General features: G+C 43.4%; 4 protein-coding genes, 1 long non-coding RNA gene and 2 pseudogenes across 9 annotated transcripts; 4 read left to right on the plus strand and 3 right to left on the minus strand.

Annotated features, from left to right (window-relative positions):
- Positions 1–3,956: 3,956 nt before the first annotated feature.
- On the plus strand, positions 3,957–27,738 carry LOC115171461 (somatostatin receptor type 5-like). Its single transcript, XM_029728287.1, has 2 exons — positions 3,957–4,222; positions 24,987–27,738. The coding sequence occupies exon 2, from the start codon at positions 25,078–25,080 to the stop codon at positions 26,521–26,523; it is 1,446 nt and encodes a 481-aa protein (XP_029584147.1). The 5' UTR covers positions 3,957–4,222; positions 24,987–25,077; the 3' UTR covers positions 26,524–27,738.
- Positions 27,739–64,266: 36,528 nt separating this feature from the next.
- On the plus strand, positions 64,267–75,484 carry LOC115171462 (eukaryotic translation initiation factor 3 subunit D). 2 transcript variants are annotated; one of them, XM_029728288.1, is made up of 16 exons: positions 64,267–64,364; positions 65,075–65,200; positions 65,309–65,354; positions 65,516–65,652; positions 65,747–65,832; positions 65,943–66,015; positions 66,224–66,345; positions 67,026–67,158; positions 67,279–67,426; positions 67,630–67,760; positions 67,928–68,013; positions 68,247–68,376; positions 68,460–68,602; positions 68,759–68,951; positions 69,193–69,292; positions 75,019–75,484. In XM_029728288.1, the coding sequence occupies exons 2-16, from the start codon at positions 65,078–65,080 to the stop codon at positions 75,033–75,035; spliced, it is 1,668 nt and encodes a 555-aa protein (XP_029584148.1). In that variant the 5' UTR covers positions 64,267–64,364; positions 65,075–65,077; the 3' UTR covers positions 75,036–75,484. The 2 variants fall into 2 exon arrangements, with proteins under 2 accessions (XP_029584148.1, XP_029584149.1); XM_029728289.1 differs by having other exon boundaries at positions 66,230–66,345.
- Positions 75,485–80,123: 4,639 nt separating this feature from the next.
- On the minus strand, positions 80,124–85,171 carry LOC115171463 (uncharacterized; annotated as a pseudogene).
- A 9,446-nt stretch (positions 85,172–94,617) lies between these two features.
- On the plus strand, positions 94,618–96,993 carry LOC115171464 (GTPase IMAP family member 4-like). 2 transcript variants are annotated; one of them, XM_029728291.1, is made up of 3 exons: positions 94,618–94,993; positions 95,143–95,943; positions 96,144–96,993. In XM_029728291.1, the coding sequence occupies exons 1-3, from the start codon at positions 94,930–94,932 to the stop codon at positions 96,239–96,241; spliced, it is 963 nt and encodes a 320-aa protein (XP_029584151.1). In that variant the 5' UTR covers positions 94,618–94,929; the 3' UTR covers positions 96,242–96,993. The 2 variants fall into 2 exon arrangements, with proteins under 2 accessions (XP_029584151.1, XP_029584150.1); XM_029728290.1 differs by having other exon boundaries at positions 94,653–94,993; positions 96,141–96,993.
- Positions 96,994–101,748: 4,755 nt separating this feature from the next.
- On the plus strand, positions 101,749–105,014 carry LOC115170697 (uncharacterized; annotated as a pseudogene).
- Positions 105,015–112,905: 7,891 nt separating this feature from the next.
- On the minus strand, positions 112,906–113,801 carry LOC115171466 (uncharacterized). Its single transcript, XR_003871203.1, has 3 exons — positions 113,720–113,801; positions 113,471–113,546; positions 112,906–113,246 (listed from the first exon to the last, which is right to left on the minus strand). It is a non-coding gene; the product is annotated as an uncharacterized LOC115171466 (long non-coding RNA).
- Positions 113,802–118,172: 4,371 nt separating this feature from the next.
- On the minus strand, positions 118,173–121,433 carry LOC115171465 (uncharacterized). 3 transcript variants are annotated; one of them, XM_029728294.1, is made up of 6 exons: positions 121,302–121,433; positions 121,034–121,127; positions 120,212–120,808; positions 120,079–120,114; positions 119,761–119,883; positions 118,173–119,643 (listed from the first exon to the last, which is right to left on the minus strand). In XM_029728294.1, exons 2-6 carry the CDS (start codon positions 121,063–121,065, stop codon positions 118,653–118,655), a joined length of 1,779 nt encoding a protein of 592 aa, XP_029584154.1. In that variant the 5' UTR covers positions 121,066–121,127; positions 121,302–121,433; the 3' UTR covers positions 118,173–118,652. The 3 variants fall into 3 exon arrangements, with proteins under 3 accessions (XP_029584154.1, XP_029584155.1, XP_029584153.1); XM_029728293.1 differs by having other exon boundaries at positions 118,174–119,643; positions 119,761–119,886; XM_029728295.1 differs by lacking the exon at positions 121,302–121,433 and having other exon boundaries at positions 119,761–119,886; positions 120,212–120,803; positions 121,034–121,120.
- Between the last annotated feature and the right edge of the window lie 463 nt (positions 121,434–121,896).

Genomic DNA, 121,896 nt, shown 5'->3' on the forward strand with positions numbered 1-121,896 from the left:
ACCCAAATCCAGATAGCAGATGTTCTGAAAGAGCTGCAAAACCTGGACCCGAACAAATCAGCTGGGCTAGACAATCTGGACCCTCTCTTTCTAAAATGATCTGCTGCCATTGTTGCAAACCCCTATTACCAGTCTGTTCAACCTCTCTTTCATATAGTCCGAGATCCCTAAAGATTGGAAAGCTGCCGCGGTCATCCCCCTCTTCAAAGAGGATGACACTCTAGACCCAAACTGTTATAGACCTATATCCATCCTGCCCTGCCTTTCTAAAGTCTTCGAAAGCCAAGTTAATAAACAGATCACTGACCATTTCGAATCCCAACGTACCATCTCCGCTGTGCAATCCTGTTTCCGAGCTGGTCACGGTTGCACCTCAGCCACGCTCAAGGTATTAAACGATATCATAACCTCCATCGATAAAAGACAGTACTGCGCACCTGTCTTCATCGACCTGGCCAAGGCTGTCGACTCTGTCAATCACCGTATTCTTATCGGCAGACTCAACAGCCTTGGTTTCTCAAATGACTGTCTCGCCTGGTTAACCGACTACTTCTCAGATAGAGCTCAGTGTGTCAAATCGGAGGGCCTGTTGTCCGGACCTCTGGCAGTCTCTATGGAGGTACCACAGGGTTCAATTCTCGGGCCGACTCTTTTCTCTGTATATATCAACGATGTCGCTCTTGCTGCGGGTGACACTCTGATCCACCTCTACGCAGATGACACCATTCTGTATACATCTGGCCATTCTTTGGACACTGTGTTAACTAACCTCCAAACGAGCTTCAATGCCATACAACACTCCTTCCGTGGCCTCCAACTGCTCTTAAACGCTAGTTAAACTAAATGCATGCTTTTCAACCGATCGCTGCCCGCACCCACCCGCCCAATTAGCATTACTACTCTGGACGCTTCTGACTTAGAATATGTGGACAACTACAAATACCTAGGTGTCTGGCTAGACTGTAAACTCTCCTTCCAGACTCATATTAAACATCTCCAATCCAAAATTAAATCTAGAATCGGCTTCCTATTTCGCAACAAAGCCTCCTTCACTCACGCCACCAAACTTACCCTCGTAAAACTGACTATCCTACCAATCCTTGACTTCGGTGATGTAATTTTCAAAATAGCCTCCAACACTCTACTCAGCAAATTGGATGCAGTCTATCACAGTGCCATCCGTTTTGTCACCAAAGCCCCATATACCATCCACCACTGCAACCTGTATGCTCTCGTCAGCTGGCCCTCGCTACATATTCGTCGCCAGACCCACTGGCTCCAGGTCATCTATAAGTCTTTGCTAGCTGAAGCTTCGCCTTATCTCAGCTCACTGGTCACGATAACAACAACCACCTGTAGCACACGCTCCAGCAGGTATATCTTTCTGGTCATCCCCAAAGCCAACACCTCCTTTGGCCGCCTTTCCTTCCAGTTCTCTGCTGCCAATGACTGGAACGAATTGCAAAAATCGCTGAAGTTGGAGACTTATATCTCCCTCTCTAACTTTAAACATCAGCTATCTGAGCAGCTAACCGATCGCTGCAGCTGTACACAGCCCATCTGTAAATAGCCCATCCAATCTACTTACCTCATCCCCATATTGTTTTTATTTACTTTTTTACTCTTTTGCACACCAGTATTTCTACTTGCACATCATCATCTGCACATCTATCACTCCAGTGTTAATTTGCTAAATTGTAATTACTTCGCCATTATGGCCTATTTATTGCCTTACCTCATGCCATTTGCACACACTGTATATAGACTTTTTTTTCTATTGTGTTATTGACTGTGTAACTCTGTGTAACTCTGTGTTGTTGTTTGTGTCGCACTGCTTTGCTTTATCTTGGCCAGGTCACAGTTGTAAATGACAACTTGTTCTCAACTAGCTTACCTGGTTAAATAAAGGTGAAATAAAAATAAATAAATAAATAAAATAAACGTGGGCTTCCAACTAAAGGGGGAGAACATTGACATTGCTCTGAGACAAATTGAAAATGTTTTGCTGCATTACGCAGGAAGCTTTTTGCACAAAGTTATGATTGCCTTGAGAAAATGAGGTAGAGCGTGATAGTGTGTGCGTACGTGTGTGCATACGTTTGTGTCCGAGTGCGTCTGTGTGTGTCATTCAAGGCTGCCTAATGTTTAGAGGTGAGCCAGCGATTGCGTCTCTTCAGCTGAAAGGAAGAGGAAAAGATAGAAAACGGGTCTAGAATTCTGTTCTATAAAGTTCTATAAAGTACACACTCCTACACACAGCTCACTACTCCATTTCATACCTTAACCACAACTTCCATGGTCCTGAGAACACTGAACAGCTTGCTTTGGATCATCTCCTCATGCACAGAATGTCAATCTGTCACAGTTTCTAGGAGTGGTGGTTGGAGTCAGGCGCAGAGAGCAGAGGTAAAGTATATCGTCAGCCAGCACAAAATACAAAAAATACAAAAGCATCCAAAATACAACCAGCGAAGTAAATATATTCACACGGCCCACCGTCCTGAGTGGACAATAAACAATCCCGCACAAAATCCCAACTGAAAACACACATTAAATAAGTCCCCACTAATGACATACACAAAACAGGTGCGGAACAGACAGACAAAACTAAACGACACAGAAACAATGATCGGTGGCAGCTAATAGGCCGGCGACGACGACCGCCGAGCGCCGCCCGACCGAGGAGGGGCGCCACTTTCGTTGGATCCTGTGACACAATCACCCTTTTGAGTGAAGAAATCTAATTAGGACACATGATGTGTAACTGAGGATGCAGTGTCCTCAGCAGACATTTGGGCTCTGGGAGAAAAGATGGGGAACACAGGAAGTGGTGACGTGTGCAGTAACTTTGGTTTGGTTGCTTCGGTTTTTAATTCACCTGCTTAGCTACTCCAATGGGCTAAAGGGGACTGCTGGTTTATCATTTACAACCAGAATTTTTTCTAATGATGGAGGCAGGAGAGAGATGGGTGACCTTTCAGGCATTGTGGGGGAGGTCTTTCCCTGTCGCAATATCTCTGTAATGTACAGAGATTTGCTGCCACTGGGGATATGCATCAGGGAGGGAATCCCCGAATTAGCTGACTGACCACTCTTAATGGCCGATGGACAGGGACGGACTGAGAACAGAAATCATCCCAGACATTTATAACACATTGGCTTGTTTTGTTCTTTGAGGCCCCCACACCAGCCCATTTTTTCCCTTGAGGCCCCCATTATAAGCCAGGTAATGCCCATTTTGTGCAGAAAACACAATTTAGACAGGCCCACTGGGCTCTCTGCCGATGGAGCTATTCTTAAGCCTGCAGTCTCGGCCAAATGTTCCTGGTTTCTGACTTCTATTATAGTGGCTCTTCACAGAAATGTACAGCAGCTGAGTGGATTCCTGGTGAGGATAGAGTGATTTGCCTGAGAGAGAGAGCACTGGAATTGTCCGTACGACAGCAAACTAACAGGAGAAAAGCAAGATATAGATTTGTTTCTAACTGCCAGCATTAGCGCCTCTGTTTTAACTGGTGGTCTTGTCAAACATATTCTCTGTATAGGAGGAAGATATTTGTGGTCCAATAGGTTCTATTGTGCCATTATAAACCAGTACTTATTAGATGTTCTCATGCTATAAACGTATGTGACTGATTAATGTGCTGGAACATTTATCCTCCCTTTGGAAAAAGATCACCACACCTTCTATGTTAACAACAGCATACTTCGGTTATTATCAAGAGGGCATACACCAGGCTACAGATTAAGTGGGCAGAGACTGGTGGAGTGCAATGTCCAAGTGACTCTAGATGTAATTCAAAGAGTAGAATCCCCAAAGCCCCCCATCTCTCTCTCTCTCTCTCTCACACACACAAACACACAGTAATTTATTTCAACACCTCCTACTTTTCTCTCTGGGGCGCCTGCGAGCAGAAGACCCGTTACCTAGTTACAAGCGAGTGATGGTGCAACGAGTAGCCTAATGTAATGTTGGTGGCTTTCAGTGCAGGCTACCTCTCGGACTGTGAACAGTCAGGTGGAAGTGCGCGTAAAAGAAAGTTCATTCTGTTTTCATTTATTTATTTTCTATCGGACACACTAAAGAAAGAACAATTGTGTACCCTATCATTTGCAAGTAACATTTTTGGGGGTATTTTCTCAAGAGAAAGCACAACTTCACCATTATTTAATCACCCAGCTGTGGATACTTGCCGAAAAAACGTGTTTGCAAAAGTGAAAGGTAAGATTTTTTTTGAATGGTTTTTGTTTAGTCTATTACTAGAGCAATATACACTGAGTGTACATTAAAACATTAAGAACACCCGCTCTTTCCATGACATAGAATGACCAGGTGAATCCAGGTGAAAGCTATGATCCCTTATTAATGTCACTTGTTAAATCCACTTCAATCAGTGTAGATGAAGGGTAGGAGACAGGTTAAAGAAGGATTTTTAATCCTTGCGACAATGGAGACATGGATTGTGTATGTGTGCCATTCCAAGGGTGAATGGGCAAGGATTAACGCAACCTGGTCTCAGAGCATTTCGTATTATTCTGTTTGTAAACCCAAGACACATCATTTAGTATGATATGTTACGTTTTGTATGGTATGTATTAATTTGTGGATTTCCATCACCCATTTCGTATGATATGTTATGAAATCTGATTCATATTATATGTTACAAATTTGCAAACTTACCATATGTTACGAATTTGCATAACATATGATCTGTTACAAATTCTAGCTAGGTGGCTAACAATAGCTAGCTAGCTAACATTAACTAGTTTAGGGGTTATGGTTAAGGTTAGGGTTAAGTTTAGGAGTTAGGTTATAGGGTAAGGTAAGATTTAAGGGAAGGTTTAGTTAAAATGGTTAAGCTTAGGGTTAGGGGAAGGGTTAGCTAAAAGGGTTATAAGGTTAGGGTTAGGGTTAGCTAACATGCTAAGTAGTTGCAAAGTAGATAAAAAGTAGTAAGTAGTTGAAAAGTTGCAAATTAACTAAAATGCTGAAGTTGTCCGTGATGAGATTCGAACTCGCACCCTTTGGGTTGCTAGACGCGTGCTGTTTATCACAGTCTCGCCAACATTCCCTAGGTGTAAAATACAGAGAGGCAAGGTGTTATTGCAGACCATGCCCACTCCAAACACCCCTCACCCCTCTGCTCACCTCCTCCCACCAGCTGAAAAAGACAAAAAAGAATATTTATTTTTTACTTCTTTAGTTTTGATAAGAAAGATGCTGGGAGCTAATGTCTGCTGGAGATTGATGGACGATTAGATGGACAGAGCACAGAGTTGAGGCAATCTGAGGATGTTTTTAGCACTCAGTCTGGGCGATTGGTGGAAAATCTGGGACAGAGGGCCCGGGGGCGATCAAAAGAAAAAAAAACTAGAGCTCAGTTAAAGTTAAAGATCATAGGAGAGCAGATTCACCAATGAGCATGATGAGTTCCATCTGTCTGTCCGTAGCTCTGGAGGGACAGTATATGAGTCAGCAAGCCCTGAAGAGCTATACCCCGTAGAACAACACCCACAGGATTAGGTTAAAAATAATAACATTAATAAATCATCCAAAATTAATTTATAGACATGCTGGATCATCACTCTTTCATTTATTCAAGGCCTCTTGGCAGATTTCAATATGTGGGTAGGACCTCGCTCAGATGGATTATCTGGGATCCCAGCAGCTTTCCCACACACACACACACACACACACACACACACACACACACACACACACACACACACACACACACACACACACACACACACACACACACACAAACACACAAACACTTCCCCACCCATTGAATCTGGCACCTCCCACACACATGCACACTCAGTATGTGTGGTCATGTGGCATTTACAGTCCATACAGTACAAACACACAATGTTAGGAAGTTCTGTAGATGGTCCAATGATGTTTGTTGTAATTAGAAAACAATGAATGGCTTTTATTAAGACATCATCTTGAGACTACACTGTTAGAAAAAAAAGGGTTCCAAAGGGGTTCCTTGGCTGTCCCCATAGGAGAACCATTTTCAGTTCCAGGTAGAACTGTTTTTTGGTCAAGGTAGAACTATTTTGGTTTCCATGGAAAGTGTTCTACATGTAACCCAAAAGGGTTGTACCTGGAACCAAAAAGGGTTCGTCAAAGGATTCACCTATGGGGACAGCCGAAGAACCCTTTTAGGTTCTAGATAGCATCGTTTTTTCCTAAGAGTGTATATTATGAGTTGTCAGTAGAGCAGTGCCTTAGTTCTGTAACTGTTGGGATGGGATTTTTAGATGAAGGCAGAAATATGGAAGCAGATAACGTATGTAAACATCTTTGCATGGCAATGACATTGACCTTGGTTCTCACGTGGTCCTGTTTGCGTTCAACACTGAAGGAGACTGATTCAAATGGTGTGTCCAAGCCATACATGGTGGTTATGTACAGATGTAGGATCTTCATTTGAGCCAGTTTGCTACAGCAGGAAAGTAATCCTGCAGCAAAAAGAAATGTGGATTATCATGTGGATTATAGTTAATGGACATTTTTATATGGGTTGATTGATACATTTGTCATAGGGAAAATCAAGTTTGAAGTTTCAAAGTGGAAATTACAAAATGTAAAAGTATTTTTAAACCTCAAATACACTACAAGTAAAACATTTCCTGCATTGCAGTTCTCCTGCAACAGGGTGATCAAATTAAGATCCTACAACTGTATGATGATACTTGACTTTGACCCATACCTTTGGCTGCATATTATTCAGTTACTAACATGGCACTGAATCTGTATGACACATGCCAACTGATTTTAGGGCTCCATGAGTGTTTAGTTTAGATTTTTGTTAGGTTGCTTTAGTTTTGCATGTTGTTTAGCATATCTGATCATTATTTCATAAGAATGTGTGAGATAGCCTGGTCCCATGCTCTTTGTGCTGTAGCCACCTAAAGTTTGGCATGACAACAAGAGAGGAGTTGGCTCAAGCACAAACAGACTGGAAAACCAGGCTATGTGAGGGGTGTTGTGGGCGGAGTTGGCCCTGTCTGAAGGAATGGATTTATTGGCAATCTAAGTAGTGTTTCCCATACCGACTAATTAACTGATTGGCGCATACAGGTAAAACAAGGCTTTTATCAAGAGGCCTGTCTGCTAGGGCTTTGTTTATTTTACAGGTTATCTTTGCCAACAACTATCTAGACAACTTGTCACAGCAGCTATGCTTTACCTCACAAGTGTGATTATTTATTTATTCATCTTTTATGTAATATATTTTACAGTAAAAACAGATTAAGTGCCAAAACGTTAACCTAGTACTATATGTTAGGAGTGATGCAAGCGCTAGTTGGATTAGTTAGTGTGCTGTGATCACCTATCTATCAGGAGAATCTTTTGGCCAATTTGTGCTTGAATGCTTTCTGATTGGTAAAAATGGTTAGCTGTATGCTACATTTCAGGGACACTGAAGTCTTTCTGTACTGATAGATACATTATTGTGTTCAGTTCCCTTATTTCTTCAAACAATGTGGCCTCTAAATCATCAGCTTTTATTGACTCTGACAGTGGCACGACATGGAAAAACAAGATTGACATTTATGAGACAAGAATCTTTGAGATTGCTTTCCGTTTGAAGGGCAAGATTAGATTGGGTAAAAAAAATGGGACTGATACTTAATTAAAAACTGAATGGCCCCTCTCTTTTTTTCAGAGATTTTTTGTGTTCCCTAGAGGGTCAAAGCGTGCAAAAAGTGTTATCTGCAAATGTCAGCAGGCAAAAATAACAGAAAATAACAGTTCAAGGAAGCGGTGATTATACCTTCCAGGTAGCAAAGGAGGGTGTTCTACATCTAGTCATTTAGTTAGTGGGACCAAATAACAGCTGAGAGTCTTCATTACCATGGAACGCTATTTTCACCAATTTATCTGAGATTCTTAGAAAGAGACCGGCTAGTCTAGTGTTCAGCAGCCATATAACACTGTGCGTATGCTTCTGGTTCAACTGCAAGTTACCCAAGTTGATGATCACTTGTGATTGATCAGGCCTTTGTTAATGACTGCAGTTATGAAGCTTATGAAATATGTAACTGAAATTATTCAAGCAAGTTCATGCATTAAAATGTATTCTGGAGATACTCTGTTTTTAATTTAAAAAATTGTGTACTTCTTCTTTTACCGTTGCTTGTTTTAGGTTATTTTAAGCCATTGGTGGAGCGCCAGGTACTATCTACAAATGTGGTCAGCTTTTGGGGAGTGACAAGTCATTTATGAAACATTTATAAAAGTAGCTATATATAGTGCACACTTTAGATTAGGAGCTGCAAAATGGTTGATTAATAATTAATAAATGGTTTCTAAGCAACTACATTAATCATCATCTGAGGTATTTATAAGTGCATGTAGACCTACTCACATTTATAAATGCAGTCATTAAGAATTCCTAAATATCCCATTCATGATATACAGTGCCTTCAGAAAGTATTCATACCCCTTGACTTAATCCACATTTATATGTGTTACAGCCTGAATTCAAAATTGACTAAATTGATATTTTTTCTCACCCATCTACACACAATACGCCATAAATACAAAGTGAAAACATGTTTTTTTTAAATATTAGCAAATTTATTGAAAATGAAATACAGAAATAGCTCATTTACTTGAGTATTCCCACCCCTGAGCCAATACTTTATAGAAGCACCTTTGGCAGCGATTACAGCTGTGAGTCTTTCTGGGTAAATCTCTAAGAGCTTTCCACACCTTGATTGTGAAACATTTGCCTATTATTCTTTTCAAAATTCTTCAAGCTCTGTCAAATTGGTTGTTGATTGTTGCCAGACAACCATTTTCAGGTCTTGCCGTAGATTTTCAAGTAGATTTAGGTAAAATCTGTAACTCAGGAACATTCACTGTCTTCTTTGTAAGTAACTACAGTGTAGATTTGGCCTTTTGTTAAAGGTTATTGTCATGCTGAAAGGTGAATTAATCTCCCAGTGCTTGGTGGAAAGCAGACTGAACCAGGTTTTCCTCTAGTCCTTAACAATTACAAGCATACCCATAACATGGTGCAGCCATCACTATACTATGGAGAGTGATGTAATGTGTAATGTGTTGTATTGGATTTGCCCCAAACATAACACTTTTTAATCAGGACAAAAAGTGAATTGCTTTGCCACATGTTTAGCAGTATTACTTTAGTGCCTTGTTGCAAACAGGATGTATGTTATGTCATTTTTTTTATTCCATACCGGCTTTCTTCTTTTCACTCTGTCAGTTAGGTTAGTATTGTGGATTAACTACAATGTTGTTCATCCATCCTCAGTTTTCTTCTATCACAGCCATTAAACTCTGTACCTGTTTTAAAGTCACCATTGGCCTCATAGTGAAATCCCTGAGCGGTTTCCTTACTCTTCAGCAACTGAGTTAGGAAGTGACTGGGTGTATTGATACACTATCCAAAGTGTAACTAATAACTTCACCATGCTCAAAGGGATATTCAATATCTGCTCCCCCCCCATCTATCAATAAGTGTCCTTCTTTGTGAGGCATTGGAAAACCTTCCTGGTCTTTGTGGTAGAATCTGTGTTTGAAATTCACTGCTCGACTGAAGGACCTTACCATTGGCTTCCCTAAAAAATGTACCTAGAAAAAAAACATAAAATAACTTATCTTTCGTCTCTCTGTGTTTTATAATTTTCCTTCAGTTCGCAAGAGGCTGAATATCTTTCACCGGAGAAAGCATCTTAGCAAGTGAAACAGCACCCCTCTGTCTCTGTATGTGTAGGTGTCACGGTTGTCATATGAACGAGACCAAGGCACAGCGTGCATATCGTTCCACATCTTTATTTCTATGTGAAACTATGCAAGACAGACAAACTATAAACAAAAACAACAAACCGTGACAAAGAGGTGCTACATGCATAAACTCAAAATAATCTCCCACAAACACTAGTGGAAAACACCACATCTTAAATATGATCTCCAATTAGAGACAACGATGACCAGCTGCCTCTAATTGGGAATCATACAAAAACCCCAACCTAGAAAAAAATAACCTAGAACACAACATAGAAAATTTAAACTAGACAAAAACCCAACATAGAAAAAAGAAACTAGAACCAAACATAGAAATAAATAAACTAGACAAAACCCCCCAGTCACGCCCTGACCTACTCTACCATAGAAAAATACAAGCTCTCTATGGTCAGGACGTGACAGTACCCCCCCAAAGGTGCGGACTCCGGCCGCAAAACCTGAAACCAAAAGGGAGGGTTAGGGGGGGTGTCTAGTGTTGGTGGTGGCTTTGGTGAAGGATGAAGAACCTTCTCATCCTGCAAACCCGCCAGCATCGGTGGAGGCTCCGGACCGCGGGCTGTCGCTGGAGGCTCCGGACCGCGGGCTGTCGCTGGAGGCTCCGGACCGCGGGCTGTAGCTGGAGGTTCCGGACCGCGGGCCCGTCTCAGGAGGCTCCGGGCCGTGGACCATCGTTGGAGGTTCCGGGCCGTGGACCGTCGTCGGAGGTTCCGGACTGTGGACCGTCGTCGGAGGTTCCGAACAGTGGACCGTTGTCGGAGGTTCCGGACTGTGGACCGTCGTCGGATGTTCCGGACTGTGGACCGTCGTCAGAGGTTCCGAACTGTGGACCGTCACCGGAAGCTCTGGACTGGGAACTGTCGCCGGAAGCTCTGGACTGGGAACTGTCGCCGGAAGCTCTGGACTGGGAACTGTCGCCGGAAGCTCTGGACTGGAGACTGTCGCCGGAAGCTCTGGACTGGAGACTGTCGCCGGAAGCTCTGGACTGGAGACTGTCGCCGGAAGCTCTGGACTGGAGACTGTCGCCGGACTGGGCAGGCGCACTGGAAGCCTAGTGCGTGGAGCAGGGACAGGTGGCACCAGACTGGTGACACGCACTTCAGGGCGAGTGCGAGGAGCAGGCACAGGAAGTACTAGACTGGGGAGGTGCACTGGAGGCCTGATGCGTGGGACCGGAACAGGTGGCACCGGACTAGTGACACGCACCTCAGGGAGAGTGCGAAGAGGAGGCATAGGACATACCTGACGAGGACACGCACTTCAGGGAGAGTGCGGGGAGCAGGCACAGGACGTATCTGACTGAGGACATGCACTTCAGAGAGAGTGCGTGGAGGGGGCACAGGATGTACTGGGCTGTGGAGGCGCACTGGAGACCTGGTGCGTAGAACCGGTGCAGGATATGCTGGACCGTGAAGGCGCACTGGAGGTCTGGACTATAGAGCTGGCACAACCCGTCCTGGCTGAATGCTCACTTTAGCCCGGCAAGTGCGTGGCGCTGGCACAGGACGCACTGGGCTGTGAAGGCGCACTGGCGACACAGTGCGTAGAGCTGGTGCAGGATATCCTGGACCGAGGAGACGCACCGGAGACCAGGAGAGCTGAGCTGGCACAACCCGTCCTGGCTGAATGCTCACTTTAGCCCGGCAAATGCAGGGCACAGGCAGAGTGCGCACCGGGCTATGAATGCGCACTGAGATACAGTGCTCATCACCGCATAACACGGTGCCTGACTGGTCACATGCTCCCCACGGTAAGCACGGGGAGTTGGCTCAGGTCTCAACCCTGACTCCGCCAATCTCCCCGTGTGCCCCCCCAAAACTGCCTTTCAGGCTTCCGTCGTTGCCGTGCTAGTTCCTCGTATTGTCGCCGTTCCTCTCTCGCTGTCTCCGCCTGCTTTCATAGCAGGGTCTTGTCCCCTGCCATTACCTCCTCCCAGGTCCAGGATGTCCTCCACTCTCTTCTCTCCCGGGCCCAGGATCCCTGCTCCTCCTGGGCACGCTGCTTGGTCCTTTGGTGGTGGGAGATTCTGTCACGGTTGTCGTATGAACGAGACCAAGGCGCAGCGCGCGTATCGTTCCACATCTTTATTTCTATGTGAAACTATGCAAGACAGACAATAAACTATAAACAAAAACAACAAACCGTGATGAAGAGGTGCTACATGCATAAACTCAAAATAATCTCCCACAAACACTAGTGGGAAAAACAACAATTTAAATATGATACCCAATTAGAGACAACGATGACCAGCTGCCTCTAATTGGGAATCATTTGAAAACCCCAACCTAGAAAAAATAACCTAGAACACAACATAGATAATTTAAACTAGACAAAAAACCCAACATAGAAAAAAGAAACTAGAACCAAACATAGAAATAAATAAACTAGACAAAACCCCCCAGTCACGCTCTGACCTACTCTATCATAGAAAAATACAAGCTCTCTATGGTCAGGACATGACAGTAGGCCATCTATCCGATTCTGTCTGGTCAAAAAGTGTATGACATTGTTGCCTCCTGTAGCGTTGAATGCAAAGGAAGACAGAATTTGACCTCTCTTGATAAAAAAGTATAAAATAATAGCCAATCAGTGTTGAGCTAAACTGAGTGAGCGCAACTGTGAATGGTCCTGGCGCACCAAAACAAAGTGTCAAGAGAAGCCAATTTAGATTTGGCTTCACTCAAATCACATCGAGAGCAATACGTAATTAACAGAAACAACTTGAATTGTTGCATCACATTGTGTTGTTGTCCTCCGGTGGCTAACTAGCTAGCTAAAATTGTCCCATTCCTAAATTAGCCATGGATGGAGATAAGGATTTGGACTTGTGGCTTAACCTAAATCTCCATACTGGCCAATGATTATAACGGAGATCCTGATCCAATCATAAATTCATACATTGTGCCCCCTGCCTGTGAGGATGGAAGCTCAATATGTAGCTAGATGTAGAAGGTTAATGTTAACTAGCTAACATGGTCCATGAAAGGAAATTAGGCTAGCGAGCAAGCATTTTAGCCAGTTTGCCTAGGACATAGACGTTTCGTCAACATGAAAGAGAGGAGGATAGCATTGGCATTTCTCTACAAGTAGGGTGAATCAACACACACACATAAATCAGAACCATGGACAGCCACATCATATTTAGGTTACATTGATTGGATTAAATCATTTTTGGTATCTTTTAGTTGTCACTACACGCAATATGCTTTGTGGACTTCACCGGACAGAGGTTGCTCTCCGGTTTTGTGATGAAACAAAAGTTGGGTTGAATTTATTCTGCCACTGTGTCCTCTTATTGTCTAGGTCTTAGGCGTATATATCACGGCCTCAAGGCATACTGTATGAACTAACAGGTTATAGAGCAAACAATGCAATTATCACAACACATAGGTTGTAATATGCCTTTTTTTCTGGCTTGGCTTCCCCAGGGATTTTACCCACCCACTGCTACTGGACCTTAAAGATGATTATATGTGTGGGGTAGACAGATGCAGTAGTCATTCAAATATCATGGTAAACACTATTATTGTACACAGAGTGAGTCCATGCAACTTATGTGACTTGTTAAGCACATGTTTACTCCTGAACTTATTTAGGCTTACCATAACAAAGGGGTTGAATACATTTTGACTGAAGACATTGCAGCTTTTCATTTGTAATTAATTTGTAAAAATGTCTAAAAACATAATTCCACTTTGACATTATGGGGTATTGTGTGTAGGCCAGTGAAAAGAAATCTGAATTTAATCCATTTTTAATTCAGTCTGTAACACAACAAAATGTGGAAAAAGTCAAGGGGTGTGAATACTTTCTGAAGGCACTATATATAAATACATTTATAAATATCAAACCATTAGTCAGCCATTAACAAATGCCTTATAAATCATCTTATGAGTTAATAATAATTTCTTTATAACTGTTTTATAAGTACAATAGTAGAACATTATTAATAATTTACAAATTGTGAACATACTATGATCAAACACCTTATTTATTATCAAATAAATAATTTTAAATAGTGTTTATAAATGCATAAAATACTACTTAGAGATTGCTTATTGACATTTACAAATGTAGGAACAATGATTAATAAATGGTAAGTAAACTCTTTTTAAACTGTTTATAAATGATTAATTAAGGGATCTTTATCTCTACGAACTTCATGTTGTATCCATTATCTCCAATGGGCAAAGAGGAGAAATGACAGAAAGTGCTCAGCATTGAGTCAAGGCCCTCGACCAATCGAAGAGCATCAAAATAGACTGGCATCAAAGGCTGTGACACCTGTATCAAAGAGCATGACGAAGCCAAGAGCAGGACTGGGTGGCAGTTGTCAAAAACATTGGATTACTGTTGTTTTTTGTTTTTGTTGTCGTCCCATTTATATCATGCCCAAGAAAACGAGAGCACTCCCTGTCCCTCAATAACCTTGCCATAGCAACATATTCTCATGACAGTGAAATGAAAGCGCCTATGGAAACAAACCAAAAAAATACACTCAGTTGCCAGTTTATTAGGTACACCACCCCATTCACTAAAATGGTCACGTGGCCATGGCTTGCTATATAAACCATGCAGACAGGCATCGAGGCATTCAGTTACTGTTCGACTGAAAGTTAGAATGGGAAAAACTAGTGATCTAAGCAACTTTGAGCATGGTATCATTTCAAGATGGCGTAGCAGTCAGGCGTCTTTGTCTTCGTCCTGTCGTGTCATCTTTTTCCTTCGCATTTTCTTCGCATATATTTTGTATATATTTTTTAAAGATTTTTTAACCTCAACTCCAACATACTCTCCTGCAACCCGCCTCACCCAATGTGGTATGGATCTGCTATTTTCTTTACTGTAGAACCAGAACCCCCAACAGAAGCTAGCCAGCTAACTAGCTACTAGCTAGTAGTCAACTAGCCACTGCTAGCGGTCATCAGCTAACCTTTAGCCTGGACAACTCCTGCCAGTCTGCACAGCACGATTCAACCCAGACCATACCGAACCCTTTTTCCCCACATCTCCGGATTCCTACCACAAGCTCTGAAGCTTTTCACCTGGTTCATTGCAGCTAGCTAGCTGCTATCCAAATGGCTACTCCTGGCTAACGTCTCTGTCTCAAAGCAAGCACCAATTAGTCTGGAGCTAGCCTATGCTAGGCCCATCTCCCAGCTAGCTAAAGAGGTCCATCAGCCACTCCTTGGGCTACAATACCTATTTTGCCAATTGGCCTGGACCCCTTTTACTGCCGATACGGAGCCCCGCTGATCCTTCGCGACTGGTCTACCGACGTAATCCGCCTGAGGGGGTTTTCAACAGGCTCCTCCGTTGCGACGTCCCCTGAATGCCCATCTGCTAGCCTGCTAGCCACGGCCCGCTAGCTGTCTAGAGCATATCGGACTGTTAGCTGAAGAGGCCCATCAGCCAATTTTCTTGGGCTACAATACCTATTTTGCCAATTGGCCTAGACCTTTTTACTACACTGAGCCCTGCCAATCCATCATGACTGGTCTGCCGACGTAACCGCCCGAGGGGGCTACAACTGACTCTTCCGTCGCGACGTCCCCTTAAGGCCCTTCTGCTAGCCTGCTAGCCCCGGCCCGCTTTCTGTCTGAATCGCCGTGTCTCCAGCCCGCCTAGCTACTCACTAGACCCCATGATCACTCGGCTACGCATGCCTCTCCCTAATGTCAATATGCCTTGTCACTTGCTGTTTTGGTTAGTGATTATTCTCTTATTTCACTGTAGAGCCTCCAGCCCTGCTCAATATGCCCACACACTCGGTGACCTCACCTGGTTTAAATGGTGTCTCAAGAGACAATACCTCTCTCATCGTCACTCAATGCCTAGGTTTACCTCCACTGCATTCACATCCTACCATACCCTTGTCTGTACATTATCCCTTGAATCTATTCTTCCGTGCCCAGAAACCTGCTCCTTTTACTCTCTGTTCCGAATGCACTAGACTTCCAGTTTTTATAGCCTTTAGCCGTAGCCTTATCCTACTACTCCTCTGTTCCTCTGGTGATGTAGAGGTTAATCCAGGCCCTGCAGTGCCTAGCTCCACTCCCATTCCCCATGCGCTCTCATTTGTTGACTTCTGTAACCGTAAAAGCCTTGGTTTCATGCATGTTAACATTAGAAGCCTCCTCCCTAAGTTTGTTTTATTCACTGCTTTAGCACATTCTGCCAACCCGGATGTCCTAGCCGTGTCTGAATCCTGGCTTAGGAAGGCCACCAAAAAACACTGAAATTTCCATTCCTAACTACAACATGTTCTGACAAGATAGAACTGCCAAAGGGGGCGGAGTTGCAATCTACTACAGAGATAGCCTGCAGAGTTCTGTCACGCTATCCAGGTCTGTGCCCAAACAATTTGAGCTTCTACTTTTAAAAATCCACCTTTCCAGAAACAAGTCTCTCACCATTGCCGCTTAATATAGACCACCTTCTGTCCCCAGCTGTGCCCTGGGCACCATATGGGAATTGATTGCCCCCCAACTATCGTCAAAGATCCTACTGTTAGGTGACCTAAACTGGGACATGCTTAACACCCTGGCCGTCCTACAATCTAAGCTTGATGCCCTCAATCTCACAAAAATGATCAATGGACCTACCAGGTACAATCCCAAATCCGTAAACACGGGCACCCTCATAGATATCATCCTAACCAACCTGCCCTCCAAATACACCTCTGCTGTCTTCAACCAGGATCTCTGCGATCACTGCCTCATTGCCTGCATTGCCACTCCTCATCACTGTCAAACGCTCCCTAAAACACCTCAGCGAGCAGGCCTTTCTAATCGACCTGGCCCGGGTATCCTGGAAGGATATTGACCTCATTCCATAAGTAGAGGATGCCTGGTTATTCTTTAAAAGTTATTTCCTCACCATCTTAAATAAACATGCCCCATTCAAAAAATGTTGAACCAGGAACAGATATAGCCCTTGGTTCACTCCAGACCTGACTGCCCTTGACCAGCACAAAAAACATCCTGTGGCGTACTGCATTAGCATCGAATAGCCCCCGCATTATGCAACTTTTCAGGGAAGTTAGGAACCAGTATACACAGGCAGTTAGGAAAGCAAAGGCTAGCTTTTTCAAACAGAAATTTGCATCCTGTAGCACAAACTCCAATAAGTTCTGGGACACTGTAAAGCCCATGGAGAATAAGAGCACCTCCTCCCAGCTGCCCACTGCACTGAGGCTAGAAAACACTGTCACCACCGATAAATCCACGAAAATTGAGAATTTCAATAAGCATTTTTCTACGGCTGGCCATGCTTTCCTCCTGGCTACCCCTACCCCGGTCAACAGCCCTGCACCCCCCACAGCAACTTGCCCAAGCCTCCCCCATTTTTCCTTCACCCAAATCCAGATAGCTGATGTTCTGAAAGAGCTGCAAAATCTGGACCCCTACAAATCAGCTGGGCTAGACAATCTGGACCCTCTCTTTCTAAACGTATCCGCCGCAATTGTTGCAGCCCCTATTACTAGCCTGTTCAACCTTACTTTGTATCATCTGAGATCCACAAAGATTGGAAAGCTGCCGCGGTCATCCCCCTCTTCAAAGAGCGAGACACTCTAGACCCAATCTGTGATAGACCTATATCTATCCTACCATGCCTTAACAAACAGATCACCGACCATTTCGAATCCCACCGTACCTTCTCCGCTATGAAATCTGGTTTCCGAGCTGGTCATGGGTGCACCTCAGCCACGCTAAAGGTCTTAAACAATATTATAACTGCCATCGATAAGAGACATTACTGTGCAGCTGTATTCATCGACCTAGCCAAGGCTGTTGACTCTGTCAATCACCACATACTTATCGGCAGACTAAACAGCCTTGGTTTCTCAAATGACTGCCTCGCCTGGTTCACCAACTACTTCTCAGACAGAGTTCAGTGTGTCAAATCGGAGGGCCTGTTGTCCGGACCTCTGGCAGTCTCTAGGGGGGTGCCACAGGGTTCAAATCTCGGGCCGACTCTTTTCTCTATATACATCAATGATGTTGCTGCTGGGGATTCTCTGATCCACCTCTATGCAGATGACACCATTCTGTATACTTCTGGCCTTCTTTGGACACTGTTAACAAACCTCCAGATGAGCTTCAATGCCATAGAGCAGTTGGCCTCCAACTGCTCTTAAATGCAAGTAAAACTAAATGCATGCACTTCAACCGATCGCTGCCCGCACCCGCCTGCCCGTCCAGCATCACTACTCTGGACGGTTCTGACTTAGAATATGTGGACAACTACAAATACCTAGGTGTCTGGTTAGATTGTAAACTCTCCTTCCAGACTCACATTAAGCATCTCCAATCCAAAACTAAATCTAGAATCGGCTTCCTATTTCGCAACAAAGCATCCTTCACTCGTCCTTCCAAACATACCCTCGTAAAACTGACTATCCTACCGATCCTTGACTTTGGCGATGTCATTTACAAAGTAGCCTCCAACACTTTACTCAGCAAATTGGATGCAGTCTATCACAGTGCCATCCGTTTTGTCACCAAAGCCCTATATACTACCCACCACTGCGACCTGTATGTTCTCGTTGGCTGGCCCTCGCTTCATACTCGTCGCCAAACCCACTGGCTCCAGGTCATCTATAAGTATTTGCTGGCTAAAGCCCCGCCTTATCTCAGCTCACTGGTCACCATAGCAGCACCCACCCATAGCACGTGCTCCAACAGGTATATTTCACTGGTCACCCCCAAAGCCAATTCCTCATTTGGCCGCCTTTCCTTCCAGTTCTCTGCAAAAATCACTTAAGCTGGAGACTCATATCTCCCTCTCTAACTTTAAGCACCAGCTGTCAGAGCAGCTCACAGATCACTGCACCTGTACATAGCCCATCTGTAAATAGCCCATCCAACTACCTCATCCCCATACTGTTATTTCTTTTTTTGCTCTTTTCCCCAGTATCTCTACTTGCCCATTCATCTTCTGAACATCTATCACTCCAGTGTTTAATTGCTAAATTGTAATTATTTCGCCACTATGGCCTATTTATTGCCTTACCTCCCTCATCTTACCTCATTTGCACACACTGTATATATACTTTTCTATTGTGTTATTGACTGTATGTTTGTTTATTCCATGTGTAACTCTGTGTTATTGTTTGTGTCGCACTACTTTGCTTTATCTTGGCCAGGTCGCAGTTGTAAATGAGAACTTGTTCTCAACTGGCCTACCAGGTTAAGTAAAGGTGAAATACATTTTTTTATTAAAGTATGATCGTCGGTGCCAGGCGCGCCAGATCCAGTATCTCAGAAACAGCCGCCCTCCAGGGCTTTAGGGTTTACTGAGAATGGGTTTACTTAGGGTTTACTGTCTAGGGTTTACTGAGAATGGTGCGACACACAAAAAACATCCAGTCAGCGGCAGTCCTGTGGGCAAAAACAGCACATTGATGAGAGGTCAAAGGAGAATGGCAAGCTAACAGAAGGGCCACAAACAGGCAAGTAAAGGTGCAGTACAACAGTGATGTGTATCTCGAAATGCACATTTTGTTAATCCTTGCAGACAACCACACCGGGTTCCACACCTCAGCTAAAATCGAAGCGACTCCAGTGGGCACGCTATCACAAACACTGGACCATTGAGGAGTGGAAAAACATTGCCTGTTCCGACAAATCCCAGGGTTTGGTGTAAGCAGCATGAGTCCATGTCCTCACCCTGCCTGTTGTCAACGGTACATGCTGGTGGCGGTGGTGTGGTATGGGGAATGTTTTCCTGGCACACGTTAGGTCCCTCGATATCAATTGAGCAATGTTTCCATGCCCCAAATAATTCAGGCTGTTCTGGAGGCAAAGAGGGGTTAGACCCAGTATTAGATGGGTGCACCCAATAAACCATGTATGATCATGTGCATTAGTGATCATCTTTAAGAGGCATGTGTATTCTGTTCTTCCCAGCTATGGAACAAAATTTATCTGGCTAAGAGGGCTGATTGCGTGGATGCAGCTCTGAAGTAGTCACTTAGCTTTTATGTTTCTTTTCCCATGGCAGCTCCGCACTGCCGCACTGACTGGCCAGACTCATTCAGAAATATTTGTTCGCTGGACAAATGGCTCCCGAGTGGCAGTAAAAGATTATGACATTGATTAAAAGACGTGTGTGTTCTGCATTCATACTATATTCCTGCCTTCCCAATGGTACCCTGACCAGCTCAGAACCCCAATTTGTAAATGTAATAGTCTTTAAAAAAATAATTTAAGGCTTGCCCACAGGTCCTGAGCTGCTCTTCTCTGTGCAGAGAAGAGAAATGCTGGAGATAAGAGAGAGCCTTCAGAGAAAAACTGTTCCATCGTGCAAAGACCATTCCACTAACAATATGTTAATAACTGAAGGAAATCCAGGCATTAGTGACAATGTTATGTTCATAACCCAAGTATAAAGATAAATGCAATGGCTTCCCTCTCTTCTCCATGTGGAGCGGAAGACTTCAGAGCCTGATCTTGTTAGCCTGTCATGTGTGCCCTTTATTTGGTTCTGTTTGATTTATGGCAGCAATCCCAACGCATTCCTTCTCCCTGGTGTCTCCGCAGCTCGGGGAAACCAGCACCAATGTTGGAGGATGGTAAATGTATGCACCTCGCATGAAAATAATCAAACAATTTAGAATATAGAAATTGTGCAATGGAGGAAAATGCTCTTAGTCAAAATGAAACATTTAAGAAATATACACTGAGTGTACAAAACATTAAGAACACCTTCAGAATATTGAGTTGCATCCCCCCTTTTGCCCTCCGAACAGCCTCAATTCGTCGGGGCATGGACTCTACAAGGTGTCGAAAGTGGATGGATGTCCTTTATGTGGTGGACCATTCTTGATACACACGGGAAACTGTTGAGCATGAAAAACCCAGCAGCGTTGAAGTGGATTTAACAAGTGACATCAATAAGGATCACAGCTTTCACCTGTATTCACCTGATCAGTCTGTCCTAATGTTGTGTATATACTGTATAATATTTTTCTTCAACCCCTAAAACATCTGTTTATCTCTCACATTCCTTTGCCAGTACATTTTCACAGTTGGTCTTTCTTCATGTAGTTCCCTCAGATCAGAACCTGAGCATCAGTGAGGTGGAAAGCCTGCTTTGAATCTGCTTCACCTCAGCTTCCAGATTTTGAAGTGATGATAACCTTTTAGTGAACTGAGGAAACAGTCGGAGTGTTTTATGAACCCTATCAATGAGCTCAGTGTTACGCCCTGACCTGAAAGAGCCGTTTTTCTCTGTTTGGTTAGGTCAGGGTGTGACATGGGGTGGGCATTCTATGTGTTATATTTCTATGTTCCATTCTATATTTTCTATTTCTTTGTGTTGAGCCGAGTATGGTTCCTAATCAGAGGCAGCTGTCTATCGTTGTCTCTGATTAGGAATCATACTTAGGCAGCCCTTTTTTCCACCTTCAGTTGTGGGATCTTGTTTTTGTACAGCTCAGTAAGCCTGCAGAACGTGACGTTCATTTTTTCTTTGTTTGTTGGTTTGATTTCATGTTCTGAGTTTAATAAAAAATAGAAATATGAACACGTACCACGCTGTACCTTGGTCTTCTCATTTTGATGATCGTCACAGAAGATCCCACCACCAACGGACCAAGCAGCGTGGTCGGGAGAAATGGACCTGGGAAGACATCCTGGACGGAAAGGGATCCTGGTCGTGGGAGGAGTTCCAAGCTGGATGGGATCGCCTCCCATGGGAACAGGTGGAGGCAGTGAGAGCAGAGCGGCGACGAGAAGAGGAACTAGCACGGCAACGAGGCAAGCACAAGAGGCAGCCCCAAAAACAAAATGGGGGGGCACACGGGGAGATTGGTAGAGTCAGGGTGGAGACCTGAGCCAACTCCCCTTGCTTACTGTGCGGAGAGTAGGACTGATCAGGCACCGTGTTATGCGGTGATGCGCATGGTGTCTCCAGTGCGCAGCCACTGCCCGGTGTGCTCTGTTCAAGCTCCCCGCAGTTGCCGTGCTAGAGCTGGCATTAAGCCAAGAAGGATTGTGCCGGCTCAGCGTTCCTGGTCTCCAGTGCGTCTTTTCGGCCCAGGTTATCCTGCGCCAGCTCTACGCACGGCACCCTCAGTTCACCAGCACAAACCAGTGCGGCCTGTTCCAACTCCCCGCGCTTGCCGGGCTACGGGGGGAATCCAGCCAGGACGGGTTGTGCCAGCCATATGCTCCAGACCTCCAGTGCGCCTCCACGGCCCAGTATATCCTGCGCCAGTTCTATGCACTGTGTCGCCAGTGCACCTGCACAGCCCAGTTCGTCCTGTGCCAGCGCTCCACCCTTGCCGGGCTAAAGTAAGCATCCTGCCAGGACGGGTTGTGTCAGCCCTAAGCTCCAGACCTCCAGTGCGCCTCCACGGCCCAGTATACCCTGTGCCAGCTCTGCGCACCCGGTCTCCAGTGCGTCTCCCCAGTCCGGTGAGACCGGTTCCAGCTCCATGAAAGAAGCCTCCAGTGATAATCCATGGCAAGAAGCCTCCAGTGATGATCCATGGCACAAAGCCTCCAGTGATGATCCATGGCCCGGAGACTGTAGTGATGATCCATGGCACGAAGCCTCCAGTGATAATCCATGGCAAGAAGCCTGTAGGGATGATCCATGGCCCGGAGCCTGTAGGGATGATCCATGGCACGAAGCCTCCAGTGATATTCCATGGCCCGGAGCCTCCAGTGATGATCCATGGCACAAAGCCTCCAGTGATGATCCATGGCGCGGAGCCTGCAGTGATGATCCATGGCACGGAGTCTGCAGCGACGGTCCCCTGTCCGGAACCTCCTGAGACAGCCCACAGTCCGGAGCCTCCGGCGACGTTCCCCAGTCCGGAGTCTCCGGCGGCGGTCCGCAGTCCGGAGTCTTCGGCGATGATCTACGGTCCGGTTCATCCAGAGACGATCCACGGTTCGGAGCTTCCGGCGATGATCCACGGTCTGGTTCCTCCGGCGACACAAAAGCGAAGGGATTAGCGGGCAGAGTGGGGGCTACACCCCGAACCGGAGCCGCCACCATGAGTAGATGCCCACCCGGACCCTCCCCTATAGGTTCAGGTTTGCGGCCGGGAGTCCGCACCTTTGGTGGGGGTACTGTCACGCCCTGACCTGAGAGAGCCATTTTTCTTTGTTTGGTTAGGTCAGGGTGTGACATGGGGTGGGCATTCTATGTGTTATATTTCTATGTTCAATTCTATGTTTTCTATTTCTTTGTGATGAGCCGAGTATGGTTCCTAATCAGAGGCAGCCGTCTATCGTTGTCTCTGATTAGGAATTATACTTAGGCAGCCCTTTTTTCCACCTTCAGTTGTGGGATCTTGATTTTGTACAGCTCAGTAAGCCTGCAGAACGTGTCGTTCGTTTTTTCTTTGTTTGTTGGTTTGATTTCGTGTTCTGAGTTTAATAAAAAATAGAAATATGAACACGTACCACGCTGCACCTTGGTCTACTCATTTTGACGATCGTCACTCAGCTCACGTCTGTGCAATTATAAGTAGGGTTTTGATTTTCCTGAAAGAAATTCATTAAATGACATTTCCGAAAACAGAAAAAATTATTATGCATATTTCATGGGACAGAAACGAATAGATTTGAAAAACATGATAATATGCAAAATGGAATTACATTAAACTGTGGTGATAGATATGACATGTTCTAACCCTCTTGGTACAGATGTCTGTTCAACTACTATTTTTTATGTATATTTGGTTGAATTGTCAACTAATGTGAAGTCAACGTGAAATCAACAAAAAATTGCACCATGACATTGGATTTACGTTAAAAGTTTGGTGGAAAAAAATACAAAATTCCCTTACGTTGATGACGTTTTGCAAATCCAATCCGTTTTCCACGTTGATTTAACATCATCACATGCATTTATTTTTTATGACATGGAAACAACCTTGATTCAATCAGTTTTTGCCCAGTGGGAAGTTCCTAGAATTCATGTGTGTGTCCACTTTGTAGTTCAGTACATCCGTTGCTGACCAAATACCTCTCTTGTGATGATGGTACCTATGACACAGGACCAGGTCCAAGGGACAAAGGATGACCTGCTTGACCCAGGTCATTATGTTAAATCAATACATCATCTTCTTTTTAATAAAAAAAAAACAAGTCACATTTTTGCAAGTGATTTAAAACTATATACATTGCTGTTACAGCTTCTTAGCATAAAGAGATGAATCCAGGGCCATTCCTGTCTGTGTTTTCATGGGATCTACACAGTATGATGGAAGGAGGTAGAGAGAGAGAAAGCCAGGTGTTAATTTGTTCCAGAACCCCTACACGTCATCAGTAGTGGATGTTTACCCAGCGTGGCATTGCGACTCCACAGCTAGATACGAAATGGGCCCTCCGAAGCCTTTGAGCTTACCTGAGCTTTCTCCCGTCTCACATTAACTGTGCACACATACACACACTCCATATTTACATTCACACAAGTACATACACACCGATGACAGCATGTGTGTTGTCAGAAGAGCTACACACAGTGGTCTGTGGTGCACCAGAGTACCTAGTTACCAATAAAATGTAAATTATTAGCCCCAACAGTGACTGTTTGTGGGAACACACTCTGTTTAATTTGTCTGAGGGGTCAATAGCCACAAAGAGAAGCCAAACACAGGTGTTGCGATCTGGTCAATTTCTCTCCATGCCCTCACTCCTTGTCTGGCCTTAATTATTTCCTGTCTGACTCATGCTGGGCTGCGTACCTAGTGACATCCCGTTTGGGTGTCTTTTTCATAATTTCCTTCTTATCATTTAATTTAACCTCCACCACCTGCTCTTTTTTGTTTTGTTTCATTTTCCACTCTCATTGTTTTCCCCAGCTCTTCATTTGTCTTGAGACTTGTTTTAACAGCAGCTTTTCACACAGCCAGACACTGACGTCTTCTTCTCTCATGTACCTCATGCTTCTGGGAATTTACCAAACAAGTTTTTCACCTGAATGAAGTGCAAGAACACAATTAAAGCCGTTTGGAAAACCCTCAATCACGTATTGTCTGGCTACTATTGTGCCTTGGCCCTGAAAGAGCCCATAAGAGGCATAACAGACATAAAGCCGCTGTCAAGTCTGTCACATCCCTTTTAAGGTCCCTTTTAATTTGTGTCTCTCCTTCTCTCCATTGAGCTACAGATGCTTCTCAATAAAAGATAAGATATGAAAGATCTCCTCAGTTTAATAAGTCTTTCTGGTCTCTCCACAGGACAGATGGGTGGGAGTTGAGAGAGACAGACAGACATCCCCCTACTCCTCCATCTCTCCTGCCTGGACTTCTGCTCACCGCCCCCTCAGAGATGGCAGAGGACATGTGGGAGAACAGCACAGTCCCCAGCCCTTACCCCGACCTCCCCCTGTCTTTCCTACTATGCAACGACACCCTCCTCAATGACACCCTCCTCAATGACACCCTCCTCAACTGTATCAACTCCAGCAACATTCCAGAGATGCCATTAGGACCCAGTGTAGCAGGGGTCCTCATCCCACTCATCTACATCATCGTCTGTGTCATCGGCCTGGGCGGCAACAGCCTGGTTATACACATTGTGCTGCACTACTCCAAGACGGAGTCTGTGACTAACATTTACATCCTGAACCTGGCCATCGCTGATGAGCTCTTCATGCTGGGCCTGCCCTTCCTGGCTGTCCAGAACACCCTCCAGTTTTGGCCATTTGGCTCCTTTATGTGCCGCCTGGTCATGACCGTGGACTCCATCAACCAGTTCACCTCCATCTTCTGCCTGACCGTCATGAGCATTGACCGCTACCTGGCAGTGGTCCATCCCATACGCTCCTCCAGGTGGCGGCGGCCCCAGGTGGCCAAGGTGGTCAATGGCACAGTGTGGGCCATCTCCTTCCTGGTGGTCCTGCCTGTGGTAATCTTCGCCAACGTCCACAAGACGGGCGGCACCTGCAATATCTCCTGGCCTCGGCCAGCCGACATTTGGCGGGCGGCTTTTATAATCTACACGTCCACAGTGGGTTTCTTCTGCCCACTCCTCATCATCTGCCTCTGCTACCTGCTCATTGTCTTCAAGATCCGCAGCTCTGGCAAGAAGGTCCACGCCACGTCCACCAAGCGCAGGAAGTCGGAGCGCAAGGTGACGCGCATGGTGGTGATCGTGGTGGCCGTGTTCGTCTTCTGCTGGTTGCCCTTCTACGCCCTCAACATCCTCAACCTGCTGGTGTCTCTGCCATCAGAGTACCCGGGCCTCTACTACTTTGTTGTGGTAATGGGCTACGCCAACAGCTGCGCCAACCCCATCGTCTACGGCTTCCTGTCAGAAAACTTTAAGCGGGGCTTCCGCAAGGCCCTGTGTCGCTCCTCACGCAAGGTGGAGAGCCACGACCTGACAGAGCGCCAGCAGCAGCAGGAGGTGAGAGGGAGGGTGCTGAAGCCCCGAGAGAGCTTGAGGAGGGTCGTACGAGATGAGGAGGAGGAAGAGGATGATGAAGACAGGGAGGACGTCACAGAGATGACGGAGATCTGTAGGATCGCCCAGAATGGGAACGGACATCCTGAGAGTTCCCAGGCCCTGTTAACACCCAAGGCGCCAGCTCCAGGGGCATCTGAGCATGTGGCATCCCCAGAAAGGAAAGACAAAGCTGGTGACATTGGTGGGAAAGGCCCAAGCTTGGGGCCTCCAGCATCCCTGCATAATGGACATACAAATGGGTGTGTCAAACCACTGCCAGAGGAGCCAGTGGAGAAGAACACCTCACTGGAGATAAGCTACCTATAATGTAAAATAACTGTCTCTGAAGTGTTACCTGAGGGAACTTGCGTTAATATTATATATACACTAAAGTGTGGCTCTATTTAAATGTACAGCGCTATACACATATAGAGAAGAGAAGCACTCTGCAAGGCCATAGCACCTTTCATAATTTATTGCTACATTTCTGATCAATGGGCTGAGAGCGTTTGAACTCTGCATCAAGCCAATGGAATTTGTGTTACAATGGCTTGATACTGCCTGTAAAACGGTGTATATACTAGGTTGTTTCTGAAGACATTTGTATAATTTCAATCTGTGTTTATATGTTTTACCACATGATCACTGTATGTACATAACGTCTGTGCCTTTTTCCAAACTTATCTGACATATCTGATTGTAATTGTATTACAGTTTTACTGCACAATGTGACAATCATTTATATACAGATGAATGTAGCGTCACTTTTATATCCTAGTCATTCACCTCTGTACACCTTAGCTGGAGGAACAGAGGACAGAAGAAAAAGAAGGCACCTTGTGTAGCTTCTATTCCATGACAACAGAATGGCCCTCCACTCTTAGAACAAGGGTTACAAAAAGGTTCCAAAGGGGTTCTTTGGCTGTAGATAGTACCTCTTTTTCTAAGACTGTACCACTTATTTGTTTAGATTGTTGAGGACTGGGGGGTGCACAATCAGAGGAAGAAAACAGGTGCCCTGATTGGCATAAAATCAAACGGTGGTTGTAGATTTTTGAGGGTTTATTTTGCGTGTGTGTTGTGAGCCGTGGTTGTGTTTGTACTGCTGCTATATGGGGGATGAAAAGGGCTCTGGAAAGAGTTGGCAACTTGGCATCCGGTGACAGTGTCTCATGTTACTGAATATCAAGGTGGAATATATGGTGACAGTGTCTCATGTTACTGAATATCAAGGTGGAATATATGGTGACAGTGTCTTGTATTACTGAATATCAAGGTGGAATATATGGTGACAGTGTCTTGTATTACTGAATATCAAGGTGGAATATCTTGTGACAGTGTCTTGTATTACTGAATATCAAGGTGGAATATCTTGTGACAGTGTCTCGTATTACTGAATATCAAGGTGGAATATCTGGTGACAGTGTCTCGTATTACTGAATATCAAGGTGGAATATCTGGTGAAAGTGTTCAATTTGCTTGAGGGCATACCAAGGTTGCACATATCAAATCAAATTTCAAATCAAATCAAATGTATTTATAAAGCCCTTCTTACATCAGCTGATTTCTCAAAGTGCTGTACAGAAACCCAGCCTAAAACTCCAAACAGCAAGCAATGCAGGTGTAGAAGCACGGTGGCTAGGAAAAACTCCCTAGAAAGGCCAAAACCTAGGAAGAAACCTAGAGAGGAACCAGGCTACGAGGGGTGGCCAGTCCTCTTCTGGCTGTGCCGGGTGGAGATTATAACAGCACATGGCCTAGATGTTCAAATGTTCATAAATGACCAGCATGGTCAAATAATAATAATCATAGTAGTTGTCGAGGGTGCAACAAGTCAGTAACACAAGAGTAAGTGTCAGTTGGCTTTTTCATAGCCGATCTTTGAGAGTATCTCTACCGCTCCTGCTGTCTCTAGAGAGTTGAAAACAGCAGGTCTGGGACAGGTAGCACGTCCAGTGAACAGGTATATCTGATTGCTGTTGTGTTGTTGTTCAACACTTGACCCTCTGGTTTCTGTAACTCAGCCTATATAGTATGCCATTTGAAAGGTCAAGGAACATCAGAGTTCCTATACACTGATTGTTTCTTTAAAGAATGACTTTTTCCTTTTCTTTTGAATGCTATCTGGCAGCTATGACAGGGGAGCCACATTGGAGGCATTGAGGTTGAACAGACAGAGGATATGAGAATATAGACAGATAAGATATGAGCATGAATGGCTGAAATCAAGACATTGTAGGGATGGTATGTACAATATCTGACATCTAGGTGATTCATATGACTAAATGTGTAATAAATGTATTTGTTTTATCATAGATATTTACTTGGACAACAAAAGGAGCGCAGAATGTAAAAATAGTGGATGTTCTCTTTAGAGGTTTAGTTCATCAGGGGAAAAGACTACTGTAAATCATGCACACACACCAAGCCATGAAAAAGAAACTGGTACTGTAGGTGCACACAAAATATGCATTATTAGACCGTTACACCAGAGTTATCACAAAGCCACAAACCCTCATGAACCAATTTGCCCAGTGGAGTGGAAGGCATTAGGTGAAACCACACTGACCAACACATAAAGTGCCTCAGTATATTGTTACACTCCACCAACATTGTTGACTCTTGTGCCCCTTTCACTGCATTCAATGATACAAATAGCACTGTACTGTAGAAAGCAGTTAACTCACTTGAACAATGCTATCTGATCCATGATAAATCAATTTCCTCTGCCACCCCCACCGCTGCCACACTCCCACACACACACTCTCTCTCACACAGCTGCATTAAGAGGTGTGAAAACATCATTAAAGGCTTATGAAAAGTGAATTGTTTCACTAATGCCATGCTTGCAGTTCCGCTGTGCAGACTAGTGACAAGCAGCATACTGTGAAGTGTTGTGTAATTGCCACTTTCCTGTAAAATATACACTTGTTTACTCGTGCTTGAGTTGTGTACGGGATTATTCTATCATATGTGATTTTTGTGATCTTTCCTCAGTGATAATCAGCGCAGTGCTTATTGTAGACGGAGGGGAGGCAAGCAGCTGACCACCTGATTGGTCGACGGGTGGTATCTTTATGAATCTGTGTGATTCATTGTCCGCTCTCTCCACCCACAGACGCCCACCTAAGTATGATATGGGCCCAGAAAGAAGCAAACAGAACCTCAGGTGACTCTGATAACACTGATATTATTCACTCTTTTTGGCAGTGGCTACTATGGAAACACTATGTAAACAGTGCCTGTAGCGCAAGGGTAAGAACACAACAGAGCCCTGAAAGTCAGAGAATAGGCAGATGTGCTATTTGGTTTGGGATTAAATCTCTCAATCCAACGGCAACACAAATGCATTGACATGTTCTCAGCTAACTATCTGTAGAGGATCATTCTGTGGCGTGGCCATTGCGTTCCAATGGGCCATGCCAAAACACCATCAGTGTTATTGTGCCTCTTCTTTTGATGATGTCTCAAGCATCTCATTGTGCCAATGCAATCTGACAGTTTAAGCATTGCTCAAAGAGACAGCTGGGGGATAACAAGTAGATGGTTTGTTGATGGTTTGTGGGAGAAGGGACTGTTCTGGCGATGAGGTGTGGGAGAAGGGACTGTTCTGGCAGATGAGGTGTGGGAGAAGGGACTGTTCTGGCAGATGAGGTGTGGGAGAAGGGACTGTTCTGGCAGATGAGGTGTGGGAGAAGGGACTGTTCTGGCAGATGAGGTGTGGGAGAAGGGACTGTTCTGGCAGATGAGGTGTGGGAGAAGGGACTGTTCTGGCAGATGAGGTGTGGGAGAAGGGACTGTTCTGGCAGATGAGGTGTGGGAGAAGGGACTGTTCTGGCAGATGAGGTGTGGGAGAAGGGACTGTTCTGGCAGATGAGGTGTGGGAGAAGGGACTGTTCCGGCAGATGAGGTGTGGGAGAAGGGACTGTTCCGGCAGATGAGGTGTGGGAGAAGGGACTGTTCTGGCGATGAGGTGTGGGAGAAGGGACTGTTCTGGCAGATGATGTGTGGGAGAAGGGACTGTTCTGGCAGATGAGGTGTGGGAGAAGGGACTGTTCTGGCAGATGAGGTGTGGGAGAAGGGACTGTTCTGGCGGATGAGGTGTGGAGAAGGGACTGTTCTGGCAGATGATGTGTGGGAGAAGGGACTGTTCTGGCAGATGAGGTGTGGGAGAAGGGACTGTTCTGGCAGATGAGGTGTGGGAGAAGGGACTGTTCTGGCAGATGAGGTGTGGGAGAAGGGACTGTTCTGGCAGATGAGGTGTGGGAAAAGGGACTGTTCTGGCAGATGAGGTGTGGGAGAAGGGACTGTTCTGACAGATGAGGTGTGGGAGAAGGGACTGTTCTGGCAGATAAGGTGTGGGAGAAGGGACTGTTCTGGCAGATGAGGTGTGGGAGAAGGGACTGTTCTGACAGATGAGGTGTGGGAGAAGGGACTGTTCTGGCGATGAGGTGTGGGAGAAGGGACTGTTCTGGCAGATGAGGTGTGGGAGAAGGGACTGTTCTGGCAGATGAGGTGTGGGAGAAGGGACTGTTCTGGCGATGAGGTGTGGGAGAAGGGACTGTTCTGGCAGATGATGTGTGGGAGAAGGGACTGTTCTGGCAGATGAGGTGTGGGAGAAGGGACTGTTCTGGCAGATGAGGTGTGGGAGAAGGGACTGTTCTGGCAGATGAGGTGTGGGAGAAGGGACTGTTCTGGCAGATGATGTGTGGGAGAAGGGACTGTTCTGGCAGATGAGGTGTGGGAGAAGGGACTGTTCTGGCAGATGAGGTGTGGGAGAAGGGACTGTTCTGGCAGATGAGGTGTGGGAGAAGGGACTGTTCTGGCAGATGAGGTGTGGGAGAAGGGACTGTTCTGGCAGATGAGGTGTGGGAGAAGGGACTGTTCTGGCAGATGAGGTGTGGGAGAAGGGACTGTTCTGACAGATGAGGTGTGGGAGAAGGGACTGTTCTGGCAGATGAGGTGTGGGAGAAGGGACTGTTCTGGCAGATGAGGTGTGGGAGAAGGGACTGTTCTGGCAGATGAGGTGTGGGAGAAGGGACTGTTCTGGCGATGAGGTGTGGGAGAAGGGACTGTTCTGGCAGATGAGGTGTGGGAGAAGGGACTGTTCTGGCAGATGAGGTGTGGGAGACGGGACTGTTCTGGCAGATGAGGTGTGGGAGAAGGGACTGTTCTGGCGATGAGGTGTGGGAGAAGGGACTGTTCTGGCTGATGAGGTGTGGGAGAAGGGACTGTTCTGGCGATGAGGTGTGGGAGAAGGGACTGATCCGGCAGATAATGTGTGGGAGAAGGGACTGTTCTGGCAGATGATGTGTGGGAGAAGGGACTGTTCTGGCAGATGATGTGTGGGAGAAGGGACTGTTCTGGCAGATGAGGTGTGGGAGAAGGGACTGTTCTGGCAGATGAGGTGTGGGAGAAGGGACAGTTCTGGCAGATGAGGTGTGGAGAAGGGACTGTTCTGGCAGATGATGTGTGGGAGAAGGGACTGTTCTGGCAGATGAGGTGTGGGAGAAGGGACTGTTCTGGCAGATGAGGTGTGGGAGAAGGGACAGTTCTGGCAGATGAGGTGTGGGAGAAGGGACTGTTCTGGCAGATGAGGTGTGGAGAAGGGACTGTTCTGGCAGATGAGGTGTGGAGAAGGGACTGTTCTGGCAGATGAGGTGTGGGAGAAGGGACTGTTCTGGCAGATGAGGTGTGGGAGAAGGGACTGTTCTGGCAGATGAGGTGTGGGAGAAGGGACTGTTCTGGCAGATGAGGTGTGGGAGAAGGGACTGTTCTGGCGATGAGGTGTGGGAGAAGGGACTGTTCTGGCAGATGAGGTGTGGGAGAAGGGACTGTTCTGGCAGATGAGGTGTGGGAGACGGGACTGTTCTGGCAGATGAGGTGTGGGAGAAGGGACTGTTCTGGCGATGAGGTGTGGGAGAAGGGACTGTTCTGGCTGATGAGGTGTGGGAGAAGGGACTGTTCTGGCGATGAGGTGTGGGAGAAGGGACTGATCCGGCAGATGATGTGTGGGAGAAGGGACTGTTCTGGCAGATGATGTGTGGGAGAAGGGACTGTTCTGGCAGATGATGTGTGGGAGAAGGGACTGTTCTGGCAGATGAGGTGTGGGAGAAGGGACTGTTCTGGCAGATGAGGTGTGGGAGAAGGGACAGTTCTGGCAGATGAGGTGTGGGAGAAGGGACTGTTCTGGCAGATGAGGTGTGGAGAAGGGACTGTTCTGGCAGATGAGGTGTGGAGAAGGGACTGTTCTGGCAGATGAGGTGTGGGAGAAGGGACTGTTCTGGCAGATGAGGTGTGGATTTTGTACTCTGCTTGGTGGCTCTTTTCTTGATTGTTATTCTTGAAGTTGCTGTGTTTTGTGCATCAGCAGGAGCCAATCCCTAAATGTAATTGGATTAATAAAATAAAAAGTTGCTCTGGATAAGACCATCTGCTAAGTGACGTAAATGTAAAATGTAAAAATAAAGATTTTGTGGCTGTGAAACGGCTGTCTGTTTGATTTACTGTGTTCACTATCCAAAACAAGTGGAAACAATGCATAACAACCAAAGTTATAATATTTACCTTGGGCAAAATGTCTTAACTTAGCCTAATAGCAATCATCATATTTCTTAACAAAGATGGAGTTTCTGTGCTTTACTATATACTCCTGGGAGTATAGGCCAGCTCTTAACTCAATCCACTGCTCAATCCATATTTTCAATCCCATTTATTTCCAAACTCGCTTTTCCAAAAGGCCATTTCTGCAAAGATTACAAGCAGCAATGACAAAATCTGTCCCGCCGGTCTCACAATGAAACAGCATGTAGAGCTATAGGTATAACACTCACTACACATTGTATTTCTCCTCAAATAAAAACGTAGGTTGACACACGGAAATCACATTTGGCAGAGACATGCCGCTGATTCGTCAACAGACCTTCAGTTGTTTTATATGAGGAAACGATTGGAAGGCATGGACCCCAGGGTTAGCCTCAATTACCATGTGAGAGCAGTAAGCAATGCAGCATGGGACCATAGTGCTATTGATCTACTCTCAGTGGGTGAAGGATAACAATCAAAACACACTGATACAGGCAATTCCCCTGTAACAGAATGACACTGAGACTCAGATTTTTCACTTTAAAGTATGCCAAACAAAAACTATTGATTGCAAAGTTAAATCTCTGTGCACAAGGACTACTGTTAACAACTTCCACAGAAAATTTTACAAAAACACATTTACCCGAAGAACAGTGCAGATGTAAAATTTGGTTGCAGAATGACGATAAAATCTGTGACTCCAAATTAAAATTCAAAGATGTCTGCAGAAAGAGTGGAGTGTCAGCTATGACATGACACCTTGAGTTTGAAAAAATCTATTTTGGTTCAACACTATGCAAGTGACGGGGCAAGTAGCTTCACAGTTTTAGAATTTTGTAGGCTTTTTGAATGGCTTTCAATGGGCAAGAAAGAAGCACAACGGTATTTAGTGAAATGTCATCCATAAACACAAATATAATTTTTTCTATATTTTATATGACCACGTTTTCATGAATTTGATGATATAATCGTCAAGCCCATTCAAAAGACCAGGGACATGAACACAGAAGTATGATATAGGAACGTGCCACTTGTACAGGGTATTGAACTACAGTAAGTGAAGTGGTTTAACACCCGATAACAGAATGATGGTAACAGATTGACATCATGGGTCATTGATCTGTATTATATTGTAATTATGGATTTCATTCTCTCCATGGTGATGTATCCTGAATTTGTACACAAAGGTAGAAAAATGTAATGTCCTCCTTTGCATGTTTGGGTATTATTCTATATACTGGCTATTATTCGAATGTGCTCCGCCCCCAAATAAGATTGTCCCGCCCAGTTTAGTACAGTACAGCACAATACTGTGTACAGCAGTAGAGTAGGGTATAGTTCTGTACAGTTTAGTACAGCACAATACTGTGTACAGCAGTAGAGTAGAGTAGGGTATAGTTCAGTACAGTTTAGTACAGCACAGTACTGTGTACAGCAGTAGAGTAAAGTAGAGTAGGGTATAGTTCTGTACAGTTTAGTACAGTACAGTACTGTGTACAGCAGTAGAGTAGAGTAGGGTATAGTTCTGTACAGTTTAGTACAGTACAGTACTGTGTACAGCAGCAGAGTAAAGTAGAGTAGGGTATAGTTCTGTACAGTTTAGTACAGCACAGTACTGTGTACAGCAGTAGAGTAGAGTAGGGTATAGTTCTGTACAGTTTAGTACAGTACAGTACTGTGTACAGCAGTAGAGTAAAGTAGAGTAGGGTATAGTTCTGTACAGTTTAGTACAGTACAGTACTGTGTACAGCAGTAGAGTAGAGTAGGGTATAGTTCTGTACAGTTTAGTACAGCACAGTACTGTGTACAGCAGTAGAGTAAAGTAGAGTAGGGTATAGTTCAGTACAGTTTAGTACAGCACAGTACTGTGTACAGCAGTAGAGTAAAGTAGAGTAGGGTATAGTTCTGTACAGTTTAGTACAGCACAGTACTGTGTACAGCAGTAGAGTAGAGTAGGGTATAGTTCTGTACAGTTTAGTACAGTACAGTACTGTGTACAGCAGTAGAGTAGAGTAGGGTATAGTTCTGTACAGTTTAGTACAGTACAGTACTGTGTACAGCAGTAGAGTAAAGTAGAGTAGGGTATAGTTCAGTACAGTTTAGTACAGTACAGTACTGTGTACAGCAGTAGAGTAAAGTAGAGTAGGGTATAGTTCAGTACAGTTTAGTACAGTACAGTACTGTGTACAGCAGTAGAGTAGAGTAGGGTATAGTTCTGTACAGTTTAGTACAGTACAGTACTGTGTACAGCAGTAGAGTAAAGTAGAGTAGGGTATAGTTCAGTACAGTTTAGTACAGTACAGTACTGTGTACAGCAGTAGAGTAAAGTAGAGTAGGGTATAGTTCTGTACAGTTTAGTACAGCACAGTACTGTGTACAGCAGTAGAGTAAAGTAGAGTAGGGTATAGTTCAGTACAGTTTAGTACAGCACAGTACTGTGTACAGCAGTAGAGTAGAGTAGGGTATAGTTCTGTACAGTTTAGTACAGTACAGTACTGTGTACAGCAGTAGAGTAAAGTAGAGTAGGGTATAGTTCTGTACAGTTTAGTACAGCACAGTACTGTGTACAGCAGTAGAGTAGAGTAGGGTATAGTTCTGTACAGTTTAGTACAGTACAGTACTGTGTACAGCAGTAGAGTAGAGTAGAGTAGGGTATAGTTCAGTACAGTTTAGTACAGTACAGTACTGTGTACAGCAGTAGAGTAGAGTAGGGTATAGTTCTGTACAGTTTAGTACAGTACAGTACTGTGTACAGCAGTAGAGTAAAGTAGAGTAGGGTATAGTTCTGTACAGTTTACTACAGTACTGTGTACAGCAGTAGAGTAGAGTAGGGTATAGTTCTGTACAGTTTAGTACAGCACAGTACTGTGTACAGCAGTAGAGTAGAGTAGGGTATAGTTCAGTACAGTTTAGTACAGTACAGTACTGTGTACAGCAGTAGAGTAAAGTAGAGTAGGGTATAGTTCTGTACAGTTTAGTACAGCACAGTACTGTGTACAGCAGTAGAGTAGAGTAGGGTATAGTTCTGTACAGTTTAGTACAGTACAGTACTGTGTACAGCAGTAGAGTAAAGTAGAGTAGGGTATAGTTCAGTACAGTTTAGTACAGTACAGGACTGTGTACAGCAGTAGAGTAGAGTAGGGTATAGTTCAGTACAGTTTAGTACAGTACAGTACTGTGTACAGCAGTAGAGTAGAGTAGAATAGGGTATAGTTCTGTACAGTTTAGTACAGTACAGTACTGTGTACAGCAGTAGAGTAGAGTAGAGTAGGGTATAGTTCAGTACAGTTTAGTACAGTACAGTACTGTGTACAGCAGTAGAGTAAAGTAGAGTAGGGTATAGTTCTGTACAGTTTAGTACAGCACAGTACTGTGTACAGCAGTAGAGTAGAGTAGGGTATAGTTCAGTACAGTTTAGTACAGCACAGTACTGTGTACAGCAGTAGAGTAAAGTAGAGTAGGGTATAGTTCTGTACAGTTTAGTACAGCACAGTACTGTGTACAGCAGTAGAGTAGAGTAGGGTATAGTTCTGTACAGTTTAGTACAGTACAGTACTGTGTACAGCAGTAGAGTAGAGTAGGGTATAGTTCAGTACAGTTTAGTACAGTACAGTACTGTGTACAGCAGTAGAGTAGGGTATAGTTCAGTACAGTTTAGTACAGTACATTTTAGTACAGTGCATTATAGTACAGTGCATTATAGTATGGTATAATACAGTAGATTATACTCTACTCTACTCTAGTGTGCTCTACTGTACTGTACTGACCTATACTCGACTCTACTTTTCTTTTCTTTACTGTACTGTATACTCTTAGAAAAAAAGGTTCCAAAGGGTTCTTCAACTGTCCCCATTGGAGAACCTTTTTTGGTTATAGGTATAACCCTTTAGGCTTCCATGGAGAATCCTCTTTGGAAAGGGTTCTACATGGAACCCAAAATGCTTCTACCTGGAACCAAAAAGGTTTCTTCGAAGGGGACAGTTGAAGAACCCTTTGGAACCTTTTTTTCTAAGAGTATACAGTACAGTAAAGAAAAGAAAAGTAGAGTCGAGTATAGGTCAGTACAGTACAGTAGAGCACACTAGAGTAGAGTAGAGTATAATCTACTGTATGGGGATAGCCAAAGAACCCTTTTAGGTTCTATATAGCAACTTTTTTCCAAGAGTGTACTGTGCTCTACTATGCTCTACTGTACTGTAGTGTTCTGTGCTGTCAAAACTTGTGAAACAGTGATTGGTTCAGATCTGGACTGACCAAATTTAAACTACTTTTCAATGTCCATGGACGTCCGGTGTTGGTCACTGCTCAGTGGTGAGAGGGATGGTTACAGTAAATGGAAAGAGAGGGGGCTCATGGGTAGGTGTCAGTAAGAGCTGGTGGAGGTGACATTAACTGGAGAGAGAGAGAGATATATATATAGAAAGAGTTAGAGAGAGAGAGAGAGAGAGAGAGAGAGAGAGAGAGAGAGAGAGAGAGAGGGAGAGAGAGAGAGAGAGAGAGAGAGAGAGAGAGAGGGAGAGAGAGAGAGAGAGAGAGAGAGAATTTCAATCTCTGTTTGAAATTCACTGCTTGACTGAGGGACCTTAAAAATAATTGTATGTATGGGGTACAGAGATGAGTTAGTCATTCAAAAATAATGTTAAACACTATTATTGAACACAGAGTGAGTCCATGCAACTTATTATGTGACTTGTGAAGCAAATTCTTACTCCTGAATGTATTTAGGCTACTTACTTATTATTTAGGCTAATTATTGACTTAAGACATTTCAGCTTTTCTTTTTTAATTAATTTGTAAACATTTCTAAAAACATAATTCCACTCTGACATTATGGGGTATTGTGTGTAGGGCAGTGACACAACATCTCCATTCAATCCATTTTAAATTCAGGCTGTAACACAACAACATGTGGAAAACGTCAAGGGATGTGAATACTTTCTCCAGGCACTGTAAGCCTTCATTTCTCAAAAATATAGACTTGTAGCTTTCATATGACACTTCATTTGATGTGCTCCTATGAACTTCACATTAGTGCTCATAGGGCTTTTTAAATGGAAATGCCCATCTCTGGTTTACACAAGCAAAGTGTCAGTGCTTGTTCACTGTCTACCATACAGTGTATATTATCTTATGGACAAACTGTCAAAGGAAGAGTAATATGAGCATCTTGACTGGCCACAGTTTGATTTCTCTGAGGAGTGCTCTCTGTTGCATCCTCATTTCAGACAATCACTCCTATTGGAGGGTAAAAATAGTGGGAGATGTGAATGTGATGTACGGATGATTGCAGAGATAAAAAAAAATGTGGGAGCTCTCAGTCTGTACAGTTGATGATCCCTTCATTCTACAGAATCAGAACTGGACTCCTCCGGATCCAGAACTTACTCTGGTTAGCCGAGTTAACTACTTGCGGGGTACATTATTTGTCATAGTATGAATAGGTGGCCTTATATTTTATTGTCTTAAGATCGGAACTGTATCCTTCCAACAGCGAATCATTACACAGAGACACAGGGAACAGAATCCAGGATGAAAGGAAAGAGCTAAAAAAAAGACTGAAGAGCAAAGAAAATATGTTAACAGGATCTGAGTTCTTCAAGCTGTTTGGAGACCGAGAGATAATGTACATCTGAATCACACACAAAAAAAGTTTTTAAAGTAAGTGGAAGAAGGAGCACTCCGCAATACAACATCCAAAGGTGTAGGCAGAGACACAGAGCACACATTGGAGGCCTTAATACATAGCAGCTGTCAATAATTTCCTTCCAACATATTGGAGCACATCCAATACCTCGATTACCATTAGCATTCAAGTGCAAACTGCAAGTTCAGCACAGAAGAAGCAGGTGGGTAAAGTGCAGCTTTCTGAATGTGTCGCAGTCTGGTGTTGACTGCAATGTTGCTAACCATTAACCTTTGCCTTCCTTCTCACACACAGTACTGCACATAGCATCTGACTTGGGGTATTATTCAAGGGGTAATAATAGAGATCCATTAAAATCTCCACTATTGTTGTTATTTGAATACTGGCCAAGAATCCCCAGAAAAATTGTAGAAGTGGTTTCAGCAGCTCAGCGAGTTTAACAAATATTTTAACAATGAATATTGTTAAATTAATATGTATTCTTGAATTTGCAACACTTTTCCTGAGGAATTTAATAAATCCAAAGTTTTCGTGTTTGGTCCTAGTGTTTAGTGCAGGAAAAGTTTACTTTAGCTTCCATTAACAAAAACAATGGATCCCTAACTCATAATAAACAACCGCAAACTTCCTTCACACTGTATCATAAATTCTGCAACATGCAACAGCAAAACCCCCAGTGGATCTGGACAGCCTTTGAACAGAGAGCATAGGCCTTCAGGTTTCTCCTGTTCTGTATCCTGGCTTTTCTCACAGAAGGCTTAAAAGGAAGTCAGAGGCAAAGGCTCTTTATGCCTTTTGGAGGGCCCTCAGACATTTGGGGGACTGTATCGGCCCACATCCTACGCATGATGCCTAATGGCCTGCTATTTCCATTTCAACTCTCCTAACACTGGAAGGATCAAGCAACCACCGCATTAACATCGACCTGTGAAAATAGCATATTCACAGTGCCTTAATATAGCACAATACATTCTGAGGACATTTCTCCTATATCTTTTAACATTATAAATTAGAGACATCTAAAGTTGGTCTATAAAAGCTTCTTGGCTCTCATACAAGCCATAATGTCAGGGTATGTCCACAACCTGGACTCAGGGGTAGACGTAACATAGTAAATGTAAATCCGGGAAACTCCAATTAATATGATATGTTACGTTTTGTTTGGTATGTATTCATTTGTGGATGTCCATCGTCCAGTTCGTATGATATGTTGCAAATTTCAATTAATATCTTACGGAGGAGAGCTGAGCACACCCCTATTCACATCGACGGGGCTGTAGTGGAGCGGGTCGAGAGCTTCAAGGTCCTTGGCGCCCACATCACTAAGGACCTATCATGGTTCAAACACACCAAGACAGTCGTGAAGAGGGCACGACAATGTCTATAACCCCTTAGGAGGCTGAAAAGATTTGGCATGGGACCTCAGATCCTCAAAAAGTTCTACAGCTGCACTATCAAGAGCATCCTGACTGGTTGCATCACTGCCTAGTATGGCAACTGCTCGGCATCCGACCGCAAGGCGCTACAGAGGGTAATGCATATGGCCCAGTACATCACTGGGGCCAAGCTTCCTGCCATCCAGGACCACTATACTAGGCGGTGTCAGAGGAAAGCCCTAAAAATTGTCAAAGACTCCAGCCACCCAAGTCATAGCTTGTTCTCTCTGCTACCGCACGGCAAGCGGTACCAGAGCACCAAGTCTGGGACCAAAAGGCTCCTTAACAGCTTCTACCCCCAAGCCATAAGACTGCTGAACAGTTCATCAAATGGCCACCGGACTATTTACATTGACCCCCTTATTTTCTTCTTATCTATTCTTATTTTTTGCACTGACTCTCCTGCACAGGCTCAAACCACACACACGCACATATACAGGGACACACACAAAACACACACACATGCATACTGACGCCACACACATACATTCACCTCCCTTCGCACTCTTCACTTTCGGTGCTGCTACTCTGTTTATTATCTATGCCAACCACTGTACCTTCATTTTTGCCTTCAGTAACCTTCTGTCTTACAAAAGTGTAACCTGTGTGAAATGGCTAGCTAGTTAGAGGTCCGCACTAGTAGCCTTTCAATCAGTGATGTCACTCGCTCTGAGACATTGAAGCCATGGCTTTTGTGGCTCTATGTGGTGCTATAGGTAACGATGCTTCGTGGGTGACTGTTGTTGATCTGGTTCATGCCCTGGTTGAAGCAATGAGAGGGACGGAAGCAACACTGTTACATTGGTGTCGTGATCCGGATCACGCAGTTGCTGCAGAGAAGGAGGAGGAGGTGGTGAGTGTAACCGGTGTGAAATGGCTAGCTAGCCGTGAGCTAGTTAGCGGTGCGCACTAGTAGTGTTTCAATCGGTGACGTCACTTGCTCTGAGACCTTGAAGTAGTTGTTTCTGGATTTTGTGAAATGATAGGTAACAATGCTTCGTAGGTGACTGTCGAAGTGTTCAGAGGGTCCATGGTTCAAGCCCAGGTTGGGGCAAGGCGAGGGACGGAAGCAACACTGTTATATAACCATAGCAAACGTAACATATACTAATTTGAGTGTCTTGGATTTACATTTACTAAGTCTATGAGATTAGGCTGATGTCCTTACAAACCCCATAAGCCTTATGAGACAGTATAACATGCAGATACATAATAATATATTCCATTTAGCAGATGCTTTTATCGAAAGAAACTTACAGTCATGCGTGCATTTTACAGGTGGCCCCGGGAATCAAACACACAATCGTGGCATTGCAAGTGCTATGTTCTACCAACTGAGCCATACAGGACCACATAAATATGTGTGGCCACTGCAGCCAGACATGTCCCACACATACAAACTAAAGACTCCATGCAATGCTAGTCTCTAAGGGAATGAGTCACGTTGCTAAGATACCAATAGTCTGGCTGAAGAAGAGATTAAAAGGAAAGTTTTGTGAGTGTGCTGATTATTAGATGGAGAGAAAGACAGGTAAGTGGGTGGATGGAGCTGCATCAAGGGAGATAGTGAGAGAAGGCAGACTGGTCTCATAGATCAGACGTAACATAGTAAACGTAAATTAGTACAATATGTTATGTTTGGTATGGTTACATTAGACAGAAGGTTACTTATTAAGGCAAAAATGTAAATGGGATTGTCAGTTGGTTGGTTGGCTGGATGTATAATGCAAACATCTAATAACCCAAAGATTACCTGTTCAAATCTCATTTTAGCTAATTAGCAACTTTGCAACTGCTTACTAGATTTTAGCTACTTTGTAACTATATTTATTTATTTTATTTATTTCACCTTTATTTAACCAGGTAGGCCAATTGAGATCAAGTTCTCATTTACAACTGCGACCTGGCCAAGATAAAGCAAAGCAGTTCGACACATACAACAACAGAGAGTTACACATGGAATAAACAAACATACAGTCAATAATACAGTAGAAAAATAGTCTATATAGAGTGTGTGCAAATGAGGTAAGAAAGGGAGGTAAGGCAATAAATAGGCCATAGTGGTTGAGGTAATTACGATATAGCAATTAAACATTGGAGTGATAGCTGTGCAGAAGATGAATGTGCAAGTAGAGATACTGGGGTGCAAAGCAGAAAAATAAATAAATACAGTTTGGGGATGGGCTATTTACAGATGGGCTATGTACAGGTGCAATGATTTGTGAGCTGCTCTGACATATGGTGCTTGAAGTTAGTGAGGGAGATATGAGTCTCCAGCTTCAGTGATTTTTGCAGTTCGTTCCAGTCAATGGCAGCAGAGAACTGGAAGGAAAGGCGGCCAAATGAGGAATTGGCTTTGGGGGTGACCAGTGAAATATACCTGCTGGAGCGCGTGCTGCGGGTGAGTGCTGCTATGGTGACCAGGGAACTGAGATAAGGCGGGGCTTTACCTAGAAAAGACTTGTAGATGACCTGGAGCCAGTGGGTTTGGTGACGAGTATGAAGCGAGGGCCCGCCAACGAGAGCGTACAGGTCACAGTGGTGGGTAGTATATGGGGCTTTGGTGATAAAACGGGTGGCACTGTGATAGACTGCATCAAATTTGTTGAGTAGAGTGTTGGAGGCTACTTTGTAAATTACATTGCTGAAGTCAAGGATCGGTAGGATAGTCAGTTTTACGAGGGTATGTTTGGCAGCATGAGTGAAGGATGCTTTGTTGCGAAATAGGAAGCCGATTCTAGATTTAATTTTGGATTGGAGATGCTTAATGTGGATCTGGAAGGAGAGTTTACAATCTAACCAGACACCTAGGTATTTGTAGTTGTCCACATATTCTAAGTCAGAACCGTCCAGAGTAGTGATGCTGGACGGGCAGGCAGGTGTAGCAGCGATCGGTTGAAGAGCATGCATTTAGTTTTGCTTGCATTGCTGGCATTGAAGCTCGTCTGGAAGTTAGTTAGCACAGTCTCCAAAGACGGGCCAGAAGTATACAGAATAGTGTCGTCTGCATAGAGGTGGATCAGAGAATCACCAGCAGCAAGAGCGACATCATTGATGTATACAGAGAAAAGAGTCGGCCCGAGAATTGAACCCTGTGGCACCCCCCTAGAGACTGCCAGAGGTCCGGACAACAGGTCATCCGATTTGACACACTGAACTCTATCAGAGAAGTAGTTGGTGAACCAGGCGAGGGAGTCATTTGAGAAACCAAGGCTGTTGAGTCTTCCGATAAGAATGTGGTGAATGACAGAGTCAAAAGCCTTGGCCAGGTCGATGAATACGGCTGCGCACTATTGTCTCTTATCGATGGCAGTTATGATATCGTTTAGGACCTTGAGCGTGGCTGAGGTGCACCCATGACCAGCTCGGAAACCAGATTGCATAACGAAGAACGGTACGGTGGGATTCGAAATGGTCTGTGATCTGTTTGTTAACTTGGCTTTCGAAGACCTTAGAAAGGCAGGGTAGGATAGATATAGGTCTGTAGCAGTTATATAATATATAATACGTTTTGGAAATTCGTAACATATTGTACATTTTGCAAATTCGTAATATATTGTACGAATTGCAACTTGTAACATATTGTACGGATAGCAATTCATAGCATATCATACGACTAAATGACTACAATGTAAATGTAAATGAAATGGATGAGGGCGATCCACTAATTAATACATGCCATACGAAACATAACATATCATACTAAATGGAGTGTCAGGAATTTACATACAGAATAATATGAAAAGCTCTGAGACCACGTTGAAGAAGGAGAAGGTAGAGGAAGAGAAAGATAATGAAAGGGCAAAATAGATTAGACCCACTCTGAAGGGCAAGCTGCTCCTTTGTCTTCCTCCTGAAAACCACTGCTCACTTTGGCTTGAGTACATGGTGCTTCTACCACTGGTCTTCACATTAACAATACTAGCTGTAGTAGAGAAAGATATAGCCTACAAGTACTTTTTGTCATCATCATAGATGAGCTGCCTGCTATTAGCGAACCAGGTAATTACCTGTAGGAACAAGAAGACATCAAGAGAACTTGAGCTCTTCTCAGAGTTGATGCACACATTCATCAATGTTCTAGCTTAACATTCTCACACTGCTTCTATCCATCAACCACTGCTCTTTTATTCCCCCCATTCATCATCATTTCCTTTGATTAGCTCCTCGATGGCAGGAACGGGTCTTGTGCCCTTTTCTCTAAACCTGTGAGAGTTGAAGCTTGCTGATCAATTGATCCTCCTCTGCCTGACAAATAAAAATGTATTTGATTTGTTAGGGGGAGCTTTGTAATTGCTCCTGTCACTGGTTATCAGGTGACCTTTTCTCAACTGCTCCACTGCAGGCTCCTCAGTGACTCCTCAATGACTCCTAATCAGTGGGGTGCACCACCTGCCGATAGGCTTTTAATACCACCTCTACCCCACCACCACCACATGCGCACCGTGATGACCTCATGAATCACCCCCTAGAACTCATACTTCACAGCCCACCCTGTCGACACTGCTTAGACTGGGGGCTCACACCGTGAAGAGCTTCTGTAATTCACAGGTGATCCCACAGAAAGTAGAATGGCAAAAAGTGAACTGAGCCTGTTAGCATCAACAACACCATTGTGACCATTTTATTAATTGTTCAGCAGTCTTATGGCTTAGGGGTAGAAGCTGTTAAGGAGCCTTTTGGACCTAGACTTGGCGCTCCGGTACCGCTTGCCGTGCGGTAGAAGAGAGAACAGTCAATGACGGGTGACTGGGGTCTATGACAATATTTTGGGCCTTCCTCTGACACCGCCTAGAATATAGGTCCTGGATGGCAGGAAGCTTGGCCCCAGTGATGTACTGGGCCATATGCACTACCCTCTGTAGCGCCTTATGGTCGGATGCCGAGCAGTTGCCATACCAGGCGGTGACACAACCAGTCACGATGCTCTCGATGGTGCCACTGTAGAACTTTTTGAGGATCTGGGGAACTCTTTTTTCTAAGAGTGTACAACTTATTCATTTTTTTGGGGGAGGTTGTGATTAAATAGGACTTTGGAAAGGCTGTCTGACTAATGTCTTACCACATTTATACTCTGCTTAGCACTAAAATCATCAAAACAAATTAGATGTAATATGCTACGAATGTGTTCTAGTCTATTAGTGCATCCTAATCAGAATAATGATTAATCTTGTCACTTTCAATACAGACACAGCGTCTTAGTGTGCATATCCCAACATGATGTGACAGAACGTTTGATTTCAGAGGCAGAGGTCTCCACAGTAAACTTATTCTCAGCACATGGGTAATGCTTGCCTGCCCACGTTTGTTGAAGGGCATTGCTTGCATACTGCAATGCACAGGTAACCTTGGATTTTTGCCTAAACAGCAGCATCCTCTGATGAGAGGTCTGTGAGGTTGGATGCCTTTGAGAGTCCCTGTCCAATCATATTCATCAGCCACAGCAAAACATGAATATTTTAGCACATCTCACTAACCAAGACCAATTAAAAACATGCATACAAAGCACAAACTTAAACATGACAGATTATCAAGGTTTCAAAGCAGACCTTTGTGTTACAGACATTATGCTGCTTGCTTAGCAAGTACCGCTTGCAGCTCACACTGAAGCTCAAACCCAGGACCTTTGCTTTGCTAACACATGTGACCATCCTCCTTGACAACAAACCAACCATTTAAGCTATGGAATAATATCAAATGCTCCATCTGCAACATTTCAGTCTAGCTGTGGAGTAAGCTTAAGGTACATTCTTAATTCTGTTTTCATTTGCATTTAGCACTTTGTCTCCGTTGTGATGTCATAACTTGAGGGTATCAGAGTCTGTTTACCATTACAGTCAGACTGGACTGGGGGTGAACTCATGGATGCCATCATTATCATCATAACTCCAGGTTTATTTATTTATTATTATTTTCAGAAACGTGTAGAATATTTGCAGGACTGCAGGTAGGTAGAATACAGAACATTTTAGGTTAATTTTTTTTATTCAATTTAACCTTTATTTAACTAGGCAAGTCAGTTAAGAACAAATTCTTATTTTCAATGACGGCCTAACCCGGCCGATGCTGGGCCAATTGTGCGCCGCCCAATCACGGCTAGATGTGATGCAGCCTGGATTCGAACCAGGTACTATAGTGACGCCTCTTGCACTGAGATGCAGTGCCTTAGACCACTGCGCCACTTGGGAGCAAATCTGTAGAATAAGATAATAATCTGTGGAAGCTAGCCTACTTCAGACTAATCTCTCGTGGACAGATCTGGTACCATAGAATCTGTCAGGACTAAACTGGGTGCGTGGGATAACGAGCAGCAGTAGTTCCGGTATGGGTTATTTGGACAAATGGTGATTTCTCAGGTGTTAGCATCTTACGATTTTCGGAAGGGGAGGGGACATTTGGCCCCCATCTTGCAACCTTGTTACGGTTCTGCTCCTTGTTCTAGCATTTCTTGCTCTCTTAATTAACATGCATGGACCCCAAACTTAATCGAGCAGCTGACCAATTATGCTAGACTTTACTTCTGGGTTAACTGAGATTAACTTCAGACGAACATGGCTGCTGCTTGCTTGGCTAGAGGTGGATGAAATCACATTCAAAGAGCTATCACAAAATGTACCCACAGGGACACAATGTTGCATTCTAATCTAATATTTTAAATATATTTAGTAATATAATCACTTTAATTATGAAATAGCTTATCCGGACTTTCCAATTGCATAGTGTGCACCATCAAAATGTTACAAATATGTCTGTGATGTACCGGTAATTAAATAGACTTTCCACATAATTAAATGTACATGATAGAAGAAGACAGAGTTTAGTAACTTGTTCAATATTACCATCAACAAAGAAGAAATATGATAACAGTCTGGTCTCAATTTAAACAATTGTTGTCAAGGGACATATATTACAAGGCAAAGGAAACTGGCATTGACACCAAAATGTGTAATGAAAAAGTTGCATATATTTTTGGGGGATCTGCATTTACAGTGGTCAGAGAAAGTTAGTGAACTCTAGGATTTTCTGCTTTTCAGAATACATTTGACCTAAAATGTGATCAGATCTTCATCTGAGTTCTAATAATAGATCAAATTAACCTGACTAAACAAATATCAAATCAAATCAATGTTTTATTTTTCCAAATAACACAAAAACAATTGTGCTTTTTCATTACTTTATTGAGCAAATAGATCTGACATTCAATTTCTTTGTTGGAAACAGTACGTGAACTTCTAGATGAATCTAAAGTCGTCCAAACGTTTAATATTGATATTCCTTGTACGCAATGACTACTGATCACATTTTTTTAATCAAATTTATGCAGAAGTACAGAAAATCTTAAAGGGTTCACAAACTTAATCTCACCACTTTATCTCACCACTGTAATTTTGAAGATTTGGGGAAGTTGGAGCCATTCTGTTCATGTAGGCTAATGCATAACTTTTCTCAGTGCCATGGGCCACTAGATCCAGATGGCAATCTGTATAGAAGTCACTGTAAGCCAAATTAATAAATATTTTAGTCTTGTAAATGCCATAGAAAGGAATAGACATTGCGATCTGAGTAATCTGAGTCTGATCGTGTTAAGATTTGAGAAAGCTTGACTTTGCATCCATCTGGGTCTAATTGCATTATGGCCAATGATGTACAGTTGGGTCTGAAATGATTGACACCCTTGAACAAAAATGTATGTTTAAAAAAAAAATACTGAGCTTGTCACGTCCTGACCAGTTTAGGGATTATTTGCTATTGTAGTTTGGTCAGGACGTGGCAGAGGGTATTTTGTTTATGTGTTTCGGGGTGATGGTTTATGTAGTAGGGTGTGAGATTTATTATCTCCGGGTTTTGGTCTATGTTCTATGTTTTGTATTTCTATGTTCTTTCTGGTTTGTTGTATTTCTATGTTTAGGTTGATGGGGGGTTGGACTCTCAATTGGAGGCAGGTGCTTTCTCGTTATCTCTGATTGAGAGTCCTATATATGGGTAATTGTTTGGTTTAGTGTTGTGGGAGCTTGTTTCTTGTTTTGCCTGTGTGAGTGTGACAAGACTGTTTTGTTGTTCGTGCGTTCTTTGTTTTGTTGTTCATGCGTTCTTTGTTTTGTTGTTCATGCGTTCTTTGTTTTGTTGTTCATGCGTTCTTTGTTTTGTTGTTCATGCGTTCTTTGTTTTGTTGTTTTGGTGTTCTCTTTATTTAAAATAAATATCAAGATGAGCATCCACATTCCTGCTGCGTTTTGGTCCTCTATTCCCGACGACAACCATTACAGAATCTCCCACCACAATAGGACCAAGCAGCGGAGAAGGGAGCGATGGGAATATGATATGGACTGTCGGGAAAAGGAGACATGGGCAGAGTTGAGGATAGGCATTTCCAGGGCTGTGGAGGATTTAAGGGAACCCGAGAGGCAGCCCCAAGATTTTTTTTGGGGGGGGCACACGGGTAGTTTGGCTGGGCGAGGAGTGAGCCCCAGGCCAAATCCCTGTACCTTTTTTGGGCAACCAGTGACTGGACAGGTCCCATGCTTCAGGGTAATGGGTACTGTGGCGAGGCCAAGTATTTTTAGGCCAGTACGTGCAGTACCAGCGCCCCGCATTTGCCAGGGGGAAGTGGGCATCCAGCCAGAAAGAACGATGCCAGTTCTGCGCTCGAGACCGCCAGTACGCCTCTACGGTCCAGTGCGTCAGCCCTGTCCGACTCGGCCTGTTCCTGCTCCCCGCACTAGCCCTGAGGTGCGTGTTCCCAGGCTGATACCTCCAGTACCAGCACCACGCATCAGGCTTCCAGTGCGTCAACCCAGTCTGACTCGGCCTGTTCCCGCTCCCCGCACTAGCCCTGAGGTGCGTGTTCCCAGGCTGATACCTCCAGTACCAGCACCACGCATCAGGCTTCCAGTGCGTCAACCCAGTCTGACTCGCCTGTTCCCGCTCCCCGCACTAGCCCTGAGGTGCGTGTTCCCAGGCTGATACCTCCAGTACCAGCACCACGCATCAGGCTTCCAGTGCGTCAACCCAGTCCGACTCGGCCTGTTCCCGCTCCCCTCACTAGCCCTGAGGTGCGTGTCCCCAGACTGGCACATCCAGTACCAGTACCACGCATCAGGCTTCCAGTGCGTCAGCCCAGCCTCGAGAGTTCGGCAATAGTGTGCAGTCCAGAGTATCCGGCAACAGTGTGCAGTCCAAAGTATCCGGCACCAGTGTGCAGTCCAGAGTATCCGGCACCAGTGTGCAGTCCAGAGTATCCGGCAACAGTGTCTAGTCCAGAACCGAGGGAGACTGCCTGTGACCCGGAACCGAGGGAGTCTGCCTGTGACCCGGAACCGAGGGAGTCTGCCTGCGACCCGGAACCGAGGGAGTCTGCCTGCGACCCGGAACCGAGGGAGTCTGCCTGCGACCCGGAACCGAGGGAGTCTGCCTGCGACCCGGAACCGAGGGAGTCTGCCTGCGACCCGGGACCAAGGGAGTCTGCCTGCGACCCGGGACCGAGGGAATCTGCCTGCGTTTTGGTCCTCTATTCCCGACAACCGTTACAGAGCTATATTGTATGCTCAAAATGAGGGTAAATTATATTATTTTAAATTAACACAATTGCTCAAAGAAATATATTTTGTTTAACAAGTAATAAAAACAATTCTCAAAATGATATGGGTCAAAATTATTGACACCCCTGTTTTCAATTCCTTTCAATACCCCACCTTGCAAGGATAAAGACACTGGTCATTCCAGATCCAAAAATATCCTTCATCTGCACTTATTGGACTGCCCTCTTCAATTCAAACCACAGGTTTTCAATGGGTTTCAAGTCCGGAGACTGAGATGACCATTGCGAAATTTTGATTTTGTGGAAAATTCACAATTTTTTGATGTGTGCTTGTCTTGCTGGAAGATCCACTTGCAGCCAAGTTTCAGCCTTCTGGCAGAGGCAACCAGGTTTTGGGCTAAAATGTCTTGGTACTGGGTAAAGTTCATGACAAGTGGAAGCAAAATAGTTGCATAACATCAAAGATCCACCACTATAATTTACAGTAGGTATGGGGTTATTTTCTGCTCATGCATTTTCATTTCAACGCCAAAACCACCACTTGCATGCATGGCCAAAGAGCTCAATTTTCATGTCATCTGACCAAAACACTGGGTTTCAATCCATGTGCCTATGCCATTTAGAAAACTCCGGGTGTTTACATTTGTAGGAAGACATGAAAATAGAGCTCTTTGGCCAAAATGAGAAAAGCATGAGCAGAAAAGAACTGCTGGTGGATCTGTATGAAGGTTTGCGCCTGTCGAACATTTCACTCCATTGCATTTAGTCCTCATTTAGCGCCAAACACACTTTGTAAATCTTTGCTAATGTGTGTTCATATTGCTAGCAATTAACTACATTCCTTTTGCTAAACATGTTCCACATTTCTGTATAAGATAAAATGCGAGAAGAAAGTGTGTTAAAAGTTACATTATATCACCGACCTGTAATCACCACCGCAGATTGTTGAGGACTGATTATTTGCAGAGTACGCGCGGGTGGCGTCCACATTTTATCCACCAGGGCCCAGATGCACAAAACACTTCTTACGATAAAACCTAAAAGGCTTCTAAAAAAGAAATAAAAAAAAGTTCATAGTGCAATTCCTAAAAATGTCTTAAAAGCCCAGTGCAGTCAAAAATGTGATTTTCCCTTTGTTTTATATATATTTCCACAGTATGAGGTTGGAATAATACTGTGACATTTTTTAAATTGTGATAATGCCCTTTTAGTGTAAGAGCAGTTTGAAAAGACCTGAAATTTCAGCCTGTTTTGGTGGGATTGAGATTTGGCCTTCCAAGGTGGCATCACCAGGTGGTAAATGAGTTAATAGACCAATAAGAAAGAGACTTCCAAACCTCTCTGCCAATAACAGCTAATTTTCAGTTTTCCCGTCCCCATTCATGCCACTCCTACACAGTCCTAGCAAAATTATTCCGTGAGTAATTGCCCTTTGCTAAGAAGCTATTTTAGTTTCTATTTGACCATTTTAATTGAAACCAATTCATTGTTACCCAGAAATGATTTGATATTGTGATCAAAACGGCTGCATTGGATCTTTAAGAATTCATGATTTTCTTACCAACTTCTCAAATATCTTCTTACGAATCATCTTCTTAAGATGATTGTCACTAGGCAACCGAGCTCGCTAGCTATTTGGCCAGCAATAGCAATCATGTAGCATTTATCTAACTGAGATTACTTTTCTAAAACATGTTCTTGGGTTTAAAACAATCAATACTGAACTTTGTGAGTCAATTAAACATGTCCAACTGCTTTCATTAACCTATACGGGATCGGTGTGTCCCCAGCAGGACGGTTGAGCTAACATAGGCTAATGTGATTAGCATGAGGTTGTAAGTAACAAAAACAAATTCCCATGACATAGACATATCTGATATGGGCAGAAAGCTTAAATTCTTGTTAATCTAACTGCACTGTCCAATTTACAGTAGCTATTACAGTGAAAGAATACCATGCTGTTGTTTGAGGAGCGTGCACAATTATGAACTTGAAAATGTATTAATAAACCAATTAGGCACATTTGGGCAGTCGATAAAACGTTTTGAACAGATATGGAATGGTTCATTGGATCAGTCTAAAACTTTACACATACACTGCTGCGATCTAGTGGCCAAAATCTAAATTGTGCCTGGGCTGGAATAATTATTGATAATACTTCAAGATAATACTTCAAAGATGATGGTAAAAATAAAACGCATGTTTTTTCTTTGTATTACCTTTTACCAGATCTAATGTGTTATATTCTCCTACATTAATTTCACATTTCCACAAACTTCAAAGTATTTCCTTTCAAATGGTATCAAGAATAGTCATATCCTTGCCTTAGGTCCTAAGCTACAGGCAGTTAGATTTGGGTATGTCATTTTAGGTGAAAATTGAAAGAAAGGTTTGGAATAATCCACCCCAAAATAAAATTGTCACTTGTGTCATTAGCATGATGATGCGGAAAGTGACAATTTGCTTTATAAAAGTCCTATATCTTGAAAACTTGATTGCTGACATGCAAAACATTTTGAGACCAAGACAAATATTGTAATTTTTATTTTTCATTTTAAGATTTGGGAAAATTGCATTTGATTGAACTAATTCAGAACCAGAGTTTCCAAGAATGTGCAGCACACTTCATTGAGAATCATGAAGCCAAATACCCAAAGCTAACCAAGTAGTTCAGGGAACTGGCAGGGCATTGGAGAGACGAGGGACAACTTTGGGCGAACGTTCAACCATGCAGTGTCAGAGACCAACAATCTGATTGAGAGGTAATGTACCTCTTTCACCAAAACATTTTACAACAGAGAACATATAAGAACACATCAAATGTATGTTAAACTGTTAAGAGGTTATGAAATCCTACCATAAAGTATTGTTATACACCTTTAGGTAGAGGTACCCTCACCACTTGTGCAAGCCTCAGCATCTCACCTGTCAAGGTTCACCAGTGTAGAAAACCCTTACAGTTTCATATGACTACTTTTCAGGGCCCTCTCTCTCAGAGACACGACTTAACCCGTGTTGTCTAAGCGGTAAAATATGACCCGCCACTATGCTTAACGGCAGAGAAAACCCGCTAAATTATATTTTTTCAACTTGAAATTTGATTACTTTTCCTAGAGTGACCCCAACATTAGAAAAAGTGAAACATCGCCTTTGTTCATATTTCCATGAAAGCTGTACACCACCAGGGTACAAAGATTGTCTACGGGTCATTTTTGACACGGCAGTTATAAAATCATTTACACACCACAAAAACCACAAACACACACACACACATACACACAATGAGAAATGGATATTATGCGTGTTACTGATTGAACTCAGACAAAACTAAAACTTTTTTGTGCATGTGTAGCATCTCCCCTCCACAACCCTACACATGACTCAAATTCACAGACAAAATAAAAACAATTTCAGACAAAATAAACACATTTCTGACAAAATAAACATTTCTTGAAAGCATTGTATACTAATGGGAAATGCAGTCAGAGGCTATAAAGGTGCTGGAGATGACAGTCCCCCCAGTTCTCTCAGTGCCCAACAGGTCGTAGATCTGATCTTTTTTCAGATGTCCAGGAGGAACAAGAGAACAATGATTTAGAAGAGGAGGAGGTATCTGAAGAAGAAGATGGGGAAGAATACAACCCAGAGCATGATGCATCATCTTCAGATGAAGAAGAAATCCCCCAAGCTGAAAGAGAGACATTTTTGTCAAAGAACAGCAAAATAACATGGTCCTTGTCACCATATGACAACCAGGGCCGAATGGCAGCACAAAATGTCATAAGGATGACCCCAGGGCCCACAAGACATGCAGTTGCCCAGGACATCGCCTCAACATTCTACATGTTCATCACACCAGCCAGCCTCCTGGCGATGACAAATTTGGAGGGTTTCCCATAAATATGGAGACAACTGGAGAAGGATGGATGAGATTGACCTGCATGCCTACATAGGGCTGCTAGTCTTAGTGTGTATAGGTCCCGAGGCGAGGCTACATATAGTCTCTGGGATGCAGAGAGTGGAAGGCCGATTTTCCGTGTCATGATGCCACTGAAAGTCTTTCACACTTTCTCAAGAATACTACGATTTGATAATCGTGAGTCAAGACCTGCAAGACGTGTGAGAGACAAACTGGCAGCCATAAGAGTGGTCTGGGAGAAGTGGGTGGAGTGTCTGCCATACCTCTACAACCCTGGGCCTGAAGTAACAGTGGATGAGCAACTGGTTCCATTCAGAGGTAAATGTTTATTTTCATATCTGTAATGTATGTGATTTTCACTGTTAATTTGATTATGTATTGCTGTAATATCATTGATTTATGTGATTGTTTTCTGTGACACTGATACCAATTACTGATAGTAATCTCTTTTGTCAAAAGGTCGCTGTCCTTTCCGGCAGCATGTACAAAGCAAGCCAGCAAAGTATGGCATCAATATATGGGTGGCCTGTGACGCACAATCCAGCTACGCTTGGAAGATGCAAGTCTACACAGGGAAGACGACCAGTGGAGGCCCAGAGAAGAACCAGGGGATGTGGGTTGTGCTTGATGTGAAAGTTGGACTGAGGGGGCACAATGTCACGTGTGACAATTACTTCACCTCTTATGAACTCAGCCAGCAGCTCCTGAAGAGGAAGATCACCATGGTTAGCACAGTTAGAAAGAACAAGCCTGAGCTCCCCCCTGCACTCCTCGCAACAAGGGGGAGACAGGCCTTCTCATCAAAGTTTGCCTTCACCACCACTCTAGTTTCTTACCTCCCTAAGAGGAACAAGAATGTGGTCCTCCTGAGCACACTGCACAAAATGGCTGAGATCAGTGATCGTGAGGACAGGAAGCCAGCCATAATTGACGTGTCCTCATACAATGCCTTCGTGATATGGAACAAGATCAACCCTACCTGGATGCCTGATAAGCAGAACAAGAGGAGGGTGTTCCTGGAGCAGCTGGGAAAGGCACTTGTAACCCCACACATTCAAAGAAGGGAAGGCCTCCCACACACAGCAGCCTCTAGCGCCGATGAAAGCTGTTCAGGGGGCTGAATCTTGTCCTGATCCACCTGAGGCTGCAGCTGGGGCAGGCAAGATGAGGAGATGTCAATTCTGCCCCCCAAAGAAGGACTTTAAAACAAATACAATGTGCTGCACATGTGAGAAATACATCTGAAAAGTCCACACTTGCATACTGTCCTACATGTGCTAATTAGAGTTGATTGATTTATGTTCTTCACATTTTTGTTTTGTATCTATTATCTTATTTTATTCTTAGTTGTTGTTGCTGTTTATACACCTTGTGGGTGGGAGCAATGGTTAAAACATAGGAGACGACTAGTATTTTGTAGTTGAATTCCTCATTGTACAGTATATAAGAATACACAGTTGAAGTCAGAAGTTTACATATACTTAGGTTGGAGTCAGTAAAACTCTTTTTTCAACCTCTCCACAAATTTCTTGTTAACATTTACATTTTTAGTAGATGCTCTTATCCAGAGCAACTTACAGTAGTGAATACATACATTTTGTGCATTTTCGTACTGGCCCCCCGTGGGAATCAAACCCACAACCCTAGCGTTGCACACACCATGCTCTACCAACTGGGCCACAGGGAAGGCTAACAAACTATAGTTTTGGCAAGTCGGTTAAGCCATCTACTTTGTGCATGACACAAGTATTTTTTCAAACAATTGTTTACAAACAGATTATTTCACTTATAATTCACTGTATCACAATCCCAGTGGGTCAGAAGTTTAGATACACCAAGTTGACTGTGCTTTAAAACAGCTTGGAAAATTCCAGAAAATGATGTCATGACTGTAGAAGCTTCTGATAGGCTAATTTACATCATTTGAGTCAATTGGAGGTGTACCTGTGGATGTATTTCAAGGCCTACCTTCAAACTCAGTGCCTCTTTGCTTGACATCATGGGAAAATCAAAAGAAATCAGCCAAGACCTCAGAAAATTGTAGACCTCCACAAGTCTGGTTCATCCTTGGGAGCAATTTCCAAACACCTGAAGGTACCACGTTCATCTGTACAAACAATAGTACGCAAGTATAAACACCATGGGACCACGCAGCCGTCATACCGCTCAGGAAGGAGACGTGTTCTGTCTCCTAGAGGTGAACATACTTTGGTGCAAATCAATCCCAGGACAACAGCAAAGGACCTTGTGAAGATGCTGGATTGAACAGGTACAAAAGTATCTATATCCACAGTAAAACATCCTATATTGACATAACCTGAAAGGCCGCTCAGCAAGGAAGAAGCCACTGCTCCAAAACCGCCATAAAAAAGGCAGACTACGGTTTGCAACTGCACATGGGGACAAAGATCGTACTTTTTGGAGAAATGTCCTCTGGTCTGACGAAACAAAAATAGAACTGTTTCGCCATAATGACCATCATTATGTTTGGAGGAAAAGGGGGGATGCTTGCAAGCCGAAGAACACCATCCCAAATGTGAATCACGGGGGTGGCAGCATCATATTGTGGGGGTGCTTTGCTGCAGGAGGGACTGGTGCACTTCACACGATAGATGGCATCATGAGGATGGAAAATGATGTGGATATATTGAAGCAACATCTCAAGACATCAGTCAGGAAGTTAAAGCTTGGTCGCAAATGGGTCTTCCAAATGGACAATGACCCCAAGCATACTTCCAAAGTTCTGGCAAAATGGCTTAATGACAACAAAGTCAAGGTATTGGAGTGGCCATCACAAAGCCCTGACCTCAATCCCATAGAATATTTGTGGGTAGAACTGAAAAAGCATTTTAGACAATGAAATTAAATGTTTGTGACTGATTGAATTGTAAATTAAACCTAAAATGATGTATTGCCACTTGGGGTGATGTTACATTCATAAGAACTCTGATTCAGCTGCCACCCTTAACACACAGAGAGAGGCACACACATATTACTTGGTTCTGATATAGACAGTTAAACCCGACTGCCACTTTCTCCTCTGGGGCCATGTCACCAATGATTGTGTCCACTGAAGCAGACTTGCCCATCAACCTAATAAACTCCTTAGCCAGATCCCTACACTCCCTCTTCACACATTGTGCTAAACATTGTAGCGTTGGTCTTCTGCCTCTTCGCCTCTTTCTCCTGCCCCTCACCTTTTTTATATCACAAAGATCATTTGAAAGGCCAGTTGAAAAGAATTGGCATAACAAAATTAACATTAAATAATATCAATCAAAGTGTAGGCAAAACTGTGTTAGTGAAAATGGCAATTGATATGAGCACTGTGTGGTAACAAAACGACTACTAATAACATACCCTCAGGTAGTTGCTGAGGGCTGAGGCTCACGTGTTTTCTGGCCCATCAGTATGCATCTTTATCTCCTCCGAACTGATGCTGTACATCATTTTTCCCCCGCGTAATTCCCAAACCCTGATCACTTGAATGCCTTCAAAAGAGAGGTAAAAGTGTTTCAATCCACAGTAACTGTGCTGCTTTCTGACATATAGCCTACATTATTAGCCCATACAATTTGTATGAAGGAATATACGCTGACGCTCTGTACATTATCTAGAATAATGGCGATGTGGTAGGGACGACGCGCCATATGTTTAAAGTATTCAAGGCCCTACAACAGACTGGTGTCCTGTCCAGGGGGTGTACATGTACATCAAGCTGCCTCATGCAGGTAGTGCAATATACATGGGCCTACTGCACTCCTCTCTGCATCTTCTGCCAGCTGGATCATCTCCTGCTCTTCAAGGCTTATGTTCTCTGCAATTAAACACATTCCTTGGTCACCAGTAAACCAGGGTTTCATATTAATCCAGGTTTCGGAGATGTGTGAACATTTGTTCCAGCCAAGCAGTTACACATGACTAAGTTTGTCAGGTGTGTTAGTGGCAGTGATCAGCTAGAATTAAAATGCACCACCACCCACACACACACACACACACACCTCCCCAACCCTCTCTCCACACACTCACCCTTTCTTTTCCCCGCTTTCACTTTGGTAATGAAAATTTGGGCAAGATTTATGACTACACTGGTGAGAAATTCCATATTTGACATTTTTATATTTTATATTAGCACCATAGGATATCATTATATCATTTCTTGAAAGCTCGATACCTGGTAGCGCAAGTCTTGTAGTACAGCCCAGTATGGTTGGGTGAAGGTGCAGGAGAAGAATATATGGTAAGAATATATGTAGGCTTTATCTCTGCTTATTTTTGTTCCATATAGTCCTTTTTATTATTGTCGTAAATAGCGGGCGCTCCGCACCACGTGTCTCGGGACAAAAGCTGTGTCTTGCTTTGCTCTCCGGAGCAGAGCACAGCTGAAAGGAGTGATAACTGGGGTGTGTTAGAGGTGGAGTTGAGGATCCCCAGTGTCAGTGATGCACACAGTTTAGTGCGACGCAGTCCCAGTGGCAAGCTAGAGACTGAGGAGACGCTGTCTATCCTTTTTAGTTTTGATGGTGAGTTTTTATCTGATAAAGTCATGCTAGGATATGTCAGGTATCCCATAAGAGCTTTTGTTTCAAACCCACTATGGTGTTTCAGGTACTAAGCTTATGGTAATATTGCAGCAGTATGTAGGAGGGAGATTCCGAAGTGTGAGAAGTGTACAGGAGGGCATGGGACAAAGGAGTGTGTAGTTTTGGTGGAAAAAAGTGGTGTGTTTCTATTGTGGGGTTGCCCATGTTTCTTGGGATCAGAAATGTCCCGTGTGAGACAGGTTGAGGTTACCAGGGTTAGAGCGATGCAGAAAGTGTCATATGCTGAGGCAGATCTTACCACAGAGGTCCAGGACCTGAAAAACAATGTGCATTTCTCCCAGGGAGCACTTGATGTGATGAAAACAGGACTGCAGCAAAATGGCAACTAACTGTAAGTCCACGAGAAATTACATCTATGTTAACAATGACAGGGAAACAGGGTTATCTAGAAGGCTAATCAAGGCAAAATAACATTGTTGTGGATGAAATCCCAGTCTCCACATGAGACCTGGACAGAGTCTGATATTTTCTTGCTTTGTTCTTTATTTTCTTCTCAATATTATGTTCTCTCTGATAAGCTACCCAGTAAAGGGATAAAGATAGCCCATATGAATATATAGCCTTAGAAATAAGGTTAATGAAATCAATAACTGGCTTACATCAGATAATATTCATATATTGACTATCTCTGAGATTCACTTAGATAATTCCTTTGATAATAGAGTAGTAGCAATACAGGGATATAACATCTATAGAAGAGACAGGAATACTTGTGGGGGAGGTGTTGGTATATATATTCAGAGCCATATTCCTGTCAAGAGACGATCTCATGTCAAATGTTGTTGAAGTGCTGCGGTCGAAGGTTCACCTGCCTCATCTCAAGCCTATTCTTGTGGGGTGTTGCTATAGACCACCAAGTGCTAGCAGTCAGTATCTGGATAATATGTGTGAAATGCTTGATAGTGTATGTGATGTTAACGGAGAGGTCTATTTTCTTGGTGACCTGAATATAGACTGGTCTTGAGCGGGCAGCTTGATGAAAACAAGGCTTCTTACTGTAACCAGTGCCTGTAATCTGGTTCAGGTTATTAATCAACCTACCAGGGTGTTTACAAACACTACAGGAAATATATCATCCACGTGTATTGATCACATTTTTACTAATGCTGCAGAACTTTGTTCTAAAACTGTATCCACACCTATTGGACATAGTGACCATACTATACTGTAGTGGGCTATATCCAGAAACGCCAAAGTTCCAAAGGCTGGGCCTAAAATAATGTATAGGAGATTTCTAAGATGTAAAAAAGATTTGTTGGTCTGATGTGTGTAATGAGGAGCATCCAGATGCTGCACTTGATGCATTTATGACATTGTTTCTTCCAGCTATTGATAAGTATGCACCTATAAAGAAACTGACTGTTAGAACTGTTAATGCTCCGTGGACTGATGAGGAATTGAAAAACTGTGTGGTTGAGAGGGATGAAGCAAAATGAGTAGGCTAATAAGTCTGGCTGCACATCTGATTGGCAAACTTACTGTAAATTGAGAAATGATGTGACTAAGCTGAAACAAACAGAAGAAGAAACTGAATAGTAAAACTAAGATAAATATTATAAAGTATGAAGGACAAAAAGCTTTAAAGTACTTTAAATGAAATAATGGACAGAAAGACTCATTCAACTCCATCTATCATTGAATCAGAAGGCTCATTCATCACAAAACCTTTTGATATTTCCAATTATTTTAATGACTATTTCATAGGGAAAGTGGGCAAACTCAGGCATGAAATGCATAAAAGACTTAATAATGAAAGGAAAGAGTTGTAATTTTTTATTCTGTCAAGTTAGTGTGAAAATGTATTGTTGTCCATCAATAATGAGAAACCACCTGGTATTGACAACTTAGATGGAAAGCTACTGAGGATGGTAGCGAACTATATTGCCTGTTTGTCATACAGTGCATTCGGAAAGTATTCAGTAACACAGTGGCCTCCATCATTCTTAAATGGATGAAGTTTGGAACCACCAAGACTCTTCTTAGAGCTGGTCGCCCAGCCTGACTGAGCAATCGGGGTAGAAGAGCCTTGGTCAGGGTTGTGACCAAGAACCCGATGGTCACTCTGAAAGTCCTCCAGAGTTCCTCTGTGGAGATGGGAGAACCTTCCAGAAGGACAACCATCTCTGTAGCACTCCAGCAAACAAGCCTTTATGGTAGAGTGGCCAGACGGAAGTCACTCCTCAGTAAAAGGCACATGATAGCCCTCTTGGAGTTTGCCAAAAGGCACCTAAAGACTCTCAGACCATGAGAAACAAGATTCTCTGGTCTGTAGAAACCAAGATTGAACTCTTTGTCCTGAATGCCAAGCGTCACATCTGGAAGAAATCTGGCACCATCCCTACGGTGAAGCATGGTGGGGGCAGCATCATGCTGTGGGGATGTTTTTTAGCGGCAGGGACTGGGAGACTAGTCAGGATCGAGGAAAAGATGAATGGAGCAAAGTACAGAGAGATCCTTAGTGAAAACCTGCTCCAGAGTGCTCAGGACCTCAGACTGGGGCGAAGATTCACATTCCAACAGGACAACAACCCTAAGAACACAGCCAAGACAACTTAAGAGTGGCTTCGGGACAAGTGTCTGAATGTCCTTGAGTGGCCCAGCCAAAGACCGGACTTGAACCCGATCGAACATCTCTGGAGAGACATGAAAATTGCTTTGCAGCGACGCTCCCCATCCAACCTGTCAGAGCTTGAGAGGATCTGCAGAGAAGAATGGGAGAAACTCCCCAAATACATTTACATTTACATCATTTAGCAGACGCTCTTATCCAGAGCGACTTACAAATTGGTGCATTCACCTTATGATATCCAGTGGAACAACCACTTTACAATAGCACATCTATATCTTTTTTGGGGGGGCGGGGGTTAGAAGGATTACTATATCCTATCCCAGGTATTCCTTAAAGAGGTGGGGTTTCAGGTGTCTACGGAAGGTGGTGATTGACTCCGCTGTCCTGGTGTCGTGAGGGAGCTTGCCAGAACTGTGCTTCCGCAGCGGTAGGGGGGCCAGCAGGCCAGAGGTGGATGAACGCAGTGCCCTTGTTTGGGTGTAGGGCCTGATCAGAGCCTGAAGGTACGAAGGTGCCGTTCCCCTCACAGCTCCGTAGGCAAACACCATGGTCTTGTAGCAGATGCAAGCTTCAACTGGAAGCCAGTGGAGTGTGCGGAGGAGCGGGGTGACGTGAGAGAACTTGGGAAGGTTGAACACCAGACGGGCTGCGGCGTTCTGGATGAGTTGTAGGGGTTTAATGGCACAGGCAGGGAGCCCCGCCAACAGGGAGTTGCAGTAATCCAGATGGGAGATGACAAGTGCCTGGATTAGGACCTGCGCAGCTTCCTGTGTAAGGCAGGGTCGTACTCTGCGAATGTTGTATAGCATGAACCTACAGGATCGGGTCACCGCCATGATGTTAGCGGAGAACGACAGGGTGTTGTCCAGGGTCACGCCGAGGCTCTTAGCACTCTGGGAGGAGGACACAATGGAGTTGTCCACCGTGATGGCGAGATCATGGAAAGGGCAGTCCTTCCCCGGGAGGAAGAGCAGCTCCGTCTTGCAGAGGTTCAGCTTGAGGTGGTGATCCGTCATCCACACTGATATGTCTGCCAGACATGCAGAGATGCAATTCGCCATCTGGTTATCAGAAGGGGGAAAGGAGAAGATGAATTGTGTCGTCTGCGTAGCAATTATAGGAGAGACCATGTGAGGATATGACAGAGCCAAGTGACTTGGTGTATAGCGAGAATAGGAGAGGGCCTAGAACTGAGCCCTGGGGGACACCAGTGGTGAGAGCACGTGGTGCGGAGACGGAGTCTCGCCACACCACCTGGTAGGAGCGACCTGTCAGGTAGGACGCAATCCAACAGTGAGCCGCGCCGGAGATACCCAACTCGGAGAGGGTGGAGAGGAGGATCTGATGGTTCACAGTATCAAAGGCAGCAGATAGGTCTAGAAGGATGAGAGCAGAGGAGAGAGAGTTAGCTTTAGCAGTGCGGAGAGCCTCCGTGACACAGAGAAGAGCAGTCTCAGTTGAATGACCAGCTTTGAAACCTGACTGATTTGGATCGAGAAGTTCATTCTGAGAGAGATAGCAGGAGAGCTGGCCAAGGACGGCACGTTCAAGAGTTTTGGAGAGAAAAGAAAGAAGGGATACTGGTCTGTAGTTGTTGACATCGGAGGGATCGAGTGTAGGTTTTTTGAGAAGGGGTGCAACTCTCGCTCTCTTGAAGACGGAAGGGACGTAGCCAGCGGTCAAGGATGAGTTGATGAGCGAGATGAGGTAAGGGAGAAGGTCTCCGGAAATGGTCTGGAGAAGAGAGGAGGGGATAGGGTCAAGCGGGCAGGTTGTCACAAGACGCAAGATTTCATCTGGAGAGAGAGGGGAGAAAGAGGTCAAAGCATAGGGTAGGGCAATGTGAGCAGGACCAGCGGTGTCGTTTGACTTAACAAATGACGATCGGATGTCGTCGACCTTCTTTTCAAAATGGTTGACGAAGTCATCCGCAGAGAGGGAGGAGGGGGGAGGGGGAGGAGGATTCAGGAGGAAGGAGAAGGTGGCAAAGAGCTTCCTAGGGTTAGAGGCAGATGCTTGGAAGTTAGAGTGGTAGAAAGTGGCTTTAGCAGCAGAAACAGAGGAGGAAAATGTAGAGAGGAGGGAGTGAAAAGATGCCAGGTCCGCAGGGAGGCTAGTTTTTCTCCATTTCCGCTCGGCTGCCCGGAGCCCTGTTCTGTGAGCTCGCAATGAGTCGTCAAGCCACGGAGCAGGAGGGGAGGACCAAGCCGGTCGGGAGGATAGGGGACATAGAGAGTCAAAGGATGCAGAAAGGGAGGAGAGGAGGGTTGAGGAGGCAGAATCAGGAGATTGGTTGGAGAAGGATTGAGCAGAGCGAAGAGATGATAGGATGGAAGAGGAGAGAGTAGAAGGTGAGAGAGAGCGAAGGTTGCGACAGCGCAATACCATCTGAGTAGGGGCAGAGTGAGTAGTGTTGGAGGAGAGCGAGAGGGAAAAGGATACAAGGTAGTGATCGGAGACTTGGAGGGGAGTTGCAGTGAGATTAGTAGAAGAACAGCATCTAGTGAAGATGAGGTCAAGCGTATTGCCTGCCTTGTGAGTAGGGGGGGACGATGAGAGGGTGAGGTCAAAAGAGGAGAGGAGTGGAAAGAAGGAGGCAGAGAGAAATGAGTCAAAGGTAGACGTAGGGAGGTTAAAGTCACCCAGAACTGTGAGGGGTGAGCCATCCTCAGGAAAGGAACTTATCAGGGCGTCAAGCTCATTGATGAACTCTCCAAGGGAACCTGGAGGGCGATAAATGGTAAGGATGTTAAGCTTGAATGGGCTAGTGATTGTGACAGCATGGAATTCAAAGGAGGAGATAGACAGATGGGTCAGGGGAGAAAGAGAGAATACAGGTGTGCCAAGCTTGTAGCGTCATACCCAAGAAGACTCAAGGATGTAATCGCTGCTTATGTAAATGTCATGTTTCCATTTTTTTTAAGCAATGCAAAAATGTCTAGAAACCTGTTTTTGCTTTGTCATTATGGGGTATTATGTTTAGATTGATGAGGGGGGGAAACTATTTAATCAATTTTAGAATAAGGCTGTAACGTAACAAAATGTGGAAAGGGTCAAGGGGACTGAATAATTTCTGTATATGTACTGATGTGTGAGTAACTGTCAGTAATGTGTGTAACTGTCAGTAGGACCTTTTTTTGTCCTATTGTTCTTATTTTAAATGTGTGTGGTTCAGTCCTTGAGCTGTTCTTGTCTATTGATGTTCTGTATTATGTAATGTTTTGTGTGGACCCCAGGAAGAGTAGCTGCCTCTTCAGCAACAGCTAATGGGGATCCTAATAAAATACCACAACAAAAAACAGTGAGGAAAGTAGAGGATGGCGAGCAACGGGTAAGGGAGCCTGAGAGGATCCCTGTGAGTATCGGGCCAGTACAGAGTAACCCAAACAGTTCGTGCTTTAGTAAGGTTGACTTCTTGGCATTTATTGCTATGGTCAGATGTACAGATGGAAAGGAAATCCCAGAAGACTGATTTGGTGGTAGAAGCAGCAGAGACGTTTTGGGTGTTGAGATTTTAGTGCAGAAGAACTACAGGGGGATTTGAGAGAAGGGGTTCCAGCCTCCCAGGGTGACGGACTGGTGTGGGATGTTAGGGCCAAAGTAGTGTGAAGGGGTGGTGGATTTGTTGGGGATAGTGGTGTATATCTAGGGGTGCAATTTATTTTTTCCCCAATTTTACTTTTTGTGAACAAATGTGCAATTCACACTCCGACCTGTGAAAGGCAGCAATATGCAACAAAGCGTATAGTCTGCCGGAAAACAACTCTTAACTGTACTTTTCCACTTCCTTTTTCTACGGCGCTTTTAGAAGAAAGTTGTGACTCGGCTTATTGGCCGAATAAAAGCTGCCGTTTGGTTGTCACAATCTCAAAGGTGAGATTTGAATAAGACATATAAAGATGTATGAACATGTCATGTTTACAATGATGTTTAGGGTAAACATAATGTGAGATGTACTCGAGTGGATGTTACTGCCACCGCAGTTAGCTTAGCAGATTGCTATCTGCCACCTGGCTAACGAGCTAGCAAGCATGCTGGTTAGCTTGCCATAGTGTCCATATGGAAACAGAACGTAGTTGTGCTCACTTGTTGATGTCCCCGATTAATATCCCCTTACTATATTTTGGTGTTGTGACATTGTTGGTTAGCTAAGTTAGGTAACTAGGTCGCCTGCTAATATAATGCTAGCTGGCTAACGTTAGCAAGCTTAGGCTAGGGTATTGTAGATAACGACGTTAGCTATAACTTGTACATTGCATTCTCTGCATGATCATTACTTATGCAATATGCAAATAGTCTATCAATAGCAGTTTCTTAGCATTCCAATGGTTATGTGTCCTGGGTCCGTGATGACTAGGCCACTGCGCAAACTGAAATGCCTAACTAATGTTAGTGCATTGCTGAGTGAAAACAGTGCTATTCATTGACATTGTCTGAGACCCTGCGGCCTAGGTTACTAATCTGATCATCCACTTGCGTATGTACACCCAATTTGTATCTAATATACATAGTATAAGGTAACTAGATATTGTTCATATCTGCGTTTTCATTTGAAATGTTTCCAACATCTGCCCTGACCTCAGACCATGGCGAAGTTCCATGCTCCTGAGATCCAGGACAATCCCTCTGGATGGGGTCCCTGTGCTGTCCCTGAGAAGTTTAAGGACATGCCCTACCAGCCCTTTAGCAAAGGAGACCGCCTGGGAAAGGTTGGTCTTCCTCTGCTGCCTCTCACCTTTAATTAGAAACAGCAGTTTTCCCTGCCTCAAGAGGAGGAAATTAGGCTGACTGATTTACTTTTCTATCCATCTGTGCAGGTGGCTGATTGGACAGGAGCAACCTACCAGGACAAGAGATACACAAGTGGGTTAAATTGTATTTTAGGATTCACGATAATAACATCATATGGTGTAAACATAATCCAGAATATATTGCCTATTCTAAATGTCTATATTCAATATTGATTTTGAGGTATTTCAGACCATGGATGCCATCATTTGACATTTGGTTGTATGTTTTGACAGACAAGTATTCATCTCAGTTTGGGGGTGGTAGTCAGTATGCCTACTTCCATGAGGAGGACGAGACGAGCTTCCAGCTGGTGGACACTGCCAAGACGCAGAAGACTGCCTACCAGAGGAACCGCATGAGGTTTGCTCAGGTACAAGACTAACCTGCTCGACCACACACACACAGTACCCCAAAAAGGCTTTTCTGTGTCACAGTTTCTATAACAGGATGTTCTGTTTTTACAGAGGAATCTGCGCAGGGACAAGGACCGCAGGAACCTGACCCAGTTCAATATGCAGACCCTCCCAAAGAGTGCCAAGCAGAAGGAGAGGTGAGCTGCCTGCAGTTGTTTAGCCAATCCACTGCTAATGTGGCTTTCTAAAACACATGTTGTTCTGGTTTTCTCTATAACTCTGTCTAATCTCACGTGGTTCTGTCCAGGGATCGCATGCGCCTACAGAAAAAGTTCCAGAAGCAGTTTGGCGTTCGTCAGAAGTGGGACCAGAAATCCCAGGTATGGGAAGATCAACAATGCATGTGGATTGTTTTATCAGTGCCTCCACGGACATCTGAACTGTATTGTCATACCCCTCAGATAACATCTGATGTAGTCGTATGAAGTTTCTGGCAACAGTCTTCACAAACACCTGCTAACGCTACCATACGTGCCTGTCTCTCCTCCCTCCCCTTTCCCTTTCCCCCCTCATACCTTTCATTTCAAGGCCCAGTTGAAACCCCGGGACTCGTCGGTGGAGGTCCGGAGTGACTGGGAGGTGAAGGAGGAGATGGACTTCCCCAGGCTGATGAAGATGAGATACATGGAGGTGGAGGACCCCACTGACATGTGAGTGACTTATCAACACTGCATCTGTGCTCAAACCAAGGGAGAACGACTGCCCCCTCGCGTTGAGTTCAAGTTGATGGACGACCGCGGTACTGCGGGCATTGTTTCCACAAAACAGGATCCCCCATTATAGTGAAAGGGGAAATGGTGCTCTTTGTGGTCAGTATTTGTGGATGTATATAAACAAAATATTCAATTCAATTATAGCTTCTATTTCAGCAGATGTATGTCCTTGAACAAATTACTTTAAAATCACAAAGTTATAAGAATAATCTAGTTGCTAATGGCAGCCTGCAGTACCTCTTTCGGCCTTCAACTTGAGTTACTCTATGAGAGGGAGCAGCACTGAGCTTGCTTTCAACGTCACTTCATAGAATAGGTTTCCAACAACTCCTCTGTGTGAAAGGATGGTGACGTGCTGAAATGACACTTCCTTATCATGAAATGCGCCACTGAGTATTCTCATAGGAAACAATGGGGTGATGTCATCGATGGCTTTGTCCATATTTTTTACAGTGTCTCAATCACACAGTTCAGAACAAAACCCACAGTCTGAATAACATGATGTTCAAGCTGCTTTTCACCTGCATTGAGTCTAGTCTGTTTTTTTTCCCTTTTTGTTTCTACTGGAAGACAATATTATATCCACATGAAGTCAATTGATTTTCTTTCTCCCTCAGTGAGTGCTGTGGTGCGTTGGAGTACTACGACAAGGCCTTTGACCGCGTCACCACTCGCAACGAGAAGCCTCTCAAGAGCATCAAGAGGATCTTTCACACAGTCACCACCACTGACGACCCGGTCATCCGCAAGGTACACACTCTCAATTCCACACTTGTACAGCACTGTGCCAGGTACAATAAGCCAGAGCAACATATTATTGATTCAGTCCTGCTCTGATGTAAATCCTTCCCTATACCCTCCTCTCTGCAGTTGGCTAAGACCCAGGGCAATGTGTTTGCCACTGATGCCATCCTGGCCACCCTGATGTGCTGCACACGCTCAGTCAACTCCTGGGACATCATTGTGCAGAGAGTGGGCAACAAGCTCTTCTTTGACAAGAGAGACAACTCTGACTTTGGTGAGGCTATCTCAAGTTAATCTATTCAGCTGTTGGTCCATCTATGACTGGTCAAGGAAGTCTTGTTTACTAGTGAATCAGTAGTTATACTTTATATCAAACTCTCTAATATTTAAGTCTTCTTGTCATAATGCCAATGTTTAGGGGTGCGTTCGGTTTTTGTGCATTCGGCTCATCTATCCATCTGTAACTGTACGTGTCAGATCTGTTGACGGTGAGTGAGACTGCCAACGAGCCACCACAGGATGAGGGCAACTCATTCAACTCACCCCGTAACCTGGCCATGGAGGCTACCTACATCAACCATAACTTCAGCCAGCAGTGTCTGCGCATGGTAAGACCACTACAATTATACACCAATGGACATGTCTAGTGACATTCCTTCAATGTGAGTGTGATGTGTGAAAAGTCCAACCATTTCTGCCATTGTAAAGAATACATTTGAATTGGATGTTAATTCTTTCAGTTCTAATACGATGCCGTGTCTTTGTTTCCCCTCAGGGTGGGGAGAGGCACAAGTTCCCTAACCCCAACCCATTTGTAGAGGAGGACATAGACAAGAGTGAGGTGGCCTCTGTTGCCTACAGGTGGGTACTGACCCCTGCTGCTCTCTCATGCTGCTCTCACTACTGCAGACCATCTAATCAGTCAGACCATCTAATCACAGTTAGTTAATTCACATCTGTAAGTCGTCTTTTTTTACATTTTTTTTGGTACTCCTGTTTTTAAATGGATCCATGTGATGTGTCCTGCTGGACTCTGGGTTAGTGTTGAGGGCTGTAGCTGTGTAGACCTGTAAACTCACCTGTTTCTGTCTCAGGTACCGCCGCTGGAAGCTGGGGGAGGATATTGACCTGATTGTACGCTGTGAGCACGATGGAGTGATGACCGGGGCCAATGGAGAGGTGTCCTTCATCAACGTCAAGACCCTCAACGAGTGGGACTCCCGGGTGAGAGGAGGAACGAGTGATGACAGAAAAGACAGTAATAGATATTTGATACTTAATGTTGAATGTTTTGTTCTTGTCTTAAGCATTGTAATGGAGTGGACTGGCGTCAGAAGCTGGACTCTCAGAGAGGAGCTGTTCTGGCCACCGAGCTGAAGAACAACAGCTACAAACTGGCTCGCTGGACCTGCTGTGCCATGCTGGCTGGCTCAGAGTACCTCAAGCTAGGGTCAGTGCGACTATATACTGTTCACAGCAACCATTTTTCACCTTCAAATTGTCCATAAATTCACTTGGTTATGAGCTGAATAGCTTGGTACATCCTCTGTTATTAAACAATTCAACCGACCTCCATCAGTTAAATCCCCTGCCTTCCCGTCTCCAGGTACGTGTCTCGTTATCACGCGAAGGACTCTGCGCGCCACGTGGTCCTGGGCACCCAGCAGTTCCAGCCAACTGAGTTTGCCAGCCAGATCAACTTGAGCATGGAGAACGCCTGGGGCATCCTCCGCTGCGTCATCGACATCTGCCGCAAGCTGGAGGAGGGAAAGTACCTCATCCTTAAGGACCCCAACAAGGTGAGCCCGGGACTGCTGACCATTGAGCCTCTGTGACCGCTGACCATGGAGCAGAGCATGCCCTTGACTGTTTCTGTAGAGCGCTGCCAATGACTTGAAAGACTAGTACTTGTCTCTGCAACTTGTAGTAGTTGATTTCCCCCATTGTCTGTCGGTGTCTGCACACAGAGCTCTACAAATGTTAGTGTTCCTTACAGAGAGTCAATATCATCATTGTTGGTTTGTGTGCTTTTGCCAACAGCAAGTGATCCGCGTGTATAGCTTGCCTGACGGGACCTTCAGCTCAGATGAAGATGAAGAAGATGATGATGATGATGATGAAGAGGACGAGGAGGAGGAAGGTGAGGACTGCCACCATTGCACTATGCGGTACCTGTACTATGTTCACAGGGAATTTGGAAAGTATTCAGACCACTTTTTCCACATTTTGTTACGTTACAGCCTTATTCTAAAATTAATTAAATAACTGTTTTCCCTTCATCAATCTACACACAATACCCCGTAATAACAAATCGAAATCAGGTTTTTAGAATTATTTGCACACCAAAAAAAGCTATATCTTTTTAAGTATTCAGAACCTTTAGTATGAGACTCGAAATTGAGCTCAGGTGCATTCTGTTTCCATTGAAAACAAAATGTATAAGAATAACAAATAATTAAAGAGCAGCAGTAAATAACAATAGCGGGGCTATATACAGGGAGTACCGGTACAGAGAATGTTTTAAGGTAATATATACATGTAGGTAGAGTTATTACAGTGACTATGCATAGATAGTAACAGAGAGTAGTGGCAGTGTAGAAGGGGGGGCAGCAATGCAAGTAGTCTGGGTAGCCATTTGATTAGGTGTTCAGGAGTCTTATGGCTTGGGGGTAGAAGCTGTTTAGAAGCCTCTTGGTCTAGACTTGGCGCTCCGGTACCGCTTGTCGTGAGGTAGCAGAGAGAACAGTCTATGACTAGGGTGGCTGGAGTCTTTGACAATTATTTTTAGGGCCTTCCTCTGACACCGCCTGGTATAGAGGTCCTGGATGGCAAGAAGCTTGACCCCAGTGATGTACTTTGCTGTACGCACTACCCTCTGTAGTGCCTTGCGGTCGGAGGCCGAGCAGTTGCCATACCAGGCAGTGATGCAACCCATGCCACATCTTTTCAGTCTCCTGAGGGGGAATAGGTTTTGTCATGCCCTCTTCACGACTGTCTTGGTGTGCTTGGACCATGTTACTTTGTTGGTGATGTGAACGCCAAGGAACTTGAAGCTCTCAACCAGCTCCACTACAACCCCGTCGATGACAATGGTGGTGTGCTCAGTCTTCCTTTTCCTTTAGTCCACAATCATCTCCTTTGTCTTGATCACGTAGAGACATTTTTTAAAACATTTTAGTCATTTTAGCAGACGCTCATATCCAGAGTGACTTACAGTAGAGTGCATACATTTTTATTACATTTTTACATACTGGCCCCCCATGGGAATCGAACCCACAACCCTGGCGTTGCAAGCGCCATGCTCTACCAACTGAGCTTCAGTGGGACGAGAGGGAGAGGTTATTGTCCTTGCACCACACGGTCAGGTCTCTGACCTCCCTATAGTCTGTCATCATTGACGGTGATCAGGCCTACCACTGTTGTCATCGGCAAACTTAATTATGGTGTTGGAGTTGTGCCTGGCCGTGCAGTCATGAGTGAACAGAGAGTACAGGAGGGGACTGAGCACGCACCCCTGAGGGGCCCCCGTGTTGAGGATCAGTGTGGCGGATGTGTTGTTACCTACCCTTACCACCTGTGGGCGGCCCGTCAGGAAGTCCAAGATCCAGTTGCAGAAGGAGGTGTTTAGTTCCAGGGTCCTTAGCTTAGTGATGAGCTTTGAGGGCACTATGGTGTTGGATGCTGAGCTGTAGTCAATGAATAGCATTCTCACATAGGTGTTCCTTTTGTCCAGGTGTGAAAGGACAGTGTGGAGTGCAATAGAGTTTGCATCATCTGTGGATCTGTTGGGGCGGTATGCATGTTGGAGTGGGTCTAGGGTTTCTGGGATAATGGTGTTGATGTGAGCCATGACCAGCCTTTTAATGCATTTCATGGCTACAGACGTGAGTGCTACGGGTCGGTAGTCATTCAGGCAGGTTACCTTAGTGTCCTTGAGCACATGGACTATGGTGGTCTGCTTGAAACATGTTGGTATTACAGACTCAGACAGGGAGAAGTTGAAAATGTCAATGAAGACACTTGCCAGTTGGTCAGTGCATGCTCGGAGTACACGTCCTGGTAATCCATCTGGCCTTGTGAATGTTGACCTGTTTAAAGGTCTTACTCACATCAGCTGCGGAGCGTATGATCACACAGTCATCCGGAACAGCTGATGCTCACATGCATGTTTCATTGTTACTTGCCTCAAAGCGAGCATAGAAGTTATTTAGCTCATCTGGTAGGCTCGGGTCATCATCCTTCAGATGTTTCTACAACTTGATTGGAGTGCACCTGTGGTAAATTCAATTGATTGGACATGATTAGGAAAGGCACACACATGTCTATATAGGGTCCCATAGTTGACAGTGGATGTCAGAGCAGAAACCAAGCCATTAGGTCGAAGAAATTGTCCGTAGAGCTCCGAGACAGGATTGTGTCGAGGCACAGATCTGGGGAAGGGTACCAAAACATTTCTGCAGCATTGAAGTTCCGCAAGAATACAGTGGCCTCCATTCTTAAATGGAAGACGTTTGAGACCACCAAGACTCTTCCTAGAGCTGGCCGCCCAGCCAAACTGAGCAATCGGGGGACATGTGCCTTGATCAGGGAGGTTACCATGAACCCGATGGTCACTCTGACAGAGCTCTGGAGTTCCTTTGTGGAGATGGAAGAACCTTCCAGAAAGACAACCATCTCCGCAGAACTTGTGGTGGTTCATTTCTTTACTATCAAATGAGGAGAGACAAACTTATCACACAAGTCAGTTATACTTAAACTAAATCTTTAATAGTGAGAGCTTTGCAATAGCAATGGCTGGTCGACAAATCATCATTTGATGATCCGTTGAGAGCGCCGATACAAAAGTACAAAGGTCTTTTATAGTCAAGATACACCCCTTTCAACCTACATGATGAACAACAGATATATAGAATGGGTCACAAGGTTAAGATTTGTATGAAAGATACCTATAATACATAGCAGACACTATCTGCTGTGTCAACCGTTTTCATTGTATAGACCAGTGTCTGGTCCTCCTACTCCAAACTGGAACCATCTCACCCTGGTACGGTATAGCACAAACATTACCTCATGTTCTCTGGAATGCTCTTTAGGTTTTATCACCCAAAGATATTGGGAGATAACACTGACAGGAGATTTACAGAGGCCCATCCTCAGTAGAACACACACACAATAGTTAAGAATACTCTATTCTGTCGAATAAAACAACCATTTGATGCAATAAAAGTATTATAACATAATCTTGCAATTTTTCCTCACACACTCCACCAATCAGGCCTTTATGGCCAGAAGGAAGGCACTCCTCAGTAAAAGGCGCATGACAGCCCACTTGGAGTTTGCCAAAAGGCACCTAAAGACTCTCAGACCATACGAAACAAGATTCTCTGGTCTGATTTAACTATTTAGCCTGAATGCCAAGCATCACGTCTGGAGGAAACCAGGCACCGCTCATCAACTGGCCAGTACCATCCCTACAGTGAAGCATGGTGGTAGCAGTATCATGCTGTGGGGATGTTTTTCAGGGCAGGGACTGGGAGACTAGTCAGGATCGAGGGAAAGATGAACCGAGCAAACAAAGTACAGAACCTGCTCCAGAGTGCTCAGGACCTCAGACTGGGAAAAAGGTTCACCTTCCAACAGGACAGCGACCCTAAGCACACAGCCAAGACAGCGCAGGAGTGGCTTCAGGACAAGTATCTGAATGTCCTTGAGTGGCCCAGCAAGAGCCCGGACTTGAAGCCGATCTAAAGTCTAGAGACCTGAAAATAGCTGTGTAGTGACGCTCCCTATCCAACCTGACAGAGCTTGAGAGGATCTGCAGAGAAATGGGAGAAACTCCCCAAATGCAGGTGTGCCAAGCTTGTAGCGTCATACTCAAGGCTGTAATCGCTGCCGAAGGTGCTTCAACAAAGTACTGAGTAAAGGGTCAGAATACTTATGTACAGGGGCGAAAATCTGATATCAACTTTGAGGGGGACAATTACATGACATTTTCTCAAGAGCAATTCCTGAGGGGGACACCAAAAGTAGTGCTGTAACACAGCCTACATTGTAATATGGTAAATGTATATTGAGGAACCAAAGAAATAAGGTGTTTGCCGTACTCCTAACTACCGGTACCCAAAACTACACAACTACTCACAACAGCAATACCATTGCCTTTAACAAATCTTAGTTCAGTCACCAGTTTAAGTTGAGAGTGGGGGTATCCATGGCATTTTCCAATTATGTTCCTATTTTACAAGTAAAAAAAATTGAGAACCTTTCATAATGTTGCCAAACAAAGACTCAACAAACTTACCTGAGACTCCGTCTCTGCCAGTCTGTCCCTGCATATCTGTCCCCAACTCTGCTGTCTGTGTGCCATCTGTTGCCTGCTCTGCCTAATGACATCATTGTGAAACATTTCCATTAGAATTTCATTTCTTTCTTATGAACATTTTATCAACTAGTCTTTGAGATATTAGGCTACTAGGGTTCTTTGCGTTTTGGTGTACTGAAAAATACTCTGATGTCCGTCTTTTATTTTTCTGCCATTTTTCTACCTGGGTGGCTGGCTACACACACACACACACAGTGTGTAGGTTATTTACAGTAGGAGATGGGCTTATATCATTTTATCTTTTATCATTCTATTTGGGCTTCGATCTAAAAGGTAGCTAGCAAATGTGAAACGGATTAAAATGACAAGAGTTGACAGCTGTATGAGTTCACCATTTACACAACATATGCTGCAACCTTTTGTAATTTTAATAGTTTGTTTCATATTGGCTGGCTTCCAACAATAGTTGAATTTGCAAAGCAAGCGAGCACCAATTCCGTTTCAGTGGTGTTTGCTATAATCTTTGCTACCCGGGTTAAATAAAATAAATAAATAAAAGTTCCCTTGCGACAATTTAGCTTTTGCAACGAGACCATTAAATATATTTAAGACAATGGTAGAAGAAGAGTGTAGTTCTGTTCAGTTTGGACTTCAGTTTATCGCTAACCTTATCACAGGGACTTTGAAGCACTAACTTACATCATCTGCATGCTGATCTCGGAATAAATTGACGATAGCAAAGATTCCATCTTTGACGAGGCCACATAAATGGAATAGGTACTAGCTAGCTTAATAGTTAATATTTGCACGCTAGCTCTGCATATTCAGCTAGTGTGTGCGCGATTGACTGGATTAACTTTACGTCAGTTACGTTCATTGAGTGCCGTTCAGACAGTAGACACGACCTCTCTGTTACCTTGCCAGTGGATCAAACCATTGTGAGGAAAAGGGTGGGGGGGTCGCAATCTTTTGAAACTTAAAAACGCGCTATTAAGTGTCTATAATCAGCACAATTGCTTTCATTGCGTATTATTAATATTATTTAAATTACATAGTTATTTTTCAGTGATATATTGGGGGGGACAAATCATATTTTTCCCAGGATGGGGGGGTCGTGTCCCCCCCGTCCCCCCTGGGATTTCCGCCCCTGCTTATGTACATGTGAAATCCCAGTTTTTTATTTTTTATAAATTTGCAAAAATGCCTAAACCTGTTTTTGCTTTGTCATTATGGGGTATTGTGTGTAGATTGAGGGGGAGAAATGATGTTACTGCCTTATTCTAAAATGGATTACAATGTGGAACAGTGAAGGGGTCTGAATACTTTCCGAAAGCACTGTATATATTACAATGTGTGGCCAGTGGTCTCTGAACATTTTAAATGATTTATGTGATTGTATTCTGTCTAATGGTTTGTAAGTAATGTGATTAATAGTTGAGTTTTTGTACAATACATTTTGAATGTGCTGAATGACTTATGTTTACTGATTTTAAAGTCCTTTTCTCCCCCCTTATTTCTCTCTCCTCCCTGTCCTCCTTTTCTAGATGAACAAGAACCCTAAGGTGTGGCAGTTGCACTAGTGACCAGGTGGCCTGCATCACACAGAAAATACTCCCTCATTACATTCAAATAAAGATCTGAGAAACTGTCTCGTTTCCATTTATTTTGTATTTTCTCCTACTAAAAGGAGAGATCATTATTTTCTTACTGAAAAATAATTACTAAGCAGGCATGAGTCATCAAAATGAGTCATGATGAGGATTCCTATTCTGCTCATCTGTGAAGTGTATATGTTGTTGATAGCAATTGAGTATTCTGGTATATTTAGATACTTGACCTTTTCTGTATAAAGAAAGGTTGAGTGAATGGTTACTGGGTAGTTGGTGGGCAGAGCTACATAAATCTGACTGCTGATCTATGTCCCAGATTACTTCTGAAGGGGGTTAAACCAAGGCCTCATACCATTTTAAAGGATTCATAAATTGTGTTACAATAAACTGTAAGGAGACCTCTGTGTGTGTGTGTGTGTGTGTGTGTGTTAACACCTGTTTTGAGTGTTGTGCCCTAGAGACACTATCAGAAGGCGGAAACTGCCTACGCTCAGACTCCTGTCTTGGCCCCACTGTGGCTGAGGTTCTGAGAACACAAGGCTGCCAGAAGATGCTTTGACTCGTTCACCTTGTTATGACCCTATACTTATGATGAAAGGTCAAGTTTTGGTCAAACCCACTTCTGAGCTTTTAATTGCTGACAAGATGGTTGCTGCTGTCAGGGGAAGGTTAGATTTATTAAAATGTTGCAGGGAAAGTCACGCAAGGAGGACTGGGGAGGCTATATGAGTTACAGGATGTCTTAGATATTTTGCAGAACCTGGGGTGAGCTATCATGTACTGTATTCTGTACCAACTTCTGCCTACAATTGTATTACTAAAGGAGAATTTTAAATGTTTCCTTTCTACTACCAATATACAGTTGAAGTCGGAAGTTTACATATACCTTAGCCAAATACATTTAAACTCAGTTTTTCACAATTCCTGACATTTAATCCTGTTAAAAAAATTCCATGTCTTAGGTCAGTTCGGATCACCACTTTCTTTTAAGAATGTGAAATGTCACAATAATAGTAGAGAGAATTATTTATTTCAGCTTTTATTTCTTTCATCACATTCCCAGTGGGTCAGAAGTTTACATACACTCAATTTGTATTTGGTAGCATTGCCTTTAAATTGTTTAACTTGGGTCAAACGTTTCAGGTAGCCTTCCACAAGCTTCCCACAATAAGTTGGGTGAATTTTGTCCCATTCCTCCTGACAGAGCTGGCGTAACTGAGTCAGGTTTGTAGGCCTCCTTGCTCACACACGCTTTTTTAGTTCTGCCCACAAATTTTCTATGGGATTGAGGTCAGGGCTTTGTGATGGCCATTCCAATACCTTGACTTTGTTGTCCTTAAGCCAATTCGCCACAACTGGAAGTATGCTTGGGGTCATTGTCCATTTGGAAGACCCATTTGTGACCAAGCTTTAACTTCCTGACTGATGTCTTGAGATGTTGCTTCAATATATCCACATAATTTTCCATCCTCATGTCATCTATTTTGTGAAGCGCCCCAGTCCCTCCTGCAGCAAAGCACCCCCACAATATGATGCTGCCACCCCCGTGCTTCACAGTTGGGATGGTGTCTTTGGCTGGCAAGCCTCCCACTTTTTCCTCCAAACATAAATATGGTCATTATGGCCAAACAGTTCTATTTTTGTTTCATCAGACAAGAGGACATTTCTCCAAAAAGTACGATTTTTGTCCCCATGTGCAGTTGCAAACCGTAGTCTGCCTTTTTTATGGCTGTTTCGGAGCAGTGGCTTCTTCCTTGCTGAGCGGCCTTTCAGGTTATGTCGATATAGGACTTGTTTTACTGTGAATATAGATACTTTTGTACCTGTTTCCTCCAGCATCTTCACAAGGTCCTTTGCTGTTGTTCTGGGATTGATTTGCACTTTTCGCACCAAAGTACATTCACCTCTAGGAAACATAACGCATCTCCTTCCTGAGCGGCATGACGGCTGTGTGGCCCCATGGTGTTTATACTTGTGTACTATTGTTTGTACAGATGAACGTGGTACCTTCAGGCGTTTGGAAATTGCTCCCAAGGATGAACCAGACTTGTGGAGGTCTATCATTTTTTCTGAGGTCTTGGCTGATTTCTTTTGATTTTCCCATGATGTCAAGCAAAGAGGCACTGAGTTTGAAGGTAGGCCTTGAAATACATCCACAGGTACACCTCCAATTGACTCAAATGATGTCAATTAGCCTATCAGAAGCTTCTAAAGCCATGACATCATTTTCTGGAATTTTCCAAGCTGTTTTAAAGCACAGTCAACTGTGTATGCAAACTTCTGACCCACTGGAATTGTGATACAGTGAAATAATCTGTCTGTAAACAATTGTTGGAAAAATGACTTGTGTCTTGTACAAAGTAGATGTCCTAACCGATTTGCCAAAACTATAATTTGTTAACAAGAAATTTGTGGAGTTTTATTGACTCCAACCTAACTGTATGTAAACTTCTGACTTCAACTGTATATATATATCAGTTTGATAATTATAGAGACCTGATCATCTGTTGAAGAACTTGATCAACACTTCCAAGGCATGTCACCCATCTGCTCCTCAAACACCTGGTCAAAGCTGAGCTACTGTAAAGGGGTTCTGCCAGTCGATGCATTTATCTGCCAAAGAATGAATATGTAGCTGTTTGAGATGGACCTTCAGCCATCAAACATAACATGACCTTCATTCTTTACTAATCTTGTTTGCCAGAGATGTGTTACTACTGATAAGTGAGTCTGTTTCGTTATTGCCAGGGCCCTGTCCAGAAACAACACTTCCCAATTTATCAGGCACTGAGCCAGTGTACAAAAGTTGAGTCTTCAGGCACAATAAAGAAGCTGTTCCCATGCAGTGTCACAGACAGACTGTTATTTCCTGCCATGGTAGTGTTGTCAAGCTGGATGAACATTCAAGCAGTCCCACTGTGAAATTTGGATTCCTCGGACAGTAAAGATTGATTAGTAGGGTATGGCTATAGACCGTAAGCCATTCAGACAAGACGTCCCAAGATGGGAGGGGAGAGGAATGACTGGGGAAAACTGCTACTGTATACATTCAATTCTGATGAAAGTGGAGTATTTTTGAAGGCACAGGTTGTATGTTGCCATATCATACAAGTATGACAAACAGTCGATTCAGATGAGGTCATGGTGGAAATGGAAGACACTGGAAGATCAGATTCTCAACCAGGTCAGTTTTTGATCAATCCTGGCAAAACTAGAAACAGGAAGAGAAAACGCACACTGCAGTCAGATAAACTGTCTCTCAATACAATGATTGTAATGATCTCATGAGTGATTTTCATTCACAGCTATAATACTGTGAGAAAAGGTTGGTTAAAGAGATATGCAATAAAATATAATTGTTATTCTCTTTGTTCATTTCGCCCAAGCATTCCCTCTCTGTGGTCTCAGGGTTGTGAATAATCCTTATCGGAGAGAGGCGGGGAAGAGTGCTGTGGGCAACACCATCCTGGGCAGAGGGGCAGGTGACAGTGGTGAACATGACTGGTTGGGAGGGGTTCCCCTCCAGGGACTTCTCTCTGGGGGTCCGGAGGGAGATTGTCCGCAGCAATCCTGGAGGAGGTCAGGGAGAAGTAGGAGAGGAGGCACCAGGAGGAGGACAGGGACAGAAAGGAGATGGAGGAGACAGGGGAGAGTCCACAAGATGGCAGAAAAGGAGATGCACAGATGAGAAATCAGACAGTGAGTAAAACACTATACTATACCTAAAGTACTCACTGAGAAAGTTGTTTAATGTGATGCCTAAATATGCCCAGCACTTGTCAAATGAGACAGACAATATATACTGTATGTCTGCCAGTATTTATTCAATGTATCTAAACGATAAAGAATGGAATGTAAAAATACATTGTACTTACACATCTTGTGGTTCAACAGCAGGTGTGGAAAGCAGACCTTGCTGACTTCCTGATTAACTTTATACCTACTACAGTCCAAAATACATTCATATCTTCCACTATTTTTAGATTGGTAAGTTAGGCTAGCCAGCTATCTTAACTTGTGGTAATCATGGCTGAATACCAACCGGGCACGCAGGGCATGTGCCCAGGGGCCCTGACCTCCATGGGGCCCTCATTGATTTTGTTAATCACTCTCACTCATATCATTAACATGGCATAAGTCTTGGCAAAATGTGTAGAATTACAGGAGATTAGCTTTAAAACAGAAAACATTTCTCTCCACCCCATGGCAAATTGGATAGAATTGAAGGAAAGTTGCTGTAAAACTGCACATTTGTTCTCTCTGCCCCATGGCAAAATTTGTAGAATTGCATGAAATTTGTTATAATATTACTAAACTTCTCTCCGCCCCATGGCAAATGTTTACAATTGCATAAAGTTTGCATTAAAAATGCAAGAACTGGACGGAAATGTATAATTACTGGCTCGTTACTGTTTGATAGAACCTTGTTACTGTTTGATAGAACTTATCTGCATGCATACAACATAGTATTCACATCATTCTGCATGTTTTGAATGTATGATCAATTTGCATGATTTTCTGTTATTAATGTGAATATGAATCATTATAGCCTCAATCCCTACTACTTCTGAAAATAGCTCTGATTATCACAAGGTACAGTGTGTGTGTGTGTATATATATAGCTGCCTTTGATTACCACACTTGACTGTTGCCAAGGCTACACTGGGGCAAGACACTGGCTGTAAAAAGCTATTGCCTCTCAGGCTGTCCTATGAGAGTCCTGCTTTTGTTTCCTTGTATGTAACATTTTGAAAAGTGATTCCTGTTCCAGGCCAAAGTCCAGAGATAAATGATATGGGCAACGGATTTACACTTTCTGTACATATAGGATTACATATAAGGAACTCATGTTTTAGGATTATTTATAATCACCATTACAATAAGTTGTGTGGAAGCAGAAAATATCAGGTTAAACATATGGAGTGTTCTTATTGTGTTCTGTTGTATAACATAATGCCTTTGTCTTGCTGTACACATGACTACAGACTGGTTCACTCTGATGTCCCGTATTAAATTGTTATGATGGAAATGAGAAAAGACCAATTAAAAAAGGATTTATTAAATAACTGTTTTACAAAGGTATTTCAGAACACCAGAAACTAGGCCTATTATTATTATTGACACAAATAAGGCCAGACATAATCAGTCCCTTTCCATTTCATAAAGTCTCATAGAAACCTTTTCACACAAGTCAATATCATAATAAATTGTACTAACATGTTTCATTGCCTGTTAGCAAGACGTTTTCAACTACTGGTGAAGGGAGGAAGATGAGTCTTCTGTGCATGTACATGTCAGCAGCACAATCATAGAAACATTATTACATTTAATAAATAAAGGAGAATCAAGTAAAATGCATAATCAAAATGACTGACAGATAGGCGATGTACAGTATGTTTGGCAGTCCCTAACTTCAAACTGGTAAGTCATTGATGTTGTCCTACATTGATTTTTTCTCTTTCAGATTCTCCTCCAGGGGGGTAAAAAGGCTGTGCCAGGATTCTCTGGCACTTCCTGAACTTCCAAATTCCTCTACACAGCGAGTCGTAGATCCTCTGCCAGGAGTCTAGCTCTGTGCGCCACAATGCCGCTCTGGCACGGATGAGCTGGGAGAACTCACTCTTGCTGCCTTTGGCCAGGCACACACTGTCTTTACAGATGAAGAAAACATCCAGGCCAATGAAGAGGGCGTTGAGAGTGATAAAACCAGCCCGCGCCGAGCTGGAGAGGGCTAGTGGGGTGCCTTTGGCCACCTGTCCAATGTCTGGGATGTCCCCTGCTAGCTTGGGCAGGTTTCGTGCTGCTTTGCCTTCCTGGAGCGCCAACTTACCAGCGCTTGCAATCAGATCTTCATTTGCAAGGGCCTTAACACTCAGAGCCGAGGCACAGTCCACTATGGAGTCGATGCCTTTTCCAATGGCCCCGGCTGTGGCAATCACCTTCCCTGCCCCCAGCACGCCGTCCACCCCGCTCTGCCCCAAGATGGGCTCCATATTCGTGGCCACATCCTCCAGACACTCCTGGAGACTCTTCACGTCCTCCATGAAACTCTGGAAGACTTCTCTAGCTTTCTTCTCATGGATGCTATTGACCGTCATCTCTGTGATACCAGTAGTTAAACTGTTGACCCCACTGGTGACCCCCAGGCTGACCCCTGCAATGGTGAGAGCCAGTGACACCCCAGCAGTGACAGGGGTCAGAGCTAAGCCCACGATGGATAGGATCCCTCCAGCTGCCCCCACTGAGCTGCCTGCCACACTGGAGATCTTAGCCCCCAGCTTCATCCTGTCCAGCTGCACAGCATTCTCCTCCAGATCGGTCAGAAACTGCTCCATCCTGGGTCGGCGCTGGCTGAACCGGCCAATGAAGCGCTGAGCAGCCCCTTGGAACAGGAATGTTATTCTGAGGTGCTGGTCCATCCTGACAGAGGAGAGACCGATTCAACATCTATTTACTGTATACCAATAAAATAAAAATATCAACAGAAGTTTAAAGACAACAACCAAACTAAACTTACCTGATATCATTCAGCTGATTCAAATGGTCCATCATCTTTTGTATGGACTCTTCACTCACATCACCAAGGTTGACCACAGGGATGTCATTCTTCTTTTTCCAAAACAGCATTGGACTGATGGAGCTACTGTAACAATGCATATTCATTTCAACATTACATTATATTCATTACATTTATATGTGGATTTTGAATTATATCACATAAGCCAAAGAACCTTGTCAAATGACACATCTGAGAAGGACAAAAATGAAGGAAAATAGTACAACTATTCTAATATAAATTATGATATTAATACAGTGTTTTAAGATTACTCCCAGGCTGTTGTCTGATCTGTAATCTAGAAGCAAAAAATGTACATCAAGTGTTTGTAAAATGCCAATAAAGAACATTACATAAGTTAATGTTGAAGCAATTGTGATTGGAGCTCCACTTACCCTATGTCCATCCTCTTACAGAGCTGCTGGCTGATATGTATGTATCTGTCCAGCTGGAGGGCCAGCACCTCTACATTGAGGTGGCTGGGCATAAAGAAGGCCTTAGCATCCCTCTTAAAGTGGATGAGGAGAGGGCAGGATTTTCTGGCAGCAGTGATGACAGCCTGAACACTGGCATGGCTCGTCCCCTGAGGCAGACAGAGGAACCTGTTCTCCTCAAACACCAAGTGACAGGTGACCGCCAGACACTCCACAGCATCCAGGAAGTAATCCAGCTTCTCCAGGCCTCCCAGAGTGTCCTTTAGTACAGCCCCCAGCTCCTTCTCCAGCTCCTCACGCCTACTGTCTGCAGTCCCCTGGGTCAGACCGCTCCATACGAACTCCCCAAACGCCTTGGCCTTGGTCGCTGAGTTACGGACATGGTCGAACTTAAGGTCAATTCTGTCTGCCCTCTCCTTGATGTCCCTCATCATTTCCAGTTCTGTCTCCCTCTGAAGGGCCCATTTGGAATGCCTGTCACAGAACTCCCTCACTGTGTGAATGTGGCTGAGGGTGTCTGAGATGTACTGGCCCAAGAGCTCCCTTGTTAACGCTGATCTGGAAGAAAAGTAAGCTTCAGTCAGGAGCTTTACTATTGAATTAAGGATAATCAGTATATAAAATGACAAAGTTGTAGATACAGAGTGCCTATCCAACTTTAACCTTTTATTGAATGGCCTTTATTGAATACCTTGGATTCTTTGTCAACACTGCCCTCTATTGTCAATTTAAAGTAACCCAGCAACACTCTCCTTTCTGCCCCAGTTATTAAGCCTCTTAGATGTAAGGTACCCTGTTTAGGTTCTGGTACCGACCAACATTTTTGCTTATAAATCGATCTGTGGACACCGTAGATTGAAATGGCTTGCATTGAGCAAAAGCCCTGGTTCCCACAGACACAGTAGTGTTTTCTGAGCCTGTGTGATGTAGGATGCGAAAACTGAAACCACTTGAAGCTAGGATGTCCCTCCTATCATTTCATTCGCTCTTCCGACTGTCCATCAACCCCTGAACCCTACATCACAGCCACTGACAAAGCACATGCCTGCAATCATTAACTCATAGTGGAGCAGGAGAGAGTGGTTTCATCATGGTAGCACATTCAGAGATCAAATAATAGCCATAAATCTAAAATAATTTATAGATTAAAAAAATACTTAACAATAACACGTTCCGTTTGTCATAGAGGGCCAGGATTGATATGAGATGAAAGGAGAGTTCCTAACAAGTTCAGGAAGCCAAGCTACAGCAGACAGTTTGATCAAGAGAGACCTTGCAAAAATATGCATTTTCTCTAACACTAAACATACAAATATGTAATTTACTGTTATAAGGAAGGTGAAACATTAGTCATTTTATAATATGATTATGCTATATTTAGAAAGCATATGTAATTGCAAACCATATTCATACGATTTTGTTGAATAGGAAATACATCATAAAAATATTTCATATTTGCATCATATTTGTACTGTGAACTTGAGCTTGTGTCCTGAAAATGCAGCATTACTAGTTATTTTTATGGCCCTCATGATACAGAATTACATTTGGGGATTAAGTTGACGTTTTCGATTACATTTAGTTACAATTAACTGGTTAATAGTCTCACCGTGACATGACGCTCTCCCTGTGTTTGGACATTTCCTGGTTTGGTTGATATCGTTACTCAACAGTGTTGCCTTGTCCCCAGGGCATGTCCAATGTAACTGTGGATAATTAACAAAAAAAATCCCAGACATTACATTTCGTTTCTGATATAAATTTTGAAACAGGATTCACATACATCACATAGCTACATGGGCAAACACGGTGCTTAATTTGTACATCGGGAGGTCCCGGAACACAGTGAGCGCGAGAGCCACATTTTCTAGACATCAGTGTACAGCAACAATTTCAGACGTCACTGCAGAACACCCGCCATATGCATATAAACACACACTCAGCTGGGGGGTTTACAAGACCCGAATCAATGTAGTAGTAGAACAAATATCACAATATTATAACTTCAAATAAAATAAATCAATATAGGCTACAGCAGAAAACACATATGCTAATATATAGGCCTCCACATATTCGGATTAACTTCACAGTACAGAACAAGTTTGTAAAGGACAACAGTTTTCCTACCTTAGTTTTCAAAACATCCCACAATGACCATGTCAAGTCCATGTATCTCCTGACAGTCAATTTCTTGCTCAAAACCATGAACAAGCCTGTGCCTATAACGTTTAGTCTCATTCGAAAGCTGTTCGGGAGACTCTGGCTGTAGTGTCTATTGTTTTATTTTGATTGTTAACTATAACCTGGGTGTCGTCTTTAGCCTTGTCTGCAAGGCTTGCTACCAACAAATGCGCCTGGGTTCGAGGATGTTCAGAAACCTTGTTTTCTGAGGGCCCTTGTCAAAGGCAGAGGATGACACTGTACATTCCACCCACACTTTTGCTAGCTAGTTTTATCCCTCCAGTCGTTTCTAGACCCAAACTCCCTAACTTTTTGCATGTTGTACAGCCACAATTTGAATTCTGCATGACAAGCCCGGGGTTATACGTTTGCTTGTTCTTGCACTGCAAATTGCACCTGCTCCGAGCACTTCTACGGTGGATTTATAAAGTAACGATAGCCTTATGTACCATTATCTCTTGAAGAATATAACTTACTTCCTCATTAGCTTAGTTCAACTCTTGTACCTCATCAAAACCCCAAATATAAGCTTGTTTTACTCCAATGTTTACAAACAAAGTAAATGTAAACAAACACTATACCTTTAATACATCGTTAAAACTATAATTCTGATATCATGGATGGCCAGTCCTTGCATCCATAGGTCTGTCTGTGAATTTAAGAGTGATTACAATCTCCAATTCCATCCCTCAGATTTTAGCTGAAACAGGGGCGGGTAAAACGCTTTGTTATTGTTTCAACTGTTTCATTTGTGTAAAGAAATATGGATGTATAAAGCTCACTCACCTTGACAAAGAGGATGAATGTTGTTCAGTCTCCCTACACCGGAATGTTGTCTTCTCAGTTTCGTTTCCCTTCCTTCACCAAACTCAACTTGGACCCATTGAGCGATAAGAACGCGTGGACACGTCACCACCACTCCTTTGAATGGCGAGAAAAGGAACGCCCAAAACAGAGCAAATCCTTAAGTAAACACATCTGTTGCGTGGAACAATATTGTGGCATATTTTTGGAAATACATTTGTAAGTTTTATTTGGAAGGATGGCGAGACTAAATGAAATGTTCTGTAACATACTAGCGACTTCAGAGGGTAGCTGACTCATGTAGTAACCATTTCAGACAGATGTGGTATGTTACCTGTAAAATAAATATAAGGTAATGTTTATATCTCATGTAAAGCAAGTGAACAGCAAACCTGGTTTAAAAAAAACAATTAAAGCAACATCTCATGGCACAACGCCTCTCACTCATGTGGCCTACTTTTGTGTGTATGTACTAACATGTATGGGTAACTGATAGATGAACACACGTTCGGACTACATGTTAATGTTTAGATGTATGTCAATTGTAAAGTCTTTCGTCTGTAATGTCTTTTTCGTTATGTGTCAGACCCCAGTACGACTAGCTGTCACCACTGACATCGGCTAATGGGGATCTTAATAAAGTCCTAAATATTACCCTTTCTAACAGTACCTTATTTACCACTTATTTTACCAGGTGTAACCCTTTTTTACCAGGTGTAACCCTTTATATCAGGGTAACTGACAAATTGGGAGGGGTGGGGAGTGGGGGGTGTTGCATGGGGGCTGTTTGCAGTTCAAATTAGTTAAACAATGGAAAAGTGAATTATTTTCCTGTAAAAAAGCTGAGAACTTTTCACACAGACCTGATACCTGCATTTTAGTTATAGGGTCCGTTGAAATGCGGGAATCAGGACTAGGTCTGTAGGTGGCTTTTAGTTTTCCATGTTTAGAAAAAATCTGATATACGAAAAAAGCTAGGATAAAAATGCAGGCATGGTAAATTAGTGGGATTTTGGTCTGTTTATGAGAGATATAAGACTGTCATGCTAAAAGTTCCTGCAGTATCTTCGCGCTGCCACAAGAGGGGCCATGGCAACAGCCTGAGTGACTGCCGCAAAGCATATGATCCTAGAGGTAGTGTTGTGATCATATACCTCTGTGCTTGTTTGTGATGCACATAGCCTTCATTAATATGCATAGAATCATCCAGAAATAATCAAATGAGTCTGATGATGAGTTTCAAAGGTTAGTTCAAATGTGTTTCTTGTTTCATGTGTTATGTGTAAGTCAAATGAAATTTGTTCTCTGTTTGAGCCGATAATAACCATTAACTCACTCATGGATTCATTTTTATGCATGTTGGATGTTTTTATTATTATAACTGCAACCAAATTGGCCAGCAATGGGTCAAATAGTTTCTGATTTGATAGTTTCTTTCCATTTATCCCACCTCAATCAAATCAAATTGTAAAGGTTGCGTACACATATTTTGCATATTTTATCGCAGGTGCAGTGAAATGCTTATGTTTCTAGCTTCAACAGTGCAGTAATACCTAACAATACTAAACAATACACACAAACCCAAAAAAGAAAATAATTATAAATATCAGAATGAGCAATGTCAGAGTCCAGAATATATATATCTATGTATATGATGGTGTGTCTAGACAGTATGGACAGTATATGTCAGTCCAGAATATATATATCTATGTATGTGATGGTGTGTCTAGACAGTATATGAATAAAAAACGTGTGTACTGCAGTAGTTATATAGGATGAGCCTTGACTCGTTTACAGTATATGCACGGTGTACGAAGCATTAGGACCACCTTCCTAATATTGAGTTGCACCCCCTTTTGCCCTTAGAGTAGCCTCAATTCAGCGGGACAGGGTGTCAAAAGCATTCCACAGGGATGCTGGCCCATGTTGACTCCAATGCTTCCCATAGTTGTGTCAAGTTGGTTGGATGTCCTTTGGGTGGTGGACCATGTTGATACACACGAGAAACTGTTGTGTGTAAAAAAACAGCAGAGGTGCAGTTCTTGACACACTCAAACAGGTGCGCCTGGCACCTACTACCATACCCTGTTCAAAGGCACTTAAATATTTTGTCTAATCCATTCACCCTTTGAATGGCACACATACACAATCCATGTCTCAATTGTCTCAAGGCTTAAAAATCCTTCTTAACCTGTCTCCTCCCCTTTATCTACACTGATTGAAATTCATTTAACAGATGACATCAATACATATATTTTTTTATTTAACTACGCAAGTCAGTTAAGAACAAATTCTTATTTACAATGACGGCCTACCCCAGCCAAACCCAGACAACTCTGGGCCAATTGTGCGCTGCCCTATGGGACTGCCAATCACAGTCGGATGTGATGCAGCCTGGATTTGAACCAGGGACTGTAGTGATGCCTCTTCCACAGAGATGTAGTGCCTTTGACCGCTGCGCCACTTGGGAGCCCTAGGGATCATGGCTTTCACCTGGATTCACCTGGTCAGTCTAGAGAGTGAGGTTCAATATTCCCCTGTAAATACTGCATATTTCCCTGTGTCTCTAAATTACATGTCTCTGTGCTTCATCTTTCCTCCACAAGGCACTGGGTTCAGGGAGATTAAATATGGGCCCTGCTCTCACATTGGAATTCCCCAGCATGTTCGCGCCACACTGCTTTGGTGGTGACGCATTGCTAAACTAAATGGATTGGATTGAAAAAGCACTTTGACTGGGAAGTCTTCCAATAGCACAATCTGATTCAGCTCCCCTGCTTTAAGCTGGTGCTGGGCTGGGAGACCACTCCCCAACTCCTACTCTCTTCCTACTAATACCATAAAGCTGGGTTCTCTGTGTACCAACACCCAGACATACCGAACAGATACGCCCCTTTTGCTCATATACTGTAGATATGGAATAAGAAAGTCAAAACTGATGGATGAAATTACAACAATACTATAACTGATTGGTTTTGTAGGTTGGTGTAGGGTGGTCTAGCCCCCGAAATTACTCTTATCAAATATGAAGAAATGTTTTTGTATTGTCTTAGGAATTCAGCATTCTATGTGATGCTCTTGCCAACCCCCCATTTTGTCACACTTCTACGATGCAGAGGTTCTGTTGTCTTTACATCATGTAGGTTTGATATCTGGTTGGAAGTTAACTCAACAGTAATGCTATTTCAAGGAGTGGGACTCTAACCCAGAAGCTATAAGATATCCCGTCAATACAGGACTAAGTTCAAATCGTACTACATCGGCTCCAATGCTCATCGGATATGGCAGGGCTTGCAAACCATTACAGACTACAAAGGGATGCACAGCCGCAAGCTGCCCAGTGACACGAGCCTACCAGATGAGCTAAACTACTTCTATCCTCGCATCGAGGCAAATAACACTGAAACATGCATGAGAGCACCAGCTGTTCATGACAACTGTGTGACCATGCTCTCTGCAGCCGATGTGAGTAAGACCTTTAAACAGGTCAACATTCACAAGGCCGCAGGGCCAGACGGATTACCATGACATGTACTGCGAGCATGCGCTGACCAACTAGCAAGCGTCTTCACTGACATTTTCAACCTCTCCCTGTCCGAATCTGTAATACCAACATGTTTTAAGCAGACCACCATAGTCCCTGTGCCCAAGAACACTAAGGTAACCTGCCTAAAGGACTACCAACCCGTAGCACTCAAGTCTGTAGCCATGAAGTGCTTTGAAAGGCTGGTCATGGCTCACATCAACACCATTATCCCAGAAACACTAAACCCACTCCAATTTGCATACCGCCCTAACAGATCCACAGATGATGTAATCTCTGTTGCACTCCACACTGCCCTTTCTCACCCAATGTCACAAGAAGGCCAAAAAGATCATCAAGGACAATAACCACCCGAGCCACTGCCATCCAGAAGGCGAGGTCAGTACAGGTGCATCAACGCTGGGACCGAGAGACAGAAAAACAGCTTCTATCTCAAGGCCATCAGATGTTAAACAGCCATCACTAACATAGAGAGGCTGCTGCCAACATACCAACTAAAATCTCTGGCCACTTAAATAAATGGACTTAATAAAGGTATCACTAGTCACTTTAAATAACTCCACTTTAATAATGTTTACATATCCTACATTACTCATCTCATATGTACAGTATATACTGTATTATATACCATCTGTATCTTGCCTATGCTGCACGCCATCGCTCATCCATATATTTATATGTACATATTCTATTCATCCCTTTACATTTGTGTGTATTTGTGTGTATAAGGTAGTTGTTGTGAATTTGTTAGATTACTGTTCGATATTACTGCATAGTCGGAACTACACTGCGTGCACAATTGTTAGGCAAATTGTATTCCTCGGGATTAATTTTACTGTTGAACAAACACAATGCTCTCAGTTAATCCAAAATGTTATTGAACCTCAAACCTGAATGTTTAACAAAGGAAAAGTGATTTTTGTCTTTCTCAGGGAAATATATAAGTGTGCACAATTATTAGGCAACTAAATTACAAAAATAATTTCACTCAACTCACTTGTTGATTCTCAATTTTTAGAGTAAGTGTAACAGATAAGTAACACAAAATGACAATTATATAACATTTTTGGCCTTTCAAAAATATTCAGTGACCAATATAGCCACCCTTATTTTCAAGAACTGCCATGAGCCTTCCTTCCATGGAGTCTGTCAGTTTCTTGATCTGTTCACGATCAACTTTCGCTGAAGCAGCAACCACAGCCTCCCAAATGCTGTTCAAAGAGTGGTATTGTCTTCCCTCAGTGTAAATCTCACGTTTGAGAAGGGCCCACAAGTTCTCAATAGGATTTAAGTCAGGTGAGGAAGGGGGCCAGGTTGTTATTCAGGCATCTTTGAGGCCCTTGCTGGCTAGCCAAGCAGTGGAGTACTTGGATGCATGTGATGGAGCATTGTCCTACATAAAGATCATGGTCTTCTAGAATGCTGAGGACTTCTTCCTGTACCACTGTTTGATGAAAGAATCTTCCAGAAACTGGCAGTAGGTTTGGGAGTTGAGTTTCAGTCCATCTTCAACCTTAAAAGGTCCAACTACCTCCTCCTCAATGATAGCAGCCCATACCAGTACCCCTCCTTCACCTTGCTGGCACCTGACTCAAAGTGGTGCCCTGTGTCCATTACTGATCCAGCCACGGGCCCATCCATTTGGTCCATCAAGAGTCACTTTCATTTCATCTGTTCATAAAACCTTTGAAAAATCTGTCTTCAGGTATTTCTTTGCCCAATCTTGATGCTTCAACTTGTGAATCTTATTCAGTGGTGGTCTTGTTTCAGTCTTCTTGACCTTGGCCATGTCTCTGAGCACTTGACAACTTGTACTTTTGAACACTCCAGGTAGGTTGCAGTTCTGGAATACGGTGGCACTGGAGGATAATGGGTTCCTGTTAGTTTGACGTTTAATTCTTCTCAAGTCTTTTGCAGTTAATTTGCGCCTTTTCTTCCCCATGCGTTTTTTGCGCCCCAGTTGACTGTTCGCAACAAAACGTTTGATTGTCCGGTGGTCATGCCTCAATAGTTTAGCTATTTCAAGAGTGTTGCATCCGTCTGAAAGGCATTTTACATTTTTGACTTTTCGGTGTCAGTTAAATCTCTTTTTTGGCCGGTTTTACCTGAGGTAATGAGGCTGCCTAATAATTATGCACACCTTGATATAAGGTGTTATTCACTTTCGCCACACCCTCCCTCATTACACAAATACATATCACCTGAAAATGATTAAATCCAATAAGCGTTCAAGTTTATATGGTTTGGAGTTTGAAAATGTGAATAGAAATAATACTCACTTGCCTGATAATTGTGCACGCAGTGTAGAAGCACAAGCATTTCGCTACACTCGCATTAACTATCTGCTAATTATCTGCTAACATTAATTATCTGCTAACCATGTGTATGTGACCAATATATATATTTTTTTGATTTGAACTAAAAGGAACACCTATGTGAGAATGCTATTCATTGACTACAGCTCAGCATTCAACACCATAGCGCCCTCAAAGCTCATCACTAAGCTAAGGATCCTGGGACTAAACACCTCCCTCTGCAACTGGATCCTGAACTTCCTGACGGGCCGCCCCCAGGTGGTAAGGGAAGGTAACAACACATCCGCCACACTGATCCTCAACACTGGGGCCCCTCAGGGGTGCATGCTCAGTCTCCTCCTGTACTCCCTGTTCACTCATGACTGCACGGCCAGGCACGACTCCAACACCATCATTAAGTTTGCTGATGACACAACAGTGGTAGGCCTGATCACAGACATTGACGAGACAGCCTATAGGGGAGGTCAGAGACCTGGCTGTGTGGTAGCAAGACAACAACCTCTCCCTCAACGTGATCAAGACAAAGGAGATGATTGTGGACTACAGGAAAAGGAGGACCGAGCATGCCCCCATTCTCATCGACGGGGCTGTAGTGGAGCAGGTTGAGAGCTTCAAGTTCCTTGGTGTCCACATCACCAACAAACTAACACGGTCCAAGCACACCAAGACAGTCATGAAGAGGGCACAACAAAACCTATTCCCCCTCAGCAGACTGAAAAGATTTGGCATGGTCTCCTCAGATCCTCAAAAGGTTATACAGCTGCACCATCGAGAGCATCCTGACTGGTTGCATCACTGCCTGGTATGGCAACTGCTTGGCCTCCGACCACAAGGTACTACAGAGGGTAGTGCATACAGCCCAGTACATCACTGGGGCCAAGCTTTCTGCCATCCAGGACCTCTATACCAGGCAGTGTCAGAGGAAGGCCCTAAAAATGGTCAAAGACGCCAGCCACCCTAGTCATAGACGGTTTTCTCTGCTACCGCACGGCAAGCGGTACCGGAGTGCCAAGTCTAGGTCCAAGAGGCTTCTAAACAGCTTCTACCCCCAAGCCATAAGACTCCTGAACATCTAATCAAATGGCTACCCAGACTATTTGCCCCCTACCCCCCCCCCCCCCCAAGACTTTTACGCCGCTCCTACTCTCTGTTGTGACCGGTTAGTCACTTTAATAACTCTACCTACATGTACACATTACCTCAATTTCCTCAACTAACCAGTGGTCCCGCACATTGACTCTGTACCGGTACCCCTGTATATAGTCTCGCTATTGTTATTGCTATTGTATCCGCTCTTTAATTACTTGTTCCTTTTATTTCCAATTCCAGGCTGTATCACAACCGGCTGTGATTGGAAGTCCCATAGGGCGGCACACAATTGGCCCAGTGTCGTCCGGGTTAGGGTTTGGCCGGGGTAGGCTGTCATTGTAAATATGAATTTGTTCTTGTAAATATGAATTTGTTCTTGACTTGCCTAGTTAAATAAAGGTTAAATAAATACTAATACAATTATATTCCTACCCCAGGGACTCTTGGGGCATGGCATTTCAGGCTATGGTTTTGTCTCTCACTCTGATCATGCCTACAATAACACGTGTAATGCTTGTTAATGCTTTGTAACTTAAACTTATGCCTTATATGTAAATCCATTTAGCAAAGTAATTAAATGCACTTGTATTTAGAATTCCATTCTCAGACATTTCTTGATTGCCTGTTACTGTAGTTTCTTGCATAGTCAGAAAAACATTTAATAGAGTTTGTTAACATAGTAATTTCATAGTTCTATTTTGGGTTGAATGTAAGGTGTATATATAAAATATTAACCCACTACATTTTCATAACCTGTGGTCTATTATAACAAGTAAATTATGGTCACATATGATATACCCTTCGGAATGTGTTTAACTGTGAAAATTATATATTTCTTCTCAAAAATAAAGGTTTACCTCTCATCTCAGCCCATTCCAGTTGCTGATTTTAATCTACCAAAGATTAAACATACAGTTACAGCCTGAATTCAAAATGTATTAAGTATATTTTTTCTCACCCATCTACACACAATACCCCATAATTACAAAGTGAAAACATGTTCTAAGACACTTTTGCAAATGTATTGAAAATGTAATACAGAAATATCTAATTTGCATAAGTATTCACACCCCTGAGTCAATACTTTGTAGAAACACCTTTGGCAGCGATTACAGCTGTGTCTTTCTGGGTAAGTCCCTATGAGCTTTCCACACCTGGATTGTGCAACATTTGCCCATTATTCTTTTCCAAATTATTCAGCTCTGTCAAATTGGTTGTTGATCATTGCTAGGCAACCATTTTCAGGTTTTGCCATAGATTTTCAAGTAGATTTAAGTCAAAACTGTAACTGTGTTTTAGGTCATTGTCCTGCTGAAAAGTGAATTCATCTCCCAGTGTCTGGTGGAAAGCAGACTGAACCTGGTTTTCCTCTAGGATTTTGCCTGTACATAGCTCCATTCCGTTTATTTTTTATCCTGAGAAACTCCCCAGTCCTTAACGATTACAAGCATACCCATAACATGATGCAGCCATCACTATGCTTGAAAATATGGAGAGTGGTACTCAGTAATGTGCTGTATTGAATTTTCCCCAAACGTAACACTTTGTATTCACGACAAAAAGTGAATTGCTTTGCCAAATGGTTTTTGCAGTGTTACTTTAGTGCCTTGTTACAAACAGGATGCATGTATTCTGTACAGACTTCCTTCTTTTCACTCTGTCAATTAGGTTAGTATTGTGGAGTAACTACATTGTTGTTGATCCATCCTTAGTTTTCTCCTATCACAGCCATTAAACTTTGTAACTGTTTAAAAGTCACCATTGGCCTCATGGTGAAATCCCTGAGCGGTTTCCTTCCTCTCCTGCAACTGAGTTATCTGTAGCTCAGTAGTGACTGAGTGTATTGATACACTATCCAAAGTGTACTTAATAACTTCACCATGCTCAAAGGGATATTCAATGTCTGCTTTTTCTTTACCCATTTACCAATAGGTGCCCTTCTTTGCGAGGCATTGGTAAACCTCCCTGGTATTTGTGGTTGAATCTGTGTATGAAATTCACTGCTTGACTGAGGGACCTTACAGATAATTGTATGTGCGGGTTACAAAGATTAGGAAGTAATTAAAAAATCATGATAAACACATTTATTGCACACAGAGTGAATCCATGAAACGTATTACTTGTTTAGCAATTTTTTACTCCTGAACTTATTTAGGCTTGCCATAACAAAGGGGTTGAATACTTATTGACTCAAGACATTTCAGCTTTTCATTTTGAATTAATTTGTAAAACATTCAAATTAACATAATTCCACTTTGACATTATGGGGTATTGTGTGTAGGCCAGTGACCCAAAACATCTAAATTGAATCAATTTTAAATTCAGGCTGTAACACAACAAAATGTGGAAAAAGATAAGGGGTGAGAATACTTTCTGAAGGCACTGTGTGTTGCCAACTAAATAACTAAATATGACTCACACATTTAATCTTGCTGTCAGAGTTATGTGTGGTGAGTCTGTTTCATTATCTCCAGGGCCCTGTCCAGAAACAACTCCTAACTCATCAGGACCATTTCCCTTATCTCCAAAAGTGTTGAAATGTTTCAAGTCTTCCTCAGGCACAATAAAGAAGCTGTGTTCCCATACAGTATCGCCTGGGGCAGGGTCACAGCCAGACTGTTGATTCCTGCCAAGGTAGTGTTATCTAGCTGTGCAAACATGCAGGCAGTCCCACTGTGAACTTTGCATCCCTGGTACAGTAAAAGGGGCTGTAAAGAATGATTAGCAGAGGGTGGCTATGGACCGTAAGCCATTCAGACAACAAAGTGTCCCGGGAGGGGAGAGGAGTGGGGAAGATATTCTTCCTTTAACAAAATAGCTACTGTGTACTTTAAGATCTGATGAAAGTGGACAAGCATGAAGTAGCATTTCAGAAGGCACTGGTTGTGTTATCATACAACAGTGATAAACAGTGGTTTCAACATGGATTCAGAGGAGGTCATGGTGGAAATGGAAGAAACTGGAAAGTCCTCAGATTCTCAACCAGGTCAGTTTTTGATCTATCCTGGCGTATGGGAAACAGGAAGTGAAAATTCAATACAATTGAATTGTGTTATTCTGTACATTCATTTAGCTTGATGTGATACTTGTTATAGGCTTGTTACAGGTTACAGGTCCCTCTTTCTGTGGTCTCAGGGTTGCGAATAATCCTGATCGGTGAGAGAGAGGCAGGGAAGAGTGCTGTAGGCAACGCCATCCTGGGCAGTAAGGTGTTTGACGCGGTGGGGGTGAGAACAAGAGAGGCGGTAAAGCGGCAAAGAGAGGTGGCCGAGAGGCAGGTGACGGTGGTGGACACGCCTGGTTGGGAGTGGTTCCCCTCCAGGGGCTCCTCTCTGGGGGTCCGGAGGGAGATTGTCCGGGGCGTGTCACTGTGCCAGCCTGGCCCCCACGCCGTGCTCCTGGTGGTGCCCCTCTCCTTCTCCTTTACCAAACGGGAGCGGCAGGCGGCCGAGGAGCATGTGGAGCTGTTGGGGGAGCGGGCTTGGGGGCATACCGTGGTGCTGTTCACGGTGAAGGGTGGGCGGCTGAAGGATGCCACTTTAGAGGAGGAGGTGGAGGAGAGCGAGGAGCTCCAGGGCCTGGTGGAGCGATGTGGGGGCCGCTATCAGGCCCTGTATGGTAGGTCCAGGAAGGGCCACGATGCCGTGGCGGAGCTACTGGAGAAGCTGGACAACATGGTGGCCAAGAACAGAGGGGAGTTGCTCTCCAGCGAGGAGGTACTGGAGGAGGCCAGGGAGAAGGAGGAGGAGGAGGAGAGGAGGCACCAGGAGGAGGACAGGGAGAGAGAGGAGGATCTGAGGAGGGTCAAGGAGGCTTTGAGAGAGCTGGAGATGGAGGAGGTGACAGAGGAGGTGCAAGGGGAGGGAGGGGAGGCCACAGAGGAGTCCACGAGACAGCAGAGGGGGAGGAGGAGATACACAGATGAGAAATCAGACAGTGAGTAAAACACTATACTATACCTACAGTACTTACTGAGAAAGTTGTTTTTATGTGATGCCTAAATATGCCCATCAGTTGTCAAATGAGACAAACAAAATATTCTGTATGTCTGCCAGTATTTTCTCAATGTGTGAAAATTATAAAGAAAGGAAAGTGAAAATACATTGTACTTACACATTTTTGTGGTTCAACAGCAGTTGTGGAAAGCAGCTCAGCAGATCCTACATCAGCCCCACCACACCTCACCTGGTCTGACCTCAGGGCCATTAGAGATCAGAAATGTAAGACACAATAAAAGAGGGGAGAAGACACAGAAAGATCAAGAACCTGCTGACTTCCTGATGGTCTATAACATTATACTGACTTCAGTCCAAAAGACATTCATATCTTCCACTATTGATTTTTGGATATGGACTGCCAATATACACTGAGTATACAAAATAATGACTATCTTTCCATGACAGACTGACCAGGTGAATCCAGGTGAAAGCTATGATCCCTTATTGATGTCACTTGTTAAATCCACTTCAGTCAGTGTATATGAAGGGGAGGGGGTTAAAGAAGGATCTTTAAGCCTTGGATTGTGTATGTGTGCCATTCAGATTGTGAATGGGCAAGACAAAATATTGAAGTGCCTTTGAATGAGGTATGGTAGTAGGTGCCAGGCACACTGGTTTATGACAATAACTGAAATTCTGCTGTGTTTTTCGTGCTCAGCAGTTTCCTGTGTGTATCAAGAATGGTCCACCACCCAAAGGGGGGGGGGGGGGGGGTCCTAATGTTTGGTATACGCAGTGTAATTGTCCATGGACAAATATCATCAGTTTTGAGAGTCTTAAGGTATCTCTGAACTGGAATGAAATGTGTCATCGCATGTTCGTTATCTGTTTGATATAACTCATCTTCATGCATACAACACTGTGTGAAGGATTTCCCATCAATCTGCATGTTCAAATCAAATTGTATTGGTCACATACACATCTTTATCAGATGTTATTGCGGGTGTAGCGAAATGCTTGTGCTTCTAGTTCCGACAGTGCAGTAATATCTAACAAATAATATCTAACAATTTCACAACAATTTCACAACAAATCACCTCCTCCCTGTAGGCTGTCTCGTCGCTGTTGGTAATCAAGCCTACTGCTGTTGTGTCGTCTGCAAACTTGATGATTGAGTTGAAGGCGTGCATGGCCACGCAGTCATGGGTGAACAGGGAGACACAGATGTCTCATGCTTGTTGAGTGCTATAGGCAAGTTGTTCAATTCGCAGTAATCAGCTCTTGTCCACACGCTGTCGCTAGTGGAGAACATCAGGCTGTCACGCTCTGACCTAGGAGAGCTGTGTTTTCTCTGTTTAGCTAGGCCAAGGTGTGATAGGTGGGTGGTCATTCTATGTTTTGTTTTCTATGTTTTGGCCGGGTATGGTTTCCAATCAGAGGCAGGTGTCTATCGTTGTCTCTGATTGGAGGCCATACTTAGGCAGCCTGTTTTTCCTTGTTTTTTTGTGGGTAGTTGCTTTCTGTTTTGTTGTAAGTACCTGACGGAACTGTCGGCTGTCATTTTCGCTATATTTGTAAAGTGTTCATTTTTGGCAATTAAATACAAGATGAACATATTCCACGCTGCACCTTGGTCTACTCATTCTGACGCCTGTGACACAGGCAGGGGAGGCAGTAGAGTTGGCTGCTAGCAGCGCAGCCACAGAGCGTCTTTCATTGATACCACTCAGATTGAAAGGATCTTGTTATTTTCTGTCCCTTCCTTTTATGTAGGTCCCTAAGCTCAGCTGTTGGTCAACTATACTTTATCGCTAGAAAATACAACTTTGAAAACTGTTTCATATGCAATATGTTAGCCATCCTGATCAGCTTACTTTAAATAGAAGTAAAACAAACTTCACCGCCTGGCAGATGACGTGGGACGTCCATAGGCAGGAGCGAGCTCAGCCTATCCTCCTGCCTATCCTCCTGCCTATCCTCCTGCCTATCCTCCTGCCTATCCTCCTGCCTATCCTCCTGCCTATCCTCCTGCCTATCCTCCTGCCTATCCTCCTGCCTATCCCAATACTTTTCACCCCAATATGTATTCACATTTATTATTTGAGTGCAATTAAAATGTTATCATGCATAAAAAATCATGAAGAGGACAAAATTATTATTGATTAAAAAATTATTTATTTATCATTACAGGTATTTTTTCATTCATTTTCACAGGCACTGCCAACCCTGCCTAACCTAACCACACGTCATGGATGTTCCCTATAGGGGGCTTACTGGAGCTGTCATTTGTTATTGAGACTTGTAAACGTGTGCTTTAAACATAGTAGGCTGCATTTGTTGATTGCTATGCATAGCCTACAAATAAGAATATTTGAAAACAAAGGTCTAGTTGTGGCAGTAGCATAGCCAGAAATTCGTTGGTGAGCCTCCAGAAATTTGTGTGGGCCCAAAAAATAAAAATAAAATAAAAAAGACAACAGCTAACTTCATGCAATTCAACACATTTAGCCATTGGGGCAAAGAGAAAAATGTGCTGTTTTGAAGCACATTTCCTGCAATTCACACATTTTGCCATGGGCAGAGAGGAAAATGTGCAGTGTTGTAGCTAATCTCATGCTATTCTACACATTCTAATTAAAGCTAAATTATACATGTGTTGACTGTGATAAAGGCACTGGATTATGAGCTGTCTTGTTTGATAAATGAACAAAAGAAGTAGGCAGTGGCATGGTGCATATAGCCATAGAAGCACAGTGACATTTGCCTCAATGCCGTCATATTTGTGGTTTAATGCGTCTTATTGGGGGTGTGGCTTTCATCCACCCATCCCATGATAGTGAATGTCATTCCAGTAATTCTGAATGTCATTCCAGTGCACTGCTTACTATGAATTGTATCTGATGGTGATTCCATATTTAGGTAAAAAGACAAATAATGTCCCGTTTGGACACTGACAAGTAGAGAGCATCATTTTCTATTTATTTTTTGCTCAACCCACACTTTTTTGAAATACGTTAATCAAATACAACCACCGACTGTTTCCTTATTGAGATTCAATTTGTACATGAATATTTGCGCTGAGTTGCCATTATAGAGCAACAACAATGAGCAAACAGTCAGTGGTTGTATTTGATTCCTGTTTTTCAAAAAAGTGTGGATTTCAGCAATCAAAGAAAGGCACGAAACTACAGAGGACAAACAGGTACAAGGTTGACATTTCATAATTGGAAAAACTTTTTTTATATTGTCGTTTTGCAAATCGATGTAGTCATTGCTAGGTTCCACAAAGCCTGGTCTTTACTCCTCTCAGTTGATGAAATTCATCAGAAACTTCCTTCACCGTGGAGTTTAGTCTGCTAAGGAACACTCAACTCCATTATCTTAATCTTATATCGAGGCGTAGTTGAGTTTTGATAACTGGTCACTCGATTTGCTAGCAACAACATTGAGTCACGCTTACCTGTACCTATGTTTGTCCTGTACAACTTTTCCTCATTTGTGTTGCTCAACTGGAGACATATCAGCCTTGACATAAGCCTACTAAAAACTCAGATGAAATTGGCACATGTGCATTCACGCTGAGTTGAGCAACACAAATGAGGGAAAAACTTGGTTGTAATCAATAAAAGTTTTTATTAAAAGTATGAATTTCAGCACTCGGTTAGACCCCTGTTGTACAAGCCAAACATAGGTACAGGTAAGCATTTTCAGAATTTACATTTTTACAAGTATTAATTTACTTATTGTGACTCAATCTTGATGCTAGCAAATCGCGCGACCAGTTATCAAAACTCCACTCCACCCTGATATAAGAGAACAGTTGAGCATTCTTCAGCTAAATTAGGTTAGGGTTATGGTTCCGGTTGGGCTAGGTTAGATTTAGGTAGTGATGTCCCAGGGATGCCCGATAGCACTAACTGTCTGGAGCTGCTGAGTCGGAGGAGCGTGTGTAGGACTGTGTAGGACTCAATGCGGCCAGCAGGTCAAACAAAGAACTAAAATTAACGAATCGCTTAGAAAAACAAATCCTGACTTTTGAGTCATTAAAGAGTCGTTCAAAAAGAATGAGTCGTTCAAATAATAACGAATCGTTTGCGAACTACAAGTCAGACTCCGAAAATGACAAAGAGACACCAAAGATACTGTGAGAAACGGCTAATAAGTATTCATGCATTTTTACAGTAGGCCTATTTTGTTTAAGCTAACCATCTTTACCAGTCATATCCTTTGCCTTTATTTATCCGTAATTTTATTTTCATCCGTTACTAAACTGTGTCAAAGAGGGACAACATGAATTCCAAAATGATCAACAATAAGCTGCGCATGACTCACTTGGAACTCATAGGCCTACTAGTCAGTGAGGTTACAAAATATATAAGGTTTTACTTTAAGGTTTCAACAGGAACATGACTCAAATGTGTAGGCTATGTGTATTATGAATTTGATCTCCTTAGAGGGCCTTACATCAGTCACCCTTGTACAAGGATAGATTCAGGTATGCCTAGGCCTACACTGTGATGGATGGTAAGAAACCCTCTGTCTGCATTCGATTTTTTTGGAAAAGTCACTGGTTTTAGCAATAAAGTGACATTTAAAAAATGCAGACACTGTTGTAAGGGACTGTAATAAAAGTTTGGATTGGAAAATATGGCTTTTAAGCATGTACACTACATGCATGTGGACACGCCTTCAAATTAGTGGATTCTGCTATTTCAGCCACACACGTTGCTGACAGGTGTATAAAATTGTTAGTCGGGAGATCCTTAAATTGGTTTCCATGGTCGAGCAGCCGGACACAAGCCTAAGATCTTCATGCGCAATGCCGAGTCAGCTGGAGTGGTGTAAAGCTTGCCACCATTGGACTCTGGAGCAGTGGAAACGTGTTCTCTGAAGTGATGAATCACGCTTCACCATCTGGCAGGCCGACGGACTAATCTGGGTTTGGCGGATGCCAGGAGAACGCTACCTGCCCCAATGCATAGTGCCAACTGTAAAGTTTGGTGGAGAAAGAATAATGGTTCATATCCCATTAGTTCCAGTGAAGGGAAATCTTAACACTACAGCATACAATGACATTCCAGATAATTTTGTGCTTCCAACTTTGTGGCAACAGTTTTAGGAAGGCCCTTTCCTGTTTCAGCATGACAATGTCCTTGTGCACAAAGCGAGGTCCACACAGAAATGGTTTGTCGAGATCGGTGTGGAAGAATTTGACTGGCATGCACAGAGCCTTGACCTCAACCCAATCGAACACCTTTGGGATGAATTGCAACACCGACTGCGAGCCAGGTCTAATTAGGTCTAATTGCCCAACATAAGTGCCTGACCTCACTAATGCTCTGGTGGCTGAATGGAAGTCCCTGCAGCAATGTTCCAACATCTCGTGGAAAGCCTTCCCAGAAGAGTGGAGGCTGTTATAGCAGCAAAGGGGGACCACATACTTTTGGTGTCCACATACTTTTGTCCATGTAGTGTGAGGTCCAGGAACACCGCGCCCCTGACATTGACAAAACTGTCACACAAACAGGTATTGCAATGAATTCGTAAAATAAAACATTATTTTATGGACTGAAATGGAAAAAGTCATTGAGTCTGTGTTTCCATTAATAGCACAAACTGGTACACTCATTAGTGCAACGGCAATGGAGTTTATAGAAATGTAAATGTTTCTAGGCTACTTGGCACTTGTGGTAAATGAAGAATGGTAGTTCGATGTGACAAGAGAGCAGCAGAGAGCTCGCATCATCACGAATACCAGGTGAAAATAATATTCTAAAAGGTTGTATTTTCTTACAGAGAGCAAATGAGGGGGTTATTAGTTCAATACATCTCAGACACCCTGAGCCACACTCACACAGTGAAGGAATTCTCTGACGGGCATTCCAAATGGGCACTTCAGAAGCAAAAATGATGAAAGACATCAAGAAGGAGGCCGACAGAATCAACCTGAACTTTGACCATGTCACCAAATATAAGGTCAATTCCAGGGCACAGGCCAAGGCGTTTGGGGAGTTCATAAAGAGCAGCCTGAGCCTGGTGACTGCAGACAGTAAGATTGAGGAGCAGGAGAATGACCTGGGGGCTGTAATGAAGGATACTGGGGGATGGAGAAGCTGGACTATATTGTAGATGCTGTGTAGTGTCTGGCGATCACCTGTCTGTGTTTGAGGAGAACGGGTTCCTCTGTCTGCCTCAGGGGACGAGCCATGCCAGTGTTCAGGCTGTCATCATTGCTGCCAGAATGACCTGCACTCTCCTCATCTATTTTAAGAGGGATGCTAAGCCCTTCTTTATAACCAGCCTCCTCAATGTATAAGTACTGGCCTTCTAGGTGAGCAGTTGCATACAGATCAGCCAGGAGCTTTGTGACAGGATAGAGGAAAGGTAAGTGGAATGCCCATCACAATCCACCACTGTAGCTTGCCTAGTAGGCTATAGACTGGTGAGGAGGGGGAGTCTACCGTGTCCGGAAGCAACTTCACTATTCATTTTCTGGATTCAGGCTAACTCAAAACATAGTTTAAGCTTTGTTTGACTATTTACAGTCACAGCTGATTTTCGGGATTGTATATTGATTCTTTCTCCTTAAATATTTGTCGTCTGATGTATTCGTTTCAGTCTCTGAATTGTTTAACCAAACTTTTCGCCACCAGCTCCTGATATCAGGGCATATATACAACAATCTGTGTCCTGAAATAGCCTAGTGTGCATGTGCGGCCAGCTATATCCTGTCCCAAGCCTGTTGTCCCCTGGCTAAACTAGCTGGTTAGCTCAACTATGCTAGTTTTCGTCCTCATTGCCAAACTTCATAAATACTGCACCCTCAACTTCAAAAGTCCTTTGCTACAATCATGTAACTAAGAAATTCAAGAAAATTGAAAATGATTTGTTTTGTTGAATAGCCATGACTGGTTTGAGCTATCTGTCGTGTCATAAGACAACGTTGATGAAGGATATCATTGTTACTTAACGCAGATCCAAGTTCTATTTTGAGATCCATCAGCATCATTGGCATAGGGTTAGCTGGTCGTTTCTGACTGGTCTTGGAACTGTGACAACAGGCAGCCTCTCCCCGCTTGGCTCGATGGGATATGTAGTGATTTTTCCAACATAGCCAGATATGTACACATAGTCTTGTACCTTTAACCTTTTTTTAAACGGACTATCTTATTTGCTGATTTAAATCATGTTTTATTAATATAATGAGTAATCGAGGAATGTCACAACTTAATTGACACAAAAAAACTGGAAAAAATAGCAACTCTACAGAGCGCCAATGGCTACAATGAATGTCAATGACTTCCTGAAAGGAATGGTCCGCAGAGCTCCCCCTCACCACTCAATTAGTATTAAAGTAGTACTTTCAATGTTCTTCAGTGTCATTATACATACATTTGAAAAAAGATGCTGCGACAGCCTGAAAGTAAATTTGAGGAAGATCCCCACAATTGTATTTGTTTATTTAAAATGGCTGTAAAAAAAGCATGGTCCTACCTAGTAATTACACACGACACAGTATATTCTCTTTAATACTCTTGTGTGTGTATATATATATATATACACACACATTTCACCTATTCTTAACATTCTGTCATAAAGATCAACTTCACAACCAACGTTTTTCTGTGTTGATGTGTTGATGTGTTTCCACCGCAAAATGGACAAAAAGAGTAGAATCCACTCAGATGCTTTTACACTATGATTTGACTATTAGATGTTCAATGTTTATTTAGATTTTTTTTTTAATTATTTTTTTTAAGGAATAGTTTTACTATACGTTCAGTTCACATTACAGGGTTGACCTTAGCCTGAAAACCCAAATTGAATTTAATTGAACTCTACATCGGGCAAAAATGAGCATTTGTCCTCTCACGACCTCTACAAGCCAGCATGTTGAATACAATTATATTTTAACTTACTTTACTGGTTATCCGTGCGGTTGGTCTTTTGCAGGTAGGAATGTGAGACAATATATCCACAGGAAAGTATAATTAAATCAACTTTTCAAAGCACTGGTAGTGCGTTCAGATTTCTATCACCTGAAGCATGACACAAGATGAAAATACATGCACGCAACACATGCATACTTGCAGAGCTCGTGCATCTGTTTACATGGTTCTGCGCATGCTTCAGGTGTGATTAATATGTGTCCGGGGGATCCCTGTGTCTGTGGAAACCAGGGATATCGCCCAATGCAAGCCATTTCGATCTACGGTGTCCACAGATCGATTTAAAATGGGGGCACTACAGTGTAGATAAATAAAAAAAATGAAGCTTCACTGTCCGAATACATATGGAGGGAGTGTACTGTATGTATATTTGAGTACAGTAAATAGATGTTGAATCTCTCTCCCTTCTGTTAGGAAGGACCAGCACCTCAGAATGACGTTCCTGTTCCAAGGGGCTGCTCAGTGCTTCATTGGTCTGTTCAGCCAGCGCCGACCCAGGATGGAGCAGTTTCTAATCGATCTGGAGGAGAATGCTGTGCAGCTGGACAGGATGAAACTGAGGGCTAAGATCTCCAGTGTGGCAGGCAGCTCAGTGGGGGCGGCTGGAGGGATCCTCTCTATCGCAGGCTTAGCTCTGTCCCTAGTCACTGCTGGGGTGTCATTGGGTCTCACCATTACAGGAGCCAGCCTGGGGTTCACCAGAAGGGTCAACAGTTTAACCACTGGTATCACAGAGATGAAGGTCCATAGCATCCATGAGAAGAAAGCCAGAGAAGACTTCCAGAGTTTCATGGAGGATGTGGAGAGTCTCCAGGAGTGTCTGGATGATGTGGCTAGAAAGGAGGCGCTCCTGGGGCAGAGAGGGTTGGATGTCTTAGTTGGAACAGGGAAGGCTATTGGCACCTCAGGGGCCATCGGAAAAGGTATTGACTCCATAGTGGACTGTGACTCTGGTTTGAAGGCAGTGAAGGCCTTTACAAATTAAGATCAGATCATCAGCACTGGTAAATTGGCGTGCCAGGACGGCAAAGCTCTTTCTATCCCCACCAATGTCTTATTCATTGGCTGGACTCCTGGCAGAGGATCTATGTCTCGCTGTGTAGAGGTCTATTCATGTTAAAGAAGAGCCAGAGAATCCTGGAACACCCATTTTACCATCTGGATGAAATGCTGAGAGTAAATAAGTCTAAGAGCTCTATTCAATCTGTATCACTGAAAAGTTACAGATTACGCAATAGAAATGTAAAGAATTTCCGATTGAGCCGATATATGCAACGTTTACCGTGAATGCAATCTCCGCTGCCTTTACATTTCAATCACGCTGTAACACTGAACTTCCACAATACGGATTGAATAGAGCCCTAGGATGAGTATAACATAGCAGGATGACAAAATTATTTACCAGTCTTTGAGGTCTTTGAAGAGGGGAGTTTGTGCCCCTGCAGAAGCAGTTTTCATCAATAATTCAGTATATTAAAGCTGATAATTTAAAGTCAATTATACAATTTGATGTAAAGCAACAATTAAAAAAATGTATTGATTTACCAGATTGGTCTGTAATTCATTTAGGAAGATAATCCACTGGTTATTGGAAGTAAACTAATTTTTAATCCGACATTAAACAATAACAGTTATTGCATTATCCACAGCATAGTCATCCTATTGAATTATGATCCATTGTAGTGATTTCCTTTTTATGTACTACTGGAAATGGTCTGCATATCATCTTTAAACTATCTCTGGGATTTACTTTTTAAATACTATATGTATCAGTAGAAACTGAAAGCTTTGTTTGGTGTTACAGGTATAAATTCAAGAAGGCCACTCAGAGCGGTGATATATGTTATGGTTGACCACCATGTAAAAGTAAGTGTACCGTATCTTCTAGTTCTCTATATTTCATAAAATGTACTTGGGAATTGTGTATTAATCCTGCCTTTTGATGAAGACAATTCATCTACAACCTATTTTCAGTCTCTCATAGAGAGGGAAAGGGAGTACAGTAACCAAAGCTGAGGAGGGTCTGAAAGGCTTTAAGGGGAAGCTAGCTTCCATACGAAGGATTTGGAGGAAGAGACAGAGTAGGTAGAGTAGGGGGCCAGAAGAGAGATAACATATCCACTAGATTGAGCGATGTTTATCATTAAAACCTATCAGCTGTCCACCAGACCATGTAATGAGCCAACACCAACTGACACGCTTCAGTGAATATTTCCTCATAGTATTTTCTCACCATTAAAGGATCCAATTGCATTCTCATAATGTTTCCTAAATCTGTTTTTTTGTCTAGGAACTGTGTAAATACATTGCACTTAAAGCAGCACTGTAATGTTACAATTGTACATATTTATCAACATTTGATAATGTACTCACTTAAATGTACATGTATGTGTGTTTTTCAACAGCATGTGTGGTGAACAGCTGAGATCCTACATCAGCCCCACCACACCTCACCTGGTCTGACCTCAGGATCATTGGCAGTCAGAGCTGTAAGACACAATAAAAGAGAAGAGGGAGATTAAGACTTTGCTGACTTCCTGATGACACACGCATAATGTGTATACTAACTGACATGTACTGTTTGATAGAATGTAGAGTATTCGCACAAATACAACACCATGACAGTTTTCCCATGTTTTGAATGCACAAATTTGCATGATTTCTCTTATTGATGTGGACCCCAGGAAGAATAGCTGCTGCTTCAGTAACAGCTAATGGAGATCCTAACAAAATAAAATACATCAAAAATGTCAATGTGAATCATTATAACTGCTATTACCAAGCAAAAGCAATCACAAACTGGCTCTGATTATCACAAGGTACAGTGTGTGTGTGTGTGTGTGTATATATAGCTGCCTTTGATTACCACACTTGACTGTTGCCAAGGCTACACTGAGGCAAGACACTGGCTGTAAAAAGCTATTGCCTCTCAGGCTGTCCTATGTGAGTCCTCCTGCTTTTGTTTCCTTGTATGCAACATTTTGAAAAGTGATTCCTGTTCCAGGCCAAAGTCCAGAGATAAATGATATGGGCAAGGGATTTACACTTTCTGTACATATAGGATTACATATAAGGAGCTCATGTTTAAGGATGATTTATAATCACAATACGTTGTGTGGAAGCAAACAATATCAGTTAAAACATATGCAAAGAGTTCTTATTGTGTTCTGTTGTACAACACAATGCTTTTGTCTTGCTGTACATGACTACAGACTGCATCACTGTGATGTCCGGTATTCAATTATGTCATGATGAAAATGAGAAAGCAGTACAAATGACCAATTAAAAAACAATTTATTTAAACAAATTTTACAAGGGTATTTCAGAACACCAGCAACTAGGCATATTATTGTTAATACAAATGAGACCAGACATGAACAGTCCCTTTTCATTTAACATCTCGTAAAAATGTTTTCACACAAGTCAGCATCAGAATAAATTGCAGTAACATGTTTCATTGCCTTTAAGGGCCAGATCGAAATTTACTGGGGGGGGGGGGGGGGGGGGGGGGTCAGAATTGTGAAGGGTTGTCAAACTTTGTTTTTGCTTTGGGGAGGGTTATGTGTTTTTTGGGGGGACACGGGGAGGGTAGTGCAAACCTGGTTTACATTTGCTCTTCTGCTTGTATTTTTCCTATAAACAATGGCTTGACTTACTTTTGATATTACCCTAATAAAGTTTAGAAACATTTGTGAAGGTTTGGTATGGTCTGGTCTGGTATGGTATGGTATGGTATGGACACTGTAAAATCCATGGAGAATTAGAGCACCTCCTCCCAGCTGCCCACTGCACTGAGGCTAGGAAACACTGTCACCACCGATAAATCCACGATAATCGAGAATTTCAAAAAGCATTTCTCTATGGCTGGCCATGCTTTCCTCCTGGCTACCCCAACCCTGGCTACCTCCTGGCTACCCCAACCCCCACCAACATATCGTCCGAGATTCCTAAAGATTGGAAAGCTGCCGCGGTCATCCCCCTCTTCAAAGGGGGAGACACTCTAGACCCAAACTGTTACAGACCTATATCCATCCTGCCCTGCCTTTCTAAAGTCTTCAAAAGTTAAAGTCTCCAAGTTAACAAACAGATCACTGACCATTTCGAATCCCACCGTACCTTCTCCGCTGTGCAATCTGGTTTCTGAGCTGGTCACGGGTGCACCTCAGCCACGCTCAAGGTACTAAACAATATCATTACCGCCATCGATAAAAGACAATACTGTGCAGCCGTATTCGTTGACCTGGCCAAGGCTTTCGACTCTGTCAATCACCGTATTCTTATCGACAGACTCAACAGCCTTGGCTTCTCAAATGACTGCCTCATCTGGTTCACCAACTACTTCTCAGACAGAGTTCAGTGTGTCAAATCGGAGGGCCTGTTGTCCGGACCTCTGGCAGTCTCTATGGGGGTACCACAGGGTTCAATTCTCGGGCCGACTCTTTTCTCTGTATATATCAATGACGTTGCTCTTGCTGCGGGTGATTCCTTGATCCACCTCTACGCAGATGACACCATTCTGTATACATCTGGCCCTTCTTTGGACACTGTGTTAACAAACCTCCAAACGAGCTTCAATGCCGTAGCCTCCAACTGCTCTTAAACGCTAGTAAAACTAAATGCATGCTCTTCAACCAATCGCTGCCCGCACCCGCCCGCCCGACTAGCATCACTACTCTGAACGGTTCTGACTTAGAATATGTGGACAACTACAAATACCTAGGTGTCTGGTTAGACTGTAAACTCTCCTTCCAGACTCATATTAAGCATCTCCAATCCAAAATTAAATCTAGAATCGGCTTCCTATTTCGCAACAAAGCCTCCTTCACTCACGCTGCCAAACATACCCTCGTAAAACTGACTATTCTACCGATCCTCGACTTCAGCGATGTCATTTACAAAATAGCCTCCAACACTCTACTCAGCAAACTCGATGCAGTCTATCACAGTGCCATCCGTTTTGTCACCAAAGCCCCATATAACACCCACCACTGCGACCTGTATGCTCTCGTCGCTGGCCCTCGCAAAATATTCGTTGCCAGACCCACTGGCTCCAGGTCATCTATAAGTCTTTGCTAGGTAAAGCTCCGCCTTATCTCAACTCACTGGTCACCATAACAACACCCACCCGTAGCACGCGCTCCAGCAGGTATATCTCACTGGTCATCCCCAAAGCCAACACCCACTTTGGCCGCCTTTCCTTCCAGTTCTCTGCTGCCAATGACTGGAACGAATTGCAAAAATCGCTGAAGTTGGAGACTTATATCTCCCTCACTAACTTTAAGCATCAGCTATCTGAGCAGCTTACCGATCGCTGCAGCTGTACATAGCCCATCTCTAAATTGCCCACCCAACTACTTACCTCATCCCCATATTATTTTTATTTACTTTTTTTGCTCTTTTGCACACCAGTATTTCTACTTGCACATCATCATCTGCACATCTATCACTTCAGTGTTAATTTGCTAAATTGTAATTACTTCACTACTATAGCTTATTTATTGCCTTACCTCCTTACTCCATGTGCACACACCGTATATAGATTTTTCTATTGTGTTATTGACTGTACTTTTGTTTATCCGATGTGTAACTCTGTGTTGTTTTTTTGTCGCACTGCTTTGCTTATCTTGGCCAGGTTGCAGTTGTAAATGAGAACGTGTTCTCAACTGGCCTACCTGGTTAAATAAAGGTGAAATAAATAAAAGAATAAAATGGTGTGGCTATTATTAAACTTGAGCTACTGCAGGCCTATGATACAGTATGAAGGCAGTGCGTCCTGGAGCTCCAACTGACTTCGACAGTTGAACTTGATGTGAGGAAGACTGTTCCAGGCCTACCAGAGTTAATCCTATAATCTAACAATAAAATGCTTATTATTATACAAAATATTTGGATCGAAAATGTGCAAATTACCCTCATTCTGTACATCTATATCTGTATATGTCATGACTTCCGCCAAAGTCGGCTCCTCTCCTTGTTCGGGCGGCGTTCGGCGATCGATGTCACCGGCTTTCTAGCCATCGCCGGTCCATTTTTCATATATCCATTTGTCTTGTCTTGTTTCCATACACACCTGGTTTTCATTTCCCCAATGAAGCTACTTGTATTTAACCCTCTGTTTCCCATCATGTTTTGTGTGTAATTGTTTCATGTTGCTGTGGTGTCTTTTTACGCGCTTTACTTTTGTTATGTTCCATGTTTTGTTCCGTGCCAGGCTGACACTGTCTTTACAGATGAAGAATACATCCAGGCCATTCGTGCTGCTTTGGCTTCCTGGAGCGCCAACTTACTTGCGCTTGAGATCAGATCTTCTCTTCTAAGGACTTTCACTGCCTTCAAAGCTGAGGAACGGTTAACTAGGGAGTAAATGCCTTATCCGATGGCCCCAGTGGGGGCAATCACCTTCCATGCTCCAACCATCCCTAATCTGCCCCAGGACGGGCTTCATATTTCTGACCACATCCTCCAGACACTCCTGGAGAGACTCCACGACCCACTGGTGACCCCCAGGCTGACCCCTGCAATGGTGAGAGCCAGTGACACCCCAGCAGTAACAGGAGTCAGAGCTAAGCCCACGATGGATAGGATCCCTCCAGCCACCCCCACTGAGCTGCCTGCCACACTGGAGATCTTAGCCCAAAGCTTCATCCTGTCCAGCTGCACAGCATTCTCCACCAGCTCGGCAGGAACTACTCCATCCTGGGTTGGCGCTGGCTGAACAGCCCAGTGATGCTCTGTTCAGCCCTTTGGAACAGGAATGTCAGTCTGAGAATGGTGCCAAAGGGGATAGCTGCCGTTTTACGGGCTCCTAACCAATTGTGCTATTTTGTATTTTTTTCGCATTGTTTGTAACTCCTTTTGCACATAATGTTGATGCTACCGTCTCTTATGACCGAAAAGAGCTTCTGGATATCAGAACAGTGATTACTCACCTCGTACTGGACTAAGATTCTTTCTTTAATGAGTCTGATGCAAAGGATATAATGTTGCTTCCAGACAAGGCCCAAATCAAATCAAATTGTATTAGTCACATGCTCCGAATACAACAGGTGTAGACCTTACAGTGAAATGCTTACTTACAAGCCCCTAATCAACAATGCAGTTTAAAAAAGAAGAATAAGAAATAAAAGGAACAAGTAATTAAGGAGCAGCAGTAAAATAACAATAGTGCGACTATATACAGGGGTACTGGTACAGAGTCAATGTGTGGGGGCACCGGTTAGTTGAGGTAATTGAGGTAATATGTACATGTAGGTACAGTTATTAAAGTGACTATGCATAGATAATAACAGAGAGTAGCAGTGGAGTAAAAGGGGGAGGGGGGGGCAATGCAAATAGTCTGGGTAGCCATTTGATTAGATGTTCAGGAGTCTTATGGCTTGGGGGTAGAATCTATTTAGAAGCCTAAATTGGTTGAGCTCCATTTGGAACTATCCTACCAACGGGACATAAAAGTCATTGCTGAACGATGACACGGATAATATACAGTTGGCTGGGTTTTCTGTGCATCGGCAGGACAGAACAGCAGCGTCCGGTAAGACAAGGGGTGGGGATGTATGTCTATTTGTCAATAACAGCTGGTACGTAATGTCTAATATTATGTAGTCTCAAGGTATTGCTTGCCTGAAGTAGAGTACCTCATGATAAACTGTAGACCACACTATCTACCAAGAGAGTTTTCATCTATATTTTTCGTAACCGTCTATTTACCACCACAAACCGACACTGGCACTAAGACCGCACTGAACGAGCTGTATAAAGCCATTAGCAAACAAGAAAATGTTCATCCAGAAGCGGCACACCTAGTGGCCGGGGACATTAATGCAGGCAAAATTAAATCAGTTTTACCTCATTTCGACCGGCATGTCACATGTGCAACCAGAGAAAATACAAAAAAAAACTCTAGACCACCTTTACTCCACATACAGAGACGCGTACAAAGCTCTCCCTGGCCCTCCATTTGGAAAATCTGACCATAATTCTATCCTCCTGATTCCTGCTTACAGTGAGGGAAAAAAGTATTTGATCCCCTGCTGATTTTGTACGTTTGCCCACTGACAAAGAAATGATCAGTCTATAATTTTACTGGTAGGTTTATTTGAACAGTGAGAGACAGAATAACAACCAAAAAACACAGAAAAACACATGTCAAAAATGTTTGAAATTAATTAAATTGATCGAGTCCTCTCCTGTATTCCCTGTTCACCCACAACTGCATGGCCAAGCACAACTCCAACACCATCATTAAGTTTGTGTCGTCAGCAACGATGGTAGGCCTGATCACCAACAATGATGAGACTGCCTATAGGGAGCAGGTCAGAGACCTGGCAGTGTGGAGCCAGGACAACAACCTCTCCCTCAACATGAACAATACAAAGGAGATGATTGTGGACTACAGGAAGAGGAGGGCCGAACACGACCCTATTAACATCGACGGGGCTGTAGTGGAGCGGATCGAGAGTTAAGTTCCTTGGTGTCCACATCACCAACAGACTATCATGGTCCAAACACGCCAAGAAAGTTGTGAAGAGGGCACGACAATGCCTTTTCCCCCTCAGGAGACCGAAAAGATTTGGAATGGGTCCCCAGATCCTCAAAAAGTTTGACAGCTGCACCATCGAGAACATCCTAGTATGGCAACTGCTCGGCATCCGACCGTATTACAGAGGGTAGTGCGTACAGCCCAGTACATCACTGGGGGCAAGCTTCCTGCCATCCAGGACCTATATACTAGGCGGTGTCAAAGGAAGGCACAAAGAATTGTCAAAGACTCCAGTCACCCAAGTCATAGACTGTTCTCTCTGGTCCCGCATGGCAAGAGCCAAGTCTAGGTCCAAATATCTATGCATAGTCACTTTACCCCTACCTAGATGTAAAAATTACATCGACTAACCTGTACCCTCGCACATTGACTCGGTACCGGTACCCCTGTAAATAGCCTCATTATTGTTATTTTATAGTGTTATTTTCTTTTTTATATTTTCTTTAGTTTATTTAGTAAATATGTTCTTAACTTTATTTTCTTAAAACTGTATTGTTGGTTAAGGGCTTGTAAGTAAGGATTTCACGGGTAAAGTTTACACCTCGTGTATTCGGCGCATGTGACAAATACAATTTGATTTGGTCGATCCTGACAGAGGGGGAAGCTGTCTATTTACTGTATTCCAATAGAATAGTTCTTGAATCTTGTTAAAAATGTCAACATAACAATTCTGTCTGCCCTCTCCTTGATGTCCCTCATCATTTCCAGTTCTGTCTCCCTCTGAAGGGCCCATTTGGAATGCCTGTCGCTGAACTCCCTCACTGTGTGAATGTGGCTGAGGGTGTCTGAGATGTACTGGCCCAAGATCTCCACCTGTAAAAAAGAGGGCTTCAGTTAGGAGCTTTACTATTGAATGCAGGATAATCAGTATATCAAATTACAAAGTTGTAGATACAGAGTGCCTATCCAACTTTAACCTTTTATTGAATGGCCTTTATTGAAAACCTTTGATTCTTTGTCAACACTGCCCTCTGTTGTCTATGTAAAGTAATCCAACAACACAGTCATTTATTGCCCCAAGTTATTAATAGTCTCACCGTGACATGGCGCTCTCCCAGTTTGGTTGATATTGTTACTGAACTGAATTCTAGTTGCCTTGGTCATGTCCATTAACTGTGGATCAAATAGTCAACAATCATGAAACATCGAAGTATACATTTCTCTTCTGAAATAATTTAGAATCAGTATTCACAGACATGGCATGGCTTACATGGTGTTTAGATACTTTTCGAAGTACAACATTTCATTTGTGTAAAAAAAAAAGGGATTTATTAAATCTCACTCACCTTGACTAAGACCCTTATGCACGGTGACAAAACTGTAATGTAGTCTCCTTAAATAGATCAGCATGCTTCGATTCGGCTGGCGTCCAGCCGAATACCAAACGAGCGGGGTTGCCAGGTCGAGCTTCAATTTCTGGTCAAATGACCAGACAAAACCAGCCCGAAAACGAACCTACATGTGCAGCAAGAGAGGAGTTGCCACATTTATCCAATAAAGCCTTTTTTCATAACATTATGGATTAAATGAATAAAGAATATCGACGTAATTTGTGACAACGTAGGCTAAGAACCAAAATTCAGTTTTCCATCAAAATAATAATTATTGCAAGTTTAAGAATATGTCGCAAGAGAAAATATAATTTGACCTTTTTTAACTCGTTGATCATTTTCCATCAATGGATGTCGATTTAATTTGTTTGGAATGCTATGATTAAGCAATAAGGCCCTAGGAGGTGTGGTATTGACCATTATGAACTGGGGGGGGGGGGGGTTTGAGCCCTGAATTCTGATGGTATGACGAAACATATGTTTTTCCTGCTCTAGTTATGTTGGTAACCAGTTTATAATAGCAACAAGGCTCCTCGGGGGTTTGTGGTATATGGCCAATATGTGTCGGGGAACTCCGCTTTGCGTCATGTGTAAGAACAGCCCTCAGCCGTGGTATCACTGGCCATATACCACACCCCCTCGAGCCTTATTGACTAAATATACCACGACTAAAGCTGTTCTTAGGACACAGCCCTTAGCCGTGGTATATTGGCCATATACCACAAACCCCTGAGGTGCCCTATTGCTATTATAAACTGGTTACCAACGTAATTAGAACAATAAAAATGAATTTGTTGTCATACCTGTCATACACGGTCTGATATACCACGGCTTTTAACCAATCGGCATGCAGGGCTCAAACTACCCAGTTTATAATTGTAAATAAATCCAGTTTGCGCATGTGCATAACTATAGATAAATTCGACAGGAGAGTTTGAGTGATGAAAGTTGGACAGATGATCTTGAAATCTCTGTGCAAGAAGCACTTAGATGAACTTCAAAAAAATGATGTCAGGTATTTTCAGGCAGTTGTGCCTTTATTATGTGCCAGATGTTAAGACTACAATCCATTATGAAAGGGATATTTGCAAAATTGACTTGTGTCAATCGGCATAGACTACTGACTAAAATCTGGGTTTATAATTGCAATTCAACTTTGCCATGGTTTGTTGAGCTAGATGCAGGTAGCCTGGCCCCAGATAGGCTAACATCTCATTTCAGGGAAAGTCCACAATGAAACTGACATTAAATGTGGAGAATGATACATTTGCAATACAGCTGTGACCATGATCACAATTGATAACTTCTAATTGAATTAACTAAACATGGCTGAAGTTATAGGCTATTTATTACATTTATTAAAATGCCAGCTCCAGGTAGGCTACACAAGTTGCACAAATGCATTTGCAAAGACTCCAGTAATATCGTCATTTCAGCATATTTATTGTATGAAATGGTAGGCTACAGTAGCCTACAGTAGCCTACAATGGCATATAAATTAATAGCCTACTTGATGCAAATGTATCATTCTACACATTTAATGTCAGTAGCATGCGAGGGAGTTTCCACTTGATCAGCACTTGAGACCCAAGAACTGAGCATGAGTAAAACCCTTCCCACGATACTGTTTTCTATAAGAAAAGTCCACACTGAATTTTTGGGGTCCTCTCTGAAGTTCTGGAGACTTCAATAGACCCAGACCCGCTTCTGATAATCCTGGGAGTGTCCGATTCCCTAAACGGATTAACCAACTCCCAAAAACAACTCATCTCTTACAGTCTCATTTCGGCAAAAAAATTAATCTTGTTGATTTGGAAAAAGAGGGAAGCGCCCTCTACCAAATTATGGCTCAGCGAATTGGCAAACACTGTACACTTAGAAAGAATTAGATATTTTTTGAACAATAAATTATCAACATTTGATCAAATCTGGCAGCCTTTCCTCTCTTACTTGGACCAGGCGGCGCTGTGAATTTGCACTTAACGCACTCTCAATGGTCATACGGTAATCTACCTTTGGGCAGCGTGTGCTGGCCCCGCCACCCGAGCAGTTGGGAGGGGAATAGGGTGGAATAAGGGGGGATAAAGTGTGGTATAAGTGGGGGGGCTACATCGACCCTTTTTTTATTTTTTTATTTTTTTATTATTATTTATTTTTTTATTTTTCTTTCCACCTGTCCTTGTTTTGTATGTCTTGTTTTGTAATATTTGTTTTGTGCCCAGAACTCTGGGTCTTTTGGTTAATGTCTGTTCTCTTATGTTTAGATAAGAACTGTAAACTTGTCTTTTATACCTATACACCATTCTTGTGTATGTGTTCAATAAAAAATATTTGAACAAAAAAGAAAAGTCCACACTGAGTGAATTTATCTAAAGCTCTCTAGCGCGACTAAAGTCGTTTTCCAGTGCTTTGTTGCCGTTATATCAGGTCTAGCACTTTAATATGTTTTATGGAAAAGGGTTGGAAATAGGTTTCTCCATAATGACTAATCTAAATTGCCTACCTACAACAGGTAAAAAGTTGTCACAAGGTGCGCATGCTGCTCTGTCTCCGTAGCTCAGCTGCCTGCTGCACCAGTCTCTCAACCAGTGCTCTGAACACACACACAAAGTCAAAGTGTAGCAATACTTCCCGAATGCAGAATGTATTTTTTAACTGACAAATAAAATCAATCCAAATTGTGCAGTTGCCAATTGATGAATGGAAAGAGACATCTGTTACAAAAGACCAAAAAGTTAAATGACATTCAGAGATTGTCAAGCCAAGCCTTCGATACTGGGTAAAACTACAAGGTAGGAAGGGATATATTTTCTGTTTGTAAAGCTTGAGATAGTATTTTTATGTCACGCCCTGATCTGTTTCACCTGTCCCTGTGATTGTCTCCACCCCCTCCAGGTGTCGCTTATTTTCCCCAGTGTATTTATCCCTGTGTTTCCTGTCTCTCTGTGCCAGTTTGTCTTGTATGTTCCGTCAAGTCAACCAGTGTGGTTTTCCCCTGTACTCCTTGTCTATTCTCTTTTTGCTAGTCTTCCCGGTTTTGACCACTGCCTGACTCTGGACTACTTTCCTGCCTGCCTGATCATCCTGCCTGCCCTGACCTTGATTCTGCCTGTCCTTCAGCACCTACTGGACTCTGAACTGGTTTTGACCTTGTGCCTGTCCATGACCATTCTCTTGCCTACCCCTTTTGGATTAATAAACATTGTAAGACTCCAACCATCTGCCTCCTGTGTCTGCATCTGGGTCTCATCCTTGTGCCTTGATCATTTATTGTGGTATTGAAAACACAAACCATGATATTGAAGTGCCCAAAGTCGGTATGCTTTATTTATTGTTTGTGTGATCATTGGCACAGAAACCTGTTGGTGGAAAATTTGTTGTATATATTTGATAAATTATAAATGTGGCATAAACATTTTGAAAATCTGGTTCACCCCTAGCTGATCATTGTCTGCAGCCAGCTCTGATCATAGTGTATGAAACTGGCAGAGAGAGAACTCTGTCTGCAGTGGTCGGCAAACCCTCAACCTTCTGGCCCGTAGCCCTGCGTCGCATTAACTGTGCCACACAAGCATGCTGAAGTAGTAAAGTCGATATCCACGATTATAAACACAGGCTCGGTACAGTTATTGTTATTTGTGGTAGTAAAAATGATTTAGAATTAATTCTATGAGGGGGGAGGGTGTTCAGTGTATTTTACAGTACAAGGGGAGGGTCATGTGAAATAATGTGTAACTTTGGGGAGGGTGTCATCAATTTTTTAGGACACCTTCATTTGGACAAGCCCCTCCCCCCAGCACTAGCGGTTCTGGGGGGGGGGGGGGGGCAGTGCCCCATTGTGACCCCCCTAAATGTGGAGTATGAAATAATTTTTACATAACTAATTTTTGCTATCACTCTTTTTTTACATCCGTTATTAGACAGTGGCAACGATGATGATTATGAACATGGTCTTTTGCCTGCTAATGCCTGCAATGCAGTGAAGAAAACGATATGGCAACAATAACGTCTAATGTAACTGGCCCCTCTAACAGTACAACTGGACCCAGCTTGGCCCCCCCAGTTGAAATGGTCTAGAACCGCCACGGCCCCCAGTACATTGAATCTGTCCCTGTGTGAGAAGTCTTCAACTTCCAGTGAAGTGAGGAAGATGAGTCTTCTGTGTATGAAGGTGCATGTCAGCAGCACAATATTGGAAACATTACATTTCACTTTCAGTATTTTGACTACACCGAACACATATTTTGGAAACATATGGCCATGATATTAAACAGACTACGTTAAAAAAGTGCCAAGCTGAATACGTGTCACGACTCCTGCCGAGGGTGAATCCTCTTCCTGTTCGGGTGGCGCTCGGCGGTCGTCGTCACCGGCCTACTAGCTGGCACCGATCCCTTTTTCCTTTTCTGTTGGTTTTGTCTTTATTATTTGCACCTGTGTTCACTTAGTGATTAGTTGGGTATTTAAGCCCGTTTCCCCACCTGTTCTGTGTGCGGGCTTAATTTCGTTCTTCCATTGTGTTTTGTTTCGTGGAACGTGTTTTGGGTCGTTGTATTTTTATTACGCCCTATTGTATTTTGGGTGTATACTCTTTTTGATGGTGCGTTTAATAAAAGCACTATAGTAAACGCTATTGTTTCCTGCGCCTGACTCCACACCCACAACGTCAGTCGTTACAATACGTTTCATGAAAGTGAACAGATTGTTTTATTTCTTATAACATTAAATTGTAAAGTTGATTATAAAATTAGACTTGTGTACAGAATGATTGATGAAAATGAAAAAAAGTATCACCTCTTTATTTTTACTTGTTGAACATTCTAAGTGCCACTGTACAGTATGTTTGAGAGGCCCTAACTTCAAAGACTGTTAAGTCATTTATGTTGTCCTACTGCGTCATACACATCGATTTCTTCCCTCTCAGCTTCTCCTCCAGAGGGTAAAATGACTGCTCCAGGATGATCTGACTTTTCTCTAATGTTAATAGACCTCTACACAGCGAGTCATGGATCCTCTGCCAGGAGTCCATCTCTGTGCGCCACAACGCTGATCTGGCACGGATGAGCTGGGATCTCTCACTCTTGCTGCCTTTGGCCAGGCTGACGCTGTCTTTACAGATGAAGAAAACATCCAGGCCAATGAAGAGGGCGTTGAGAGTGATAAAACCAGCCCGCGCCGAGCTGGAGAGGGCTAGTGGGGTGCCTTTTGCCACCTGTCCAAATTCCGGGATGTCCTCGACTAGCTTGGGCAGGTTTTGTGCTACTTTGCCTTCCTGGAGCGCCAACTTACCAGCGCTTGTGATCAGATCTTTGTTTCTAAGGACTTCTGCTGACTTAAAACCTGAGGAAAGGTCAACTAGGGAGTCAATGCGTTTTCCGATGGTCCAAGTGGTGGCAATCACCTTCCTTGCTCCAACCATGTTCACCCTGCTCTGCCCCAAGATGGGCTCCATATTCATGGCCACATCCTCCAGACACTCCTGGAGACTCTCCACGTCCTCCATGAAACTCTGGAAGACTTCTCTAGCTTTCTTCTCATGGATGCTATTGACCGTCATCTCTGTGATACCAGTAGTTAAACTGTTGACCCCACTGGTGACCCCCAGGCTGACCCCTGCAATGGTGAGAGCCAGTGACACCCCAGCAGTGACAGGGGTCAGAGCTAAGCCCACGATGGATAGGATCCCTCCAGCCGCCCCCACTGAGCTGCCTGCCACACTGGAGATCTTAGCCCCCAGCTTCATCCTGTCCAGCTGCACAGCATTCTCCTCCAGATCGGTCAGAAACTGCTCCATCCTGGGTCGGCGCTGGCTGAACCGGCCAATGAAGTACTGAGCAGCCTCTTGGAACAGGAATGTTAGTCTGAGGTGCTGGTCCATCCTGTCGGAGGGGAAAGATATCGATGTACTGTTTTTCAATAGACTAGTTCTTGAATCTTGTTAAAAAATGTCAACATAAGTTTTAAGAGAAGAACCAAACCATGGCAGAATAACCTACCTGATCTCACTTAGCTGATTCAAATGGTCCATCATCTTTTGTATGGACTCTTCACTCACATCACCAAGGTTGACCACAGGGATGTCGTTCCTCTTTTTCCAAAACAGCATTGGACTGATGGAGCTACTGTAACAATGCATATTCATTTCAACATAACATTTTATTGATTACATTATTTTGTGGCATTTGAATTATATCACATAAGCCAATGACCCTTGTCAAATGACACATCTGAGAAGGACAAAAATGAAAGGAAAATAATACAACTATGCTAATATAATATAAATGCTGATATTAAAACTGTGTGAGGGATCTTACCCAAGTTTACTCTCAGGCTGTTGTCTGATCTGTAATCTAGAAGGAAAGAATGGACTTCAAGTGTTTGTAAAATGGCAATGAAGAACATTACATAAATGAATGTTGAAGAAATTGTGATGGAAGCTCCACTTACCCCTTCTCCATTCTTTTACAGAGCTGCTGGCTGATTTGTATGTATCTGTCCAGCTGGAGGGCCAACACCTCTACATTGAGAAGGCTGGGCATAAAGAAGGCCTTAGCATCCCTCTTAAAATAGATGAGGAGATGGCAGGCCATTCTGGCAGCAATGATGACAGCCTGAACACTGGCAGGGCTCGTCCCCTGAGGCAGACAGAGGAACCTGTTCTCCTCAAACACCAACAGACAGGTGACCGCCAGACACTCCACAGCATCCAGGAAGTAATCCAGCTTCTCCAGGCCTCCCAGGGTGTCCTTTAGTACAGCCCCCAGCTCCTTCTCCAGCTCCTCACGCCTACTGTCTGCAGTCCCCTGGGTCAGACCGCTCCATACGAACTCCCCAAACGCCTTGGCCTTGGTCGCTGAGTTACGGACATGGTCGAACTTAAGTTCAATTCTGTCTGCCCTCTCCTTGATGTCCCTCATCATTTCCAGTTCTGTCTCCCTCTGAAGGGCCCATTTGGAATGCCTGTCGCTGAACTCCCTCACTGTGTGAATGTGGCTGAGGGTGTCTGAGATGTACTGGCCCAAGAGCTCCCTTGTTAACGCTGATCTGGAAGAAAAGTAAGCTTCAGTCAGGAGCTTTACTATTGAATTAAGGATAATCAGTATATCAAATTACAAAGTTGTAGATACAGAGTGCCTATCCAACTTTAACCTTTTATTGAATGGCCTTTATTGAAAACCTTTGATTCTTTGTCAACACTGCCCTCTGTTGTCTATGTAAAGTAATCCAACAACACAGTAATTTATTGCCCCAAGTTATTAATAGTCTCACCGTGACATGGCGCTCTCCCTGCGTTTTGACATTTCCCAGTTTGGTTGATATTGTTACTGAACTGAATTCTAGTTGCCTTGGTCATGTCCATTAACTGTGGATCAAATAGTCAACAATCATGAAACATCGAAGTATACATTTCTCTTCTGAAATAATTTAGAATCAGGATTCACAGACATGGCATGGCTTACGTGGGCAAACATGTTTAGATACTTTTCGAAGTACAACATTTCATTTCTGTAAAAAATATTTATTTAACCTCACTCACCTTGACAAAGTCCCTACTGCACGCAGACAAAACTGAAATGTAGTCTCTTTAAATGGGTCAACATGCTTCGATTCGACTGGGGAACAGCCAAGTACCAAACGAGCAGAGTTGCCAGGTCCAGCTAAAATAACTAGATCATTTACCAGTCAACCTACCCACAGGTCCTGAAAACCAACCTACATGTTGCAGCAAGAGGAGTTGCCACATTTATCCAATAAAGCTTTTTTTCATAACATTATGGAGCGAATTAAGAAGGAATATCGACGAAATTTGTAATGACCTAGGCTAAAAAGCAACATTCGGTTTTCCATCAAAATAATAATTATTTCAAGTTTAAGAATATGTCGCCATATACCACAAACCTCTGTGGTGACTTATAGCTATTATAATCATGTTACTAACGTAATTAGAACAGTAAAACGTAATTTATTGTCATACCCGTTGTACACGGTCTGATATACCACAGAGTTCAACCAATCAACATTTAGGGCTCAAACAGATAAATCCGACAGGAGAGTTTGAGGAGAGTTTGAGTGATGTAAGTTGGACAGAGGATCTCGAAATCTCTGTGCAAGAACCACTTGGACAAACTTAA

This window comes from Salmo trutta, chromosome 32 (genome assembly GCF_901001165.1).
Source record: "Salmo trutta chromosome 32, fSalTru1.1, whole genome shotgun sequence".
In the NCBI taxonomy this organism is placed as follows: domain Eukaryota; kingdom Metazoa; phylum Chordata; class Actinopteri; order Salmoniformes; family Salmonidae; genus Salmo; species Salmo trutta.

What these genes read in the sequence shown, in the direction of transcription:
- LOC115171465 (XM_029728295.1), bottom strand. Translation starts at nt 121,118, where the DNA reads ATGACCAAGGCAACTAGAATTCAGTTCAGTAACAATATCAACCAAACT. An exon ending in AGGGAGAGCGCCATGTCACG is followed by an intron (nt 120,804 to 121,033) that starts GTGAGACTATTA and finishes CTTCCAGATCAG; the next exon opens with CGTTAACAAGGGAGCTCTTG. An exon ending in CAGCCTGAGAGTAAACTTGG is followed by an intron (nt 119,887 to 120,078) that starts GTAAGATCCCTC and finishes GCATTGTTACAG; the next exon opens with TAGCTCCATCAGTCCAATGC.
- LOC115171462 (XM_029728288.1), top strand. Translation starts at nt 65,078, where the DNA reads ATGGCGAAGTTCCATGCTCCTGAGATCCAGGACAATCCCTCTGGATGG. An exon ending in ACCGCATGAGGTTTGCTCAG is followed by an intron (nt 65,653 to 65,746) that starts GTACAAGACTAA and finishes CTGTTTTTACAG; the next exon opens with AGGAATCTGCGCAGGGACAA. An exon ending in AGTGCCAAGCAGAAGGAGAG is followed by an intron (nt 65,833 to 65,942) that starts GTGAGCTGCCTG and finishes GGTTCTGTCCAG; the next exon opens with GGATCGCATGCGCCTACAGA.
- LOC115171461 (XM_029728287.1), top strand. Translation starts at nt 25,078, where the DNA reads ATGGCAGAGGACATGTGGGAGAACAGCACAGTCCCCAGCCCTTACCCC.
- LOC115171464 (XM_029728290.1), top strand. Translation starts at nt 94,930, where the DNA reads ATGGATTCAGAGGAGGTCATGGTGGAAATGGAAGAAACTGGAAAGTCC. An exon ending in GTCCTCAGATTCTCAACCAG is followed by an intron (nt 94,994 to 95,142) that starts GTCAGTTTTTGA and finishes CTGTGGTCTCAG; the next exon opens with GGTTGCGAATAATCCTGATC. An exon ending in CACAGATGAGAAATCAGACA is followed by an intron (nt 95,944 to 96,140) that starts GTGAGTAAAACA and finishes GTGGTTCAACAG; the next exon opens with CAGTTGTGGAAAGCAGCTCA.